Raw genomic sequence first — 141,883 nt, 5'->3', positions numbered from 1 at the left:
ACACCTGTGGGCCTGAACGAATCCGCATGAACCGCGTGACGCGCAGCAACCTGCGTGTCCGGCTCGGTGACGTCATCAGGTATAGATCTCACATCATGTGAGGTTTGACAATGTTATTTGAAATAACCAGGATGTTGATGTGTGTTTTATCACAGTATTCATGCCTGCCCTGACATCAAGTATGGGAAAAAGATCCATGTCCTCCCAATAGATGACACCATTGAAGGTCTGACGGGAAACCTCTTTGATGTTTTCCTCAAACCGTTTTTTCTGGAGGCTTACCGGCCCATACATAAAGGTATACTACTACCTGTGCCGCTGGTCTTGACACAGTAAAATAGCTCTGTTCATCAAATGATCCTGCGAAATCATCACTTCAACATCATCTAGAGCACATTAAGAGGCCCCTGTACTGTATGTGGTGACTTTTTTTTGTATCTGTGTTGCTAGATGACATCTTCTTGGTGAGGGGGAGCATGCGGGCGGTGGAGTTCAAGGTGGTGGAGACTGACCCCAACCCGCACTGCATTGTTGCCCCAGACACTGTCATCTACTGCGAGGGAGAGCCAATCAAAAGAGAGGTCTGTGACCAGCTCTCTACTATAATACTAAGTTCACAAAGTATACAATATGTACTTACCTAAATGCATTATTTTGTTAGTCAGTGGGCTGGTTGTACTAACAGGAAATGATCCAAGGTGTACACCGTCAGATGTCAGTCAGGCTGAAACTTTGGAACAAATCCACCAATTTCAAATTTGAAAAGTATTTATTAGTTAATTGTTTGTTTTCTAAACTGTTGTTAAATCCATTGCAAAATATATTTTGTCGCTTTTTCCGAGCTATACTTCACTCCTCTCTTAACATAATACATTGCATTGCAGAATAACTCCATGAACACCACACTCAAAAATGTGTGTGTTGGCCCTAATATTCTTAATTCATGTCATTTTTCTAGTGTAATAGATCTACATATTGAAAACTATTAGAACACTGTCTATAGCAGGGGTTCTCAAACTTTTTTGGGGCCAGGGAACCATTACATTACTTTTCTAAGGACCACCTCATAATCGTGTTAAGCACATTCTTACTACCATTTGTACTCTTAGATTTCATTGGAACTATCTGTATTGTAAAACCTTTCAACCTAAATACTTCAGACCTGTTTCATAGTGATAAACAGAAACACATTTCAATCTAATCATGTTAAGATAAAATTATTTACCTTTAAACAGAGGGTCAATTTTATTCAAATTGCATTTGGACTCAACTTCACAGCATTTGTAGCCCACATTTCAAGTAATAGATCTTAAAAGCTTTCATAAAATGAATAGTAGCAAGACTGGTAAAGTCCTAGTAAATCCAGATGTTTAATTTAAAACTGACTTTCAGTAAGTGCTTCAACTTTAAAATAACAAACTTATTGCTGTTTCTATTTTCTGTTGGCCCAAAGCTAACATGGGTGGGACTATGGTCCCCATCAAAAGATATGCACTTTTTAATGACACAGCACAATTTTATAATTTATAGCTAATTATTTCGTGGACCCCCTGACAGAGTGCCACGGACCTCCCAGGGTCCCCGGACCCCACTTTGATAGTCACTAGTCTATAGTAACTGTGATACAGGGTTGTCTACAGACTTGATGCCCTCATGCAATTGATGTTCATGCTGCAAACATGTCTGGTTCAACTCATCCCATTGAGATGGACTTCAGTTGGGTTGAGATAGGAACTATGCAGACCAATGAAGTAAACTAACGCCTCTGTGAGATGATGAAATAACTTCTGGAGGTGTCCATTTCACTCCTGGACAGCAATAAGGTTTAGCTACAGAGTAGTGTCCAAATGATAATAATTATGTTTTAATGGGCCTATTAATGGTACAAGGACAACATTACATGCACCTCAGGTCTGTGCTGTTAAAGCCACGCAGGATGGGGAGCTGCTGAAGCTCACCTGGTAGAGTCCTTACCGCAGCGGCCAAGGATTCGAATCCGACCTGTTGCCCTTTGCTGCATGTCATCCCCTCTCTCTCTCTCTCTCCCCTTTCAGTACTGTCTCTGTCGCTATCAATAAAAGGCATAAAAACAAAAAAAAATAATCTTAAAAAAACAACCAAAAAACAGGCATGAATGGATCCATGGATTCTTGCTGTTTATACGTAACAATGCTGCGACAAAAACTTCATCTAAGTCAGCAAAGTTATCCAGTTTGGGTGATTTCATGTGACCTTATATGGCATCAGGAACCGAGACGAAGAATAAACTCAACCAAGTCTGAATCTTGCATATCGCCCTGTGACAGGACGAGGAGGAGACCCTTAATGACATCGGCTACGACGACATCGGAGGCTGTCGGAAGCAGCTGGCCCAGATCAAAGAGATGGTGGAGCTTCCGCTCAGACACCCCGGCCTTTTCAAGGCTATAGGAGTTAAGGTGTCGTATACACACAGAAACCCTGATCCCATCCACTCTTATCCCTGCTTCCTTTGATTCTAACATCAGGTAATTCTCTTTTAATGACTCTTCTTCCCTCCTCTCTCTCTCAGCCCCCCAGAGGCATCCTGCTGTACGGCCCTGCAGGCACAGGGAAGACCCTGGTGGCCCGGGCTGTAGCCAACGAAACCGGTGCCTTCTTCTTCCTCATCAATGGTAAGGCTTTGTTTTCACACAATGAGAGCATTTGTACAGAGGAAGACATTAGCTGATCATGCTCTCGCAAAGTGAGAAACTTCTCATTGGTGATCTTATTTAGAGATCCGTGTAGGAGAAAATGTGTTTCACATGCAGTGCATTATTCTGTGACAAGGTCCTGAGATCATGAGTAAGCTGGCGGGAGAGTCAGAGAGCAACCTAAGAAAGGCGTTTGAGGAGGCGGAGAAAAACGCTCCGGCCATCATTTTTATTGATGAGCTGGACGCCATCGCTCCCAAGAGAGAGAAGGTAAACAATGGAGAACAAGCACAAAATGCCTGTGTCTGCTCTATATGGTCAGTGTACAGCTCTGTATGTGCAGAAACTGTCTGTAACATCTGTACAATCAAGTGTGTGTTTCTTTTGTCTGAATGCAAATACAGATAAAAAGAGAAACAATTGCCTGTAACTTTGTGTGTGTGTGTGTGTGTGTGTGTGTGTGTGTGCGTGTGTCTGTGTGTGTGTGTGTGTAGACCCATGGCGAAGTGGAGAGGCGTATAGTCTCCCAGCTCCTGACCCTGATGGATGGCCTGAAGCAAAGAGCTCATGTGGTTGTCATGGCAGCCACAAACCGACCAAACAGCATTGACTCTGCTCTGAGACGCTTTGGTCAGGACAGCCACACACACACACACACGCGCACACGCACGCACGCACGCACACACACACACACACACACACACACACACACACACATTTACAAATGGTGATGTCTCTCTCCAGGCAGGTTTGACCGGGAGATTGACATTGGAATCCCAGATTCGACTGGCAGACTGGAGATTCTGCAGATTCACACCAAAAACATTAAACTGGCTGACGACATCGACCTGGAGAAGGTGAGAAAGTGTAGCAGCCTAGGCCAAAAGAAACATAAAAACTTTTTTTTTTTAATTCTCTAATAATGACAGCTAAAACAATTAGTTAATCTGCTGCAACTATTTTGATAATCAGGTGATTTTGCAAGCAAAAGCACCAAACATTACGTAGTTCCAGCTTTATAATTCTGAATTTGCTGCTTTTCTTTGTCGTGCAGTGTGTGATTTTTATGCACCAAACTATTAATTGAGAACGTAATTTGCAAATTAATCAATAATGAAAATAATCGTTACTTGCACCTCCAATGGAAATTGTTTAATGAGGTGTTCTGAAATATCCTCATGTTACAGGATTACCTTTTGGCCACAGTCATACCTGATGAGGATATTATTATTGTAATATATTTTAATATATTCCCCATGAAAATAAATTGGATGATTTTTAAATGTATAAGAATAACTGTCTAACTATCTTTGCTGAGATAAAAGAGATAAGAGTGAATTTAAAATTGAATTTAAAATTGGGGTAATTGGGGTATTTTTTTATTTAATTAAATACAAATTATTTATTTTGGAGAGCATTACATTTACATGAAATCCACTGTATTTCTGTAACTTTTTACATTATATAATTAGACAGTAAACAGTATCATCTTAATGATAAGAGAGAGAGAGAGAGAGAGAGAGAGAGAGAGAGAGAGAGAGAGAGAGAGAGAATAATACTATTCAGAGAAAAGGGAAGATGGGAATTTATTCTTAGTATAAATGTGATGATCTGATCAACAAATATTCACTTTTAAGTGCTAACCTTCTGGCAATAACCGATTCAATTGAGTTCAATTGAATTCATTTGCATGCAGGTGGAGTTTCTGCTGCTGTAACAGCACAGTTCCAGCAACATCACTGCCATCAGCTTTTGTCTGTCTAACTTCAGTGTTGAAAAAAGGAGCTGTAAACAAAAATGTTACCCTCAGCAAACACACCGCCTCCTGATGGCCTGATTGTCCCATTCTTGATATGAATGTGTGCAGTTTAACAAATTCATATTAATGTCCCTGAGCTATTTAACATATCTCAGATCGCCAAAGAGACCCACGGTCATGTAGGCGCCGACATGGCTGCTCTGTGCTCAGAAGCTGCTCTACAAGCCATCCGCAAGAAGCTGATCCTCATAGACCTGGAGGACGAATCCATCGATGCTGACCTGCTCAACTCACTGGCTGTCACCATGGATGACTTCCAGGTACACACAAGTGCAGACTTTTACTCCTCCAGACCGTTTGTGGGTGTATTAATCCCTTTAAAGAGCACAACTGTGCATCTCATTGTTTGTAACCACACGATAAAAGCTAGACGTGAATATTTCTTAATGAAAGAATAAATGAAGAGAGATGCATCTCCATTCCCTCACACTCATCATTTCCTCTGTCAGTGGGCTCTGAGTCAGAGCAACCCATCAGCTCTGAGAGAGACCGTTGCAGAGGTGCCTCAGGTGAACTGGGAGGACGTCGGAGGACTGAACGAGGTCAAGAGAGAGCTACAAGAGCTCGTTCAGGTGGAAGAAACACTCACACACCACCAGACTCTGCACATACCTACAAACACAAGCTCCATCAACAATCCCATCTATCTTCATCTCACCCCCCCCAGTACCCTGTCGAGTATCCGGACAAGTTCCTGAAGTTTGGTATGACTCCGTCTCGTGGAGTATTGTTCTACGGCCCTCCGGGCTGTGGGAAAACCCTGCTGGCTAAGGCTATCGCCAACGAGTGCCAAGCAAACTTTGTCTCCATCAAAGGACCCGAGATGCTCACCATGTGGTTTGGAGAATCGGAGGCTAATGTCAGAGACGTGTTTGATAAGGTGAGAGCAGAGACATAGAGATAGAGATAAAAATGAATAATCGTGGGTGGACAGACATTTGTTTCACACTGTGACCTTGCTGACCTTCTCTGCCTACAGGCCAGACAGGCAGCCCCCTGCATCTTGTTTTTCGACGAGTTAGACTCCATTGCCAAATCCAGAGGAGGCGGAGCCGGGGATGGAAGTGGTGCAGCCGACAGAGTCATCAACCAGATACTCACAGAGATGGACGGCATGTCGGACAAAAAGAATGTTTTCATTATTGGTGCAACGAACAGGTGGACATGTGGGAATTTGTGTTTAATGATGGTTTGAGAGGTGTGTACACTGGAAGTCATGATTCTCATCTGGCTTCCTTTACCCCTCTCGTCACACCAGACCAGACATCATAGACTCCGCTATCCTGCGGCCGGGCCGTTTAGACCAGCTCATCTACATCCCGCTCCCAGACAAACCATCTCGCACAGCGATCCTAAACGCCAACCTCCGCAAGTCCCCTATTGCACGAGTTAGTGATACTCACACACACATATGGAGATCTGTACAGCATCTTCCTCATGTACACAAGAGAGAGAACAGAAAATGATACATTGGTCTGTCCCTGTATACTGTAAATGACAGTGGTAAAATATATTTAAGTATCACAAGTACTCATTGTGAGGTTCCTAGTCTGCCTGTTTCCCTTTCCCTTTTGCTCCTCCTTTCTCCGCTTCCTATAGGATGTGAACCTGGACTACCTGTCCGGCATCACAGAGGGTTTCTCCGGAGCTGACCTGACAGAGATCTGCCAGCGGGCCTGTAAGCTGGCCATCCGTGAGGCCATCGAGGCCGAGATCAAGGCTGAGCGCCAGAGGCAGAACAGACCAGGCATCCCCATGGTCAGACTGCCAGGCTGCTACTGCTGCTGCGTTGCATATTTGCTTAATTACACCATATTATGTAAGGGATAATGTACAGCGAGCAGGTCATTGTTGTGAAATAAACCCAGACAATGCAATGGTCTTGCATCGTCCTGAAGGGGTTTATTTCACAACAATGACCGGCTAGCTGTACATTATCCCGCTTATTACACGGCCACTTACTTAAGAAATCAATAATTTGACAAAAAAATGGTCCGCCAGAGTCCGACATCATAACTGTTGCCATAGCAACGGTCTGCTATAAAGAAATAACAGACCAGACCACGAACACCCTGATTTACCAATCAGAATTGAGTATTCAACAAAGCCGTGTAATAAAAAGTATTAAACAGGAGGTTGATAATTAGGTCTCTCTGTCTTTTTCTCACACACACACACACACACACACACACACATGTACCACTCCTCAAAGCAGTACCAGGCTGTGTGTGTGCTCGGTACAGAAAGAGACTGTGGAAGATAAAAAAAGTTCCCTAAAGGGCGGCTGTGGTTTTTGTATCTTTCAGCCTTTGGACTGGGAACACACACACACACACACACACATACAGTGTATTGTTTCCACATGAAGTCCTCATAATGTTTTTCTCTGCCTGCAGGAAGAGGACTTTGATCCAGTCCCAGAGATCAGGAAGGACCACTTTGAAGAGGCGATGCGATTTGCTCGTCGCTCCGTCAGCGACAATGACATCCGCAAATACGAAATGTTTGCTCAAACTCTGCAGCAGAGCCGAGGTTTTGGAAACTTCAGGTACACATATGAAAGTGCAGCACGTGTCACTACAGAAAATGTAGTCTTGATTTCTTCAGGACACATTCAAGGCTCATTCCTCTTTTTTTTCCCCCACCTAGGTTCCCCTCTACTACTGGTACGCAGTCTGGAGGTCAGGGGTCAGGCTCTGGGTCAGAGAGGCCAGGCCTGTTCAGAGAGGAAGGCAATGATGATCTCTATCAGTGACAAAAACTCATCATATAGTTGAACAGCTGCAAAATGTTTTCCTCTTCCACTGCTGTGCTCGGCTTCCTCGGAGGAATGGAATAATGGGAGTGGAAATAGCAAGACGCAAAGGGAAACATGGGGATATAATAGTTATAATAATCATAAAGAACTTTTTTTAAAAGCCTTTTAAAAACATGAAACAAACAAGAAATCAGATGAAAAATGTCTAGAAATTAAGCTATCATATTCAATGCAAAAACCAAAACACAATGATAAAATAATGGATGTGTGAACCATAATAACATCAAAGCTCTGGGTTTTCACGCTATAATCTGTTTGCACTTTGAATGTAATGTAAGTTGTGTGTGTGTGTGAGTATAAAATGTGATAAATAAATGTATTCGTATGCCTCTATGATCACTCTAAGGTTTATCTTGGGATACTGAATGCAGTATTTTTGTACTGGTACTGTGCATGCTGGCTCACTGTCGCACTGTTATGGCTTACAGGGACACTTGAATGTAATGTAACCATTGTTAATGTTATTAGTAACACATGTGCTTTTCCTACTAAGTCAAAATATCTGCTGTGAAAGAGCCTGTTTGATTGAACACATATGAACGTGCATCATGTAGACACAATAAGAGAGTAATTAAGGTGTCAAGACTAGATGACACAGGCTCCTCTTTAAGAGTCAGATTGATCCAAATGAAAGAGTCAGTTCACACAAATCACACAAAGACATATTTTCCCAGATACACCTACATTGTCTCAGTTTGATCTCAGTTTTCGAGGTACCAATACACCCCATTACAATGAAGGGTCTCAAATCATCAAAAAAGATTATTCTTTTTGTTATCTAACTGTGGACAATTTTCACTATTTTTCAACCTTTTATATCACAAAAACAATTTGACACACAGTGAATCTGATGCCTTCATGGCCCCTGAGGGTCTTGGGCCCTAGAGCAGTTGCCCACTTGACTTGGTGGTCAAGCTTTGCTTGAAAATATTGAATATTGAGCTTAAAGCAGCAGTAGGCAGAATATTTTTGGCATCATTGGGCAAAATGTCCATAATAACCTTTCAGCATATTGTAATTCAAGTGTTCTGAGAGAAAACTAGACCTCTGCACCTCCTCATGGGGTGTTTCATGGCTTTAAAAAATCTAGCGCGTAACGGGAGACTTTGGCCAATCACAGGTCATTTCAGAGAGAAGGCGTTCCTATTGGTTGGTCACTCAACGGAGGCAGCTGTCAATCACTCGTGAACTCTGATTAAATGGTCAAACTAAGCAGCGTTGGTCAAATATGAATCAATATTCTGTTACTGTAATGTCTATTTCTTGCCTCAAATGTTTCAGAAACATCTTGTAGTGCACTGTTTACCTGTAAGATCAGAGAGTTTGCTCTGGCTGGTGGGCGATGCTTGGTATTTCCTCAACTTGATCTCCGGTCTGTGAAATCTTGCAGATGCCGTTAGGAGCACCGGAGGACACAGAGGCACATGATTTTTTTCCAGATTACCTGTCTCATGCACTACTGTCAGGATATAATGAATGTTTTATAAAAAAACTTTTTTTTAAAATCATATTTGCTCCAATTCTACCCTCTGCAGCTTTAACTGTAATGTTTGTATGGTTCACATCATTAAATAGGCAAGGCAAGGCAGCTTTATTTGTATAGCACATTTCAGCAACAGGGCAATTTAAAGTGCTTTACATAAACATTTAAGAACATTGCGACAAAGTGCAAAAGAACATTAGGACATAATTAAAACAGTTATAAAAACATAAAAACATTAAAGATTAGAATATAAAAACAAGCTAAAAATAAAAGCTAGGATAGAAGCTAAAATAGAATATCACACACGAGAGTAAAAGCTCTAGTGCAGTATATGATCATTATCTGGTTTAATAAAAGGCAGCAGCAAACAGGAAAGTGTTAAGCTTTGATTTAAAAGAACTCAGTTGGAGCTGGTCCTGCAGTTTTCTGGGAGCTTAATAAAATAATAAAATAACAATACATTTAAAACTGAACAAGTAGTTCTACCAGTATTAATTAGTAAACAACACAAGTTATTTGCCACCCAACCTGCCAGCGGAACCTTTGTTACTTGTCTAGAGGGGAGGTGTTTCTCTGCAGCACCGCTCTGCTGTTTATTTCCGGTGCGAGGCGGAAGTGGCAACAAGGGGCTTGTGGAGGTGACCGAATGGCAGACAGCTGAATCTCTTAATGAAACATTACATTAACAACGCGCCAGCAGCAGACTAAACACATATTACCTTTCTCTAACAGAGTGTGAAGATGGGAGCTCACCTGGTCAGACGGTACGTCACCGAGACGGACACCGAGCCGGACCCGAAGAGGAAGTATGAGAACGACCCTCAGCTGGGCTTCACGGAGAGGAAGGAGAGAGGTTAGTCTGCACAGAGACACTACAACTATAACAGCATCCTACAAGGTGTTCATCATCATCTGGAGGGAAACAGACCTCCTTATCAGCCATGATAGCTGTGAGCTGACATCACTGAGCTGAGCTGAGCTGGTGTTTTATAGGAGTTCAGTGTCAGGTGAGCAAACCATCAGATAATGTGTTTATACTAGACTGCAAACAGTCTTTAAAGTACAGATTTCTTTTTTTTTTATATATATATACTTTATTTTGTCTCTTTTTTCAAGGTTGTTTTCATATATGCAATCCACTGTTCCTAATTACAACAGTCTATAAACCAACTTTTAAGTAGATGAGCTTACAGACAAACCCATCAAGTACACTAGAGAAAACAATATCAACATTCAAAACAGAAACATAACCAAGAAAAGAAATAACAATAATAATAATGACAAAAAGAAAGAATAGAGTTAAAAAAACAAACAAAAAAAACACACATAACAAAATAACAAAAAAAAACAATAGTAATACAAAAATACGAGAGTAATAATAAATGAAATCAACAAATAAGTTAATAGAAAATAAAAAGGGGGGAGCGCAAATATATAGTATCATTTACATGGGCACACACATGCATCCTCCTTAATGTCAGGTCACTTCCAAGCATATGTATATGTGCATTAAAATACAGATTTCCTTTTTTTTTTATATATATACTTTATTTTGTCCCTTTTTTCAAGGCTGTTTTCATATATGCAATCCACTGTTCCTAATTACAACAGTCTATAAACCAACTTTTAAGTAGATGAGCTTACAGACAAACCCATCAAGTACACTAGAGAAAACAATATCAACGTTCAAAACAGAAACATAACCAAGAAAAGAAATAACAATAATAATAATGACAAAAAGAAAGAATAGAGTTAAAAAAACAAACAAAAAAAAACAATAGTAATACAAAAATACGAGAGTAACAATAAATGAAATCAACAAATAAGTTAATAGAAAATAAAAAGGGGGGAGCGCAAATATATAGTATCATTTACATGGGCACACACATGCATCCTCCTTAATGTCAGGTCACCTCCAAGCATATGTATATGTGCATTAAAATACAGATTTCCTTTTTTTTTAATATATATACTTTATTTTGTCCCTTTTTTCAAGGCTGTTTTCATATATGCAATCCACTGTTCCTAATTACAACAGTCTATAAACCAACTTTTAAGTAGATGAGCTTACAGACAAACCCATCAAGAACACTAGAGAAAACAATATCAACGTTCAAAACAGAAACATAACCAAGAAAAGAAATAACAATAATAATAATGACAAAAAGAAAGAATAGAGTTAAAAAAACAAACAAAAAAAACACACATAACAAAATAACAAAAAAAACAATAGTAATACAAAAATACAAGAGTAATAATAAATGAAATCAACAAATAAGTTAATAGAAAATAAAAAGGGGGGAGCGCAAATATATAGTATCATTTACATGGGCACACACATGCATCCTCCTTAACGTCAGGTCACTTCCAAGCATATGTATATGTGCATTAAAATACAGATTTCCTTTTTTTTTATATATATACTTTATTTTGTCCCTTTTTTCAAGGCTGTTTTCATATATGCAATCCACTGTTCCTAATTACAACAGTCTATAAACCAACTTTTAAGTAGATGAGCTTACAGACAAACCCATCAAGTACACTAGAGAAAACAATATCAACGTTCAAAACAGAAACATAACCAAGAAAAGAAATAACAATAATAATAATGACAAAAAGAAAGAATAGAGTTAAAAAAACAAACAAAAAAAACACACATAACAAAATAACAAAAAAAAACAATAATACAAAAATACGAGAGTAATAATAAATTAAATCAACAAATAAGTTAATAGAAAATAAAAAGGGGGGAGCGCAAATATATAGTATCATTTACATGGGCACACACATGCATCCTCCTTAACGTCAGGTCACTTCCAAGCATATGTATATGTGCATTAAAGTACAGATTTCTTAAGGCACTTTGTATGAGACACGAAGGAGGCAGAGCTCTTACACCTCATAACAACAATTATATTGTACATAAATTAAGGAAATAAAGGTAATAAACATAATACACATTATAAAACATGTACAACTAACATTCAGAAATGTGCCACAACGTTTTATGTAATTATCCATGAAAATCCAAAATATTAACAAATAAATCAAACTAAACCTGCTTTATGTTGCACAATAAAAATATAATAAATAATCTGTGCAAGGTTGAAAGGGGTCAATCTCATTTACAACACAAGTACGAGTGTTGTGTCATCTGCAAGAAGCAATAAACACTGTGTAGATGTAACGTTACTACTCAGATCTACCAAATGTGCCTGGTTGTTTCAAAAGACAGAACATCATATTGAACTGTAAGGTGTATTTCTGCACTATATTAATGCTTTATGCAGACACATTTAAAGGTGAAAGGTGAAATCTATCTTAAAACTACAATTCACATACAGTCAGGGTCTGAAAATAACTTTTTTCACTTCCTGCCACTGTGGCAGACAAGTATTGTTTTTGTCTGCCACTTAGAAATTTTATCTGCCACTTTTGAAATCTCTGTGCTAAATGAAGGAATAACATTTTAGATCTGATGTCATTCAATGTTCGATATATTTTACACAAAAAACATTATATACATGTTAAATTACAGTGTTCAAATTACACTGTGGAGGGAGGGTAGTGTACACAGTACTGTACTGTACTTTGTTATTGTCATCTATAGTGGTTATTTGCATAAAAACACAATTCAAATGATTATAATTATTTAAATATTTGCTTTGATTAAAAAAAATCTTGTAAAGTTGTTATGAAGTTAAACAGGTTATAATTCCCTCTCTAATATCTATTTTATATTGATGTGAAAATATCTCCTTCAAACAACTGGATTCATTCAAGTTTCTCTCCAAAAACTATGTTTTACGAGATTACATTTGAACACGTCATGATAACGTTGTAATTTACCTTCACCCAATAGTCCTTTTTCCTGAGCAGACTTTGAATGTCTCATAATAATATCTTAATGGCACCTCCGTTAACGTTAGTAGCTCCGTTATTTAACCAAGCAGGACTGTGCTGCCCACCGGCTGCTCACAGCTAACGTTACTAACTCTCCTCTTGCTGATTACAACACAGGTTTGTTGTTCACAGTGTGACATTATCAGGTATAGAGAGGGTGAGTCCCCTCAGGTTTAGTGGTAGTAGCGCCATGCTGTTGAGCGCTTTTTTTTTTTTTTTTAACCGAATCATGACACAGCGTGCGTATGCGTCATTGTGCAGCGTAACTGCCGGAAAGCATCAATAAGAGGAATCGATAGACACGGAGGCATGATATGCCAAGAAAGCAGACAACTACGGTTTTCTATTCCCATCACTAGAGTTTTCGCTGCCTGCCAAAGTGGCAGATGTCCTGATGATTTCACTCGTCACTACCAACAATTTACCCGCATTTGGCGGGTGGCGGGTGCTAATTTAACGCCCTGCATACAGTACATCTCTGCTGGAGAGCAAATTTTCATTTGGCAAATTTATTAAAGTTTAAAGTCTGAACAGTAAAGAGAAATCATATATAACAAATGATGTAAAAAAATCAATAGAGATACTTACAGAACCTGTGGTGATTTACATGGGATTAGCACATGTTCTGTTTCATAACTGTAAGGCCTGAAATAAAACTGATTTGGAAGTCATATTTCAAGCAAAAAAAATACCTCAGGACGTCAGTGTCAGTGTGGACCTCACTTAAAAAATGTCACATTTCCATTTTCAATCTAGCTTGAGTGGTGCATGCATGGAAAGGCTTTGACTCAGTTAGTAAAACCAATTCAAATGGGACTGTGCCATTAAAACCAGTCATTGTCTAATATGTGTATAGAATAGTATTATGATCAATATACAGAGCCTCTACCCTGGACAGTACTTGTATTTATTCACTCCTTAAGACTCCCTCAGCCAACCATATAGTTACATCAGATCCTTGTTCATTGAAAGATGACCATGAAAATTTGTGTCCGTTCGTCAGAGATGGTAGCGAGCCAGGAGCAGATGAACTTGGCCCAGCTGCCGTTGGAGCAGAGGGACTACTGTGCCCAGCACCTCCTGAAACTCATGAAGTGCAAGAGGGACAACTGGCCCAACTTTCTGGCCTGCAAGCATGAGAGACACGACTGGGACTACTGTGAACATCAGGAGTAAGTATTTACAGTAGAGTAAAAGTTAAGACATTTGAAAGGTTGGGTTAAGTCGGTCTTTTGTAGGGTGGACTCTCCTAGACCAGCTATTCTCACTGTAGCCCACTGGTGGGCCACACAGTGCCATCTAGTGGGCCGCTGAGGTATTGCCAAATGGTTAGATTAATTACATTTTTTTGTGGGGTAATTTACAAAGCTACTTTTATTTCTAAATGTGTTCAAGAATTCACGTGAATAAAAAACGTCAAATTAAAATGCATATTTAACATGACCATTTACATTTGAATATCACCACCATCATCAACTGTAAGCTTCCTACAGTCAGCAGTTGCTAATTCATGAACTTTAATCTTTAATCTTGTGATTATACACATCCACCTTGTCATTAACTATGAACCCTGTGTTGTTCTGCCTCCAGCTATGTGATGCGTATGAAGGAGTATGAGAGAGAGAGGAGGCTCCAGCTGAGGAAAAAGAGAATTGAGGCTCAGGCTGAAGCTGCATGATCAGTGCGTCCTCTGATGCTTCTTCTTCTCTGTATATATGTGCTGTTGTTAACAATAAACAATATTGTTTAAGCTCTACAAAACCCTCCGTCTTATTAATGTCAAAACATACAGTAATCCTCTAGCTGACATCACCAAAAACATTAGTGTGATCTTCATCCACCATTTGGAATGCTTGTCCGAAGATTGTTCCCTTACTCCTGCTACAAAATTTGTCAATCATTATTAATTTTAATTGGTTTCCAAATTCTTGCAGGTATGACCTTTTTGACAAACTGCCCTATATTTTGAACATGTGCAGTTGGAACCAAATGTAGGTGACACATGCAAATTTCAACCCCAATTGAAACAATGCCATTCAGTGCTTTATGAGCTCCAATGCGCATAAGTCAATTAACCAATCAGAATGGACTTGTGGGCAATAAAAAACATTTGCACTCAATATTATAGATATCGCAGACAGGAACAGAAATTAAATTTGGTTGAAGATGGGAGAAAGAGATAGGGTTAGGTTCTTTCAGTCAAGTTCCAGTGTAGATTTTGGACGGTGGAAAATGGGAGAGCTAGGGGTGGGGGTGTATTTGACTCCTACAAGCAGGCAGAGCTGAATGGGCAAGGGAGCGGTCAAGTAGTCGTCTACAGGATGAAGGGCAGGATGGGTGAGTGGAGAAGAGGGTAGTCGCGGAACTCCTTCAGGTAGCTGCGGTGCTTCCCCTTGGCCCACACAGTCATCTGGATGAAACCCACCAAGGTGAAGAAGGCCACCGGCAGGCACTGGGTCATCACTGTGAAGCCAAACCAGGAGCCCAGCTGTAAGAGGAAGAGGAGGGATTGTTACACACAGACTCATATCACAAGAGGGCAGCAGCTGCAAGTTTAACAAAACATTCTGTGTTTTTTGAGGGAGAAAAAAAAGGTACAAAAGTACAGTGATGCAATACAAAAAGCTCAACATGGGACAATGTAATCAGGAGGACTAATTTGACAAAGATAAAAAACATCCAGCTGTGCAATAAATGTTATGTTCATGCACAGAAAACTCTTATCAGCTGTCACTTGATGAACTAGATTTACCGCCTTGCGGTTGTATGCCATCTGCCGACCAGTCAAGTTGCAGTTTACATCCATGTCTGTCCAAAATCTTATGACTTCATCATTTTATCCTGTTAGACATTTTTATGAAATTGTCATAATTAGCATATGAATTCTTTTATGGCCAAAAACATTTTTTGTGAGGTCATAGTAACCTTGACCTTTTAAAACCAAAATCGAATCCGTTCATCCTTGAAACCAAGTGGACGTTTGTGCCAAATTTGAAGAAATTCCCTCAAGGCAATTCTGAAAAAAGTCATAGTTTTGCATGTAAAAAAAAATCATATTATAGTATGTCGAAAAAAGTAATTAAAAAGTCATATAGTATGTAGATTAAAGCCATAAAAATACATAGTATAGTATGTAAAAAAAAAACTCTATAGTATGTAGAAAAAAATCATGAAAAAGTCATAATTTAGGATGTCGAAAAAAGTAATAAAAAAGTCATAGTATAGTGTGTCGAAAAAAGGCAAAGTATAGAATGTCAAAAAAAATTATAGAAAAGTCATATTATAGTATGTCGAAAAAAGTAATAAAGTCATGTCGAAAAAAGTCATAAAAAAGTCTTAATATAGTATGTCAAAAGAAAGTCATAAAAAAAGTCATAGCATAGAATATCGGAAAAAAAGTCATGAAATACTCATAATATAGTATTTTAAAAAAATTCATGAATAAGTCATAGTATAGTATGTTGAAAAAAGTCATAGTTTTGCATGTAAAAAAAAAGTCATATTATAGTATGTTGAAAAAAGTAATTAAAAAGTAATAGTATGTAGATAAGTCATACAAAGACAGTATAGTATGTAAAAAAAAAACTATAGTATGGCGAAAAAAGTCATAAAAAAGTCATATAGTATGCACATAAAGGTCCTAAAAAAGACAGTATAGCATGTAAAAAAAAACTCATAGTATAGCATATCAAAGAAAGTCATAAAAAAGTCATAGTATAGTTTGTCAAAAAAAGTCTTACTATAGTATGTCGAAAAAAGTAATTAAAAAGTCATTTTATAGTATGTTGAAAAAAGGTCATAGTATAGTGTTTCAAAAAAATGAAAAAGTGAAAATCACAAAATGAAAAATAAAATGAAAGACATAATGCAGTATGTAAAAATAAATCATAAAAAAATCATAGTATAGTCATTTGAAAAAAGTCATGAAAAAGTCATAGTAAAGCACGTCAAAAAAACTCATAGTATAGCATGTTATAATACTAAAGTAATACTATAGTACGTCGATAAAGTAATAGAAAAGTAATACTATAGTGTGTCGATAAGTCATAGTATAGTATGTCAAAAAAAGTTTAAAAAAAAGTCATAGTATGTCAAAAAAAGTCGTAGTATAGTATGTCGAAAAGGGTCAAAGTATCGTTTTTCGAAAAAAAAAATATATATAGTTTATATGTTAAAAAAGTAATCTATAGTATGTCGAAAAAGGTCATAAAATGTCATAGTATATGTCAAAGAAATCATTGTATAGTATGTTGACATAAGTCATAAAAAAATCATAGTATAGTCTGTCAAAAAAAGTCAGTATTATTTCTTAAAAAAGTCATACTAAAAAGTTGTACAACAGTACATGCACACAGAGACTTACAGAACCTATGGTGATTTAGATGGGATTTGCACGTTCTGATTCATAACTGTAAGGCCTGAAATAAAACTGTTTTGGATGTCATATCTTAAGCAAAAATACCCGTGAAAGTCGGAGTCAGTGGACCCCACTTCAAAAAAGACATCTTTTCAAATCAAAGAATGGACCATTTACAATGAAGCTTGAGTAAGCCAATTCAAATGGGACTGTTTCATTAAAAACATGTATTGTCTAATATTTGTATCGAAGAATGAGAACTTCTTATTTGCATTAGATTAGTATGTATTATGATCAATATGCAGAGCCTCTACCCTGGACAGAACTTGTATTTGTCCACTCCTTAAGACTCCCTCAGCCAACCATATAATAACATCAGGTCCTTGTTTATTGAAAGATAAAGACCATAAACTCATGTTTTCAATGTTTACTGAGGTAATAAATCAAGTGAGAAGTAGGCTCATCTTCTCATAGACTTCTATACAATCAGACTTCTTTTTGCAACCAGAGGAGTCGCCCCCTGCTGGCTATTAGGAAGAATGCAAGTTTAAGGCACTTCAGCATTGGCTTCACTTTACAGACCCCGGAGTTGTTCATTGGTTCAAATTTCTATTTTTGTGAGCATCTTGAGGACTTCTCATCCATGTTGGTTTAAATAAGATTTCCAAGATTGTGTAAACTAAGTAGCTAGTTTTCCTTTTTGAAAGATTTTGTCCATTGTTTTGCCTATTGGTGACACCTTAAACTCTGCACAATACATCCTTTTACAAAGTTCCAATATTCCTGGGCTAGAGTGGTGGTGGCACTGTCTTTGACACATATACACGGAGGTGACACCCGTAATACATAACAGAGCAAGGCAACAACATTTGGTTTAACTTTTTTTAATAAATTACTTCAGACACCAACAAAATGACATGCTGTCATGATTTCAAATTTAGATGAATGGATATAAAAATTAAACCGGTGAAATTTTACTGAATCTCACCAGATGCAGATTCAGCCTAAAAACAACAGTATTCGATGACACAGTGGTTGGATATCTAAAAGGACCAATATGTAATATATTTACTGTAATAAAATCAAAAAATGACCATTACATGTCATCAGGGATTAAGGAAACATTCTAAATTGAAATACTGGCTTCTCCGACAACAATGCTGCAGCCAGTTTGTTCTCCTTTGACATTTCCAATCGGGTCCGGAACGTCTGTTTTTGTTTTGGCCGTTGTGATCCCGTCCACTGCCCATTTCAACATCCTGTTGCCAAATATGAAAAAAATTGGCACGCAAACACAGCCTTCTGGCGCCATGGAAGCAAACAAACGAACTGGATCAACAGAGATAACGTTAACTTGTGTTGAACAATGTGTTGAATTTGGACAACTGTTACCCATTTTAAACATTAGCTGTCAGTCCTACATATTGTTCCTTTAACATATTTATGTAGAGTATGTCATTCAGTGTACACTGGGTAGTTTGAAGGTGAATAACTGCTCTGGGAACCCAAACACACATCAGTCAATTAACCAATCAGAATGGGCTTGTGGGCAATACAAAAAAAATAGAGCAAGTGTAGTGCTTTACATTTGCACTCAATATTACAGGGATTGCAGACAGGAAACAAATTAAATTTGGTAGAAGAGGGAAAAGGGGGTTAGGTTCTTTCAGTCAGTCAGTCAACTAAGTTCCAGTGTAGATTTTGGAGGGTAAGGGGAGAGCACCCTCTCAGTTATGGGTGGGGGTGTATTTGACTCTTACAAGCAGGCAGAGCTGAATGGGCAAGGGAGCGGTCAAGTAGTCCTCTACAGGATGAAGGGCAGGATGGGTGAGCGGAGAGGAGGGTAGTCGCGGAACTCCTTCAGGTAGCTGCGGTGCTTCCCCTTGGCCCACACAGTCATCTGGATGAAACCCACCAAGGTGAAGAAGGCCACCGGCAGGCACTGGGTCATCACTGTGAAGCCAAACCAGGAGCCCAGCTGTAAGAGGAAGAGGAGGGATGTTACACACAGACTCATATCACAAAAGTACAGTGATGCAATACAAAAAGCTCGACATGGGACAATGTAATCAGGAGGACTAATTTGACAAAGATAAAAAACATCCAGCTGTGCAATAAATGTTATGTTCATGCACAGAAAACTCTTATCAGCTGTCACTTGATGAACTAGATTTACCGCCTCGCGTAGCATTTTTATGAAATTTACTCATCACTCATCTTCAACCACTTATCTGGGGTCGTGTCGCGGGGGCAACAGCTCCAGCAGACATTTTTATGAAATTTATTGTTTAAATAATATTATTATATTATATTATAATAGAATATTATTGTCATAATTAGCATATGAGTTCTTGAGTTATGGCCAAAAAGGTGTTTTGTGAGGTCACAGTGACCTTTGACCACCAAAATCTAATTAGTTGATCCTTGAGTCTATGTGGACATTTGTGCCAAATATGAAGAAATTCCCTCCAGGCGTTCCTGAGATGGACGGACACCCCGAAAACATAATGCCTCCCGCCACGACTGTCGCCGGCGGGGAGGAGGCATAATAAAGCATGTTACCTCATAGGTGTAGTTGGGGCAGGAGACCAGCAGGAAGATCCAGGTGAAGGGGTTCTTGGTTGGATACGGAATCTTCCTGGTCTTCGAGCCTGGATGAAGGTAGCGAAAGAAAGGGGATGTCAAAGAAAATTTGTTTTTTAAAATCCATCTACTCGTTCCATTGTTTACATTTTGGCCTGATATCAAAAGTAAACATACTGACAAATTATATTGTCTTACTTTTTTTTTTTTATTATCTTCTTACTATGGGGTCCTATATGAACACACTATTTTCTGTCAAAGTATGAACAGTTTTGGTTATTTCACATGAGAGATTTCGTTGAGAGTTCTGTCTGTGCTCTTCTCACTGGTTTGAGGTGGGGGAGGTACGTGATGTCACATACTTCTGTGCACCAATCAGGATTTAACAATACTTCTATCAGGATCTTTTCTTGAAACAATTTGATTGTTGCTTGTTTAATCTTGAATATATAATGTTATAGGGAAATACTTAAGATGTGAAATAATGTTTTCTTTAATTGAAAAGCGCTCAATTATATTTTAATACAAACTGATTTGAATTGAGTTTTTCTTCATGGTTCAACATACAGATATACACAGAGCAACACATACAGATCTGTGATACTTTTTGTGAGTGTGAGAGTTACAATTTCACATGGTTGCATTCATGCGAGTGCATGAGACAGAGACATCAGTCATTGTCTATTCCATCCCCGACTCCAAAGTCTAAAAAGTAAAAAAAAAAAACATTCTGCATACTGCAGGTTTAAGTAAAAGTATGCAAGTATACGTATAATCAAGAAAATGTACTCTTCAGTTGTTATATATGTATATGTTATAATGTAAGATTATTATCGATGCAATAACATGCGAGATGCATTTTAATGTTGTAACTGGCTGCAACAGAGCTATTAGCTATAGAGATATTTTATATATGTTTACTAGATTTATACTGTTGGGTGGTTTAATTTACTGTATAACAATGCACTTGTCTTTCACATACTCATTATAAATAAATGTATTGAAGTAAAAAGGTACAATATTTCCCTCTGAAATGCAGTGGAGTATAAGTAGAAAGTAGCATCAAAATTGTACTTAGGTACAGTACTTGAGTAAATATACTTAGTTACTTTCCACCACTGATTAATACCATGCTGTATCAAAAAAAGGGTGCGACCAAGTCATGTGCTGGTGCGACCAACTGAGAAAGTTGGTAGCATGAAAAGTTAGTCTGGAGCCCTGGACAGTCAGATGTACAGGTGTTACAGGTGTGTGTACCTGGTGGACGGAGGTTCCGAAGAGCAATGTGGATGGAAAAGTTGCCGATCTGACAGAACTAAGGAAGAAAACAGTCACACAAGTGATTTAATGGAGAGTGTGTAGAGCAAAAGAGAATGAATATTTTAAACCAGGGTCTGTTGCTCAAAAAAAATCTTATTCTACACTTCTGAGGATGACCAAGAGATTAAAACTAATGGACAAAATACAAATTAAATTATGTAAATTACATGTTTTTTATTCTATTTATTAGTCAAATCAAATAATGCATCATAAATAACACAAAGTGTCGAGGATAGAAATATTCTTACCAAGAATATGATGAGGGCCAGTCTGATTTGTTGCTCCCCGTAGACTGCAACAAAACACAATTAAAAAGAGTAAATATGAAGAAGAGTTATAATGACACATTGGCATATGAGTGTTGAATGTATGGTGCATGCATTCTCACTGGGTGGTGTGTACAGCGGGTGGTTGATGTAATAGGCCATCCATGCTGCAAAGCCCCAGTAGTAGGTACAATTCTGAAACGGGGAATGAGACAGTAACATTGTCACTTTGAGACTTGTGGTGGTAGAGATACACTTTTCAATCACATAGTGAACTAGTTAATTATTCAGCTTCTACTCCATGAAAAACCTACATGACACCTTTGCATATATTAATGTAGGCGGAGCTTGAGTGGTAGAATGCATCTCACCTTGAAGATGTTGCGTAACGGCATTGTTCCATGAGAGAAGCGATGGACAAACAGCGTCTCCAGCAGCCTCTTACAGAAGTGGAACGAGTGACACATACAGGCGAGACTGGAAAAGGCAAAAACGCTTGTGTTAGCTCTGCTATGGGATGCAAGTACATCCTCCCAATGAGAACAAAGCACTGACAGTTTTATCATCTCGTCTAAAAGCTCTGTCCAGATGGAAGGGCCATTTCCTCATTGATATGGGAGAGCATGACATAAAGGAATAATTAGGGTTAGGGAAAAATGCTAATTTGCTTTCTTTCTGAGAGTTAGATAAGTAGCCCGATATCACTCTTGTGTCTGTACGGTAAACATGAAGCTATAGCCAGCAGCCGATTAGCTTAGCTTAGCTTAAAGGTGTAATATAGAGCCTATGTCACGCTCTTTCCGGTGAACCGCATGGGACCTTTTTTTGGAAAAAATATGAACGGTAGTCAACGGAGAGGAGACAATTATTTTTTTGATCCCGTTTCAATTGTGCCATGAATCACACATATGATGTTTGTCAATTTAAAACATAGTTTTGCAGGTCGAGAAAGTCGCAGTTTGCTGTAAAACTGTTGAAGTATAAGACTGTGGAAATTCATAATTAGAAAGACTACACACCCAAAAGCAGGACACAATGATCATAGCTGCACTCACAGCACAGAGAGGAGCAGGGGGATCACTGGAACACATGCACATAACACAACACGTTCTCATCCGTCAAATACGGCCGCTTTGAATCGAACAGCGCTAAAGGGGGACTAATGAGTCGGTATCAGAAGCCGAGGGGCGTGACACAGCGGCGGCATTTCACCACTTAAACGGGCTGCACACCCTGCGTGCTGTTAATGGATTGAGGTTACACCCCTTCGTGGGGCCTAAAGGCTGTTTGCAGACGCACAGAAGCGTCCCGAGTAAAGCAAAAGAAAAGAAAAGAGAAAATACAGGCAGAGGGCTGCAGGTCTCTGCAGAAGCAGACACCGCCACACACTTGTAGTGGAGCATAAGTGATGATAGAGAGGGGTTGTGTTTGTATCAGTCTATACATTGTTTTTTTAATTAATTCTTGCATATTATACCTTTAAGACTGGGAACTGGAAATGTCTGGCTCCCATTGTATGCTACTTCATACTTCTACCCCACTACATATATTTGGCAGCTATAGTTACTAGTTTGCAGATTAAGATTTTTCTCAAAAAAACTCATGTACAAAATCTAGTTCTTATCAATTCATTTTAGTCTGTAGTCCATAAAGTCTTATTTTTATAAAAAAAAAATTCTAATGCAGCAACTTGCCTCCCCCTTCCTTGTTTCAAGATAAAGACACACCTTGCCTTGTCCCCCTTGTGTAAGGCGACACTGTAATTATGGACCATTAGAGGTGATGGTGGCCATAGGTGACATGTATCGTGCTTTTACCCATTAAATATATGACTTTGTATCCAAGTTTCTGAAGTGCCGTGAATAGGAATCCCACAAGTTAACCCTACCAAATGCTTTTTCCACAGTGTCTAATTTTATATTGGTTGACAGCTGCATTAAGTTAAATTAGTTTGCATGTGTTGATGAACGAATGCCTTCCTTTAATAAAACCGGTCTGGTCTGGATGTATGATAGCTAGAGCCTTGCTAATTTCTGTTGGTTAGTGAGTTTTAACAAACGAGTTTGGAGATGAGAATGAATTTGGCTTTCATTCTATTGAACAGCAGGAATATGATCGACTCATCAGGGAAGAGACATCCAGTCCAGGAGCCTTGTTGTTTGCCATGTGGCTGGCAGAAGCTTCATATTCTACCTACACACATAAGAGTGGTATCGATCTTCTCATCTCTCTCTCTCTCTCGGCAAGAAAGCAAATGAGCGCATTGCACTAAATGTGACACCATTCCTTGAAGTTGAGACATGTTCAACCAAAAGAGGACATGCTTGCCCTCTGGGAGACGAGAAGGCTCTACATAACTATATAAAGTTTGTGAAGGCGTGTTGGAGACACTCACTGTACGACCCAGTGTTTACTGGTGGTGAGGTCATATTTGGGTGCGTAGATGAAGGGAACTCTGAAGTAGAACATCAGATAGATGACCAGAGGGCCGGTATACTCGGTCAGAAAGACCTGGAAAAAAAAGAAAGTGGGATAAGTCCGAAACTCAGTTAAACTGTAGCCATATTGATGTATTGGTTTGTTGCTGTGTTAGAAAGATAAATATAACATCTTCCCTCTACTTGTCCTGTCTCTCCCATACCTGCCTCTCCCGGCAGAACCATTACCCCCCCCAACCTCCACCCTCCTCCACACGCACACCCCCTTTTTATACCCAGCGGGAAATCTCAATATAGCTCTACTTGATCCCACTTGTATGTCTGGTGTATGTGGGCTTGTCAGGACCGTTAGACTGTGACCGCACAACATGTTCCCGTCTTTGGACGCCGCCGTGTTGTACTCACCGTGACCCAGCTGATCTGGGCTCCCAGGTCTCTGAAGTAGAAGGTTGCCGTGGTTCCCACAGGAAGATACTGCAGAACATCCTCATCCTTCAAAGACTTCCCCTCTGAAACACACACACACACACACACACATGCTTACTTCATGAGATGTACAGTGAATTATGAGTTGCTTGTAGGGAGAAGTAGTTCAAGTATACTGATAAGACAATCACACTTCGGCTGACTTACTGGGGTCGAGGCGAATGGACTGTCTGGCTGGGTACCACTGAGGATCTGAAATGATAAATACGTCACGGACATCTTTAGACTGGGCATGAAGTGAGTATTTCTATGTGGAGCTTGAAGATTTGCTTGATGTTGAATCAGATTTATGAGGCTTTAGTCGCCTGTAGAGAGATGGCACTCACGGCTCTTGTGGAACATAGACTTGATCTCTCCGATGGTGGCATTTGGCTCGACCTACAAATAACACCACAATAAATACACACGCACATACACATACACATACACACAAAGGAACAGATAATAACCCTGTTTTCCATTCATGATGATTAGTGTTAAATTTAGCTCACATACCCCATGGTTTATTTAACAGCTGGTATTAGGGTTTTAAAGAGCCTAGACACACACACATACACACACACATAGATAACCACAGCCAAAGTACACGACCTTGTGCCAGGCTGCCAGCAATGGCCTGACTACCCCAAACACAATGTCAACAAAACAGAAACATGGAGAGCACACAAAGGCAAATCTGAACACACACAGTTGTTACAGGTGGGACGATAGAGCAGTGAAACCCGCTGGTCTGAGGCGGAGTCAGGTAACTTAAAGCCATCACCGCACTCCCAATATCTGATCAAATGGCTTTATCTGTATGAGCTGTGGCAGCTTAGACACTACATACCTCCGTCAGAACCTCTCTTATGAACTGTTGAATGTAAATCTGAACCCTGACATCTGGCCTGAATACTCAGAGCGGCGAGCCCCGTCAGTCTACAGGTAGCAATATGTTCTTAGCTCTGCATGTTTACGGCAGCCATTTATGTTGATTGTGACATGATTTATGTGGAATACTATCTGACCATTTCAATACGTTTCCATAAAATAATCACAACTAGGTTATAAATGAATCTGTTCTGTGTTTTTCCAAAAGGCTGCAACAAATCCCACTGTGAGATGAAATGGCTTTTGGTTTACGTCTTTGAGGATTTAGCTCAAGGTCTAAGGATGCGTGTGTGAGGGTACTGACCTTATCAAACGCATCATGTGTGTCATCACACTGTTAAAATCATTCAGTCACTGAAGGCCACAGGCTCAGTTTTAAGACTAAGTTACTCTTACATAAAAAAAAGATATTCCAATGAGCTCCATGCAGTGAGCTATAGATAGATTGTTTTTTTAACAAACAGTGGTATTGGATCAGTACTCTATCGGCACATACCCTGAGTTGAGATATTGGAACTGGTACTCGGTCCAGTTACTGTGTTTTGACCTGAGTTATCAAAACTATGCTTCATTCATCATGACCTTATCAATATAAAGAAGAAGTTACTGCTAGCAGTGCCTGTCTCCGTGCTTTCACTGTTTAAAATCTATTTTTAGTATTGTGCTGTTTCACTTACAGCATTTACTTTAAAGCATGTTGGACTTCCCTAACCCGCATGAAATGTGCTCCATAAATAAAGATTGACTCATAGACCAGTTTCTAAAGCACTGATGTTTAGATTTTTGTAAATGCCAATTTTTAATGCAATCACTGGTATCCCTTAATTTCACAAATTTAGAAACTGCTTGAGAGGTGAATATCATCCCTTCCTTCATTTTGTAAGTGACAAATGATCTGTCCTGTACACATTTCAAATCACTGCTAGTCATTGAACTGAAATTAATAGAAACCAAAAATTAAGACAACTACTGGTAATTAGTGTATAACTCTATATATATATATATATGTCTAACAAACTCTGCAATACTATCTGCACATAACATCGTTATAACATCTCAAGCATCCGCATCCAATTTCTCTCAGGCCTCTGACATTTACGACGCTGGTGACAGGTTTCTCAAAACATTTTAGCAGTAAGCCTATATTTCCCTGTTGGCCTGGACTAGGGGAGCTGAGATGCTTTTGTGAAATGTATACAATCACACTGTCAAAGCAAAGGTGTGACAAACAGTAGGAAGAGACGAACGCAATAAATTATGAAAGCTACAAGCGTGTTGCTCTGTGGCTAAGCTCCTTATAGATGAGCTCATCAGCCTACATGTAGCTGTGTGAAAGCCCAGATAGCTCTGAACTAAATAATATAGTGTGTAAATGTTCAGTAAGTTCGTGTCTCAAACATGCAATTGCAAATTACTATCAAGCCATTAAGCCGTTGAATGGAAACCTGAGCCACAAGGACTAGGGGGTGTAAGAAAATATCGAGTATAGCGATATTATGTTTTGTGATACTGTATCAATTCTCAAAAGCAAATAGTTTACATGCAAAGGTTGCATTAAAAAAGTCAACTTTTTTTACTCAGATTTTAGGCGGTGTGTTTTTTTTACAATATGACAGTTTTCCTAAAATTAGATTTTTTTAAAATTGCAATATTTCGCCTTGCTTACAGTATTGCAACGTATCCCAGTATATTGAATCGTGACCCCTGTATCATGACACGTATCTTATTGCCAGATTCCTGCCAATACACAGCCCTAACAAGGACACAGTCCAAGTACATTTTCAGGTTTCATGTTTGTTAGAGAGCATTGAGTTTGTCTGTAACAACCCAAGGCCAAGACATATAATGAATCACCCAGGCCGGCACTGCTCAGTAAACAGTGTGGTACTGCTAGACTATCTCCGCACTTGTGTTCAGATGAAAATGCCGAAAACTGTTACCTTTTCATGGCATTGGAAGCCTGGAACTCAAAGATTAGACCAGTATTTCCTGTGAGGAAAAGTTTCTCAAAGATTGTGTGACCCCTTCTAAAGTAGTCTGAAGAAGTCTGCTGCTGTAATAGACTTGGCTCTTGTTCACGACGTCCAGAGGACCACAGGCCATTTTCGGCAGGATGACATCACTGAGAAACCACCTCTCTTTGACCCCTACTGCCCCCCCCCCCTCTCGTTCTACAGGCTTCATTCAGTATTGACATCACAGAGTCCGTCCTATAAATCCTGACCCACACATGATACAGGACTTGAGTTTTATTTCTAACTCAGTCAGTAAGTTTTGCTGTCAGCTTACTTTAGGAAACCAGTCCCCCAAAGGGCCCTCTGTCCAGACCCAGATCTATATCTGTCAAACTTCCTCTCCAAAGGTGTTAAGATTCTGCGTGCCATCACCATGGAAACCCTGCTAAGCCGACAACAGGGTATAATCCAAGACGGATCGCACTTTATACTTGGTGGTCTTGAGGAGCAGCCTTTGATAAGCTGAGTCTGGGCCGGCTGACAGACTAACACCACTGTAAACGTGGCTAATGCACAAACCAACAAGACACTAAACCCTCCTAATGCAACAGCACTGACTTACAGGCCTGTCAGTAACAAATGAAAGCCATCTAACATAACAATAACAAAGTACAAATTACTGTAAATATACCTGATAAAACAATGAGCTTAAAAGTCCTATCAAAATAAAGGTGGCTAATACAACAGTTATACTTAAATCCCAACTGTGAGCACAACTTAAGTCCATCAGTCAGTATCACACTGGCCTTCTCTGACTGTACTGCAAAACTTACATCTGTAAAAAAACAAATGACATTTATACTTAACATTACAAGAACGTGAATGAGAGTACTTCTAGTGACGTTAAATATACCGGAAACATTCAAGGAAAAGCGATAACTGCCATGTCCCATTTTTACTACTTTCTATTTCCAAAACGGAGAATTAAATATTAGTTACATAAAGAACTAATTCTCTCATAAAATACCATGGCCTGTCATGAGCTGTTGCTTAATTCATACAGGCAATGTATAAATGTAAAAAATGTAAATGCACTGGAAGTAATATCTGAATGGTTTGCTGGACAAAGACCTTGCTGGTCAAAACGTTGCCAGATGAAAACTTTTGGGAGTTGACAACATATTGTGTGCAAATTACCTTTCTTTTTCCTATGTGTGGGTTTGATTCTTTACTACAAATAGATAATGTGTTTCCTTTTTCATACAAATGTACTCTTCTTTTTATGTGCACCTTAACATGTTAACACTTTTATCTGTTTTCCAGTTGCTGCTGGCTTCTGGCTAACGATGTAGGGACGGAGATACTCTGGGACTCATAACTATTCTGCTAGTTCAACCATCTGAAACAGAGCCGCTAGCACGACTAGAGTCAACCAACTTCTGAAGGCCATAATGAAAAAACAGGCACCACAATGAGATAATATAGAGTGATGTACAAACAACATTTTATCATTTCACATAGAGAGAGGATGTTTCTTGGTATATTTCCTGAAGTCTCCAAAGTGCAATATATGTTTGACTTTAAACTGTATACAATATTTCCTGCATTGTCTGAAAATAATATAATATCATGAACATTATGTAGGACTGTTTCTCTTCAGCAGGCATATTCAGGGTGTAGACACTGCTCAAACACACCTGCATTTTTGAGGCCAGGTTGTGATGGAGTTATAATGCCTTATGTATTACGTATTCATGTCTGCCTATACAATGACCACGGAGTTCAATCAGCAGCTCAGTCACAACAAAAAAAATCATCTTTGTAAAGTTCACAAAGGTTGGATTTGTTGCAGGGCTGTTGTACTGGTTTGCACAGCTGTACAGTTGTTTATATGTATTTTGACTATCTCCTCTGTGTGTGTGTGTGCGTTCTAAAAACCCCTTCATTACCGAGATAACAGAACACTGTTGTGTTGTGTCGCTTGCATGAAAGGGGCTCCAGTGTTTGTCTCATTTACACACTCACTGACTGACAGCTAGGACTGAAGCAGCTCGACAATGTTCTAGAAAACACCCGACAGACACACACACACACACAGAAGTTTTTTACTGTAATATAGGACCAGACCTACTGCACCTGTTGCATTTAGTAAACATACAGGCACACAACAACGGCACAAGATGAAAACTGTTACAAATACATGAAGAAAAGAAATACGTTCTCACCTTGTCCAGGAAGCAGAGCTTGTCCTTGGTCTTGGCATCCAGTATCTCCACCTCAAAGAAAACAACAGCTTTTTTAGCTTTTTTAGCAGGTTTACGTTTAGCCGGGGCTTGAGCCGGCACCGTGGGAGCTGCCGCTACCGCCGCCGCCGCCCCGTTGGCCGGCTTTTTAGTGCTGGCGGCCTCTAGTGCTAAGGCATCCATGTCCACAGTCCTCCTCCTGCACTCTGTTTATTCCCTTCTTCCCCTCAACTCTTCCTCTTGGCTCTCTTGTCACTCTTCACCTCTCAACGGTCTATCCGAGATCCACGCCAAACCATAGAGGAGAGGGGCAGCACTCAGCTGTGGAAATAAATCTTTCTCTCCCCTGCTCCTCTACCGCCCCCCTCCTCTTCCTCTGTCATTCTCTCGCTCTCCCTCCCTCTTTGCCGCTCTCCTCATTCCTTCACTCCTGGTGCGTTGCTTTATTTAACTGCCGGCCGACCCCCGGAGCGTGGACATATACCGCATGTGTGTGCACAGTTGCATACACAGGAATGCCCAGTATCCCCCTGGCAAACTGTCTGCAGTAGATCATCTGTGTATATCTCATGAAGGAAACTTCTAGAGCAGGGAGCAGTTGCTATGTTTCCATGCTGCAGTGACTTGGTTTTGAAACATAACTCCTCCCAAAAAAAGGACACCTTAAGACCCCTGACACCTCTCAACCCCTAGCTAAGTGGGAAGATGGAGGACTTAAGGAGAGGTATTGTGACAAACGGCAGCACCCCTTTCCTAGTTTGTCCCCCTCTCTTCCTCTCCCCAGCTAAATATAAACGTCTACTGCTAACTCTGCATGATCCAACCCTCTCCCTACAGATCCTCACCCATCTACGCCTATGTGGTGATGTCATTGTTTAAGACACTTTGCAGTACTGTCCATCTTCAGCCCTGATATACATCACCAACTTTTGATCATACACCTGAAGGAACCAGTTTAGGGGTCTCACAAACCACATGACTTTTACAGCGTGCTGCACCTTGAAACCAAACTGAGCAGCCAGATCTCTCAGTCACTCACATTGGGAGTCTCCTTTTCCTGACACCAAGGGATGATAATACTCCAGACTTTGAGGGCTTAGTGGGGGCATTCCCCTTGGCGAAGCCCACCCCCATCCTTCCACACTCTAATGACGAACACTCGGGATGCAGTTTCCATGATGAATGGAAGACATATAGTCACAAGTTGCAACATGGAAGTTTAGACCGGATATATGAAACATTTTCTGTTATGTAAAAGGTCACCCTCGCCTCCATCAACTTCGCTCATACATCAAATTTAGACAGGGACCTGCACCATGTGTACCGGAAGTACCTGCCACAAATTTTGGAAGTTTTTTTAGACACAACTTGTGCTGCTCACAAATTATTATCGAAGACTAAAAGTAAAACAGGGCTCTCTGGTGATTTGGTTTTGTGGCCTGAAATGCTCGCAAATGTATGTTTCTTTATTATGTTTGTTTAAGATAGCATGTTTACAATTATTTTGATCTCAATTGCACGAGGCAACTTTAAAACTTTAATCGGTGCTTTTTAAATGAATTAATTGAGCAGCGTTATTACTGTACAAATGAAATATTCACATATGCTTAAATCAAGCAGGACACATGACACTACAGTTGAGACTTAAGGGAAATAACCCCATCTCAGTCTTTGCCAGGCAGGCATACCCACTGCCACTGTACCTCCCCCATCTCATCTATATAAAGCTTCTGTCTGGCAGTGACTGTCTGTCCTGGTAATGCACTCTTGGGTGAGGGTGAAGCAGGGAGAAATAGGCTTGAATTGCGACAGTGGACTTTTGCTGTTCTTTGCTGGTTTTGCCTGTACCTCCTATTCCAAGGTAAGAGACCATTTTTTAAATCTGGAAAGATTACCCGTTTAGACAGATTAACAGACAATCTGGAAATGTTTCTTTGCTCCATGCATGTTTTTGTGCACACTTCCAGAAACTGATGGGCAGTCGACCAAGACAAATCACTGTGAAAGTGATGCAGCTCTCTGGTGCTATCTGGTGACTAATGACTATCTAGCTAATGACACAATTCAGTATTTTGAGCTTTAGTTTAGCTTTAGATTGATATAATGTGCCATGTAAAGCAAGCAAAAAGTAAACAATGAAAAACATGATTAATCCATAAACTTGCTCTTAAAATTTAACTTAATTTAGTATAAATGTTAAGAAATACATAGAAAATAAGTCAATGAGCACCTGTCTGCACTGCTGTGAGAATTTATTTTTAACATTTGCACTGGTTATGGTGTCAGTCATAGTCCACACCCAGCAATGGCCACATATTTGTGACTTCAGTTAGCATACCTGTTGAGCAGTAGATAATGCTGTAACAATGCCTGACTACTTACTGGCATTCAGTTTCATTGGCCACTTACACAAAAACCATTGAACCCACATGGATGCATACTGGTTTAACACCATATTTTGTGACCTCTTTGATTCTCTGATCTGAGTACCTTAGGTGTATTGCAACTGCAAACTTTGTAACATGGTCATATGCCATATTTTGTAGTTCAGAAGGTGATAACTGAAGATACCTGTTGTAGCTAATGTTGCAACCATACTGGCTTATCATTCCATTTCAATGGCCATGGCCATGAAAAGGTGAGTCAAGCAGATCGATTAGGGGTCGCAGGAGTGGCCCATTACTGACACATAGGCCAGTGCAAATAAATGCTGACACCTGTGCAACCGCTGAATGATAAATGGCACCCATAGTTGTCATGAAAAAAAAACTTTCGTGATTTAAAGCAGTAGTGGGTAGAAATGGAGCAAATATGATTACAAAAAGTTATTTTTATAAAACGGTCACTATATCTTGACAGTAGTGCATAACACAGGTAATCTGAAAAAAAAAAAATCATGTGCCTCTGGTGTCCTCCGGTGCTCCTAATGGCATCTGCAAGATTTCACAGACCGGAGGAAAACAACCAATCAGAGCCGAGCTGGAGCCTTGCCGTCTCTGAGCAGCTGTCAATCACTCGCGAACTCCGACCAAACAGTCAAACTAGGCAGCGCTGATCAGATATGAATCAATATTCTGTTACTGTAATGCCTATTTCCCGCCTCAAATGTTTTCAGAAACATTTTGTAGTGTACTATTTAGCTGTAAAATGGGAAAGTTTGTGACCATGTTGAGATCAGTTGAGGAAATACCAAGCACCACCCACAAGCTGGAGCAAAGCCAATAGGAACGCTCTCTCTCTCTGAAATGACCTGTGATTGGCCAAAGTCTCCCGTCACAGGCTAGATTTTTTAAAGCCTGAAAACAGAGCCATGAGGAGGTGCAGAAGTCTAGTTTTCTCTCAGAACACTTGAATTACAATATGCTGAAAGGTTATTATGGATTTTATGCCTAATGATGCCAAAAACATTCTGCCTAATGCAGGTTTTTTTCCCCCCTCAGGTTGCAACAGCCACCTATGTCATTAACAGAAAGAAGGGGAACCGGAGCAGCCACTGGTTGGGTCAGTTTCTCTCAAGACTACTTCAAATCCTGTCTGATGGGTTTTGATGCTCATGAAACTCTTTTTGTTAACATTTACAGAAGCTTTTCCGTGATTGCAGGAGCGCAGTGGTTAAGTGGCATAGGAAACCTTTCACATTAATGATAATAACAGAGTGAACCAGGCCTGTATGAAGAGTCTGGATGTTTTAGCCAATACATAGGGTCTTTTGTTAAACAACACATCACACCCAGCAGGCCATGAGGGTTAATGTAACATGGATTCTTGACTGTTCACCTGCATTACTGGGAAACAACCAGATAAGAGGTGTCATACCTCAGTCCAGCCAGAGAGGGCGATGAAGCCGAGCATTGTGCTCCAGAGAGGGCTCTGTGTGTAGCTAACAGAGACGTTCAGCGTCACGTTATAATGAAAACATAACAAATAAACAACAAGCAAGTATACATTTGTGTTAACTGTGGGCGCAGCTTGACTTTCAGGTAAGATATTAGCCGGTACAACCTTTAATTTCCGTGCAGGAGAGGCCACAAATCCCCGGCCATGTCAACCAGCCTCATGACAGCCAGGCGATCCTCTCTGATAACCTTTAAAAGCTCTACATTTAACTGCTCTGGTGGTGTTTACACTTACAGAAATCACTAGAAAAAATCTGTATTTATCTGATTAAATCAATTCTGGCCCCATTAAGCGCCCCATTGACTGTTTTATAGTTTAATATAGACACAACTTACCTCGTAGTGCTTCATCTCTGCAGTGTGCACCCTCCTTCCTTAATATCCAAGATGAGTGACAGCTCCTCGTCCAATCAGAGGACTGCTGAGCCATCTGTGGGCGGGCCGGACGCCGTGCCGCAGCCAATCAGAACCGGCGACACTCACGCAATCACGTCCACGCTATCAGCGACGTAGCCAATGAGATTAGAGCAAACGGAGGGGCCATAATTGGATTTATCCATAAAGAGTTAGTGGACGACAGACTGTGTACCACTTCTCTTAAGCTGTGTAGAAAATAGTTTCTCTATCTGGTACCTTTTCCAATTTCTTTTTTTGCAGTCTCTTTTTCAATGTTTATGCTATTATATTATTTATTTGTCCCCACCATTGCACATTATGTAATCTCTTTATTTGTTGTATCTTGTTTGAATGCATTTCTGTGTACATTGTGTTTTCCTTAGTCTATAAATTGTCCTACATAAATAAAGATTTCCATTTTTTGTTTGTTGTCACTTTATAATCTCTGACCAAAGGCAACACTTATTCTAAGGGAAAACTGTCAGGCTATGAATTGCTTGTATTTGTCAGGCACAGTAAGATAAGATAATATAAGATACGATTAGATAAAATAAGGTAAGATAAGATATTCTTTTATTAGTCCGGCAGTGGGGACATTTGCAGTGTACAGCAGCAAAGGGGATAGTGCAAAAAACAAGATGCATCAGCTAACACAGTAAAAAAAGAGCTAAACAAAGTGTAACAAAATATGAACCATTTACATAAAAGAAAGTATAAAAATAGGAGCAGTATATACAGCATTGACAATAAACAAACTATAACAAAATTGCACAAGTGGAAAATGATATTGCACAGAGAAAATTAAATGAAATTCTACCTGAAAATATCAGGTTATTGTCAGTTTTTGGTGTGAATAAGCCAACATCATTTTCTTGCACAGTAGCAAAACAACACAGTGAGGTCAAAATGAGGACACATCAATGAGAAATCACATTTAAAGGGATAATTTTGGCACATCCCAAACATAAAATGATCTACTCCCATACAGGTTCTATAGAAACGCCTGGCCTGCAGGTCTTATATACTCCAAAGGCACCATAATTGTCTCAACTCTTGTTGTCCAATACACTTACATACAAGGCTACATGTGTACATGAATACTTTGATTTGATGCCCTAAAATATACAAAAGCAAGGGGCATGGCATTTCTAGAAGAATATTGTTCTGAGCTTTAAAAAAAAAAAAAACTACTTTAGTTTGGGTGGGTCTGTGGAACTGTTAACAACTGCAGAGATGTTTTAAATTTCAATTGGCACACCAACGCCTCATCCCTGAAGACAGGTTTTGCTTTGAAGCAAAACCTGTTTTTCACTTGACAGAGACAGTTGCGTAGTCACCATTTTAATAGCTACCTTCAACTTTATACTGCAATTTACTGATTAACTTTAAAACACCATAAAACACCAGAATTGTTGTAAAATGAAACGTAGGACGACTGAAGAAAGCCTACTGGGGTTATTATGTTACATTCGAATGCTTGTTTAATTTATTTCCCCTGAATATATTTTCTGATTGCATGCCATTACAAAGGGTGTACAAACAAAGTTGTGTGATTGATTCAGTATTGGATTTGCTCTCAGTAACTTAATGTGTACTATTTTCAATGTGAACACTGATACTGACACTGATCTGCCCCAACAAATCTTAGATAGAAATGTGTGTGTACGAGCTGAAGCACGTATGTGTGTTCTCTCAAAATGCTGCCTTCAGGTGCTACTCGTACACTTGCCTGCTCCTGTTTTTGTACGTCATGCAAAGCAGTGTTACAGAACATGAGTCAAACAAAATGGGAAAATTGTCCAATCTAAAATTATTCAACATATTTTGGACATACCGCCGATCCTGAGCTGTGGAATAGTCATGTCCTGAGTCTTAATTTGGTGATATTATGTCTAACTAGTTGCATAAATTAGATCAGCTCATGCAATAGGCCTACTATGGGCAAACTACTGCACAGTACTGCATGCACAAAGCTGTTCTACAAATACACAAACACAGGCTTCAAGACTGTATGCATATACAGCATAGTATATAGTGTTGGACTTAGCTCACTCTATTGAAGTTCAAAGGCTGTTTCTAATTCCATCATAGATATCTATTGCTTGGATGTCTTCTTCCAACTTGTATACAGCGCTTTAAGCCACCTTGCATGACAGATACACTTGACAATTATACTTCATTAAATGTATTTAGGTTTTACTCAAGTAACATGTCTAAGAAAGGTGATCAAAAGACCAAAAGGATATATTTATTTTGGAGGACCCCCCCTTCGAAAATAAAGTGCCACAATGTTATACCCTACATGTCCCTGTTGTGCATTGCACTCCTAGCCAGTATGCACTGGAGCTGGGCCACACCCAAGCAAAACAAAAGTTCCTGCCAATCTATCCACCATGTCAGTAATACATGGGGGCGGTAGTAGCTCAGCCCATAGGGACTTGGCTCGGGAGTGTGAACTGGTAACTGGAGAGATGCCAGTGTGCCTCTTGGGCACTGCCGAGGTGCCCTAGAGCAAGGCACCAAACCCCCAACTGCTCGGGGCGCCTGTCAGGGGCAGCCCCCTCGCTCTGGCATCTTTCCATTAATGCATGTATATAGGTCCTGTTTGTGCATGTGTGTATTTCGGGCCTGTGTGTATGTTCTATGTAAAATAACAGAGTGTAAAAATGTAATTTCCCCTCGGGATTAATAAAGTGCCTTTCTTCTTCTTCTTCTTCTCAAATGTAGGCATATTATAATTTACTTGATTATTTCCATTTAAGGCTTTTAAAATTATTTTTACTTACTGCTTTAATAGCTACATTTGGCTGATAATACCTCTGTACTTTTATTTAGGATTTTGAATGAAGGATTTTTACTTGTAATGGGGTGTTTTGTTTTCATACTGCAGCATTGGTAAGCTACTTTTACGTAAATAAAGGACCTGAAAACTTCTTCTACCTATGTTCCATATCATAGGCTACATACCGAGTTTTGGGAGACTGATAAGGCATGGTGTGTTACTGTGTAGGATTAGAAAGAAACACCATCCTCACCCAGAGATATATACTGAGAGCTATCCACAACCCTGCCATGACACAGTTACTCCATGAAGGACAATGGGCCACCAGAACACCCCTCTCCATAATACTCCAAAACAAACCACCATAACCATCAAATCCCCCCCTCCCCCCAACCACCACCACCAATATTAACCCATGATTACATTTAACTCCAGTTACAGTCCACACACCACATACAACCACATCATCCTTTTTTATCCATCATTCTCTTTTAAAACATCATCTTTTTATCCATGGCCCTATTAAACACCATCCTTTTATCCATCATTCTTTTACTTCTATCTATCTACCTATTATTTATTTCCTGTTTGCTGCTGCTGCCTTTTATTAAACCAGATAATTATCTTATACTGCACTAGAGCTTTTATTCTTGTGTGTTATACTCTATTTTAGCTTCTATCCTAGCTTTTATTTTTAGCTTGTTTTTATTTTCTAATCTTTAATGTTTTTATGTTTTTATAACTGTTTTAATTATGTCTTAATGTTTTTTGCACTTTGTCGCAATGTTCTTGAATGTTTATGTAAAGCACTTTGAATTGCCCTGTTGCTGAAATGTGCTATACAAATAAAGCTGCCTTGCCTTGCCTTATATTTATTTTACTTTATTCAATCTTATTCTTTTGAATATTGCCTCAATTTGATTTGCACCCTGACTGACAGCCAGCAAACCCCCACCCCTCTCAAGCACTGTACACAGTCACATGATATTGATCTTGCCCAGTTATGTTGGCTTTTTTAAAGTTTTCTTTATTTCTTTCTTTTTTAATTTATTTTTCTCTCCATTTTGTTTTATCCATATTTCATTTTATTTTATTTTGTTATGAGGAAAATAAATAACAAAAATATATATATATATATACAAATAATAAAGAAAAAACGAATACAAAATAAAAACTCCTCAACCCATTTTGTTTTATCCATATTTCATTTTATTTTATTTTGTTATGAGGAAAATAAATAACAAAAATATATATATATATATACAAATAATAAAGAAAAAACGAATACAAAATAAAAACTCCTCAACCCATTTTGTTTTATCCATATTTCATTTTATTTTATGTTGTTATGAGGAAAAGAAAGAAAGAAAAAAAAAAAAAACCTTAACTGGCCGGGCATGGGCCATGCTGCCTCAACACCAACTGAGCTCCTCCTCCATCTCCTCTCTCCTCCCTCCAATGATTGCCTTTAGATAGAAAAGGTCAAAAGCCCTGAGCTATCAGTATCAAACCAGGCTCACGAGTTTACTATACGATGCGTGCAAGGATTATTTCCGACAGCCCGTGAAGGCAGCACACCGTGACGTCGCGGCTCGGTGGGCGTGTCTTGGCTGAACTGTCACAGCTGAGCTTGTTCGGGCTGTTTATGGAAAACTCTGGAAGTTTCCACCACGTGGTTTATAAAGAAAATACTGTGGAGGCGTAGCAGGCTGAGGAGAGAGACAGAGGACGCACCGAGGACCTCACAGACAGCTGTAACATTCACTAAACCAGGCTACTGTGGTGGGTCAACATGGGTAAAGACTACTATGACATTTTGGGTATCCAGAAAGGAGCGTCTGAGGAGGACATAAAGAAAGCTTATCGTAAACAGGCTCTGCGCTTTCATCCTGACAAAAACAAGTCCCCGGGAGCAGAGGACAAGTTCAAAGAGATCGCAGAAGCTTACGACGTGTTGAGCGACCCGAAGAAGAAGGACATTTATGATCGTTATGGTGAAGAAGGTAAGGTTGTTTACTTTATGCATCATAATGAGACAGTGGTGTTAATCCTGAGGATGAAGCTAGACGTGTTGCGACTGGATGACAACATGATGCATGCAGAAAATGTTAGGAAAAGCATGTTTCTTTTATTGAACAAATTCAAATTTACAAACAACATGGCTCATAGATTATTGCATAATTATACATGAAAATAATAATAAATTAAATGAAGGGCTATAAGGGCTGTACCTGTAATTCATATTCTTCTATTATACTAAGAAGTTTCAATGCATTTTTGTTTAATATAAATACAATTAAAAAATTAAACAAACAAACAAACAAACAAACACAAAATAATCAAACATGTTTCCTGGCTTCTTCCTTTTTTTTTATTGAACAAATTCAAATTTACAAACAACATGGCTCATAGATCATTGCATTAGAGTAAAAGGACAAGGTGCATACAGAACAAGAACATATAAAATATGTAAAATTATACATGAAAATAATAATAAATTAAATTAAGGGCTATACCTGTAATTCATATTCTTCTATTATACTAAGAAGTTTCAATGCATTTTTGTTTTTCATGACTTTAAGGGCTTTAATGTAAGAAAGAAACTCAGAATGAAACACATTAAACCTATAGGTTCACTTTCATATACTTGGATTTGTGCAAATAAAGTTTTCCAAGAATGAGAATGTTATTCACCAGAAAGGCATCTAGGAGTCAGAGATCTACTGTTATAGATGTTATCCTGAGAGTGTAATGGCTCCCAGCTCCACTCTGCTCTGTCATTCACTCTGGTTTCTGAGCCAGGAATTAAAGGCGAGGCTCTGCACACACAGGAAATCCCACATTATACATGTTTCCACAAGAACTCCATCACAAAGTCTAACAGTAAATATGTGAACCTGAGATAAGCTGGAGGGTTTGTCTGTGACGTCAGAAGGGGGCGGTGATGAGCGTGCACATTGTGTTGAGATGTTTGCATGGTGAAGTCAGTGATGGTTTCTGGTGCATGGAAACCTGAGGCTGAGAGGTGGGGGCAGCATTACAGAGATGCACTGAAATACTTTTATCTTTATTGTTATTACCTGTTCAGTAACTATGGTAACTTTTTTGGAAGGACACAGACTTGTAGATGAATGTATTAAATATTATTTTTTAAAAGTCGTGCATCCAGGGAATGAAATTAGCATTAAAATTTCAGGTCACCTGCCACTATGGCAGAGAGGTTTTCCTTATATTAAGAAATATTATTTTTACAAAGCAATTCTAAAGCCTGAATTAAATATATGGTAACACTTCATTTTACAGGTCAAGTCAAGGTTAATTAGGTGATAATTAGCAGGTAACCTATTTGAAATTTCTTTGGAATTACTGCCAAATTACACAAATATTTACCTATAAATTTATTGAAAATTACTTTACTATAAACATCATTTAGCTAAGCTAATTTCTTAGCTAAGGACATTTCAAAATAAAGAGGCTGACAAGTAATACTTTTGCAGACAAACAGCTTAACAACTGCCACAACAGTTGCCGGCCGCCGTAGAACTTTGTAGGTTTGTGCCACATTTTGTATGGTGGTGTCTGTACACAGGGAGGTTGAAGGATTCAGGGCTTGTTTATCAGACTTTTAGAAGGGTTTTGCTGCTGTTCATTTTGTACTTTCAACTGATTTTAAATCTAGCCGAGACAGATGAAGAGCAAATATCAAGTCTCAATTCAGTTCTGTTAGAACGGACTAATATTCTGCTGTGTCTTTTGTTTTGTTGTGGATTTTCATATCAGTAATAGCACATGCATTAGTATGCATGCAGACACACAAATAACTGCAAATATCCAGTTTTTGTCTGGCATGATAAGTGGTTGACTCCCAGGCTAATAGGGATTAGATCTATTTGGTGTGTGTTTAGTATGTATGTATGTAGATATTACAGAGCACCTCACAGTAAACTCTGCTGTCTGTGTTGTCAATTGTAACATGAAAAATGTTTTGCTGTCACCCTTTACTTTGTGGCCCGTTTGCATCAGAACTTATAAAGAAACCAGACCATAATAGCAAATTTTGGGGAAAAAATTATTTCTTGTGACCTAATTTTTTCAGTGAGATGCTATAACGTTCAACATGAAAAATGCCATAATAAGTGTTGCATTACTTTGGTTATAACAGCATTTAAGTGCAGTCTGTCTTTTTTAGTGATAAATATATTTTAATTGATTGTTTCTCTCACTCAGGTCTGAAAGGCGGAGGCGCCCCAGGTGGTGGTGGTGGTGGTTGTGGTGGTCCTGGCACCTTCAGCTACAGCTTCCAGGGCGACCCTCATGTCATTTTTTCAGAGTTCTTCGGTGGACGTAACCCCTTCGAACAGTTCTTTGGTGGCCGCAATGGAGGCATGGATGAGGACATGGACACTGATGACCCTTTTACCCACTTTGGGATGGGGAGCGGCGGAATGGGCAGCGGTGGAATGGGGGGCGGCGGAATGGGCGGGTTCCCTCACTCCTTCAGCTCTAGTATGGGAGGAATGGGCCCTCACAGTAGCATTGTGAAGAAGCATCAGGACCCCCCCGTGGTTCACGATCTCCGGGTGACTTTGGAGGAAATTCTGTCGGGTTGCACAAAGAAAATGAAAATATCTCGTAAAAGGCTGAACCCCGACGGGCGAACGCTTAGGACTGAGGATAAAATCCTGGAGGTGCAGATAAAGAAGGGGTGGAAAGAGGGCACGAAAATCACGTTTCCCAAAGAGGGAGACCAGACTCCCAGAAACATTCCAGCTGACGTGGTCTTTGTGTTGAAGGACAAAACACATCCGGTGTTCAAACGGGACGGCTCGGACATCGTTTACACAGCAACGATTTCACTCAGAGATGTAAGTTAAGATTACATATAAGTTTTAGTCCCTGTGTTCTTCAAACACCTTGTAAAAGTGCTTGAAGACAAATCAGAGAATTGTTATCAGCTGAAAACCATCAGTAGAATGAAGTTTCATGATCTTAATTCATGTTTTTTTTTTCCCTTTTATTTTCCCATCAGGCCTTGTGTGGCTGCACAGTCAACGCTCCCACACTGGACGGCAGAACGGTGACCGTGTCATCAACAGATATCGTGCAGCCGGGGATGAAGCGACGCGTGAGCGGCGAGGGGCTGCCTTATCCCAAACGCCCCGATCGTCGAGGTGACCTGTTAGTGGAGTATGAGGTCAAGTTCCCAGAAAGGCTCAGCCAGAGCGCCCGGGACACCATCGCTCAGGTCCTCCCGCGATCTTAAACAAGACCAACGGACATCCGGGACTTTCGAACTATCACACTAAGCTGCCAACTATTTTGTTTGTCAGTCACCGCCTGGACTTTCATGTGGCGTTATAAATCACATCAGACAATAAAGGACAGATGTGTGTAAACTGTCAACCCTAATGTAAAAACCACCTTGGGAAAATGCTTCTCATGGATGACTGCAGCATTTCACAGGGTCGAATGTAAATATGACCAATATTGTTTGGTGTTTGGTTTACTGAATAAGATTATATTTTGATGAAAATAAGTATATTATATTATATAGAATATATATGCACTATTCTGCAGGCACTGTTTTGTTGGTATTAAAGGTTCTTCCTGAGAAAAATGTTTTATGAAATTGCAACATTAAGACTAAATTGTTTACAAAGTTAAGATGGAACGCTTATAAAGTGTATACTGATGGAGAAACAGATTTATGGACTGAGAAACTTCAAGGAAATATTTGTGTTTATTTGATTTCTGTTTGTTTGAATGACCAGCATTGCAACTCATGCAGTGAAGAATGACGAATACATTCAAATAAAAAGTTGTTGGGTGACTGATGTCAAAACAAAGGGCAGAAGTTATTGTTGGACTGAATATTCGAGAACAAAGAAATAAAAACTGGTGCTGTAAACATTAACCATTTTAACACAATAACTTGTTGTGATGTCTCCAAATCATGCTCCTAAGTACACGTCTTAAAGGAATAGTTTGACATTTTTGGAAATACACTTATTCCCTTTGTTGCCAAGAGTGCAATGAGAAGATAAATACCTCTCTCATATCTGTCTTAAAGAAACAAGATCTAGCGTGTTAATCAGCTTTAAAGATACTCGCAGGCAGATTTTGTTTAACCTTTGGACAGAGCCAGGCTAGCTGTTCCCTCTGCTTTCAGTCTTTATGCTAAGCTAAACTAACCGGCTGCTAGCTCCAGCTTCGTATTGAAGGGACAGATATGAGAGTGGTGGAAACTGGGGATGACTACCCAATTAGAATATTAAAGATATTAAAGATAGCTCGTAAACAACAAAAATTGGATTTCGAAATTAAGTTCACAGGGAAGCGGAGGGACCTAGTAGAACAAGTAAAAGAAATGGAGAAACTGACAAAATCATGGGAAAAGGGGCATTAGTCAGAAAATGGTGATCAAATTAGAAACTCCAGACTACTAGCGTGACAGATAATTAATGATTATTGGATCAACAGTCTGAAGAGGGAGCACAACGTGGTTGTTGTTTCTGTCTCCTTTCTTTCCTGTCTAATTATTCTTAATAATTTTCATTAATTTATGTCCTTCTTTATTATTATTTGTATTATTATTATTATTATCATTATTTATTATTTATTTATTCTATAATCCCTCTCCAAGACTTCTCTACTTGGAATTTACTGCATTTATTTATTTATTTATTGAATGAGTGTGTACTAGGGGGGTATGAACAGTGGGTGGGGTTCAATGTCGGGTCGTGGAGGTGGAGGCAGAAAGGGGGAGAGAGAAGATGGATGAATGAATATATGAAATTATGAGAGAGAGAAGCGTGAATGAGAACATAAGAACATAAGAGGAGCGGACCTGATGAAATGAGGGCAAATGGATTTAAGTTATTGTACATTTATGATTTAACTGTGTATCACTGTGGTGCCTCATTGAGAAATAAACAAAAACTAACCACAAAAAAAAAAAATTCGCAGATGTTGCCCTCAGGCTCTGATACCCGTGACACAGTCAACAGACATGTGCTTGCTGAGCCTGATGCCCTCCAGCTTCATGTGCTGTAGATGCACTGAGGCACACAGAGCCAACTGCAAGAGCCTGAACAATAAACGGAAATACTGAAGAGTTCATAATGTCATGAACTGGTTCTTTAGAGAGAAGGAGGCTGTGCTGTATATTCTCTGTTTTGACACATATAACTAAAGAGGCAAAAACACAGCTGCCCAATCACAGCTTTAGCTTTTCCGGATGTTTATGGCACTGAATCAGATGACTAATTTGAAGCAGGCCACTGCATTTTTTCCGACACTGCTGGACTGAATTTTTCATTTACTTGGGTTTTTAACCTGGATGAAGATGAGGATTCTTCTTGTTGTCATGTTTTGCTGCCTCTCCGGTGAGTTTTCATGTATTTTTAGATTAAAATTCACATTAATATGTTTTATTTGTAAAAGTTACATTCTGAATATATTATTAACTTCAACCTTCAATCTTCAACCTTACAATGGTTGATGAGTTAATGCTAAATAACTTTGTAAAAGCGTAAATTTATTGATGAGCTGCACTGATAATATTCAGTATGGTGTTTTCTTAGGTGAAAATTGGTCTTACTAATCCATTACAGTAACTTTTAAGTTGTTGTGGTTGTGACCAACAATTCCCCAAACATCTAAAATAGTTTATTCTTTGTCTCTTTTCAATATGTGGTTAATGATTTGCTATTTTTATGACAAAAAGGGAAGTCTACTGTATTAAACAAGTGAGGTATTGTTTAAATCAACAAAGTGAATACTGTGCACATGAGATTTGTAGGATTTGGAGATTGACTTGGAAGCACTGTAATACTGTAGTATTCATTTCATTTACTGTAGTGTTCATTTTAGGGCTGTCAGTCGATTAAAATATTTAATCCTGATTAATCGCAAATTAATTACACATTTTTTTATCTGTTCAAAATGTACCTTAAAGGGAGATTTGTCAAGTATTTAATACTCTTATCAACATGGGAGTGGGCAAATATGCTTGCTTTATGCAAATATATGTATATACTGTATTTATTAGTTGAAATCAATTACAAAACAATGACAGATATTGTCCAGAAACCCTCACAGGCATTTAGCATAAAAAATATGCTCCGATCATAACATGGCAAACTGCAGCCCAACAGGCAACAACAGCTGTCAGTGTGTCAGTGAGCTGACTTGACTATGACTTGCCCCAAACTGCATGTGATTATCATAAAGTGGGCATGTCTGTAAAGGGGAGACTCGTGGGTACCCATAGAACCCATTTACATTCACATATCTGGAGGTCAGAGGTCAAGGGACCCCTTTGAAAATGGCCATGACAGTTTTTCCTCACCAAAATTTAGCGTAAATTCAGAGTGCTATTTAGCTTCCTTCGCGACGAGCTAGTATGACCTGGTTGGTACCAATGGATTCCTTAGGTTTTCTAGTTTCACATGATAGCCTACCAGTGTCATCACTCTAGCCTTAAAACTGAGAGGTTGGCCGTCACGCGTCGAAGGAGATACGTCAACGGAGGAGGTGGAGCCTTCAACGTGACCATAAAGAGGCCGAGGAGGGCAGTCACAAGGAGATATCACTGTGGAGTGGAGGGAATTTATAATGTGTTGCACTAGGAGGTCAATCTCATAGTCGTAGATGGTAAGTTTATGGCTGCATAAAAGTTCCTGCAGGTAATGGGATGTTTTGGGATAACAATGAACACAATCTTCTATTCAGGATTGGTAATTTTAATCTCAAAGTGTTCACTGTAGGTTACTCTAAGATTATTGGGTCGAACCTCGTTTTACAAATACTACTGATTCTTCTATCTTATGTAACTGACAGCCTTGTCTTGCTCTGCGTGGGAATGTCTAAAATGTCCTATATATCTTGTGATGCAACAATGTCACGAGCACACAATATTCCTCACCAGTCATTTTCCGTCCTGTTATTCCAAAGTTTCCACTTTTCCCCTCGGATCTCCTCCCTCCACCACCACCCTGCAGACTGAAGCAGAGACTCTGCTCCAAGGCAGCTTTGCATCCAGCACTGAACCGTCACCAGCGGCATCAACCCTGCCCGCCACAGAGGACAAGACAAACCAGCCAACAGCATACAAACTCAAAGGTAATTTACAGTCACTTTCTCCTACAGCAAGCTTCAAAACAGCAAAAGAGTTTTACATGTTGTAACTAATAAGAAAAAAAGAAAGAAAGAAAGTGTATATATGCTTTTTTATTTTTTATTTTTAACTAGTTAAAGCTGCAGTAGGCAGTATATTTTTGGATCATTGGGCAAAAATTCCATAATAAGCTTATTGTATTAGCATATTGTAATTCAAGTGTTCTGAGAGAAAACTAGATTTCTGCTCCTCCTCATGGCTCTGTTTTCAGGCTTTAAAAAATCTAGCCTGTGACGGGAAACTTTGGCCAATCACAGGTCATTTCAGAGAGAGAGCGTTCCTATTGGCTGTGCTCCGGTCATGTGACCGGAACTTGGCGTTCCTTCAACAGATTTTTGCAATGCGCGTCACAAACTTTCTCATTTTACAGCTAAACCGTGCACTACAAGATGATTCTGAAAACATTTGAGGCGAGAAATAAACATTAATGTAACATAATATTGATTAATATTTGATCAGCGCTGCCTAGTTTGACCGTTTGGTTGGAGTTCGCGAGTGTTGACAGCCGGCTCTCATAGACAGCAGCTTGACAGCAGACCTCAGATCAGCTCTTACTGCTTGTTTTCCTACGGTCTGTGAAATCTTGTAGAGGCCGTTAGGAGCACCGGAGGACACAGAGGCACATGTTTTTTTTTCAGATTACCTGTTTCATGTCCTACTGTCACGATATAGCGACCGTTTTATGAAAATAACTTTTTTCAATCATATTTGCTCCAATCTCACCTAATTCAGCTTTAATTGAACTTTTTTAAATGAAAAAATCGTATCAGACAAAATCAACACAAAATGAAAGTTCCTCATAGCAGCCTTAAATGTATTAGAATGGATTAAAAATACCTTCACTATTGTAACGGGCTGCTACCAAAAGTGAAGTCGTGAAAATATACAAAACATTATTTGAATTTGTAAATGTTGTAATGTAATGTCATTAAAATATGCATTGTTTCCACTTGTAGAAGAGCCAGAGTTTCCACAGAGTGCAATTTCAGTCAAAAGTGACTAGGCAATGTTTTGTTCTGAGTAAGGGGCAAAACAGTTTTTTTTTCCACGACTGGAAAAAATGTGTTGCTGTCTTGCTCTTACCCTAACCCGAATGAAGTAGAATTTGTATTTTTATGCAGGAAATCAACTGAAATTGAGTCAAAACTGTTATGAATATCAAGGACTATTTTGTCATTCTGTACGGATGACCCGTTGTTGTAAATTAAGCTGTACAAACATATGTCTGCCTCTGTTGTTTGCAGACACCACAGTGGTCATCATTGTTTCGGTGAGCCTGGCTATTCTGGTTTGTGCCATTATACCACTTATATTCTACGGACACTGCTCGAGTAATGCGGGTGAGGTGACACATGCACACAAACATACTGTACATGCACACACACGCTGCGGATCTGAAACCAAAACAGTGTTCACGTGTGTTTTAATGAATCTTGTTTGTTTGTTTCAGGAGGTCGGAACAAGGGTGAGGTGAGATTTAGTCATTTACCAGTTTTAATTTTGAATAAAATGTCATCTCTAATGACTGTTTTAAGCATTAAAGTGTATTGCTCGGATAAAAGAAATTCTTAATGATGATTCTTATTTATTTACAGTCTGATTACTGTGAGGTAAATGCAGATGTTGCCTCTACTCCAGCTGCAGTGAGGCTGCAGTCTTTAGAACCAGATGCTGATCCAGAGTCCAGCGTTCATGATGCCACACAGTATGCTGCCGTCTACCAGGCACTCGATCCTAAACCTCTGGAGTGAGCAGGGTTTATTCTGTCACTGAGCTGACAGCGAACCTCACCCTCTCCTCTGTATTTTGAATCAAATAAAGGACATATGTTTGAATATATATTTCTGTACGTATTCTTCCTTTGGATGTCTTATTTTGTAAATTTGTAAGTTCATTCTCTGTTTCTTACAATGATTATAATCAGTGACGTCCTTGCTGTCCATTTTAGTGCAGATCAGTAGAGGGTAGCTTAAAGGTGCAAAGGAGCATTTTCTTTTGGAAAATGCAATGTTTGCCTTGTTTTCCTGTCATTATGCAGGCTGTTCTCATACACCGTTCGTAGCTACACCTACCAAAAGTAATGCACTGTAATTCCTATATATCCCACAAAATCAATTTGTGTGTAATCCACATAATCGTAAACCAGCAAGTATAAAAAGCGACAGACGGGTGGGACGGTTGGTTCCAAAAACACCAGACATTTGCCCAGGAGACTGGTGTTCGTACCCTGTGTGAAACCAGAAGTCAGCGTTGATTTATTTGTCACGTAACTTCGGTACTTAAGTTACGAAACTTCTGGAGTTATTTTAACTGACCACAATCTTTTCCTTTAACCTAACCAAGCAGTTTTGTTGCCTAAACCTAACCAAGTTATTTCCTGTGAAGATGGAATAAAAAAAAAAAAAAGAAGACTGTGCATGTAATGAGCGGAAATTGACACGTGTGTCATATGTTGCTGGACATTCGTAGGAAAACGCACAACCAATGAGGAATAACTTTTCTCAAGATATCATACAAACCGTTGTATGAGGATATGATGCATTATGACATAGTAAATATATACACAGAAAGGAAATACATATAACAATGTCTATTGTGAATAAGATAAGAACAGAAATATAACAAAATAATGCACACTGCATGGAAAGCACTACTGGACTTGCTACATCCTCATCAGAGAGCACATTTCTCCTGTTGGCAGAGTTTGGGATGCTGAGCTTCATAAAAATTCAAAGTAGTGTTGCAGTAAGATCTGCAGAGGGTGCTACACACATGTGATGTGATTCAACATATCAAGCGTGATTAAGATGATTTAATACACTTCCTCATTTTGGAATTGCATCCATTACGAGGCAGTTAAAAAGCAACCATGAAAATAGAATTAACTGGTGATGAAAATATCTTGCTTTCATCAGATCCACCAGAGTTTCTGTTTATAAAAAGATCTATTTTCATGTGTAAATGAAAAGTTTAATATACTGAGTGACCACATTACTAATCCCACCTCTATTTTCATGCACATGCACAAGTCTGCTGAATTGTGTTGATTGCTTTGTATCACTCTGAGTCACTAACTTTCCACGGAGGTTGTGAGGAGGTTAAAGAGAAGTAAGAGAAATACGCAGTCATTCTGTCGTCACATTTACAACCTATAGCTTTAACACCTCCACCCACCAGTGGACAGACATTTACACCCAATTCTTATAACTGCAAACTTTGTGAAAGTCTCCACATCTGCCACAGAGTCATTTTCTGCCTTCCACACTTACATGTAGTGCAACTAAAAGCCCACTCAGTGAGTGTTTTGTCCACATAAATTACAGACACCATCAAAAAACATTGATGACTCACTTTTAGATGTCCTCTGATGTTAGCACTAAAATAAAACATTGCAATGTTGCGTTATCCTTTTGTTTGTGGAGCAACAGCTAACCATCTCTGTCCAAAGGTAACCAAATCCACCTATAAGCCCCTCTAAAGTTCACTAATACATTATATCTTCTTTGTTTAATCCGTACCAAACTAAAGTATAAAAACGTAAATTCCCAGTTACTTTCAGACAGAGCCTCTCCCCCATGTTTACAGTCTTTATGCTAAGCTAAACTAACAAGCTGCTGTCTGTATAGCTTCATATTTAACCGACAGACCATCTTGTCCAACTATTTCTACAAGCAAAGTGGAATGTATAAAATCTCGCCAAATAATGTGACATTTCTGTAATAAAACTTATACTGCATAATACAGTATGTCTGTCACCAATTTGATATACGCTTAAATCTGCAATAACTGATTTTTTTTTTGGGCCACTTGGCAGCGGAAACAAGTTGTGAAGACAACACTGACATATCGTTTTAGCAAACAGTTGCTTATTTACACTTCCAGTTGTTATAGAGCAACATTATTGTTTATATTGAGTTGTGTTTCTGTCCACATGATGAATGTAAGTCCAATATTGGAATATACACTGGTCAGAACACACGGTGCATCGCAGTTTGTTGCGTATGGGGCTGCTTAGCCGCAGACCGGTCAGGGTGCCCCGTGCTGACCCGTGTCCAGTGCCATAAAGCGCCTACAATGGGCACGTGAGCATCAGAACTGGACCACTGAGCAATGGAAGAAGGTGGCCTGGTCTGATGAATCACGTTTTCTTTTACATCATGTGGATGGCAACGAGTTTGAGGTGTTGACTCGGCCTTCAAATTCTCCAGATCTCAATCCAATCGAGCATCTGTGGGATGTGCTGGACAAAAAAGTCCGATCCACGGAGGCCCCACCTCGCAACTTACAGGACTTAAAGGACCTGACGGCTTGGTGCCAGATACCACAGCACGCCTTCAGAGGACTAGTGGAGTCCATGCCTCAACGGATCAAGGCTGTTTTGGCGGCAAAAGGGGGACCTACTCAATATTAGGCAGGTGGTCATAATGTTATGGCTGATCGATGTATCTGTCTGCTGTTTGGTGCTGAGTAGGTAGTGAACAATTGTTTTTTAGAGCTTTTTCACTGAAAATAGCTGCCTGTTCAGGCTGAAAGCGACGCAATGAAAGCTGTGAGAGTGAACCTGAACAGTTACGGGCTGGACAGCTGAACAATGAGCTGAAACTTCTTCATCATGAGTGACTACTTTCACATCGTCATTCGATACAGGAAAAGCAGTAGAGTGTAATTTGCTTCTTTGTTTTTAACTCTTTGCTTTATATTCACCTGTATTGCAAAATGTGCATAATAATTAATACAGAAATTGATAGAACTGAAACTAAGAGTGGGAATGCATCGGAGACACAGGTCCTCTCACTTCACATTTGCCCACGCATGTTTCTCTTCTCTCAGGTTAATGTCTGTCTACAAACCTCCTCATCCGTTCACACACAGTCAAAACCACAGGAAGAAGGTTGAATTGAGAGCTCACCAAGATGTTATTTCATTTGCACAAAGTTGTGCAGTGGTAGAGCATGACACAACTTCTAACCACTGTTTAGGTTTTTAAATAGAGATATTTTAAATCAATGTACAGAGCCTGGAGGGAATAATACCCAGAACAAGAAAAAACTACAGAGAGAGCTGTCACGATAACAATCAGAATGAAGACCATTTCTTTCTTCTACTGTCTTCTATATGGTACGTATATTAATTAAAACCATCCATTTATCTATATAAACAACTCAAAGATGCTTTAACTCTTTAAACTCTTCATAACTTCATTTTGGCAGCTGCTGGGATCGCAGGAGCAGACATCTATGTAGAGGGATTCGAGGGGGGAGAAGTCTCGTTCCAGTGTTCACACAAACTTGCGTGGAAAAACAATAAATACCTCTGCAAGGATCCATGTAGAGACATTGAGGATACACTGGTTACTGTGCAATCTGGCAGTAGAGCGGCGTCAGGGAGGATAACTCTGGTGGATTCGGGGGACGGAGTCTTCACTGTGACCTTCAGTCAACTCCAGCTGTCAGACTTGGGGAGATACTGGTGTGCAGTGAACAGGATTGGTTTTGACACATTCACTGCAGTACATGTTACTGTCAAGGAAGGTACGTGCATGATCGCACACTGATTACTTTTATTTTTGTGTCTGCATTCATGAATACACATTTCCCCATCACTGGTGGAATGTACATCTACTTAAGTGTTGTGCTTCAGTACAATTTTGAGGTTACCTGTACTTTACTTAAGTATGCTACTTTATACATCTACTCCCCTACATGAGAGAGGGAAATATTATACTTTTACTTTGTCATTTATCATGACAGCTGCTACTTAACATAATAGTGTTTTGCATGCAAAATATTGGCAACATTTTTTAAATACAATATATATTTGCATAGTAATTCAGTGGTTCCCAATGTTTTTGGCTTGTTGTGACACCTGTTTGGTTGGGGCCCTTTGTCACGTGTTTCACAAATCCATGAGTTCCACCAAAGAGTGATTTCCCCTTTAAACTTCTCTGATGATTTTACTGAAATAACTGTTAGAGGCTCAAAGATGTGAAACAAAGATTAGATAAAAGTCCAAAAATGAATACAAATTCGTGTAATAAATTTGTGAGCCCTAGGTTGGGATCCACAGGACTAAACTAACTCACTGTATATAACCTCACTGGGGCTGTCAAAGTTAACGCGATAATAACGCCTTTAACGTAAATTCATTTTAACGCCACTAATTTCTTTAACGCATTTATGCAACTTGTGATTTTAACTTTGTAGCGGGTTCAGTTTTAAAGCGAGAGTGATACTGCTATCTTATGGAACTACAAAACCTAAGGAATCCATTGGTACCAACCATGTCATACTAGCTTGTCGTGAAGGAGGCTAAATAACGCTGCAAACTTGTGCTGAATTTTAGCAAGGAAAAACTGGCATGGGTCCCCTGACCTCTGACCTCAAGATATGTGAATGAAAATGGGTTCTGTGGGTACCCACGAGTCTCGCCTTTACAGACATGCCCACTTTATGATAACCACATGCAGTTTTGAGCAAGTCATAGTCAAGTCAGCACACTGACACACTGACAGCTGTTGTTGCCTGTTGGGCTGCAGTTTGCTATGTTATGATTTGAGCATATGTTTTATGTTAAATGCAGTACCTGTGAGGGTTTCTGGACAATATTTTTTCATTGTTTTGTGTTGTTAACTGATTTCCAATAATACATATATACATACATTTGCATAAAGCAGCATATTTGTCCACTCCCATGTTGATAAGAGTGTTAAATACTTGACAAATCTCCCTTTAAGGTACATTTTGAACAGTAAAAAATGCATGATTCATTTGCGATTAATCATGATTAAATACTTTAATCAATTGACAGCCCTAAACCTCACTGTATATAAAGTAATTAAAACTAGCTCCACATCGACCTGCTACAACAGTAAAATGCTGTTCACACACTGATGCATCAATATTAACAACCTAATATTGTCATATATAATATTATAGCACTCACAAGGGACATTTTTACTGCAGAACAAATACTGTACTTTTGATACATTAAGTACATTTAGCTGATAATACTTCTGTTGTTTTGCTTAAGTAGGAATTTGAATCAAGAAATTTGACTTGTAAAGGAGTATTTTTACATTGTTGTAATGTCACTTTTACTAAGTAAAGGATCTGAATACTTCTTCCACTACTGTTCCCCATACAGCTGTTACAACTGTCATGCCTGAACTTTCTCCCACATGGACATATCACAATATTTCTACCTCAACACAATTGACATCTGGAATGGACACCAGTAGGCCTGCAAACCTCTCAACAGGTAGGAGGAAAATATCCTCAAATTTGAATCCTTACAAATATAAATCATAGATAGAAAAATGTACAGAAAGTAATATTCCTTCCAACCTTACAGCCTCAAACAGCACTAAAGGAGAAGAACAGAACAGCAGCACAGGTGAGTTTGTATTTGGTGTGTGCAGTCGGTGCATGAATATCAGCTGGCGACTGACGCTTGTGGAAATGTAAAACTGTTGAGCCATCTCTCTTGTTTTTGGTCAGGCACCGTGTTGTACGCTACAGTCGGGGCTGTTGCCATGATGATCACATTCTTGATGCTGGCAATGATCGGCATGAAACGCCTAGCAAACTCAAAACCTCAACCACAAGTTTGCTTCAACAGCACCGCCCTTGTCAGTGCAGATGAAAGAGAGGTACGAGACACAAACAGGAGCTCAACAAGTCAGGATGTCTCTTCACAACACTTCACAACTGTCTTCCTAGAGAAACGTGACGATTGTCTTCAGAGAGAATTAAATGAAGCAGACGACAATCAGGTTTCCTTTCCTGGTTTCAGAGGTCAATGTGTGAAGAGGGGTTTTCCAAAAGTCCATCAGTCCCAGTTCTCTTTATGAATCTGTGGAGTTTTTGCATGAGGATGCTTTAAAACCTACAACTAATCAGTACTGTCAGCGATACAGGAGTGTTGCATTGAAGGTATTTTAGGAAATACGCTTATTTGCATTCTTGCTGAGAGACGAGAAGATAGAGTCTCATGTCTTTCTGTAACATTTTGGTGAGCTTTAGTGTTGCTAGTGGGTGGATCCACGTTAGCTGTTTCCCCCTGCTCTCAGTCTTTGTGCTAAGCTATAAGCTATACGTCTCTTGGATGTAACTTCATATTTACTCTTCAGACATGAGAGCGGTATCTATCTTCTCTAATCAAAAAAGCTAAAAAAACTATTTCACAAAACATCAAACTATTCCTTTCATTGATGTAAAATGGTGGCAGATGGTGTACAGTATGTGTGGGTGTACAACGGTCCTCTATAAGAAAAAGTCTTTATAAACTGTCACCATCTGTACCATCTACAATAACATCTGCCGTTAGTGCATTATGGCTGTGAGTCTGTGAGTAGAAGGAGTTTACAAAGAGGCATTTTTAACATCAGACATTTTGACTTGTCATAGTAGGAATAGCGCAGGTGGTGTTACAAATAACATTAACTATGACTGTTCTATTCAGGCGTCCCTGTGAAACAACGTATATTGATAAAAAGTGAAAGCCAATTGTTCGTTCCATTGCATCATCAGCGCCAGAATGGAAGTCCAATACAGACCATGGCTGTAGAAGAGGTTGTGTCCTGTGCTTTTGCCCTGCGTGTTAGTAAATAGCCTACAACTACATTAAATTCTGTTTATGTCATGCTACTACTACTAGCTACTGGCTGATAGCCGGTTGTTTGGGAACAGAGACGTTAATACATCCCCCACGGAACAGTCAGGGAGCCGTCCCCCTTGGAGCCGGGCACATGAAAAAGTGTGAGAAAGAGAGTTACAGGGGTGAAAGTGTATTTCTTTCTTTCTTTATTTATTTGTTCAGTTGTTACCTCAATGCAAAAATTGAGGAAGGGTGCCCACCGAAATTTATTATTATTATCTTTTTTAGAGAGCGACCAGTGCCAGCGCCCCCCAGAAGGTGGCGCCCTAGGAGATCGCCTATATGGCCTATGCCTTAAGCCAGCCCTGGGTACGGGCTTACAGCATACAGCCCATTGGTGTATTATAAGATAATAAAAGTGATGAATTGCAGCCAATATATCCATTATTACTGCCGCATACAGCTAGCAGGAAGCAGGCAGAATGGGATATGTCATATAATCATGCAGGGCGGTGCAGTCCTGTGGATTTGATGTGCGTTCATTATGCCGAAGAAACTCTGGATTCAGCTATTAGTGAATTTTCCAACTTTTAGGACCTAATGATTTAAATGAGGGCTATTTAAGTTTTCGTACTGGGAAGTTGATTTACCTAAAAAATAAAAATATCCTCTGATTTACAGACATCTCTTTATACATCCATGGCCACAAATTCTGAAATTGCGGCAGCGCTACCGCAGCACCATGCGGGAGCTGTTGTCAAAAAAACTCCAGAGATTTGTCTCTTTGCTTCTATACTCTTTACATGTAAGACATGACAGTGTGACAGTGAGCCAGTATGTACAATAAGAGGACCCTGAACTGAAGCAGCTAAATGGAATTCAGCCATCATTCATTTTATTACTTAAATGTGCTTTTTCTACTGTGGCCTGTCAAAATGTCTTCTGTGGAAATTACCTATTGAGAGAAAATTTGTCAAAGTTCTGCCTGTTCACTTAGCTGTCATGGGTATGTGGTATGAACATGGAGAAAATTGGACTGTAATTATTGCTTTGTCACGAACAAACAAAACAAAGAAACAAACACAGCTGTGGTCGGTACAGGTTTTTGTTTTTTAACAATTCCGGAAGCTTCCTGAAAGAACAATATAATTTGATACTAACACTAAGTGTTTCAACAATGAATAATGAATGGGTATTTCCGGGGGTTTGAATAGAGAAATTCAAAATGATCCTATATTTGGTACCACATTGCATAGTTCTTCCCAGAAAAAAATCTTTTTTCATCATTATTGTCATAATGTTTTTAGATATTTGAGTCTATATCTATTTTTATTGAGATGTAAAACATACTAGAACTAATATATGCTGGCTGTTTTTCCATTGCCACTTTTCAACAGGCCGAATGTGAGTACGATGACATTGGCGAGGAGGTGCAGCCGATAAAAACAATATCTGAGAGGTTCTCTTGTACCCACCACCCAAAGCAGGATCCACCAACAGCTGCGTCCACAGCAGCTGAAAGCAGCGAACACCTTCATATCTATGAAAACATCTGCTGCTCCAAAGGCACTGCACATTCAAGATACCCCGCTGCAAACGTCCGAGACGAGCATGACAACAGCTCTGGGATCTACATCAAACCTTTGCCATCTGTCAGCGCTGGCAAAGGCTGTCTTAGAAAACACACAAATAAACCTACAGCAACAACAAATGCGACAAGCAAACCTACAGAGAGCTGTGCAAGCAATAATGCATCCGCCTGTCACCCCCGATCTTGCATTGATTCCACAGAAGTGAGGCCCAGATCACTTTGGTTTGGTTTGGATTTATCAGGGACGGTGTGAGTTACTCTCAAAAGGTAGATTGGTAGGATTTTTATGAACATTGATGGACAACTGACCTGTACCTCCTACTCTGCTTCTCCAGTTACAACCAACATTTATCTTTGAATTTATCAAAATGTTGTATCCTTTTCAAAGATATGCTGAGGGGTGTAGACGAGTCCTGTCTTTGCATTGATTTAGAGTCATTATGTATGTGTGCTACAGACTAGCAATATTACTTATAACTGTAAAAAGGAAACAAGGGAATATGTTTTCAAAGCTTCACTGAGTTACTTTACGTATTTTTAAATATTTATTTTGCTTTACTTGATGCACGATAGAGTAAAGTGAAAAAGGAAGGATGGATGAAGGTGTTGACAGTCAATTCTCAGATAGATTAATATAATGCAATATGATACTGCAGTCATTAGAATGTATACAATTTTTAAAATGTAATTTTTTGCTGAAACTGCTATTGTTGAGAGAGTCTTTTAAGATTTTAACTGTTACATCAAAGTGTTTTTGCATTGCCTTTTGTCTACCTGTATGCACGACACAGTGTCAACTATAAATTATCATTACAAGCTTCAAATGGATGGTACTTGTTGCACTGTTATTACACATTTCACTGCCTTACAGAGAGTAATCATTACAGACACTGTGATGTTGAGAAAAAAAGTGGTTTGAAGGCTCTTAGCCAAACTGTCTAACATATATAAATTGTAAAACCTTAACTTTATGCATTTTTAGGCTGATTATTAATCACAGACTTAAGATAAAAAAGAAATTCAGATACTGAACAATCTAAAGGGTGCAAGGAATTGCAGTATCGACAAACAAAAAATATCCTTGTTTCTTCAGCTTTCTTGTCCATTTGAGCTAACAAGCTATTATAATAATAATACATATGCATAATAGAACTATATATATAATAAAGTACATAAATGTGATTTTCAGGTTTATCATGTGACGAGTCAGAGGCTTCAGAGGAGGCAGTTACAGCTACTCTGGTAAGCTACTAGTAACCTTTTAGCTGGACAAGTTTATCTTTTTCTTCCAATTAGATTTGACTATACTGCCTTATTTATGAAGTATCACAAACTCAATTACTAAGATGTTGGAGCATTGAACTGTTTTTCAATTAAAGGGAACTGGGTAAATTAGCTTTAGCTAAGGCTATCTCACCAGCAAGCCTTAAAGGTGCAGTGTGTAACATCTGGTGTGGAATCTCCTCCCGTGTGCCAAACGTGTAGGAGAACTACGGTAGCCGACACAAAAACGTGAACACGTAAATGGCCCTATCTAAAGCCAGTGGTTGGTTTGTCCGTTCTGGGCTACGGTAGAAACATGGCAGCCAGCTTCGTGAAGAGGATGTAGATATAAATATGTAGATATAAACAGCTCATTCTAAGGTAACAACATTTTGTATTTTCAACACTAAAGAAAACATACTTATTAATATTATATTCCATTTCTGCCAATATATCCCCTTAAATGTTACACTCTGTTCCTTTAATTAGCCAGAGTGTGGCCACTGCAGTTTGATTTTTACCTCTGTTTTCTATTTCTTATAAGTATTAAAGAGTAATAAAGTGTATTTTTGATGATGAAACAAATGTTAAGAATCTGATTCTGGTCTCATTTATTTTTGACACAATGCATATGGCATACATTTTGATTTTTTAGGGCATTTTTTATGCTGCTTTTGAATTTTTTTCTCACTGATAGCCAACCTTCATTAACCATTCATTAACCGTTAACCGATAAGATTAGTGCCTTGCATGCAGGGGTTGAAGTGCCTAAAAGTCATACAGTTGCAACAATAACCGGTTGTAAAAACAAGTTGAATCCATAATTTACCGCCAGCTGCAGGGTATGTGCACTGTCATGGACATGCAGCCACTTTCCCAGTAAGTCTCCTAGTTTAGCTATGGGGTTGTCAGCTGTGTGTCTGCTTGGCAGTGTATTGCAAACCCGGCGTCGTGTGTGATGGTGAGAAGGGAGTTAGCAGTAACGTTCTCCTAACTGAGGACAAAAAGCTGGTCCCCACAATGTCAACCAAGTGTGAACCAGGAACCTAACCCTAACACTATTTTGGTTAAGGTTAGCTAAGCGTTGAGGTAAGGTTACGTCTGGGGTTAGAGTATGTCTCCAGTGGAGCGAGTCAATGTAGTGTCCTCCAGTGACAAAAACATATGTGACTATTTGTGGCTGATTATGTGAGGATGCAAATACATATTTGACTGTGAGTTTGCAGTTAGTGAGAACGTGTGATGGAGAGGGAGCTTTAACCTTTAATAAGTCAGCAGCAGTAATAAGATTTGTCTTTACCCTAAAATACATATCTGCACTTCTGGGCTGATGCCTCTATATGTAGTATGTTAAAGGTTCTGACTTTTGGCGACTCTTTGTGGTCATTTTAATAAAGACACTGTGGCAGACCGGCACTGAACATTGATCCACCCACCAAATTATAATTTCCAGCACATTACTGTAAAACTGTATAACATATCATCATGTGTTTACTATGGGGCAACATCAAGTGGATGAATAATTCAGAAGTGGAAATAAAGGATGTTTCAGGCTTACTTGCTTGGATAATTTAACAAAAGACAGACTTGCTTATTGAATTTTCTGATAGAAAAGTAGGGAGAAAGTGGGACATTTGAGAATGGATTCATACATTATATGTTTTCAGCCTTGAACATACTTTTACGTTTCATTCTTAGACATGTTCTAATTAAAGCTAGGGTCGGTAATCTTGAGAAACTAGCAAGCAGGGGTGTCGCAATATACCGGTATTGGTGAAAACAATGATTTTGATTCTGCTTAGATAGAGCCAACTTTTATTATATCTGTTGTCTGTTACATCAACCCTGTATTATTCAACACAGGGGACAACATTTGCATTTTGGAACATAAAAACAGCAAACCTAACAAACTACTCAGTCCGGCACTAGGCAGGCATGATGGGAAATGTGGGCCACCGCTATCCTTCTTAGCTAAAGAAAAAACTGTGAAGCGACATGAAGGTCACTTTTTGAGTCATCCCAGCAGCCATCATTTCACTTTCATAGGTGGAAGGTTATGTGTGGACTGGTTTGTTCATGAAAGAGGAAGAGGTTTAAACACATGGACATGAAAGCACTACATTGAGCACACGGACACCGTCTTTAGTCCAGGTTGCTGCCTCATTGTGCAACTGCCGAAGAATCTGAGTGTGTGGAGTGAAGGTAAACTGGGAGTGATGGGAGCGACCTGGATTTCATGGAGAACAACTACTACTGCCATCATTACCATACTACAAATCCAAGGTGGGCTGAATGCTATGCATTAAAGCTGATGTTATAGACTTCACTTGAGTTAAACTGTTAAAACAAATGATTACATGATCACGCAAATAACGCAATTTTTTTCTGACTGACAGCTTTGCTCTGTGTACAAAGCCCAGCTGTTATTACCGGTGTGGAAGGCCAGACATTTGACTTCAGATGTAAATATGAAAATGGCCTGCAGAGTAATGCTAAGTACTTCTGCTATGACAAAGATGACAATATGTCCTTCAGCCCCCTGATACGGACAGAAAAACACGACCAGTGGGAGAGAAATGGACGTTTCTCTCTGTACGACAACACCACCGGAGCCTTCTTCATCGTCAGCGTGGACAAACTCACCTCCGAGGACAGCGGGACGTACCGGTGTGGGGTGGACATTACCTTGCGCCCTGATCATAACAGTTTCATACGACTGAATGTTTCCCGAGGTACAGTAGCCTATGTCATGTCACAGCACAGGATCACTATGTTGACTGGGCTTATATATTATATATTTCATCCATGCATATAATAACATCTGGTTTCTTGATAGTGCCTTACAGCTACTGTATAGCTAGTATAAGACAAATGTGCTATAGTTTTTTTTCACCTGGAGATTTCAATCTAAAAATAGCAGGTCGCTCATACTATAAAAGAGAACTAAGTAGTGTTACCTTTCCCATACATGTTCCTCTTTTCTGAACTTTCTCTTTGTATGAAAATGCTAGTTATTAGGGCTGTCAATCGCTTAAAATATCTAATACTCGCGATTAAACAAAAATAATCACACATTTTTTTATCTGTTCAAAATGTACCTTAAAGGGAGATTTGTCAAGTATTTAATACTCTTATCAACATGGGAGTGGGGAAATATGCTGCTTTATGCAAATGTATGTATTTATTTATTATTGGAAATCAATTAACAACACAAAACAATGACATATATTGTCCAGAGACCAGAACAGAACAGGCAACAACAGCTGTCAGTGTGTCAGTGTGCTGACTTGACTATGACTTGCCCCAAACTGCATGTGATTATCATAAAGTGGGCATGTCTGTAAAGGGGAGACTCGTGGGTACCCAGAGAACCTATTTTCATTCACATATCTTGAGGTCAGAGGTCAAGGGACCCCTTTGAAAAAGACAGCTTTTCCTCGCCAAAATTTAGCGTAAGTTTGGAGCGTTATTTAACCTCCTTCACAACAAACTAGTATGACATGGTTGGTACTATTGGATTCCTTAGGTTTTTCTAGTTTCATATGGTGCCAGTATCTTCGCAAAATTCGCTAAAATTGCAAGTTGCATTAATGTGTTAAAGTAATTAGTGGCGTTAAAATTTAATGTTAACTTTGACAGCCCTAATATACAGTATATGTATTTGTAAACTAATTATTTCCTTTTCTGCCCTTCAACAAAAGCAAGCCCGCCAGAAAATCTCTCACATCACAGTAAGTAAGATCTGTGTAACTACACAATACATCAGGCAGCTCTGTGTCTTTGTATATAAATACTTTGTGCTTTTATGTTCTTGTGCTTTCCAGTAACTGAATCACCCAACGTTACGAAGGACCTCTCATTGAACAGTAAGTGTGTGTGTGTCCGTCTGTTTTCATAGTATTCATAACTTTATGTGAGTGTGTGTGTGTGTGTGTGTGTGTGTGTGTGAATCCTCTGCCAGGTAACTTCAGTTGTTGTTTTCTCTCCTGCAGAGATCCACCTGTCGCTGTTCGTGACTGCAGCGATGTGTATGGCAGCAATACTCTTTATATGTCTATTTACACTTTGTCTTCTGCTGGCTGTTAAACGCCGAAGACCCGGCCCACACCAGAATAGAGAGGTTTGTACAAACTTTTAGTCACACTAGCAGCAGCATGGCTATAGGGATGGTAATGTCGGTCGGTCCACCACTGTAGGACTGAAATATCTCAGCAACTAGTGGATGGATTGGCGTGCATTTTGGTACAGACGTTCATGTTCCCATCAGGATGAATTGTAATAAGTGTGGTGATCCTCTGACTTTTCAGCTAGCGCCATCATCAGGTCAAAATGCCTACCTGCAACACTAAAGACATTCCCATCAGACTCAGATGTACATTATACTTGCTGAACATCAGCATATTGGCATTGTCATTGTGAGCATGTTAGCGTGCTAATATTAGCATTTAGCTCAAAGCAACAATGTGCCCAAGTACAGCCTCACAGAGTTGCTAGCATGGCTGTAGACTTGTCTTGTTTGCCGACTAAAATTGCCACATTGTCCAGTAAATACTAACAAATTAGCATTTAGAGAATAATGTGATGTCTCTCTGCGAGAAGCAGTTCACTGTCAGCAGGTTTCTGTTCATCCCACAGACATCGTCTGACTACGAGACAATGATGCCTGGTGTAAGAACTGAACCTGAACTCCGCCGCAGCTTTTCGGCTCCAGACTGCACTGATCTTTCAGCTTTACCACCGCCACCACCTGACCTCTGCTTCCACTACACATCAAAGCATCGGGAGTCCACTGTGACTCTCGACCTCAATGAATATGTTGATGTGGATGTACCGAAGCACAACTGCCAGTACCAACATCTGGATCTCAGTTGCTTAGAGGAGCACGTCTATCACAGCCTGCATGGAAACAGCGTGGACATCTGGCAGTCAAAGAGCAGATTAACTGTTGATAGTATTGAAGGATAATTCCAGGTTAATTAGCAACCGATGGAAAGTCCTTAACTTCATTGTTAACCTTTGTTTTCTTGCCATGTTCCCTGAGCTCACCAACTATTTTGGTGAGAAATGTGTTATTATTATTGATATGAATGATGGCCGAAACAGCAACAGTAACAGGTTGTAATAAACCAAAATGATTCTTTAATGTGTACGGATGGAAGGAAGAGTTGAAGGGATGTTGGCCAATTCAACAGCGATGATCTTTAGTAAGTCAAGTAGTTACAGTGTTAATTATTGCTAATTTTTGTTGTTTCTAGAGGAAATTGTTTTGCACGGTACAAACAAAAGAAAAGAATGAAAAGAGATACCACAATCCACAAAGAAAACCAGACTGAATGCTTCACTCTGTTATATTTCACCAAAATAAACCAAGTGGTAATATCTGAAGGTGTCCTTGTGTTAATTCCGTACTTGCCTAATTGATCTTAAACATTCACTATGAGACAAGCAAGAAATGGGAGGGATGTTTTGGTGCTTCTCACATGGTTTAAGAGGTTCGGTAGGGAGATTCAGACAGAGGAAGCTGGCTAAACATAGGAAGTGCAACAACAAAGAGGAACCTACGACAAATGCACAGTTGTCATTCACTTGGAGAAAATTATGAAGACGTGACATCTGGGTGAGATAAGAGAAGGCAACGGAAAGGGACAAAGACGTACGAATCGTATGAGCAGCGTGAAGATGATTTTCTTCATTTTGGTGTTTCTTCTGGGAGGCAAGTTTACAGAGGTTAAATCTTTTGTCTCTCTTCCTCTTCCTCTATCTGAATGTTTAGTGTCTTTGTGGTTATGAGCTTTCTCAGGTGGATATTTTTGTTTTGTTTTTAATTCGACTTCCTGATTTTGTTGGAGGGCCCAGCAGCTCCCAGTAATTCCTTGCTGTTGTTTTTGAGCCTATACCAGCGTAAACTTTGTTGAAACACTTTGAGTCAGCTGGGAGGACTTTTTTGAGATTAAGGTGCACATTTTGAGCCTTTTCTAAACCCCAAGGGGCTTGTGAAATTAAAAGGGTTACAAAAATATGTAAACTGTACTACACAAAATGAAGACTAGTCTAATATCTGCTTTTTTCCTTGTGTTTTACCTCTTCATGCCTCTAAAAAATATTCAAATGAAACAAACAAAACAGAATAAACTGCCTGCAACTAATTGACCAACCAAGTCACACACCAGTTCGTCAAATAGTTACAAAATTTAATGTATTGATTCGTGTGCATAGACACAAAAATGTTTTCGTGATGGTCAGCACGAAATCAATATGTATGTAATCTGTGTAATTGTGAACCAGGAAGTATGAAGAGCGGCGAATGCTGTGGGGGAGGTTTGGGTGGATGGATGGGTCAAAAAACACCAGACTTTCGCCCAGGAGACGGGTGTTCACGTCCTGCGTGAAACCAGAAGTCAAAATTGATTTGTATGTTACGTAACTTCTTACGTCACTTCTGGAGTTATTTTTTTTTTTTCCTAAACCTAACTAATCCGTTTTTGTCACGTAACTTCCGTACTTAAGTTATGGCAAAGATACGGCACTTCCGGAGTTATTTTAACCCAAACTGTGATCCTATCCTAAAGCTATGTAAGTAGTTTTTGTCACGTAACTTCCATACTTAAGTTACAGCACTTCCGGTTTTATTTAAACCCAAAACGCAATCTTTTACGAAACCTAACTAAGTATTTTTGTTGTCTAAGCCTAACCAAGTCAATCTATTCTTAAACCTAACTAAGTAGTTTTATTTTGAAAAGACTGGAGCTGAAATTGACAGGTGTGTCGGGTGTTGCTGGACATTTGTATGAAAAAGCACAAAAAATACGTTGTAATCACAAAAAATACATTGTGTAAAGTTGTGCTGAGTATTACAAAAAAAGGGACATTCGTGTCTATATACACAAATCTAATTGATTACATTTTGTGACTATTTCACAAACTGCCGTGAGACTGTGTTGTTTTGACATAAGCAACCTGTGTCAGAGGCAAGAAAGCAAAAGGGTCAGAAGCCGTAAAAGTTTGGGAACCACTGCTTTGGGTCTATCTAGTTGGTAATATACAGTGTAACTAGTGAGGTCAACAGCTAGTTGCAAACCAAATGAAGATCTGACCTTTGTTGCTGTCTGTGTGTGTTTTGTGCAGGTTTATGGGAGACCGAAGCTGTATCAGTAACAGGAGAGTTGGGAAAGAAGGTCACAATAGAATGCTCTCACGTCAACGCATTTTCCAACGTGAAATATTTCTGCAAGGGAGCGTGTGCATATGAAGACGTCCTAATAAGCAGCAAAACAAATGGGAAAGATTCAAATTTGAAGTACAGTATTAAAGATGGAGGAAACACATTCAGCGTGACCATCTCTAGTCTGACAGAGGATGACTCAGGAACTTACTGGTGTGGAGTAGAGAGAATTGGTGTGGACACATACAATAAAGTAGTCATCACAGTCATACAGGGTGAGTTGATTCAGCACTGTATATGAATAGCATTTATGGCATTGTTATTCATCACTTGCTCCTTTTCACTAGAATATTTCCAATATTTCGCAACAGTCTGTTTAAAACTGATCTTCTCTTTTTTCGCCACAGACAGAAAGAAATGAGACACCAGATAAAATGTGACTGAGAGACAAGGAACTAAATTAACATAGTTCTTTCTCATGTATTTCAGGAAACACAAAGGACTCCCTACAATCAAATTCAAAGGCTTCATTCTCTAGTAAGCAACCGTCTGGTTAGGCGTATAAGTATGTGTGTGAGCGACAAAGTCCTGAGTGATACATCATCACTGAGACGTGATATTGTCTCTTTTTCAGAGAAGCTGGTGTACATTGGAGCGGGTCTCGGGGTGGTTCTGCTGGCTCTGGCGATTGTCCTTCTAATATTCTTCAGACATCGAAACAGAGACATCCACGCAGCTTCTGGTATAAAACTAACAGACTCATATCAAAATATTTTCAGAATGTGATGGCAGTGTGAAACAACCACGGTAGAAAATAGATTCAGCTGAACAACCATCTCAAACAACAATGAGCAACACCCAGGTCTGAGCACTATAACATGCACTTAGCAACAGAGGAAAACAGAGAAGAAGAAATATTATGGACTGTTTTCTTTTCTTCAGTGCACCAGTTCTGTTTCCTGTGCTGCGCGCGCCATGTCATGATTACACAATGAGCACAGTCAGGAGGACTTGGAGGAACTTACTTACTTAAGTTAAAGTTAACAATGACAACAACAAGGCTTGGGAGAAAGAAACGTGACGTGGAGATATTTTGGCCAGACTGATTGACTGAAATGTTCAATATAATCTGATGAAAAAAAAGAAGATTAAAACAAAAGTTTTCATTGACTAAAACTATACTACAATAGTTATGTGGTCTTTGACTAAGATCAGACTAAAAAGCCCAGGCTTCTAGTCAACTAAAAGTTGAATTAAATTTGCTTTAATTTCTCAGGGATCTAAAACTTTGTCAATGTATTATCACTCTCCATACAGGAAAGGACCATGACACGGTCTATGCAACACATTCCTGTCAGAAACAAGATGGACACCACATCACTACCTCCCCTTCAACAGCCAATGAGGATCAAGAAACAGACAGCATCTCTAGCTCACCGACCGTTCAGCACCGAGACACCAGCGGAGATCACACAGAGAACATTTACTCCAATGTCACCGTTTCATCAGAGTCTCAGACCCAACCAGACGACCTCTTCTACTCCACTGTTAACTTCAACACGCACACAGACGGCAGCACTGTCACACCTCACACCGCAGCTCTTACATACTCCTCTATTAAACACGGAGCAACAGATGAATCAGCCGCCTATTACAAGGTCTGAACTGATCATCCTCACTGTTAAGTGCAGTATCTTTCTCTGCTGTAAGAGTTTGTATGATGCTAAACAGCAAACACATTTCTGTACAACTAAATCCACAGGTTGTTGTGAATTCATTATTTTAATAATTCTGAATTCATTTATTTCTTAACATTCCTGCAGGACAGATAATATAATACAAAATATGTAGATAATTCCTATAAAAATAATGTATGAAAATGATCCAACATGTTCAGTAGATTTTAGATTTTAACCTCATAAAAATAACATCATATAAAATCTATACATAGATTTTCTTCTCTGTGTATTTTCTGTGAATGTTGTTGACAAGAGTTAGTGAAGAAGTGAAACATGTTCACACACACACACACACACACACATGCACGCGCACGCGCACACACGCACACGCACGCACACGCACGCACACACACACACACACGCACACACACACACACACACACACACACGCACGCACACACACACACACACACACACACACACACACACACACACACTCACACTCACACTGAGACGTGACATGACACAATGAGATAGAAACTGAGAAAGTGATGTGAGCAAAGGAAGAGGTTTTAGAGGACAAGCGTCACACCTACAGCTCTAACTGTTATGATTAACCTCAAGATTTCCTGTGTTTCTCGAAAAGGATGAAAGCATTAGACTGAATTTAGACTCAGTGACGTGGCCTGGGAGTCGCTGAAAGGTAAAGAAACCAGTAGACTTTAAGGAAAATAAAAGGTGAGAGAGAATTTAAGAAAGATCACAATGAGGAAAATGCTCCTTCTCGGTATCTGGCTGTTCTCTGGTGAGTACTTAAACCAACACATTCTCCTTACAGTGTTGATGTCCTTTATTATATGGCTGGGAATCATGGCTTTTTTCCCATTTTAGATATAAGAAATGGTTGAAGACTGAAAAATGTCCTAAATATTTCTCTATAAGGGCGATTATGGTAAAAGGATGATTCTTATTAAAACCACTGATTAAATGTGCAAAGAGAGGATGCAGAGAGGGAAATATTATCTCTGTGATGATACCAAGGAAAATATCCTGCATGTGACCATCCATAGACTGACTCTGAATGATGCCGGGACATATTGGTGAGAAATAGATACATGCTTGAACAGAAATTAAGCTCAAAGTCTACAAAGCTATGTCAAAGTTAACTATTTATTTTTTGATCTTTAGCTGTTCTTCTTACTTATTACTGCACTTATTGTGTTCATTACTCCTCCGTGAACATCTATTGTCTTTCTTTAACAGCTCCTGCACCTCTCAAACCTCCGCTGGTCAAATCAAATCCTCCTATGTCAACCACAGTTCAAGCCAACAGCAGGAACCAGCAACAATCAGAAAGAACTACAGGTTATTTAAACCGTGTGTAATATATTGTGATTAGGAATGTCCGTCTTTTTGAGAATAATTTAAATACATCTTCTCATAAGCTATTGATGTAAACAAATAACACCCTTTTATTCAGTGACAGGGAGTGACAGTAGTACAACACTGTGGTTCACACATATATAAGTGGACGTAGTCATCCATTGGTTTGTGGACTGCCGCTTTAAAGCCTCGAGTTCGGCCTTCAGTCCGTCGCCATCTTGTTTTTTTTGCAACCAGAATAGACACGAGAGGGTGGAGCCGAACTGCAACCGAACGCTGAATAAGACATATTCAGTAGACAGAAAAGGTTAGAATTAACTTTCATGAACTGAAAACACACTGTGAAAGGCTTAAAGATGAAATCCCAGACCGGACAACGCCGTGGTAGCGACCTGTCAATCACAAGGTAGCCACGCCCTAAAGCATCCGCTGCTTTATGGTCCATTTGACTCTAAATGGGACCATAATTTGCTAAATGAACATCATGCTGTATTGAAGAAGACTTGAAACTAGCGATTGAGACCATAAACTCATGTTTACAATGTTTACTGAGGTAATAAATCAAGTGAGAAGTAGGCTCATTTTCTCATAGACTTCTATACAATCAGACTTCTTTTTGCAACCAGAGGAGTCGCCCCCTGCTGGCTGTTAGAAAGAATGCAAGGTTAAGAAAGGCTTCACTTCTCAGACTCGGAGGAAGCCCACTGATTTCACACTACCTGCAGATGTGCATACAGGTAACACATCACATACAACAATTTATTCAAGAATAATCTGAGGTGCATGGTAGTTAAAAATGCCAAAGAATGTGTTGTCTTTGTTGGGGATTATCCGAGTCTTAGCCAACTTTAGAAAGGACAAAAAAATCCAAGGCAATTTTATCTATTCTATCTAATTAAAAAGTCCTTGTAACGATGCCATCTGTTTTTTTTGTACATCACATTATAAACACAAGCAATTAAAGAGCTTCACATAAGTTTTATCATAGTTTTATAAAAGGTTTTAATCAAATTTGCATCATCAGGAAGGTGGTTCCATCTGTGTGCAGCATAGTGGCTAAACACAGTAGGCCACATGCTGTAATGTCACCTGTTTCCTTTTCAGGGGTTTGTAGGTTTAAAAAAAGGGAAAGTATATGCTAGTTTGTTTTTCAAATACTATAATATAATAAATGTATTTTACAAGTTTATATTTGTACTGAATTGAAGTGAGAATTAGCTGTCATGATAGATTAAATAGTGCTTTGGGTTTTTTTTGTCCTTAAAATAAACATTTCTGTCAAGCTAAATGGATAAGAGATAACTTTAGGCTTCACACTTTATTTATTTATTATCTTTTTACAGTATTTATTTTGAGCATGTGATGTGTTTAATGTGGTATTCTCCTTCGCTCTAGTGTTACCACTACCAGTGGCTGCTGCTGCTGCACTGCTGCCGAGTCTGTTGGTATTTTTTGTAGTTTAAACTGAGGAAACACAGACATGATGTCAGTGATGTAATGTAACTAAGTACATTTACTCAAGTACTGTACTGTTCTTTACTTGAGTATTTCCATTTTCTGCTACTTTATACTTCTACTCCACTACATCTCAGAGGGAAATATTGTACTTTTAACTGCCCTACATTTATCTGACAGCTTTAGTTACTTTATAGATTTATATTTTGTATTAATAACCACAATCAACTAATAAATTAAGATATATTATTGTTGATTAAGCTGCCCAGCAGTTGAGTATTTAAAATTTGCCACACTATAACAAGCTGCATTATAATTTACCGAGGCTGGAGACCAACACATCAGCGAGGACCTCCATCTGCTCTACCCCTCAGGAGCTGCTCAGCCCAGCAGACAGATCAGATCAGCTGCTGGATCCTCTGAGGTGTACGCAAACCATCAAGAAACCCAAAAACATAGTTCCTGCTTGTGTTACTGTTGTTTTATATCCTCATTTGTTTGTGTTTATAAGCTCGTAAATCATTCATCCATGCAGTTTGATGGTGGGTTTGATAAATATGGTCACAATGTGTTATTCTGTTCATTCATTGTATTATTTTATGACTTAAAATTAACTAAAAAAGCTTGTAGCATTTTAATTAATGCCACCCTCTTTCTCCAATACATCCAATAACCTTAAAGGGACTGTTTGTAACTTCTTACACGTATAAATCAATCCGGGTCGGTGTCCCATGCGCGCTTGCCTGTGGCTACGCTGTTCACACTCAGACTCCAACACAAACTACACGGAAGCACCAAAACTGCAAAGTTATATCTAGTGAAGCCCGTCTTGCAAAACAGTGTTGGCCGCGGTCGGAGGACGCGGGGGAGACCGTAGCATTGGTCTCCAGGGCCGGAGTCTCACACACACCGCGCTCGTTCTCGCTCAGCTCCCTCCACCTCTACACGTGCATGCGCGCACACTACACACTGCAGAAGAGTTAGTTTAGCTCCTGCGGTCGTGAGGCTGAGGCAGGAAAAGCCAACACTAGGATCAGCAGTGATTCATGGAGAGACCTTCGTCTGGTCAGCTAACATTACTGCCAAGCAGGTGAAATATAGAGTGATATTATGGTTTTAGCTGACGTGTGTCGCCTCACTGTTTTGAGCGATGTTGGTTCATGTCTATTTAGAGAGCGCAAGTGCGAGCCCGACGCTGACTTTCGTTGATTTAACGGCCACAGGTGTCGCTGTTAACAAGCATTTCTGATTCTTACAAACAGTCCCTTTAACCAAGCTTTACGCCCTGTTTAAAAAGTCATATAACAGGACTAATTCATCCTCTAGCTTCACTCATACTAAAAAAGAATACATTTGTTTTCATACCCCCTCTGATGAGATATGAGGCAAATCTATTTTTGGTAATGCTTCATTTTACAGGTCTGCAAATGTTATGGTAATTAGGTGATAATAAGCAAGTTACCTATTTGAAATTTCTTTGGAATTACTGCCAAATTACCCAAATATTTACCTCCAAATTTATCGAAAATTACTTTATTATAAACATTTATTAAATAAACATTTTTATTGAATAATTATATGCTAAAATAGCATATAATGGTTAAAATAGGGCCCTTAGGCTTGAGAAGCGGCTGTGCGCTGCTCTTCATCGGAGATGGAAAACCAAAACTAATAGAAAACACTTTTGATCAGGCACAAATCTCACCATGGTGTGACTTATTGTCTACACAAATGTAACCTGGTAGCTAATGTAATGATTCAGGAAGTTTTTAAAGAATTATTATCTATTTATCAGCAGACATGTAAATAAAGCATATCAATTAACTTTGTATTCTTTTCCTGGAAATGTATTAAATAAATTACCAGCTATTGGGAAATAGTATATAATATAATAATATAATTATTAAATAATGATTATAATAAAGTAATTTTCAATCAATTTGAGGTAAATATTGGGGTGATCTGGCAGTAATTCCAAAGAAATTTCAAATTCTAATTTTCACCTAATTACCATGAAATTTGCGGACCTTTAAAATTAGGTGTTACCATAGTTTTTTATGATGGATTTTTCGACTGAAAAGTGTAAAAAAGGACGATGTAGCTTCTGCTGAACAATGGCAACAACTGTTGCTACAAGAGACATTTACAGGATAATGGTAAATGATAAAACTCAGTAGCACAAGTAGTGAAGAGTCAAAGTCCACAAAGTGATTCAGTAATATCAATCAATCATCTGAAGTTTGCTAATATTAGCCACCAAAAGCTAATAGTCATACCAGACAAAGTGAAGCTGTAACAGCAGAACCCTTGAGTGTATTAAACTGAGCAAAGGTATGTTTTATTGCTTATTTCACTTTCCATTTGTATGAGGAAGAATGTGTTGCATTTGCTTTCAAAATTCAGTCTGGCTTTAAACTTCAGAATGGGTTTTCCCATTGATGGTTGTTTTAACCATCTCAGTAAGGTAGGTAGGTAACAAACTCACAATGCAAATATGTTTGCCATGCAAGTCAAACAACTCAGTTGACACATGACATCATGATAATCATGACGGATTTCATCTGGAGGCCTCCCCAGGGGAGAGCTATGAGACAAAGATAGGCCTACTGTGAGGTGACATGACATCAGTTGTGTCATATCTGAACACACACATATTTTACAGACATTTTGATTAAGTGTGTCATATGATGAAATCTGCTTAGAAATCACAGAAAAAAAGACGCTCCTTATTAGTCCAGAACTTTCTGCACATTTTTAAGTTTTCTTCAGTATCAAAGTAATCCAGTGTTATTTGTCTGTGTATCCATGGATACATTGCAAACAGGAACTGCTAATAGATAATTCGACATAAATCTATATTATCTAAATTAATCGTGGCACTTTGCAAAAATGTAAACAATTATAGGCTAAAAAAAAAAGGGCTCCAGTGGTTTTAATTTATATGGAGCTTATATGTCAACTTGATATCATCTAATATTACTATTATTTTAAAAACGTAACACATTGTGATTTTATTGACTTCACTAAAGTTATAAACCTTCAGATTAATGACCATCAGGCACCTTTTTATGTCACTCTATTATTGATTTCCATGGTGGTGGACAAACATCTTGTTATACACAATGAAGAAACCTGTAAAAATGAACTTTTAATATCACGAGCGTAGTTAGTATACGACGATGTTGTATCATCTTCGAGAAAGTGAGGTCTGCATATTAATTCATATTTAAAAAGTGAACGATTTTCTTACTTCACTTCCTGTTTTATCGGTCTGTCTTGCTGTTTGTTTTGTCATGTCTCACTCTGTCACCTGGCAACTGTTATGTCATAACTTGATATGTATATTAGTTTGAGTCTACTTAGTTAGGACAGAGTCAACATTTTAAACACAGTGCATATTAATTGGCTAAGACTCATAAGTATGTGCCTGCGTCTGAATTGGTTGAATCACTTCCATGAGTTTTTACAATAATCAAAATCATTTGTTTTACTGGAAATGAAGATAAAAGCATATGCATAAAGATGGGAGGCTCACTTTAAAAGAACTTTTCGGAAATAGGATTATTTCAAGATATATCAATGTAAGTTTTGCTCTGATTCTTCCAGGTACACAATACGAGGATCATATGTTCTTACAGGTTTTTATTTGTACCTGAAAGCAAGTTTTGAATATTCCATTGTGCTGTTATCCCTTCCTTCTGGAAATAATACATTAGTATCTCATCATCACCTAATAGGTAGGCCACTAGAACACCTGCAGTCTGGATATAAATAGCTGGTATTATAATTATATTTGATCCAAAGACAAGAGGGACATTGTGGACAGTGTTCTGTGAAGTATACCACCATATTTGGTTTTACATCTAATCAAATGAAGAGATCATGACATGCAGCAGGTGAAGAATTACTCTGAATATTAGTCAGCACTCTCACGCTCAATCTCTCTCTCTCTCTCTCTGTTTCACTCTCTGTATAAAAAAGTACAACCTAATTTTAAAATGCAAATGTTATATGCTAGAAAGGAGAAGCAGATTTTGTGCAGAGAGAGAGAAGGTGTGACAGTTGTCCTGACAGTAGTACAATGACAAAGGACAGTAGAGAAGTTTAGCTTAATATTTGATAAAGTGGGATTTACGATACGATAACGATAATACTTTATTGTCAGACAGGTCTGAAATTTGTTTTGCATCACAGCAGACTATAGTCAGCTGGAAAAAGCTAGACTGAGACAATGAGGATATCACTGAAAGTCATCATTTACTTGATGACAGGTAATTATGCTCTCCAGTTTGTTTTATTAGTGTGTAACATATTTTTGGCAAAAACCTGTTGACTATGTTATGATGTAATCGTTTTTTTTCTTGCCATTTTTATAACAGCTAGTGTGAGGCTACTGTCTGTGACGGGACAAACAGGCGGTAAGTACAATGAAGATGTAAAGCATCATGCAAAATACTTTTGTAGAGACGTGCAAGCTTGTTGGATGTCAAAATAAAATGACGAATGAGAAAAAACTCATCTAGCAGCTCATAGACCAGTCAGGGAAAGTACATTGAGGTATTTTTATTTTCTGCTATTTTATACTATAACGTTGACAGGGGCCATTCTGCTTCACAGTAACTAAGTACTTTTACTTTTGATAATTTTAGTAAATTTTGCTTCCAATACTTTGAATGGGTTTGAATGCAGGACTTCATCCACCACTAACTATTTATGAATGAACATAATGAGTACTATAATGACAGTGATGGAGTACAGAACCTGGACCGGGAACAAAGAGAAGGTGAAAACAGAGATGGGAGATGGATTGATGAATAGCTTCCTGCATTAAAAACTATGTGTGTGTGTGTGTGTGTGTGTGTGTGTGTGTGTGTGTGTGTGCGTGCGTGCGTGTGCGTGTGCGTGTGCGTGTGTGTGTGTGTGTGTGTGTGTGTGAGTGTGTGTGCGTCTTATGCCAGGGGCTCTCAACCTTTCGTATCTTAAGGCCCACTTTGCATTGATAAAAAAATTCAGAGGTCCACCTTCCCAAATAAATGTCAAACTGGGCTATAAATGTGTGTTATGCCACTGTCAGATGTAATAACCCACATAAATATTCTGCTTATCCTCCCCCATCACTGCCTGCCACTTTTCACTTTTTCGTTTAAAAAAATGCTCCATATTGTGTCACTGCATCCGAGACATATATGTCTGTAAAGGGGAGACTCGTGGGTAAAACCCATTTTCACTCAGGTTGCTTAAAGTCAGAAGTCAAGGGATCCCTTTGAAAATGGCCATGCCAGTTTTTCCTCGCCAAACTGTTGCTTATATTTGGAGCGTTGTTTCGCCTCTTTCCCGATGAGCTAGCATGACGTTAGTTCTGAAATGGATTCTTTAGGTTTTCGTAGTTTCATATGATACCAGTATCTTCACTCTAGCTTTAAAACTGAGCCCGCTACAACCTCTGAAAGACAGAATAGTGGCCGTCGGATTTTGAGGAGGTTAATATAACCATTTGGCAGTACCTCTGTGCGGCCTACTAGGTGGCGTTCTGAGGCCCACCATATGCCTTTTGTCACTAACGTCTGGGTCAGGAGACATCTAAATCAATGAATCAGACCTTCCAACTCTGCCGAAAACACCAACACCAACAGTGGAGACAGGTAAAGTGGATGGGATGCTGGTGCTCCAGATCACTTCTGTCTTGGTGGTTTGACAGTCAGCCCCATCCTGCTGTACGCTTTAGAGGGACAACCGAAGAAGAAGAAGAAGAAGAAGAAGAAGAAGAAGAAGAAGAAGAAGTGTGTCTTATTCCTTTTGTCACATCTCTAACCTTCTGGCTTTTTACCCTCGCACAGCTAAAGAAAACATCAAATCAGACCTTCCAACTCTGCAGAAAACAACAACACCAATAGTGAAGTCAGGTAAAATGTATGGGATGCTGGTACTCCAGATCACTTCTGTCTTGGTGGTTTGACAGTCAGCCCCATCCTGCTGTACGCTTTAGATGGACAACAGCTGCTGTTCATACCGCCCTAAATATGCATTACACTGCATTCTTCTTTAATAGCTTCAACTGTTGTCTCTTGGTTGCAGGTGTAATTGCTGCTGCGGTAGTGTGTCCGGCACTGTTACTGACACTTGTGCTCGTGCTCATACTGTGCAGACACAAACTCCCCAGGACACAAGGTGAGGGATGAAAACATGCCAAACCCCATACACGCACACATATTTTTTATATGTATTTGTAGTTTTATAAACATTCTTCTTGTCTTGAATTCTCCTTTCATTGGCAAAATGATTGTTGGTAGTTTACCAAAGTCACGTTAATATATTTCCTTACAAAACAGATCATGTGATGTTATTGCTGAATGAACATGAATGAAAAGCTTAACTTACACATGATTTTGACAGTGATGAGTAACTTTGAATGCCGAAAGATAAAAATATCTTTTTGTTTACATCTATTCTTTTTCTCAGTATGTTGTGCTGCAGGGGGATCATCAGAGCAGAGGACAAATGCTGAACATAACACAGAGGTGTGTGTGTGTGTGTGTTTATGAGTTTGCATATGCGTACAACAGCTGCATGTATCACACTGCTCCCTTTCTTCCTCTGCAGGGAAATCAAGGAGATCACCACTATGAGGAGATACAGATGCGGAACCAGCAGGCAAGCTCAGGAGACGCATTGCCGTCCGTTGATGCAACCGTCAACCTTCCCGTAGACGAGCTCCACTATGCCGGCATCAAGTTCCAGGAGAAGTCTTTCATTGTCTCGACAGATGGGAATGCACTCCCTGAGGCAAATAAAAACGTCTCCTCGGCCTGTGTCAACTCCTCTATCAGTAGCTCTCAGGGTGATACCCATCCTCCAGCAGCACAGCAGACTCTCTATTCTACAGTCACAATCGCAAAGCCTGGGAAAGCATGAGATAGACAGTTTTTCACCTGTTCATGTCAGATTTGCATTTAGAGGCAAACCTGCTGTGAGGGATTTGCATTTGTCCTATGTAGGCCTACGTACACCCAGAATATAGAAAAGTAATTTTGGCAACATTTTTGAGTGATGGACCCTATACCTTGGCACAATGTAGAGTTTACCACTTTGCTAATCAGCATCTATCATGGCCGTGTAGCTAATAATGTGACATATAAATGTGAATATTAATGTAAATGTGCTCTGAATGTGATGATTTAAATTAGTTTGAGAATGCTGCTGTCTCTGGATTGGGTCAGTCATTCTCAGTGAATTGTACATTTCACACAAACATTTTTCTTTTTAAATTAAATTCTATTATTTTAAAACCAATTTCTGTGTTTCCTGTACTGTTTTCTATTTTCCTGTGAACAAACATAATTGAGTGTCCTTATCTTATAATGACAGAAATATTCAGTTTCACTCATTTCACCACTTTCAGTTAGTCATTGATACAGGAGGATATTTGTATTAAATACAGTACATATAGCATATGAGAAAACATGCCATCTTTACCTTGTTTTGCTTTGCAGCACCCTCTTCTGGTTGAGCAGGTGATCAGCCGGTGATTGGTGTGACGACTCTCCACCAACAGCTCTCACAAATACGTTGAACATTCACTATATCCTCCACCTGATACAGAATAACAGTGTTCATCTCTTTATACTCCCACCTCATTGTTTTTTTATGGTGTCAAAGCAGTCTCATAAGTATTCACAAACAAATGTCAAGTTATCTAACTCAAAAAACACGATGCACAAAAAATGCAGAGTGATTTGTATTTGTAAATCTATATCTGTATCTGTACCTCTAATTTACAACTCTTATATCAACAGTTGTACAAATACTTTGTCATATTTTTACTAAAGCATCACCATCCTTTTCAATTAAAAACCCACAAACATCACAGGCAAACAACTGGTTTAAATGTGGGTGGGGCTTTGGGAGTCATCCCCCAAGAAAATGTTAAGGTTTTTACCTAAAACTATGCAATTTTATTTAATTTTGGACCATTATTATTACTATAGATAACGCCCAAAAAGCTTAAAACAAAACTTGCTATAATAATCATTTAATTATTTACACATATCACAGCCTTCGTCTGAACATTTAATTTTTCTGGAAATGTTTGCCATGTAAAATTTCAATTTTAAATAATGTTTCTTGAGGCTGTAGGGTCGTGCAATATGTGTCATGGTGTTGTTATTCTTATTTTAATCTCTTATTTATGCTGTTTTATATAGATCTTGTGCAATATGTGTAATGTGCAATATGTGTTGTTTGTGGTTTACATTGTTATGTGTTTCTCTGTTTACATGTGGATTGTTGCTTGTTTTTAATGTTTTTAATGTCTCTATTTATTGATGCTGCTGTGGAGGCAGCTGATGGTGTGGAGCACTGAGTCCAAGACAAATTTCCCCAAGGGACAATAAAGTGTATCGCATCGTATCGTATTGTATCGTATTGTATCGTATCGTATCGTATCGTATCGTATCGTATCGTATCGTAAAATCGTATCGTATCGTAAAATCGTATCCTGTAAATCAATAGAGCAGATTCAGAAAACTTTTAAATAATGTGTCATTAATTATATTTATTCTAGCGTATAGCCTAGACCCTGGGTTCCCAGCTCCAGACCCCCTACCTGCCCATTTTTAGCTCTCTCTGCTCTAACCCGCCTGAATCAGCTGATCCTCAGGCCTGATCCAACAGTAAGGGCTGCTGAGTTGCATCAGGCGCATCACCTGTGTTCAAAACATAACGTGATGAGTAGGCCTATTTGTGCCTTCAAATGGGATTGTGTTTACCGTGTTTAAGAGAACAGTCCATATGAACGCCCCTTCTTATGGTATTCACAACCTCGTAAGTGGCAAATTTGTGAAAGCTCCGAGTTAATGAGTTGTGATGTGTTTGATGACGTTTTCAGAGATGGCGGATATCGTTTTTCTTCGTAATTTTATAATGTGTCTGAGGAAAATGTTGATATTCCCAATGGCCTCGTCTTTTTCCTCTGTCAGTATGCCTTTGCATTTTCTGCATTATGTTACCCGCTTGCTAAATTGCTAAATTGTTAGCCGCTGTGGCTTCTAGACGCCAACAGTAACATTAATATTACCGTTGCTAAGCAGCGGTGTTCTCATGACTTTACCACTTGAACACCGCGCATATGTGTACACGACTGCCCATTTTGTAAACACGAGCTTACGAGTTTCATTTGAATGCACACTAAATTACTAGCTACTAGCTACCAATAAACTGATGACGATGACAGCGGTGCGTATAGAGTAGATGGGCTACCGTGAAAACACTTGCATGTTATGGATTCACAGTGTATAGAAAATTCACATTCATAACACAGGTAGCGACAGTCTTCTGGTACTTATTCGCTAACTATCTAACATTTATTTGGCACTACAGTTAGTGTGATGAACATTGTTTTATCAGTGCTGCATCATCGCGCATTAATAAACAACCAGGTCCGTCCCGGCATTCTAACAGAACGACTGCTAGATGATTTTCGGCTCATCCAGCCACATTTTTTTTAAGATTGTGTCTCATGAGGCCCCCCGGTGCTCGGGCTTACCGGGGCTTCATCCCCGGTAAGCCTGTGCTTTAAAGCGCCATTGTTCACAACCCTTATATTAATTTGCAAATTGTCAATTTAGCAGAGGGGTATTCAGTTGGTTGGAATCTACAACCTGACCACTAGATACCACTATCCTACACACTGCCTCTTTAAACTGGTATGCCTTTCTTTTAGGAGGCCAAAATAGGTTTTGCTGCCGGCCCCGTACACAACTATACATTGCTTTGCTCCCGTGCTGGTAGCCTACTCCTGCCTGCCTCTCCAAATTGAGGAGGTACTGTACTATAGGTAATACACTGACTATGGATAAGTTCTTCATACAGACCTACAACTATCTGATACATATCTGAAAATGTATGGGTGCTTATAACTATAATTATACAGTGCTATAAGCAGATTATAATGCATTTTAAGTATGTTTATAATGCATTAGACATGGGTGTCATGACATCTTTTAAAGGCCAGTATGAACAGAACAAATTATTACAGCCATGCAAAACCTGCTTCAATGTTCATATGGGTTCATATGTTTTAATTTTTGATGAAGCAAACTGAAATGAAAATTATTCAGTTGATTTTTTCAGATTACCTGTCTCATGCACTACTGTAAGGGTATAATGACCATTTTATAAAAATAATCAATAATAATATGGTCACAATGTGTTATTCTGTTCATTCATTGTATTATTTTATGACTTAAAATTAACTATAAGAGCTTGTAGCATTTCAATTAATGCCACCCTCTTTCTCCAATACACCCAGTAACCTTAAAGGGACTGTTTGTAACTTCTTACGAGTATAAATCAATCCAGGTCGGTGTCCCATGCGCGCTCGCATATGTGCGCTCGCCTGTGGCTACGCTGTTCAGACTCAGACTCCAACACAAACTACACGGAAGCACCAAAACCCCAAAGTTATATCTAGTGAAGCCCGTCTTGCAAAACAGTGTTGGCCGCGGTCGGAGGACGCGGGGGAGACCGTAGCTTTGGTCTCCAGGGCCGGAGTCTCTGCTGTACTCTGCTCCTCTGCCTGCCTGCTTGCCTTCACTAACACACCGCGCTCGTTCTCGCTCAGCTCCCTCCACCTCTACACGTGCATGCGCGCACACTACACACTGCAGAAGAGTTAGTTTAGCTCCCGCGGTCGGGAGGCTGAGGCAGGAAAAGCCAACACTAGGCTCAGCAGTGATTCATGGAGAGACCTCCGTCTGGTCAGCTAACATTACTGCCAAGCAGGTGAAATATAGAGTGAAATTATGGTTTTAGCTGACGTGTGTCGCCTCACTGTTTTGAGCGATGCTCGTTCATGTCTATGTAGAGCGAGCCCGACGCTGACTTTCATTGATTTAACAGTCACAGGTGTCGCTGTTAACAAGCATTTCTGATTCTTACAAACAGTCCCTTCAACCAAGCCTTACGCCCTGTTAAAAAAAGTCATATAACAGGACTAATTCATCCTCTAGCTTCACTCATACTAAAAAAGAATACATTTGTTTTCATACCCCCTCTGATGAGATATGAGGCAAATCTATTTTTGGTAATGCTTCATTTTACAGGTCTGCAAATGTTATGGTAATTAGGTGTTAATAAGCAAGTTACCTATTTGAAATTTCTTTGGAATTACCGCCAAATTACCCAAATATTTACCTCCAAATTTATCGAAAATTACTTTATTATAAACATTTATTTAATAAACATTTTTATTGAATAATTATATGCTAAAATAGCATATAATGGTTAAAATAGGGCCCTTAGGCTTGAGAAGCGGCTGTGCACTGCTCTTCATCGGAGATGGAAAACCAAAACTAATAGAAAACACTTTTGATCAGGCACAAATATCACCATGGTGTGACTTATTGTCTACACAAATGTAACCTGGTAGCTAATGTCATGATTCAGGAAGTTTTTAAAGAATTATTATCTATTTATCAGCAGACATGTAAATAAAGCATATCAATTAACTTTGTATTCTTTTCCTGGAAATGTATTAAATAAATTACCAGCTATTGGGAAATAGCGGAATATAATTTTAAATAATGATTATAATAAAGTAATTTTCAATCAATTTGAGGTAAATATTGGGGTGATCTGGCAGTAATTCCAAAGAAATTTCAAATTCTAATTTTCACCTAATTACCATGAAATTTGCGGACCTTTAAAATTAGGTGTTACCATAGTTTTTTATGATGGATTTTTCGACTGAAAAGTGTAAAACAGGACGATGTAGCTTCTGCTGAACAATGGCAACAACTGTTGCTACAAGAGACATTTACAGGATCATGGGTACCTTGATGGCTAGGACTACTGTATGTCCTAGATCACCACACCACACATAAAGATGGGAGGCTCACTTTAAAAGAACTTTTCGGAAATAGGATTATTTCAAGATATATCAATGTAAGTTTTGCTCTGATTCTTTCAGGTACACAATACGAGGATCATACAGGTTTTTATTTGTACCTGAAAGCAAGTTTTGAATATTCCATTGTGCTGTTATCCCTTCCTTCTGGAAATAATACATTAGTATCTCATCATCACCTAATAGGTAGGCCACTAGAACACCTGCAGTCTGGATATAAATAGCTGGTATTATAATTATATTTGATCCAAAGACAAGAGGGACATTGTGGACAGTGTTCTGTGAAGTATACCACCATATTTGGTTTTACGTCTAATCAAATGAAGAGATCATGACATGCAGCAGGTGAAGAATTACTCTGAATATTAGTCAGCACTCTCACGCTCAATCTCTCTCTCTCTCTCTCTGTTTCACTCTCTGTATAAAAAAGTACAACCTAATTTTAAAATGCAAATGTTATATGCTAGAAAGGAGAAGCAGATTTTGTGCAGAGAGAGAGAAGGTGTGACAGTTGTCCTGACAGTAGTACAATGACAAAGGACAGTAGAGAAGTTTAGCTTAATATTTGATAAAGTGGGATTTACGATACGATAACGATAATACTTTATTGTCAGACAGGTCTGAAATTTGTTTTGCATCACAGCAGACTATAGTCAGCTGGAAAAAGCTAGACTGAGACAATGAGGATATCACTGAAAGTCATCATTTACTTGATGACAGGTAATTATGCTCTCCAGTTTGTTTTATTAGTGTGCAACATATTTTTGGCAAAAACCTGTTGACTATGTTATGATGTAATCGTTTTTTTTAATGTAATTTTTATAACAGCTAGTGTGAGGCTACTGTCTGTGACGGGACAAACAGGCGGTAAGTACAATGAAGATGTAAAGCATCATGCAAAATACTTTTGTAGAGACGTGCAAGCTTGTTGGATGTCAAAATAAAATGACGGCTAGAAAAAACTCATCTAGCAGCTCATAGACCAGTCAGGGAAAGTACATTGAGGTATTTTTATTTTCTGCTACTTTATACTTCTTCTAGACTAAAATGCAGAGGAAAATGCAACTTTTATTCCACAACATTTATCTGACAGCTATATATATTAGTTACTTTGCAGTTAATTAATGTACATAAAAAACACATGATCAGCTTATAAAATATGTTGCATAGTTAAATATTGAACTATCCAGCTGTATGGTTAGTTAGCTTTATCATAATGAATTATAAAAAGTTAATAATGTATTATTTCTTAGTTATTATTTAATGATCTTTTTCTCAATCGGCGTCTTGAGTGACGGGGTGATATACTGTATATACACACTATTTTCTTCAAAATTTACAACAGTTTTGTTTATTTCACGTAAGAGATTTCTGTGTTTGTGGTTAGAAAAATAATCCAATAATTGAACATATTAATCATTTACGTTTTCAGACGGGGACAATACAATAGTGGAAAAAAAGTGTAACTCTCCAGCGATCATTGACAGCAATGAGTGCAATGGGAACGATCTTTTCAGTTGTGTCATGCTGATACAAGAAAAAGACAAGGGGGCACATGTGATTGAATGCAAGTTTTATATAAGCGATGAGTACATCAATAATTTGGACCCAGACGACTCTGGCTGCTCTTGCGAGTCAGCGCAACCCGGAACCCACCACTCTGTAGGTGAGTACATTGAGCACTTTTGTCTTATACTTTAACACAAGTATAACTTATACACTCTGTACCTATGAACCAAATGCAGTACAATTATTCTATCAGAACAAGTTTGTGCTGCTGTTGATGAATATATGTAGAGCAACTCATCAGGTTATTAATATTCACTTAGTAAAATGGTCTGTAAACAACATCCTCAATATCATCATCCTCAATATCATCATCCTCAATATCATCATCCTCAATATCATCGCCGTCAACATCATCAATAGCATCAATGTCATTAGGTGCAGAGGTGTTCATGAATGAGCTGGGTCTTTAGCTTTTTTTTTTTAAAGGTGGCTAAAGACCCAGCTCTTTCAAGAACACCTCTGCAAAACTTTAAAACATGTTAATACATCAGTAATACAACTAAAATAATGTCATTTAGTTATATAACGTTGACAGGGGCCATTCTGCTTCACAGTAACTAAGTACTTTTACTTAGTTTTAGTTTTAATTTTAGTAAATATTGCTTCCAATACTTTGAATGGGTTTGAATGCAGGACTTCATCCACCACTAACTATTTATGAATGAACATAATGAGTACTATAATGACATCCGAGACATATATGTCTGTAAAGGGGAGACTCGTGGGTAGAGCCCATTTTCATTCATGTAGCTTAAAGTCAGAAGTCAAGGGATCCCTTTGAAAATGGCCATGCCAGTTTTTCCTCGCCAAAATATTGCGTATATTTGGAGCGTTGTTTCGCCTCTTTCCCGATGAGCTAGCATGACTTTAGTTCTGAAATGGATTCTTTAGGTTTTTTTAGTTTCATATGATACCAGTATCTTCACTCTAGCTTTAAAACTGAGCCTGCTACAACCTCTGAAAGACAGAATAGTGGCCGTTGGATTTTGAGGAGGTTAATATAACCATTTGGCAGTACCTCTGCGGCCTACTAGGTGGCATTCTGAGGCCCACCATATGCCTTTTGTCACTAACGTCTGGGTCAGGAGACATCTAAATAAATGAATCAGACCTTCAAACTCTGCCAAAAACACCAACACCAAACAGTGAAGACAGGTAAAGTGGATGGGATGCTGGTGCTCCAGATCACTTCTGTCTTGGTGGTTTTGACAGTCAGCCCCATCCTGCTGTACGCTTTAGATGGACAACCGAAGAAGAAGTCCAAAAACTGATGATGTTTTCGATCAATTTGAGGTAAATATTGGGGTGATTTGGCAGTAATTCCAAAGATATTTCAAATAGGTTATTTGCTTATTATCACCTAATTACCATGAAATTTGCGGACCTGTAAAATGAAGTGTGGGCGCTACCCACATAATAAGCTGTGCTGCTCATCCCACAAATGAATGATCTTACAAGTTGGACATCATTGTGAAGGTAAATGAACAGGCTTTCTAACGATGTAAAATACAATGCCAATTAGCATTGTAACAACAGAGAATTAATCGACCAAACACAAGTTTCCGAACTTTTTTTCCCAGTTTATTAGCCACCAAAAGCTAATAGTCATACCAGACAAAGTGAAGCTGTAACAGCAGAACCCTTGAGTGTATTAAACTGAGCAAAGGTATGTTTTATTGCTTATTTCACTTTCCATTTGTATGAGGAAGAATGTGTTGCATTGCTTTCAAAATTCACAGTCTCGCTTTAAACTTCAGAATGTGTTTTCCCATTGATGGTTGTTTTAACCATCTAAGTAAGGTAGGTAGGTAACAAACTCACAATGCAAATATATTGGCCATGCAAGTCAAACAACTCAGTTGACACATGACATCATGATAATCATGACGGACTTCATCTGGAGGCCTCCCCAGGGGAGAGCTGTGAGACAAAGATAGGCCTTCTCTGTGAGGTGACATGACATCAGTCGTGTCCTATCTGAACACATATGTTACAGACATTTTCAGATTAAGTGTGACATATGAGGAAATCTGCTTAGAAATCACAGAAAAAAAACCGCTCCTTATTAGTCCAGAACTTTCCTGAGAATCTGCACATTTTTAAGTTTTCTTCAGTATCAAAGTAATCCAGTGTTATTTGTCTGTATTTTTAGCAAAAACCTGTTGACTATGTTATGATGAAATCGTTTTTTTCTTTCAATTTTTATAACAGCTAGTGTGAGGCTACTGTCTGGAGGAGAAATTGTCAACATATACTGTAAGTACAATGAAGATGTAAAGCATCCTGCAAAATACTTTTGTAGAGACGTGCGAGCTTGTTGTTTTCAAAAGAAAATGACTGCTAGAAAAAACTCATCTAGCAGCTCATAGACCAGTCAGGGAAAGTACATTGTGGTATTTTTATTTTCTGCTACTTTATACTTCTTCTAGACTAAAATGCAGAGGAAAATGCACCTTTTATTCCACAACATTTATCTGACAGCTATATATATTAATTACTTAGCAGTTAATTAATGTACATAAAAAACATATTCAAGATTCAAGATTCAAGATTCAAGAGTTTTATTTGCCATTTGCACCTATAAGTACATTTGAATTCTGAGCAGTCTACACCGAGGAGTCAGCTTTAAGAAAAGAAAAAAGGTAGAAAAGGCACAAGGTAATTACAGAACAAAATGAGTAGCACATTCAACTCAACACAATAAATAAATTATTAAAATATAAAACTCCCTCAGTGTAGTCAATAAATAAACTAAACTACCCTATGCATAGGAACGATACCCCCACAATACAAATATACAGTATATGCTTCATGTCCATGTTAAAAGAACTTGTAGCTCTCAAAAATATTTAAAAAAATAAATAATTAATATATTTCAGACAATTACACAGTGGAAGGCAGCATGTTGCACAGCATTACAGTCCATTCAGTTCAGGTGTACTCTGTGTCAATAATGGTATGGAGGTGAGGCGAGGTGTGGGGTATTTGTGTCCCTCTTTAACGTCCTTTGCCACCAGTCTTATTGTAGCTGGGAAGAAACTGTTGTGAAAGCGTGCTCTGAGAGTGGAGATGCTCTCTGGCCTGTGGTGCCTCAGGTTGTGTCCTGATTCCCTCCACCTGAACAGAGAGTGAGCTGGGTGGTGTCTGTTCCTCAGGATGCTCTGTGCCCTCCTCCTGCAGCGCTGGGTGTATATCGTGTCCATGGAGGGGAGGTTAGAGCACATGATTCCTTCTCCAGTTTTTATGACTCGCTGCAGCGATTTCCTCTCAGCCTGGGTAGCATTCCCAAACCACACCGTGATGCCGCTGGTGAGGATGCTTTTCACCAGTCCTCGGTAGGCCAGGGTGAGGGGCTGACGTCTGAGTCCAGCCTTCTTCAGCAGCCTGATGAAGTGCAGCCGCCGCAGAGCTTTCTTCACTGTTTCAGTAGTGTTTTTGGCCCAGCTCAGGTTGTCAGTCAGGTGAAGGCCGAGGAACTTCAAACTGTCAGCCCGCTCCACCTCTGAGTCCTGGATGATGAGAGGCTGCAGATGGGGGGCTCTCCTCCTGAAGTCCACGATGAGTTCTTTTGTTTTTTCTATGTTGAGAACAAGGTTGTTTTCCTCTCCATAGCTGATGATTTTTTTGACCTGTTCCATGTATGCAGACTCGTCCCCACCTTGGATGAGGCCGAGGATGGTTGTGTCATCTGCATACTTAATAATGATGTTGTTCTTCTCAGTAGAAACATTGTCATGGATGACTGTGAGCTCAGCAGAGATCTTATCTCCCATCCTCACCACCTGTGGTCTGTCAATCAGAAAGTCCAAAATCCAGTTGCAGGTGGCTGTTGGGACCCCGAGGTTAGCTAACTTCACAGTCAGCTTCATTGGCCGGATTGTATTAAAGGTGGAGCTGTAATCCAAAAAAAGTATGCGTGCATATGTCCTGTTACTGTCCAAGTGTTGGAGTGTGGAGTGAAGTGCCAGTGCCACTGCGTCATCCACTGACCTGTTTGAGCGGTAAGCAAACTGTAGGGGGTCCAGTGAGTCAGGAATCACTATGTTAATTGATTGAAGAACCAGGTTCTCCAGGCACTTCATGGCCACTGAGGTGAGTGCCACTGGCCTGAAGTCGTTCAGTGTATGTGTATCTGCTTTCTTCGGGACCGGTATGTTGACAGATGACTTGAAACACCTAGGAACTGTTTCCTGTGTGAGAGAGGTGTTGAAGATGTCTGTGTACACCCCTGACAACTGTTCAGCACAGGCCCTCAAGACTCTCGGTGACACTCCATCAGGTTCAGCTGCCTTGCGTGGATTCACCTGCTTCAGATCCCTCAGAACCTGTGTGTGTGTCACCTGTAATGCAGTCTCATCAGGGTTATGGGGGCTTTTGGGGGGGTGTCTCCATTCAGTCTGTCAAATCTAGCGTAGAAGCTGTTGAGGTTGCCTGGAAGGGCGGTGTCCCGAGCTTCTGTCCTCGTCGTGCTTCTCCTGTAGTTAGTGACGGATTGGATTCCCTGCCACATACTATGTGTGTTGTTATCCAGGTAACAGCTCTCAAGTTTCTGGGAGTACGCCCTCTTTGCAGCTTTTATGGACTTTTGTAGCTCATATCGGGCAATTTTATACTCCACAGTGTCCCCTGACTTAAAAGCTGCACACCGTTTCCTGATCTTCAGAGGAACATCTGCATTAACCCAGGGCTTTTGATTGGGAAAGACACGAATAGTCAGGGAGGGAACACACATGGAAGTGCACCACTCAACATAGCTGCTAACAGTCTCTGTGTACTCATGGATGTTGTCTGTCGCCTCTTTAAAGATGTTCATGTCTGTGGCCTCCAAGCAGCCCTGTAGCTCTGCCAGCGCACTGTCACTCCACCTTCTGACAGTCCTCACTGTGACAGGGTTAGCTCTTAGCTTTGTGATGTAAATGGGTTGTAGCAGGATAGCCAGGTGGTCAGATTTACCAAAATGAGGCTTGGGGACAGCAATGTAGGCCTTCTTTATGTTGCTGTAGAAACGGTCCAGTGTTTTGTCACCTCTGGTGGAGAAGTTCACAAACTGATGGAGTTTGGGCAGAGTTTTCTTCAGTTCACAGTGATTGAGATCCCCAACAAGAACAAGAGCAGCATTTGGATATGTATTCTCATGTCCACTAATCATGTCATGGAGCTCCCTGAGTGCATTGCTCTCGTTGGCTGAGGGGTGATATACTGTATATACACACTATTTTCTTCAAAATTTACAACAGTTTTGGTTATTTTACGTAAGAGATTTCTGTGTTTGTGGTTAGAAAAATAATCCAATAATTTAACATATTAATCATTTACGTTTTCAGACGGGGACAATACACCAGTGAAAATAAATCGCCATATTGGAGAAACTGTCCAAATGAGGTTTAACTATCAAGACAGCCATGAGAGCAATGAGAAATTCCTGTGCTGGAAGAAGCGTTTCAGCTGTGGCAAGCCGAAACATGAGAGTGAAGACTTTTGTATAAAGGATGACAGAATAGAGAAGTACGTCGATATGTACATCAAAAATCTGGTCAAAGATGACTCTGGATCCTACTGGTGTGGCTTTAACAAGTTGGGGTATGTATACCCCAAAATCCTCCTCTCTGTAGGTGAGTACATTGAGCACTTTTGTCTTATACTTTAACACAAGTATAACTTATACACTCTGTACCTATGAACCAAATGCAGTACAATTATTCTATCAGAACAAGTTTGTGCTGCTGTTGATGAATATATGTAGAGCAACTCATCAGGTTATTAATATTCACTTAGTAAAAAGGTCTGTAAACAACATCCTCAATATCATCATCCTCAATATCATCATCCTCAATATCATCGCCGTCAACATCATCAATAGCATCAATGTCATTAGGTGCAGAGGTGTTCATGAATGAGCTGGGTCTTTAGCTTTTTTTTTTTAAAGGTGGCTAAAGACCCAGCTCTTTCAAGAACACCTCTGCAAAACTTTAAAACATGTTAATACATCAGTAATACAACTAAAATAATGTCATTTAGTTATATAACGTTGGCAGGGGCCATTCTGCTTCACAGTAACTAAGTACTTTTACTTTTGATCATTTTAGTAAATTTTGCTTCCAATACTTTGAATGGGTTTGAATGCAGGACTTCATCCACCACTAACTATTTATGAATGAACATAATGAGTACTATAATGACAGTGATGGAGTACAGAACCTGGACCGGGAACAAAGAGAAGGTGAAAACAGAGATGGGAGATGGATTGATGACAAGCTTCCTGCATTAAAAACTATGTGTGTGTGTATGTGTGTGTGTGTGTGTGCGTCTTATGCCAGGGGCTCTCAACCTTTCGTATCTTAAGGCCAACTTTCCATTGATAAAAAAATTCAGAGGTCCACCTTCCCAAATAAATGTCAAACTGGGCTATAAATGTGTGTTATGCCACTGTCAGATGTAATAACCCACATAAATATTCTGCTTATCCTCCCCCATCACTGCCTGCCACTTTTCACTTTTTCGTTTAAAAAACTGCTCCATATTGTGTCACTGCATCCGAGACATATATGTCTGTAAAGAAGAAGAAGAAGAAGAAGAAGAAGAAGTGTGTGTGTCTTATGTCTTTTGTCACATCTCTAACCCTTCTGGCTTTTTACCCTCGCACAGCTGAAGAAAACATCAAATCAGACCTTCCAACTCTGCAGAAAACAACAACACCAATAGTGAAGTCAGGTAAAATGTATGGGATGCTGGTGCTCCAGATCACTTCTGTCTTGGTGGTTTTGACAGTCAGCCCCATCCTGTTGTACGCTTTAGATGGACAACCGAAGAAGAAGAAGAAGAAGTGTGTGTGTGTCTTATGCCTTTTGTCACATCTCTAACCTTCTGGCTTTTTACCCTCGCACAGCTGAAAAACTCACCAAAACCACCGAAACAAACCCTACACGTCAGCAGAACACAGCATCATCTGCAACCTCTAAAAAACGTTCTGGTGACCCCATGAAGCCAGGTGACCACTTGCTACTGATAAACAAACAGCTGCTGTTCATACCGCCCTAAATATGCATAACACTGCATTCTTCTTTAATAGCTTCAACTGTTGTCTCTTGGTTGCAGGTGAAATTGCTGCTGCGGTAGTGTGTCCGGCATTGTTACTGACACTTGTGCTCGTGCTCATACTGTGCAGACACAAACTCCCCAGGACACAAGGTGAGGGATGAAAACATGCCAAACCCCATACACGCACACATACTTTTTATATGTATTTGTAGTTTTATAAACATTCTTCTTGTCTTGAATTCTCCTTTCATTGGCAAAATGATTGTTGGTAGTTTACCAAAGTCACGTTAATATATTTCCTTACAAAACAGATCATGTGATGTTATTGCTGAATGAACATGAATGAAAAGCTTAACTTACACATGATTTTGACAGTGATGAGTAACTTTGAATGCCGAAAGATAAAAATATCTTGTTGTTTACATCTATTCTTTTTCTCAGTATGTTGTGCTGCAGGGGGATCATCAGAGCAGAGGACAAATGCTGAACATAACACAGAGGTGTGTGTGTGTGTTTATGAGTTTGCATATGCGTACAACAGCTGCATGTATCACACTGCTCCCTTTCTTCCTCTGCAGGGAAATCAAGGAGATCACCACTATGAGGAGATACAGATGCAGAACCAGCAGGCAAGCTCAGGAGACGCATTGCCGTCCGTTTATGCAACCGTCAACCTTCCCGTAGACCAGCTCCAATATGCCGGCATCAAGTTCCAGGAGAAGTCTTTCATTGTCTCGACAGATGGGAATGCACTCCCTGAGGCAAATAAAAACGTCTCCTCGGCCTGTGTCAACTCCTCTATCAGTAGCTCTCAGGGTGATACCCATCCTCCAGCAGCACAGCAGACTCTCTATTCTACAGTCACAATCGCAAAGCCTGGGAAAGCATGAGATAGACAGTTTTTCACCTGTTCATGTCAGATTTGCATTTAGAGGCAAACCTGCTGTGAGGGATTTGCATTTGTCCTATGTAGGCCTACGTACACCCAGAATATAGAAAAGTAATTTTGGCAACATTTTTGAGTGATGGACCCTATACCTTGGCACAATGTAGAGTTGACTACTTTGCTAATCAGCATCTATCATGGCTGTGTAGCTAATAATGTGACATATAAATGTGAATATTAATGTAAATGTGCTCTGAATGTGATGATTTAAATTAGTTTGAGAATGCTGCTGTCTCTGGATTGGGTCAGTCATTCTCAGTGAATTGTATATTTCACACAAACATTTTTCTTTTTAAATTAAATTCTATTATTTTAAAACCAATTTCTGTTTCCTGTACTGTTTTCTATTTTCCTGTGAACAAACATAATTGAGTGTCCTTATCTTATAATGACAGAAATATTAATTTTCACTCATTTCACCACTTTCAGTTAGTCATTGATACAGGAGGATATTTGTATTAAATACAGTACATATAGTATATGAGAAAACATGCCATCTTTACCTTGTTTTGCTTTGCAGCACCCTCTTCTGGTTGAGCAGGTGATCAGCCGGTGATTGGTGTGACGACTCTCCACCAACAGCTCTCACAAATACGTTGAACATTCACTATATCCTCCACCTGATACAAAATAACAGTGTTCATCTCTTTATACTCCCACCTCATTGTTTTTTTATGGTGTCAAAACAGTCTCATAAGTATTCAAACAAATGTCAAGTTATCTAACTCAAAAAACACGATGCACAAAAAATGCAGAGTGATTTGTATTTGTAAATCTATATCTGTATCTGTACCTCTAATTTGTACAAATACTTTGTCATATTTTTACTAAAGCATCACCATTCTTTTCAATTAAAAACCCACAAACATCACAGGCAAACAACTGGTTTAAATGTGGGTGGGGCTTTGGGAGTCGTCCCCCAAGAAAATGTTAAGGTTTTTACCTAAAACTATGCAATTTTACTTCATTTTGGACCATTATTATTACTATAGATAACGCCCAAAAAGCTTAAAACAAAACTTGCTATAATAATCATTTAATTATTTACACATATAACAGCCTTCGTCTGAACATTTAATTCTTCTGGAAATGTTTGCCATGTAAAATTTTTAATTTTAAATAATGTTTCTTGAGGCTGTAGGGTCGTGCAATATGTGTCATGGTGTTGTTATTCTTATTTTAATCACTTATTTATGCTGTTTTATATAGCTCTTGTGCAATATGGGTAATGTGCAATATGTGTTGTTTGTGGTTTACATTGTTATGTGTTTCTCTGTTTACATGTGGATTGTTGCTTGTTTTTAATGTTTTTAATGTTTTTAATGTCTCTATTTATTGATGCTGCTGTGGAGGCAGCTGATGGTGTGGAGCACTGAGTCCAAGACAAATTTCCCCAAGGGACAATAAAGTGTACTGTATCGTATCGTATTGTATCGTATCGTATCGTATCGTATCGTATCATACCGTATCGTATCGTATCGTATCGTATCGTATCGTAAAATCGTATCCTGTAAATCAATAGAGCAGATTCAGAAAACTTTTAAATAATGTGTCATTAATTATATTTATTCTAGCGTATAGCCTAGACCCTGGGTTCCCAGCTCCAGACCCCCTACCTGCCCATTTTTAGCTCTCTCTGCTCTAACCCGCCTGAATCAGCTGATCCTCAGGCCTGATCCAACAGTAAGGGCTGCTGAGTTGCATCAGGCGCATCACCTGTGTTCAAAACATAACGTGATGAGTAGGCCTATTTGTGCCTTCAAATGGGATTGTGTTTACTGTGTTTAAGAGAACAGTCCATATGAACGCTCCGAGTTAATGAGTTGTGACGTGTTTGTTGACATTGTCAGAAATGGCGGATATCGTTTTTCTTCATGATTTTATAATATGTCTGAGGAAAATGTTGATATTCCCAACGGCCTCATCTTTTGCCTCTGTCAGTATGGCTTTGCATTTTCTGCATTATGTTACCCGCTTGCTAAATTGTTAGCCTCTGTGGCTTCCAGAGGCCGACAGCAACGTTAATATTAGCGTTGCATAGCAGCGCTGTTCTCACGACTTACCCACTTGAACACCACGCATATGTGTACACAACTTCCCGTGTTGTAAACACAAGCTCACAAGTTTCATTTGAAGGCACCATAAGTTACTAGCTACTAGCTACCAATAAACTGATGACGATGACAGCGGTGCGTATAGAGTAGATGGGCTACCGTGAAAACACTTGCATGTTATGGATTCACAGTGTATAGAAAATTCACATTCATAACACAGGTAGCGACAGTCTTCTGGTACTTATTCGCTAACTACCTAACGTTTATTTTGCACTACAGTTAGTGTGATGAACATTGTTTTATCAGTGCTGCATCATCGCGCATTAATAAACAACCAGGTCCGTCCCGGCATTCTAACAGAACGACTGCTAGATGATTTTCGGCTCATCCAGCCACATTTTTTGTGCGCTTTAAAGCGCCATTGTTCACAACCCTTATATTCATTTGCAAATCGTCAATTTAGCAGAGGGGTATTCAGTTGGTTGCAATCTACAACCTGACCACTAGATACCACTATCCTACACACTGCCTCTTTAAACTGGTATGCGTTTCTTTTAGGAGGCCAAAATAGGTTTTGCTGCCGGCCCCGTACACAACAGTACATTGCTTTGCTCCCGCGCTGGTAGCCTACTCCTGCCTGCCTCTCCAAATTGAGGAGGTACTGTACTATAGGTAATACACTGATTATGGATAAGTTCTTCATACAGACCTACAACTATCTGATACATATCTGAAAATGTATGGGTGCTTATAAATATAATTATACAGTGCTATAAGCAGATTATAATGCATTTTAAGTATGTTTATAATGCATTAAACATGGATGACATGACATCTTTTAAAGGCCAGTATGAACAGAACAAATTATTACAGCCATGCAAAACCTGCTTCAATGTTCATATGGGTTCATATGTTTTAATTTTTGATGAAGCAAACTGAAATGAAAATTATTCAGTTGATTTTTTCAGATTACCTGTCTCATGCACTACTGTAAGGGTATAATGACCGTTTTATAAAAATAACTTTTTAAAATCTTATTTGTTCCAATTCTACCCACTGCAGCTTTAAAAAAAAAAAGACATTGGATTATTCAACGTCAGTTTGATTGACGTTTTCTTGTGTGCACAATCATTTTTTTTTGCAAATGAACCCTTCAAGTGTTTTGTAATTGTATGAGTTTTGAGTATTGTTACTATTATTATCATTATCATTGTTATTATTACAATTTGTATTATCATTCTTATTATTACCATTCTTATTATTCCCATTCTTATTTTTATTATCATTATTATTTTTGTAATTATCATTATTATTATTGTTATTATTATCATTATTATCTTTATTTTATTATTATTATTATTATTATTATTCCCTTTAATATTATCATTCATATTATTCTTATTGTTATTCTTATTCTTATTGTAATTATCATTGTTATTATTACAATTATTATTATTATTGTTATTATTGTCATTATTATCATTATCATTTTTTTATTATTCTCATTATTACTATTATTATTATTACCATTATTATTATCATTCTTATTATTATTATCGTTATTATTATTATTGTAATTATCATTATTATTATTGTTATTATTCTCATTATTCTCATTCTCATTGTTATTATTAAAATTATTATTATCATTACCATTATTATTATCATTTTTATTATTCTTATTATCGTTATTCTTATTATTGTAATTATCTTTGTTATTATTACAATTATTATTATTATTGGTATTATTGTCATTATTATATTATCGTTTTTATTATTATTACTATTATTATTATTACCATTATTATTATTATCGTTATTATTATTATTATTATTGTAATTATCATTATTATTATTGTTATTATTCTCATTATTATCATTATCATTGTTATTATTACAATTATTATTATCATTACCATTATTATTATCATTCTTATTATTATTATTGTAATTATCATTGTTATTATTACAATTATTATTATAGGTATTATTGTCATTATTATCATTATCGTTGTTGTTATTATTATTATTATTGTTATTATTATTATTATTATTATCATTCTTATTATTATTATCATCATTCTTATTATTATCGTTATTATTATTATCGTAATCATCATTATAATTATTGTTATTATTGTCATTATTATCATTATCGTTATTATTATCATTATTATTATTATTACTATTATTTCTATAAACAGATTTTTCCATTCCTCCTATTTCAAAGTACAAGTCCAAAAATCTGATGACGTATGTTGACAGACGTCCCAGCTGACCAATGAGAGAGGGGAAAGTGACGCTGGAGGCGGAGCCACGATCTCCGGCGGAGGCTGGGTGTCGCCTGACCGGATGATGACAGAAGTTTTTCGGGTTTAATGTGGCTACTTTTATCATGCAAACACCCAGCCAGTGACCTCGCCAGTGCGGTCTGGACTCCTGACTCTTAGACTGCCGTGTGTTTTAATGAAATAAACTCACAGAGAGCGTGGCATAACTGCGGCAGTGCCATCTGGGAACTTTCTGGTTTGCAGGAAGAGAGCGACCCTCTCTGGCTCTCATTTGACCGGAGGAGCAGAGCCGGATAAGAGCCCGCTGGGCTGACCGAGGTGCCGCTATGGGTAACCGGGGCATGGAAGACCTGATCCCGCTCATCAACAAGCTCCAGGACGCCTTCAGCTCCATCGGACAGACCTGCAACCTGGACCTGCCGCAGATAGCGGTGGTCGGCGGCCAGAGCGCAGGGAAGAGCTCCGTGTTGGAGAATTTCGTCGGGAGGTTTGTACTCATTTATATGTAGTTTTGGATTTAATCTGACATTGTTGAATGTGATTTTACTTTTATGACTGTAGTCTGTGAGTGTTGCTTGTTTTTAAGACAAACTACGCCGAGCTGTTGCGTAAAAGTCGCCAACTAAGCACCATGGTTACGCGCTCTGAGTCGGTGCCTCCCCGTTCCAAACGGTTTCTTTTTCTTTTTTTTCCAAACGGTTTCTTTCCATTCTGGAGCTATTCACGACCGTTAATCACGCATTTTACGCACGCACAAGAAAAAAACAAACAGCTGTTGATGTATGGAGGTTTGTATTGGACTTTATTAGTTGTAATCCACAGAAGACATTCCACAAATAACATGATCTGCAAATATTTCACCATCCACAAACATGTATTTTTGTATTTGTGTTGTGTAAAGTCACATCCACAAAAATACAGGGGTTTTTGCAAATACACATAACTTACTCTGTAAATAGGTATTTTAAGGTTTGCATGTGAAGTGATATCTGCACATTTGTGCATCTATTTCGCAAATGTCATGTGGCCCACAAATCCACAGGAAGCGATCTGCAAATGCGAAATAGATGCACAAATGTGTAGATATCACTTTACATGTAAACCTTAAAATATGTATTTGCAGAGTAAGTTATGCGTATTTTGCAAATCGCCCTGTATTTTTGTGGATGTGACTTTACACAACACAAATACAAAAATACACGTTTGTGGATAGTGAAATATTTGCAGTCTCAAGGGAAAAACAACCTTTGTAAATGTTTGACAGAATGGGCCTATAATATGAAGCAGCAGCTGCACAGATCAGTGCTAATATATAAAGACACAATTTATAGATTTGGGGATGTGGAGCTCTGGACTAAAATCACTTTTATACAGCTTTTAAAACAATTTCGTCCCTCAATCAATATGGACGTTTTTATTGGACTTTATTAGTTGTAACCCACAGAAGACATTCCACAAATTTGTACCATGATCTGCAAATATTTCAATATTAATACTGTTCTCATATTAGCACTGATCTGTGCAGCTGCTGCTTCATATTATAGGCCCATTCTGTCAAACATTTACAAAGGTTGTTTTTTCCTTGAGACTGCCTAGCCTTGGGTTGTAAATTCATCTTTATAGACCTCACATTACATAGGTCAGGTCAATGTTTTACTTTCAAGGGTGAGGTACAAAAAGACTGTTGGCAGGTTTGATGAGGTTATTGTGAGAGAGGTGAAGTATTGAAGGAGGCAGTACAAATACACTGACAAGTACAAATTAAAAATGCCCAGAGTCTGCGCTCCCAGCATGCCTGCACTGCTGAATTTCCTTGTGAGGTTGATGAATGAGTATAAAGGAATTTGAATGAGCAGTTGTGTGGACCCGCTTTGATGACAAATAGCAGCAAACCAACTGTTGCATTAATGCCATATGTTAGGATCACTCTGCTCAGTTTATGTAAAATAATCACTTAGCCAGTTTAACAAGCCTTGGGAGAAAATCTATTCATGAGGAAAAAGGGAAGAGGAAGAAGACATGGCTGCATTGCTGCCGTACAGGCCTGATCTACTGAAAATATCCGTAGTAGCTTTGCGTTTTTATCTCCAAGTGAAGGTGCCCAGAAAAGGGAACACTTGACTCTTCTATATGTCAGAATGATTTCACTTGTTGTCCAAGAGATAGGGAATGTGGATTAGCCAGCCACGTCTCCGTTTTTTCCTGTTGCCTTTTGTCTCTGAGTCCCAAGCAGTGGCTGGGGGAGACAGTAGGGGCATTGATGCGTTTGTGCTGGGGTCATCAGTGATGTCACCAGCTGCACTGTCATGTGTATATGACACACTGGGTACCAGATACCCACAGAAGGCGGCCACGCCGCTGTTTTCGTGTTTGTTAATCAGCCCTCGTGAGATAAGTTAATTTATTCAATTTTTAGTTAGCTGGAGTAGGTTTTAGTCAGTCGGTGCTGCAACTAAATCTATTTATTATTTTCTACTTGAATGTAGTGGTTCCCAACCTGGGGAAGGGGACCCCTCCAATGGGTCAAATGATTAATCTGAGGGGTCACAAGATGATGCATGAGATAGAAGATAAGAAAAAACATTTTTTTTTTTTATAAAAATCTATAATTATTTTGTTTTGTTTGTGAAATATTGGATGGTTTTACCTCTTCAAGCCTCTAACATTTATTCAAGCATAACAATCTGAGTGTTTTTGAGGGGAATAATCACTCTTTTGTGCTCATACAGTATGTAAGCTGTGAGAAGGGGTGGCAAGTAGTCACTGCTTCATTTCAAAGGGCCAAAAGTCAGAAAGGTTGGGGATAGAGTTGCAACTAATGACTATTTTAATTATTGATCTGTTGATTTTTTTTTTTTATTAATTCAAATGTGTTCACCTTCAAATGTCTTGTTTTGTCCAACCAATAGTCCAAAATGAAAAGATTTTCAATGTGCGATGGAAAATAAAAACAGGGAACAGCACCAAATTGTCACAGTCAAGAAACTGAAAACAGAAAATATTTAGCATTTTTGCTGGCTTTCAATGACTAAAACAATTAATCAATACTCCAAATATTTACAGATGAATTTCGATACTAATCGATTAGTTGGGGACCTTTGATTTAGACTATAAAGTGTGAAAAAATAACAAAAAGAGCCCAAATCCTCACATTTGAGGAGCTGTACCCAGCAAATGTTTGGTTGGGATGTTTACTGGATAAATGACACAATGATTTAATGGATTAACTGTCTTGTTGGTAATGGTGTTATTCATGTTGCGCTTTCATAAGTGACAGGAAGAGATGAGGAAAGAGGATGGGAATCACTGTTGTGTAACATCCGGACTGCTCTGTCAGCAGTGGACAACAGGCACAGGGTGTGAGTGTGTGTGTGGGTGTGTGTGTGTATGGCCTGCTTACCTTACGCTGAACGCTGAAACTCAGGCTTTGCTGCTGACCTGGCAAACACAGAGACAGAAGGACAGACAGACACAGACATATTACCATCATCGCCTGGAGAGACGTGTAGTCAGTGACCTGGAAATGATCACAATTCTATTGAACAGGGGTTTCCATTCTGATGAACGTGTATGTGATGAGAAGGGGAAACTGGGAGACGTGTTTTTTTTTCTCTTTGCACTATTTATAATGAATAGGGTTGTAAGTCAATCTCTGCCTTGCATCAATAATGCACACATGTACATGCTTAGACACTGGGGATCAATTTTAGAGCTTGTGCTCTTATTTTGGTAGAAGCCAACACATATTCACAGACTTTTTTCCCCAGATTGTATTCATTTACTGAGTAAAAGCATAATGTTGCTGAATACTTAATCAGGGAGTAATGTACTCGATTTCTCTTAATCCTATTTTAACTCGGGCTGCCAATCAATTAAAATATTCAATTGCGATTAATCTTGTGATTGTCCATGATTAATCGCAAATTAATCGCACATCTTTTATCTGTTCAAAATGTACCTTAAAGTGAGATTTGTCAAGTATTTAATAATCTCATCAACATTGGAGTAGACAAATATGCTGCTTTATGCAAATGTATGAATATATTTATTATTGGAAATCACTTAGCAACACAAAACAATGACAAATATTGTCCAGAAACCCTCAAAGGTACTGCATTTAGCATAAAACAAATATGCTCAAATCATAACATGGCAAACTCAAGCCTAACCTGCAACCTGTCAGTGTGCTGACTTGACTACAACCTCCGGTAGATCTATTGCATTAGTAGTAGTGTAGTGTTAAAACTAATTTTGCGTTATTATCGCGTTAACTTTGACAGCCTTAATTTTAACATTTGATTTAACATATTTTTGTGACGCGTCTGTCAACCAAACAGACATTTGCTTGTCAATATCCTTGTCCCTAAGTTGTCTGTGTGTATTTAACTTTCTGTCTCTCTCTCTCTCTCTCTCTCTCTCAGGGACTTCTTGCCCAGAGGAAATGGTATCGTCACCCGTCGTCCTCTCATTCTTCAGCTGGTTAACAATAAAGCAGGCAAGTCGTACACATGAGTCAAACAGTCGGGAAAGGGTTTGCGCTATTAAATCCAGGCTTTTCAGGACATAGAGGCTGATGTGTGTTGCCAAAATTAACAGTTCTGTTTAATTGAACATTGATAGAAACTCCCTCAAAGTTCTTGCACTACTTTCAGCAATCTCTGTCTTATCATATTTGTTTCTATTTTAAACCTCCCATCAGTCCATCGCCCTCTCTCCTGTCTAAATCTCTCATTGTCTCCATGCAGAGTATGCAGAGTTCCTGCATTGTAAGGGACGTAAATTTGTGGACTTTGACGAAGTCCGTCAGGAGATTGAAGCAGAGACTGACCGGATCACCGGATCCAACAAGGGCATCTCTTCCATCCCCATCAACCTCCGTGTCTACTCCCCTAATGGTAACACACACACATACAAACTCAGCCTTCTAGCTGCAAGCTTTCAACCTCTGATTGATTTATTTCCTGTCTACTGCCCCATCAACATCTCTCAGTGCTGAACCTGACCCTGATCGACCTGCCGGGGATGACCAAAGTGGCCGTGGGAGACCAGCCTCACGACATCGAGTTTCAGATCAGGGACATGCTGATGCAGTTCATCACCAAGGAGAGCTGTCTGATCCTGGCTGTCACCCCGGCCAACATGGACCTGGCTAACTCCGACGCCCTCAAGATTTCCAAGGAGGTGGACCCTCAGGGTAAGGGGACCTTGCGAGACCTCGAAGAAAGCATGTGTTTGTGTGTGTGGTCATGTTAATCTGTCTTTGGATACCTTTTCTCTGGATATTTTTCTTAATGTTACCTTTTTTGGGCTCTAATTTGGTACAGAGTTAATTACTTTTTTGCTGTAGCTTGCAGCCATTATCACTCTTCTTCTTTCGATTAATCTTTGCCTCAGTGCAGGAGCTGGCTCGTCAGAATAATTAACAGTTACATTATTAAAAGACTTCCTGGCAGCATAGATGTATTGAATAAGATTATTAGACATTTAATTAAATTGAATCATCCCCACCTTTGGCCTTCTTTCATTCAATCCAGAAGATGTTATTTAAAGTACAGGCTTGTAACTGTAGAATGGATATTAACTACAGTTTAGCATTTTTACACTTTCATGTAATGCCATCATCAGATAAAAAATAATACTTTGGTTTATGACCGAATAGCTGCAAACCCCATGGCTGTAGATGTCTTTTTTATATCTTTTAAGCAGTGTGTGTGCTGTATGTGCGTTTTTTAACAGACTGCAAAATACTGCTAAAACACTGTTCACTGTGGGTTATTAGAATTTAACTGCCTAAATTATCCGTGTTAATCCTAAAATCCCTGCTCCATGTGTGAATACTCGAACATCAGTATTATCAATAGTGCCTTTTTGTCTTTAGGTCTACGGACCATTGGTGTGATCACCAAGCTGGACCTGATGGACGAGGGGACGGACGCACGAGACATCCTGGAAAACAAACTACTGCCACTCCGCAGAGGTGAGGCAATAATATCACACGAAAATCCATCTCGTCAGGCTTCAAGTAATGCATTTGTGTCCGCCAAGCCAGAACACGGACCAATCAGCGTCCTGTGAGGAGCTACTGGCAGCTATGGGCGTGGTTTAGGAATGTGAGACAACATGGAGAGGAGACGGTTAATTTTAAATAACAACAATGGCGACTCCTGATAGAGGTTAGTGTAGCCAAAATAGCATCAGTTATATCAGAACTGGAGAGAAGGGCAAAGAACGGCACTGAAGGCTTTTCTCGATGGAAAAGATGTGTTCCCGACCGGCTTCGGCAAGAGTTTAATCAACAGATTGTTCATCCAATCACCTGCCGAGTACTTTTTGAAAGTGCCTGCCTTTTCCAAACAGTTTCCAATGACGACTTCTCAGATGGTAACGAACCATCTGGCGGGTCAGGTTACCAATCAAGACCCACTAACCAGCCTAACCCTGTGAACATGGCCAAGTCTGCCAAATATCACTATGTCTAACCCACAGTCATATCCCAGCACACTGATATTTGCAACCAGGGACTGGAACAATCAACAGTTTATCAGACACACATATACAGTACGGAGCAGTCAGTGACATATAACTTATTATGTTTGCTCTGTAATGCTACACATTAGTTTTGAAATGAAACAACAACAAATGATGTTAAAGGTCGGGTTGGTAATGCTGAGAAGAGTACGTATTAAATAAATTATCCAACCGAAAAACCGAGCCCAGTGTTGCCAACTCTTTTCCGATTAAAGTAGCTAGCAGCACTAGCTCCAAAAGTCGCTAAATCCAGCGAGAAGGTCGCCAAGCCGCCAACATTGATAGTCCGTCGCTTCAGGCCTCCCTCCAAAGCCACTCCTCCAAAAGTATCATAATCAACTTAAACAACAAACATGGCTATTGTTAGTACTCACATCTGTCAAGCTAGCAGCTTGTGGAAGACTCCGGTGACCCGCAATGAGTGCACGGGCAGAGTGCACGCAGGCAGGTAGACATATAGACCGGCCCGATTTCATTCGGGCCAAATTAAATGATTGGACGGGATTATTAAAGTTCTGCGACAGCCACAGATACCGGATTTTTTTACTTTTTTTTGTCAGAGCATTTGATTTATTGATTGCTTTCAGGATGTAATGAGAATTTCAACTAATATAACAAAAAGTGTATTTGAACAGTAATACCAACCCTTCCTTTAAATGAGGTTAAAAAAAAAACTACTTTGCCTTGTCTGGGCTTTTTCTTTTAGGTTATATCGGGGTGGTGAACCGCAGTCAAAAGGACATAGATGGAAAGAAAGACATCCGTGCTGCTTTGGCTGCTGAGAGGAAGTTCTTCCTGTCCCACCCCGGGTACAGACACATTGCAGAACGCATGGGTACACCACACCTGCAGAAGACCCTCAATCAGGTGAGACACACACCTGATCAAATATGAATCAATATTCTGTTACTGTAATGTCTATTTCTCGCCTCAGATGTTTTCAGAAACATATTTTAGTGAACTGTTTAGCTGTGTAATGAGAAAGGTTGTGACTCAGCAGCCATGTTCAAAACCAAAAGCCAAAATCAAGCACTGCCCATCAGCCAGAGCAAACTTTCTCATTTAACAGCTAAACAGAACACTACAAGATGTTTCTGAAAACATTTGAGGCGAGAAATAGGCATTACAGTAACAGGATATTGATTCATATTTGATCAGCGCTGCCTAGTTTGACCGTTTGATCGGAGTTCATGAGCTTATAATAAAAACAGGTATAGTGACTTCCACAAATTTTGGAAAAATCTATTATTTTTCTGTCTCTTCAGCAACTTACCAACCACATCCGTGACACGTTACCAGGGTTACGCAGTAAGCTGCAAAGCCAGCTGTTATCGCTGGAGAAAGAGGTGGAGGAGTACAAGAACTTCCGCCCTGACGACCCCACACGCAAGACCAAGGCCTTGCTCCAGTCAGTACATGCACATACCGACACACGCAGACACACTAATACATTATTGAAGAAGTTAAGACTTTTTCATGTGTACTATGTACAACCTGTAGGATGGTGCAGCAGTTTGGCGTGGACTTTGAAAAGTGCATCGAGGGATCTGGGGATCAGGTGGACACCTCCAACTTGTCAGGTGGAGCAAAGATCAACCGCATCTTCCATGAGCGCTTTCCCTTCGAGCTGGTGAAGGTGATCATTTTCATCATGAGTATTATTATTATGTTTTATAGATTAATAAGCTTATGCTTGCTTATAATTTTAGTCTATTATTGGTGTTTGCATGAATTTCAGCTGTTTTTTTCTTTAACTTAAGTTATAAGTCACATATAATTATGCCTCCACGCAGGCGACAGCTGTGGCCGGAGGCATTATGTGTATCGAGTTGTCCGTCCGTACCATTCTTTTGAACGCAATATCTCAGGAACGCCTTGAAGGAATTTCTTCGAATTTGGCATAAACATCCACTGGGACTCGAGGATGAACTGATTAGAATTTGGTTTTGGAATTCAATCAAGGTCACCATGACCTCACAAAACATGTTTTTGGCCATAACTCAAGAATTCATATGCTAATTATGACAATTTCACACAAATGTCTAACAGGATAAAATGATGAAGTGATATAAAATGTTGACAGACATGGATGTAAACTGAAACTTGACTGGTCGGAGGAGACATACAACCTCTTGTATGCCTGCTCTCTTATATTTGCTCTCTTTTATTTTCACGTTAACAGAAAAAACAACTGTGTCAAAGGATTGTTTGTTTCTGAGGGTAAACTCAAGCGGTCATGGTTAAGTTAACAATGTGTTCTGTGACTGTTTTGTATTTACACTACTGATGTAGCAATCTTTATAAATACTGTTGTCATACTGTAACTGTGTTGCCTAAGTTCAACACTAAGAAAGGGCACACCAACCCAAAGGCTATGTCAAGACTTGGCATAATCTTTTTTTGCACTGTATCTTAGATGGAGTTTGATGAGAAGGAGCTGAGGAGAGAGATCAGTTATGCCATCAAGAACATCCACGGAGTCAGGCAAGCCTGCAAACAGCACATCACACATCTGCCTTTGCTGTCTTCATATCTGCTCACCTGTCTGCCAGTTTTTTCCCTGTTTATTTGTTTCCTCTCAGCTTTATAAAGTCTTCTGTCTTCAAGTGTCAATGTCTGTCACATTTTTTCATGTCTCTATTAAGTGTGCTGTCTCATCTGTCTGTCTTTCTTTTCTTTTCTTTTATCTGTGAGCAGTTTTTATTTCGTCTCCCTGGCTGCTTGTTATGGCTGTCTTCCACTCCACTTGTTCCAGTTTTTCTTCCACTACTCCTCATTTGGTCCTCATTTGGTCCTCCTCAGTGTGTGTCTGTTCCTGTCTTCCTCCATCCGTGTGCCTGTCTGACGCTCTTCCTGTGTGTCCATCTACCCCCCCTCTCCTGCTCCACGTCTCCATGTCTGTCTTGTGTGTATGTCCTTCAGGACAGGCCTGTTCACCCCAGACCTGGCGTTTGAGGCCATAGTGAAAAAGCAGATCATTAAGCTGAAAGAGCCCTGTCTGAAATGCATCGACCTGGTCATCCAGGAGCTCATCAACACAGTCAGACAGTGCACTAATAAGGTATCACTGCATGGTCTCCTGCCTGGCTGCCACACCCGTACATACACTCCACAGAGACCAGCCAACTCTTTAGAGCTGCCAGGGGCCCTTTTGGTGCCAGTTTATGAAGCAGCCGTTTTAGTTTTTTAGCTATGTGGTTTTGGACATCATTTCTGCATCTTGGATTGAAAAATGAAGGATGAATTCAAAGGAACGGTTCAGTTTTTACAGCCCTGCTTTGAAGTTCACATGCATGAACATCAGTGGATATATTTGACTGTCCTGGCTGTAACGCAGTGCACTGGAGTGGTGTCTCTGAGAGGCTGTGTGGTTAGAAACAGACGGGCTGTTACATGTTCCTGTACACGTTCATTACAAAACAAGCTGCAGGCTTGGTTTTATGCTACAGCTAACACAAGACTTAAAAGACCAGTGTGTAACAATAAGGGGGAATCTATAGGCAGAAATGGAATATAATATTAATAAGAATGTTTTCTTTTAGTGTATAATCACCTGAAAATAAGAATTGTTGTGTTTTTGTTACCTTAGAATTAGCCGTTTATATCTACATAGGGAGCGGGCCCTCTTCACGGAGTCCGCCATGTTTCTACAGTAGCTCAGAACAGACAAACCAAACTCTGTTAAGTTTTCCTGCTTGAGTCGATAACGTTACTCGCTCCCGTTGCTGCCGCTCTCTCTCTCTCTTGCTTCACCACTCACTTTCCACGTACACACACACTCTAAGCACTCTACTCTTACAACAACTGGCTCTAGAGAGGGCCATTTACGTTTTCGTGTTGGCCACCGTAACAATCCTACACGCTTGGCACACAGGAAGAGTTGTAATCTGAAACCTCACCGCTAGATACCGCCAGATCCTACACACTGCTCCTTTAAAGCGCTACAGCCATGCTAGCGGCTCTGTGAAGCTGTACTTAGGCACAGTGGAGCTTTGAGCTAAAAGCTAAAACGCCAGCATGCTAACACGCAAATGCTTAGGTATAATGTTTACCATGTTCTCCATCTTAGTTTAGCGTGTTAGCATGCTAGCAGCAAAAGTATTAAAGTAAAGTAGCATTGGACAAGTTGAGATTTTCACCAGATGGTGGTGCTAGAGGAAATTTAAGGGATCACCTAAGTGATTAGGATTCATCATCTGTCATGTTATGGCAATCCATCCAATAGGTGTTGAGATATTTGGGTCTGGACCAAAGTGGTGGACCGACTGACATTGCCATCCATAGAGCCATGCTGCTAGCATGGCTAAAATTGCAATGAACACTATTGAGAACCTGCAGCTTGTTTCTGTTCTGTACATGAAGTAGAACTAACTAAATACCTGTTTTTTTTTTCTCATATTCTCATATTCTTTTCCTTTTTGAAACTCTTTTCCTTATTTCCCCAAACTATTCCATCCAACTCTCATTTTTCTGCCACCGTTCCTTTTATCCTCATCATGGCCCATGCTACACCGCCTCCTCCTTCACCTGACATTAAACCTCCAACTCCCATGATGCCTCACCACAGGACAGGCCTGTTCACCCCAGACCTGGCGTTTGAGGCCATAGTGAAAAAGCAGGTCATTAAGCTGAAAGACCCCTGTCTGAAATGTGTCGACCTCGTCGTCACCGAGCTTGTCACCCTGATCAGGAAGTGCACTGAAAAGGTAAACAGGAACAGCGGAGAGACAGATTTAAAAGTGATGAATGCAGAGAGAGAGAGAGAGAGTGAAGGGAAGAAACACATGTGAGCAAAGAGTGGCAGTCAAAGGAGGAAAAAGAGAGTCACAAAAAATGTAATCAACTAACTTGTCGTCGTCTGTTATTGTTGATCGTTCCCCCTCACCGCTGCTTTAAGGCTTCACTCAGCACACGTCCCACCCGCCTTACCCTGTGGTTCCCTCTTTAATGACGAACCTATAAGAGCCCTTTCCCATTCTGATCCTGGACACCCTACCAGCCCACTTACCCCATCAGCACTGTGATTGGTAATTTACGTAACAATCCCTCACCCTGCCTCACTTCATCAAATCAGATGCCCGCGCTCACACTAAGCAATATGCTTAGAAATGGCACAACTGTGGCTGATTTCCACCCTGTCTTGTCAATGGAGATTTTCATGTATTTCTCCCGAGATACACCCCTTTTCTGCAACACTGACTAGGGCTGCACGATTATGACCAAAATGATAACCACAATTATTTTGATCAATATTGAAACCACGATTATTTATCACAATTATTCATTGATTTTTAGGGTTATAGTTTAGTTTTTTTTTTTAAGGTTGTTCTTCCACGGCTTATTTTGGACTTGCAGTTGTGACAAATTGCAGCTTTATGTCTTCTGTGTGTGTGTGTGTGTGTGAGTGTGTGTGAGACGGTACTGACTGTGCCGCTGTGTGCCAACACAAAACCATCATGTGGCGGCTGCACGTGTGTGTGTGCGTGTGACCAGCAGAAGCGAGCTGCTGATTGACGGTGCATCTCTAGCTGTTAGTTTAGGAAGCACTTGATCTATGCGCGGAGCACGCATTATAAACGCCAATAACGCAATCGATCATGGTCATTTAATTGTGGGAAGTCAAAATCGTGATCGCGATTAATATTCGATTAATTGTGCAGCCCTACCACTGACACCCATAATGTAACCCCCCCCCCCAACACACACACACCAGACCCTACCCAGTCTTCATCTCTTTCTTGACTTTAACCTGATCTTTTTCCACACTTCCTCCCTGATTTGTTGAGACTCGCTATCAGCTTGAGATGATATCACTCTAATGCTCACTGTTTTCTTTCACTTGTAACAGCTTAATTGCCATCACAACATCCGTAGCTGACAAGAAATCTCAAGCTGATACGGAGCTCATTAGTGCATGCCTCCTCTTTATGTGTCAAATGTCCTGCCTCATATTGTGTGTTTATACTGTGTATTTACTGTCAGTGGTTGGGTGTAGATGCTCGTGAGGATACACAGTGTTCACAGGTGTGTGTCCTGTAATCACGGTGCCTGCAGCAGTGCGTGTGTTTTCTGTGTGTGTGCGTCTACAGCTGGGATCGTACCCTCGCCTGAGAGAAGAGACGGAGAGAATCGTCACCACCTACGTCAGAGAGAGAGACAGCAAGACCAAAGACCAGGTGTGTGTGTGTGTGTGTGTGTGTGTGTGTGTGTGTGTGATAGAGAGAAAGATGGACGCATCCCGCCTGTACATTTGTAAGGTTTCACTTCTTTGTGTACATAATGTGTGTAATGCTTTGCCTCTCAGGTGCTGCTGTTGATTGACATTGAGCTCTCCTACATCAACACTAATCACGAGGACTTCATTGGATTTGCCAAGTAAGATGCTTACTCAAGATATTATCAATGAGTTTCATTAGGATCAGAAAATCGTTTCACTGGGTGGAAATTTCGCCATTATTTTGTACATAAAGCAGAAAAGGGGTAACAACATCACGCACAGCACAGTGCAAGTTGCCTTCCAGCTGTGAAAATCTGTGTGAGTAGCATACTAACAAAATCGTTTTTTTCTCACATTTAAATGTGCATAACTTTAATTATGTTTGCAGCCAGAGACACAGGCGGACGCTGGGACGTAGTTTCACTTGTAGCGATTATATTCCTGTACTTAACAATACAAACCAGCATGTATTCCCACTCTAAAATGTGTCTACACATTTTTTTCTTGCTAAGGCAGGTAATAACAACAATAGAGGAAGAATACTTCTTCTCCTACAACTTCTACTTATCTTGCTACTCACTCACAGGCACTACCTGGTGGCAGAAATCGAGCAGTGCATTTCCAAACATACTGCTTAACACTGCAGCTTAAAAAATCTCTCTCTCTATACATATAGGCTATGTTTATATATATATATATATATATATATATATAGTACTTAAGTTTAAATAAAAGTCATCTTATTGATATTTCTTATCTCCTGTCTTTATTAGCATATTTGATAGTAAGGTAAATTAACGGAAAGTAATCAAGTTATGTAAATTTAATATTGTGATACTTGGATTAGGTTACTGACTACATTTTTTAAAAGGTAATTGTATCGGAATGCATTTTTAAAGTAACCATCCCACCCTGCTAGACCAATATTCATTACTAGGGGTGTGAAGATACATTGACATGGATGTATCGATTCAATCATCAACGATCCAATATCATTGATGCAAAGTGAAAACCTCGATATACTGTATATCGTCATCTTTAAGATGATATCTTTATTTTGAAATTCCCGTGGCACGTCTGTCACCATTTCCGTCCAAGTGCACCTCCTTTCTAAACATTCACAGCAGTGCTTAAACGTGAGAAATGTGGCACTTTACAGTGAACAACAAGATATTTTAATTGTAATTATTTTTATTAAAAAGAATACATTGTTTTTCATTTAAATGTCTGGAAGAGCCCAGTAGTAAATTTGTCAAATAATATTTTAGTTGTTTTTTTGTGAATTTATATAAATGTAACTGATTGTATCAAATGATATTGTCTCATATTGATCGCAGGCCTCTAAAGTGAATTGAATCAAAATCATATCGTGGCAGACTTTGTGATATCAGCAACTATCGTATCACTGTCCATATAATCAATATAATATTGTATCGTGATAAAAGAAATTGTGATTTACGCCCCTATTCATTACCTCAAATATATCTTTGGCAATTCTGTACTGCACTTTTTTCTTACTTATCTGTCAACATATACGTCAATAAGTATATATCTGCACCAAGCGAATTATGGCCAGTTGGGCTTTAACTATTACCACCAACATTTGTATTTCAAAACTGCAAAGTCAACATTACTGAGAAGCCAAGAAGTTGTAGAATCTGCACGGCTGCACTGCTAGTCCTTTACAGGGGTAGTTCTGCTGTTTTCTGACTTATGTTGTTGAACGCTGAGCTTTCCCACTCGCTTATGGGAGCAGCTCTTCTCAAACATAGGGACCCACACATGAAGCACCGATTGTTTAATAGTTTGTACTCATTAGCCTACAAGGAACTGTTTTTTTAAAGATATCCCCATCTCAACAATTAAAATATTTTTTTGTAAGTACGATTCTGCATCGATGCAACAATGACTCAATTAATCGTTTGGACGATGGACAGAATATGAATCGTCAACCATTATGAGAATAGATTAATCATTTAAGTCAACACTCCCTAGTTACATTCTCTCATTTGATTGGATTTGCTGCTTTTCTTCGTCATATGTGACAATACATTGAATGTCTTTGGGTTTTATACTGTTGATCGGACAAAACAAGTCAGTTGAAGACTTCATCTTGGGCTTTAAGAAATTAGTTGTGGCCTTGGGTAATAGTGATATCAGAAATATTTAAATAATATATATTTTTTTGGCTATCCCTTCATCCTTGGATATTACACCAGAGTTTATGTTATTGAATCTTCCTCCTGCAGTGCCCAGCAAAGGACTGCTGCTAACGTCACCAAGAAGAGAGTCATGCCCAATCAGGTAACTCGCCCGTTTAAACAGCTACCCTTTGCACCACATAAAGCCGTCACACTGTAGCATCATAGCAGCTGCTTTCTCCTGCTGTTCTTTCATTTCTTGTTCTCTCTGTCGTTGCCTCAGCCCGTCTCTCCTTTCACTGTTGTCCTTTGTTGCTTCACATTTACACACTCTTGTCTGTGCCCCTATTGTCTTTTCTCTCCATTTCCCTTTCCTCTTTCTCCTCTTCTGTTCCTGCTTTTTATGGCCCAGGGAGAGATTCTTGTAAGTATCGTACCCCCCTGCACCTCCACTTGTCACTTCCTCTTTGGGTGGGTGGGGCCATGTCGAGAAACAACGTGGTGGCTGCTCGGTGAAGAGGGGGGAAGTGAAAGAGTTCCACTCATGGATGTATCTTGAGAGCCACATACCATGTACCGAGATGGCGGCCCTTCTCCTTGGCGCCTAGCTCGTCTATGCCCAAACAACCTTGATTGTAATGGTGTTCAATGGAGAAAATGCTTTTGAAACAGCAGGGGAATTTTTTATTAAAACACCACAGCTTGCCACTGAGACAAATTGGTGAGCTCTCCAGCTCCATAATACATTTGTGGTTACACCACTCAGACCATATGTCCGCTTATTATCCCTGTGTGTCTGTTCCACTTTGTCTTTTTGTCCATCAGTCTGACAGAGAGTGGGACGGAGAGAAGGTGACTTTTCACTGGAGCCTGTCATCGTTTATTTTCAAACTCTACTAGGGCTGTCAATCGATTAAAATATATTTAACTGATTAATCGCATGATTGTCCATAGTTAATCATGAATTAATCACATATATTTTATCTGTTCAAAATGTACCTTAAAGGGAGATTGGTCAATTTAATACTCTTATCAACATGGGAGTGGTCAAATATGCTTGCTTTATGCAAATGTATGTATATATTTATTATTGGAAATCAATTAACAACAAAAAACAATGACAAATATTATCCAGAAACCCTCACAGGTACTGCATTTAGCATAGAAAATATGCTCAAATCTTAACTTGGCAAACTCAAGCCAAACAGGCAACAACAGCTGTCAGTGTGTCAGTGTGCTGACTTGACTATGACTTGCCCCAAACTGCATGTGATTATCATAAAGTGGGCATGTCTGTAAAGGGGAGACTCGTGGGTACCCATAGAACCCATTTTCATTCACATATCTTGAGGTCAAAGGTCAAGGTACTTGAAAATGGCCATGCCAGTTTTTCCTCGCCAAAATTTTGCGTAAGTTTGGAGCGTTATTTAACCTAGCCTAATACGTTAAAGAAATTAGTGGTGGACAAATTTGCGTTAACGCGTTTTCATCACGTTCATTTTGACAGCCCTAGTCTCTACGTTTGTGGTGTATTTTCAGTTCATACAGTATGGGTTGATCTGACTACACTTTGCTCTTTTTTTTATGAAGGATACTGTTGCACTTGCATGGCTGTTGTGCTGTATTTTGATGCCAATTCTCTGTGTGTTTGTCTGTCCTTTATTTTTAGTATTGTGTTGGCTCTCTGTAGATACATATTACCCCTTGTGTGGGGTGTGTAGTTTAGTCAACTGTTGGGCTCTCGTGTGCAGGTGATCCGCAGAGGCTGGCTCACTATCAACATCAGTATCATGAAGGGAGGATCCAAGGACTACTGGTTTGTCCTGACCGCCGAGTCTCTCTCCTGGTACAAAGATGAGGAGGTAAGGCTGCTTATGGGACAGTAAATGCACGAAGATGTAGAGTTTACTCGCCTTATTTCTATGGGATAGAGAGGAAGTGGGCTTGTTTTCAAAGACAAAAGTTACAGCATCTGGTAAAGCAAAGAGTGAATAGTATAAAGCTACATTTGCTCTAAGTTGATGGTTCATTTGTTATAGCTTGCCTTCTTTTATATTTGTCATTACAAGCCGTGTGTGTTTTATCAGGAGAAAGAGAAGAAGTACATGCTGCCTCTCGACAACCTGAAGCTGAGAGATGCGGAGAAGGGCTTCATGTCCAGCAAACACGTCTTTGCCATCTTCAATACTGAACAGAGGTGCGGATGCTATGATCCTATAAAACAGTCATGTTTATGGTGTTCCTCTGTTCTAATCTTTGGTTAATGTTTGAGCATGTGTCTTACAGGAATGTGTATAAAGACCTGCGTCAGATTGAGCTGGCATGTGACACTCAGGAGGATGTGGACAGCTGGAAGGCTTCGTTCCTCAGAGCTGGTGTTTACCCAGAGAAAGACCAGGTACACAGGAGTGTGTTCACATATTAAATAGAGCGGTTAACACGTTGTGTTTACAAAGTATTCCAGTGACAAATGTTTGCCAGAGAGTTTCGTCTGCAATTTTTCCTTTACTTTTTTCCTTCTTTAAATTGAAATGTTTCTGTTTTTAGCTATACCCTGTTCATCAACCGCATTGTGTGAAACTGCTCATTCAATTCACCCTCCTGCTGGTCCAGGAAGCACACTGGGGATCCAATATCCAGGCCAAAGCTATCCACTGTTTACCTTCCACACTAGTCTATTCAGGTCATTCACTAAAGAGAGTGAATCCAACAAGATCCCTGATTCATGATCAAAATTACTGATGTAGTGTGGATGGAAGGTGAAAACAAAACAAAAATAGATGTGCCTTAAACTGTATTTGCATTACTGTGGACAAGAACTTGGAGCTGTGCCCAAGACTACCGTTAGTTAAAAGCAGTGGTCGAAAGAGTACTAGAATATTGTACTCAAGTACTTAAAAGACATTTTACTCAAGTAAATGTAGGCTACTTCAGTAAAAGTAAAAAGTAGGTCAGTTAAAATGTACTCTTAGTAAACGTTACTGCATTACATTTAAAAAAAAGAAAAAAAAAGGGGTGGGGAATAAACAATACTATTGTTAAAGTCAAGAATAGACTACAAAATAGATTGCATTAAATGTCAACTTATACACAAGTGGAACAACATCAGCAACAAGATCCCCTTTGTCCAAACCAACAGACAGACACTGCAGTCTGTGCATACAACTGATTATCAATTATATAAATATACAACTGCCTTCCTCAGTGTAGCCTCACAAGAATTAAGGTCTACTTTCCACCCCCAAGTCCAACCTCCGCAGCTTTGGGGACAGAGCATTCTCCAGGGCAGCTCCCAAGCTTTGGAACTCCCTCCCACAACTCATTAAACAGTCTGATTCCCTCACCCTAATCCAGTCCCGCTTCAAGACCCATCTTTTCTCCTCTGCATATTCCTAGACTCCCCCTCCCCTTACCCATTTTTCTCCTTGTGTATGTATGAGAGTGCACCTGTGTGTGTTGTTTGTCTCCTGTTTGTCTCACACCGTCTTCCCTCCCGATAGTGTAAAGCGTCTTTGAGTTCTTTAAAAGCACTATATAAGTTGTATTTATTATTATTATTATTATTATTAAAACTCAGACAACTAAATAAAAAAATGATCGACAATAAATCAAATGAGCTATGAACACCATGGCGCCTGAAACTTCGTTTAGAAACAACAGTAGAAGAAGACATTACCAAAGCTGACCACGTGGACACATATAAATAAACCACAAACACATCACAGCAAAGGAGAGACTGCACCATTTTTTACACACCACATAGCACACACACGCAACTATGCAAGGAAGTGGTTGTTGATGTTTTCTCATCTGAGGAGTTCAGCAGTGTGTTGTTGTACTAACCTGTCTGAATGGTCCTCCACAATCTGCTCCAGGTTCAACTTCTCTACTCCTCTTCATTCTCAAAGCAGAATATAGCTTTACCAGTCCACTCGGCCTCATATTTGTGTACAATTTGAATTGAATAAATAGCTACATAACAAGTTTTTTTATTAACCAAAGACATGGACAAACTGTATAAATGTATGTTGTATGTAATGAAATGCATGCAAAAATACACTTGAAGTAGGATATATTACCAAGATGTGCATATATGTAAATATAAATATATCCAAGACGCACCGAAGACATTTATGGACAAACTATAGGAATGGAAGTTGTATGTAATGAAATGCATGCAAAAATACACTTGAAGTAGGATATATGACCAAGATATGCATATAAATATATCCAAGATGCGTGTGATGATCATGTCATGAAACTGCTGAATTAGGGTCCAATTCAGGCACTTACCTGTAGTGTAATTTGTTACTTCCACCCCTGGTTTAAAATGCAGTTGCAGTATTGCAAGTATTTCTCAAAAACAATAAATAGTCAGTCAATCCAAGAATCAAAGTTTTATAAAAGACATCTTTAGTTACAGTATTATTTATTTGATGTAATTTTAGAGTTTTACACACCCACAATGTGAGTATGCTTTGATCAGATTTAACTGACGGTGACCAAAGAGCCCACCAGCTGTCATCAGATTCTGATTCAAACATTGCCTCATTTTTCCACTTCAAACCAGTACAAAGTGCACAGACAAAAACACCAAAAATGCTCACGTGTAATAACCAAAATCATGGGCAGACAATAGTGTGTTCATGTAGGAACCCATCACTATCAAGTAGTGATAGCAATCTGAGGAAGACAATACATTTTCAGGATCACACTCACTCAAACAAAACATCTCTGCCTCTGCATCCCTCACATCTCCCTCTCTGTCTGTCTCCTCCAGCCTGAGAGCGAAGATGCGATGAGTTCTAGCGACACCGTGTCCATGGACCCGCAGCTGGAGCGACAGGTGGAGACCATCCGCAACCTCGTGGACTCGTATATCGGCATCGTCAACAAGTCCATCAGAGACCTCATGCCCAAGACCATCATGCACCTCATGATCAACAGTGTACGTGTTCCGCTTGATCTGTCTCAGTGACATACTGGAGGTCCGAACTCTCTCTTGTATAGTCTCGCTGTATCAACTTCCTTTTTCGTCTCCCATCTCCAGGCGAAGGACTTCATCCTGTCTGAGCTGCTCTCCTACCTGTACGTGGCCGGGGACCAGGGCAGTTTGATGGAGGAGTCACCAGAGCAGGCTCAGAGGAGAGACGAGATGCTGAGGATGTATCATGCTCTGAAAGAAGCACTAGTCCTCATAGGAGACATCAGCACCACCACTATTTCTACCCCAGTGCCTCCACCAGTAGACGACAACTGGATTGCCAAGGAGCCAAGGTAACGAACGTGAATAAACACAAATATATGGGCTGATATTAGCAAACTGCAGATATATGGGTATCTGTGTAAGTAATGTCAGATGTCAGTGCAGAGATGCCAAACTAGGTATTTAGGAACTGTGTCACCATTACATAGTTTGGCCACCAGAGGCCACTGACATGTTGATTTTTCTACTGTACAATGTCCTGCATGGTGTGTATCCTGGTCTACCAAAAGATCACGATTGCCGTTATGTGTTTATGTAAAAAAGAAAATAAAAAATCACCATAGAATCATTATTACACAGTCAACCGCTAGCAGCCTTCTATTGCTTAATCAGCATCCCGTTATTTCTCCACATACTGTATTTACTTATGCGCACCAAAATAATTTCAGGGTATTGGCACCTGACACTGGTGGAAGAAGTACTTAGATCTTTTACTTAAGTAAAAGTATAAATACTACATTCTAAAAATAATCTGTTACAAGTAAAATCCTACATTCAAGATGTTACTTAAGTAAAAGTATTTAAGTATAATCAGCAAAATGTACTTTAAGTATCAAAAGGAAAAGTACTCATTATGCTAAATGGCTCTTTTCACAGTGTTATATTATTATAGAATATTATGTTATTCTGTTTTTGTCACTAATGAATACAATTTAATGTTGTAGTTCATCAATGTGGAGCCATTTTTAGATACTTTGTATACTACTGTGTAGATTAGTAGTAAAGTACTGCATCATATATGCTTTTTTATGTAAAAAGTAACTATAAGTGAACAGTAACAGTACATTATTTGCCTCTGAGATGTAGTGGAGTAGAAGTATAAAGCAGCATAAAATGGAAATACTCAAGTAAAGTACAAATACCGTAATTAAGTGCAGTACTTGAGTAAATGTACTTAGTTACATTCCACCACTGCCACCTGATGCATATAAATGAAATACTATGTTCTCAAACTCCACTCAAATATGTACTTGTATTTATATAATCCTAATTTTAATAATCATTTTTGCATAATCCGCTATTCATGATGATTTTATCAGAACATATCTAATGTATGACATCAACATAGACTATAAGATGATATAGAGATATGCATAACTGGCTCTTACAATGTTCTTATTCATCTCATTTTGAAATGTAACTCTTCACTCAAAATCGTTCCGTCTCTCTGTGTCAGTCCTCCACCGGCGTCCCGCCCTGCCTCAGCAACAGCGCCCCCTCCCAGCCGCCCCCCAGCAGCGAGGGGGCCCACCCCGGGTCCTCCGCCACCTCTCAACCCCTCACCAGCATTCGGAGCACCGCCCGTCCCGTCTCGACCACCGGGCCAAACGGCCTACCCGGGAGATCCCAACTCTGGTGTCGTGCCTCTTGTCCCTTCCAGGCCGGCCCGCGTGCCTCCTGCGCTGCCGCCCGGGATTCCCAGGTAAAATCGTACACATACACAATCTGATGTCTTTTCGTGGCTTTGGTATTGGTGGAAGTTGCTTGGACGATTGAGACCGCTGGTGAAGGGTTGTACTGTATGTTCTGGCTTTGGTGTTTTGGGAATCTTTGGTGCATGACTATCTGATGATATTTTGCCTTGCATGTTTCTTCTCTCCCTCCCCCCGTCCCCTCCCAAAACCTCTCCTCCTCTCTCTTCCTGCAGCAGAAGACCCCCGGCTGCTCCCAACCGACCCACTGTCATACGTCCTTCAGAGCCCTCCCTGCTTGACTAGAAACACACACACATATGAAAACGCCTTTCTTTTTGTTTACACTTTTATATTCCTCTAGAGCAGAGAAAGTCATCTTTTTCATGTATATTCCTAAAACTACAAACCTTCCTGTCCTCCTGTAAGTGGTAATCTGATGCTGTTTCAGTCTGTGCATTTCAGAAACATTATGTATGTACTTTTGACTTAATGTGTAGGTAGATTTTTTTTAACAAAGAATATGATGAAATTTATGAGAAGGGATAAATTTGATGATTTTATTAACTTAAAGTTTATGAACCAGCAAGTCATCTGGAATTGTTTCATTTGAAATGAAATGTGTCTTTAAAAAATATTCGTAACTTTTCTATAATGGTAAGAAAAGTCTTTTAGAGGTAACGTTTTTGTGAGTTGTATACTTGCTAACGTTTTGTCAGTAATCTTACACACTAAGCACCTCATTAAGTAAGCAGCACTTTTCGATGAAGTCTTTTTTTCTCTCTTTATGTGTTGGTAAATTCTCAAAGCCTTCAAATGAGCTTATTAAAATCAGATTGACCAATGGAATTTGTATGCTTCAATATTTTTGGCTAATTACTTTATTACAAGATTTTTCAAGTGTAATATAGTTAAGTTTTGGTGTTTCTCTTTTGTCGACCAATTAAAAATGAGACAGTGACCGTCAGTTACCTCCCACCACTGCTCATTCTTGGTGAAATCTGTATCCAAGGGCCTAAAGCAAAAAATATTTTGTAATTACTCAATATCACCTTTAAAAAGCCATAATGAAAAAAAAGATCCTGCAAGAAAAAAGGCCTTTCTTTAAGAATAAATAAAAGTGATGGACTGAATAAAGGAATAGAAAAAGGAGGTGTGGTGGCTGGTGCTTGTTCTTCTTTGCTTAATTTTTTTTTTTTTTAATTATCACGCACCCCCAAGCCTTTGTTTTGTTGTCGTTTGATCTTCCGTTGTACATGCACATGGCAGTAAACATGTAGTACTTGTTGTCACTGTACGATGCCGTCAGCGCACAGCTCAGTGAGTTACACAACAGAGTCCAGGTCACGACCTATTGACTTGCATGATAGTCAAATGGAGACAGTCATGCAGAACATTTCACTTTTCTGTGCGCAGCCTTGCATGCCCTCGCTTCCTTCCTACCTTACTGTATGGTGGAGCCGTTTGTTACCATGGCAACCGTGGTTGCCAGTGGCAACACACATTTAAGACAGTGTTAGCTTTTGGGCTGTTCATAGAACCGGGCAGGAGTGAATGAAGGTATGCAGTCCTCCTGTTTTTCCTTCTCCGTTGTGTCCGTCAGCTGCTACTGATTCGCTTATGATCAGAAACTGATTGTAAAAAGTCTTTCCGTGGTCTTCTCACACAGGCGACCTCCACAAGTCCCCTCTCGTCCCAACCACTGGTGAAGGCAGATGTCGAGCACTCCCAACACGGACTCCCAGGGGGCTCAGTCAGCACAAGCTGGAGGAGTCTGGCTTTAGAAGTTCATGTGTACCAAAGGGTTTCTGTTGTCTAGAGCTGCTTTCCCTGTCCTAACTCTGAAACAGTTGATGCTTTTATGAGACATTTAAGGAAAAGAAAGAAGCAGAATTATGACAATGGTTTTGGCTCAATCATAGCTGACATCTTGTGTGTGTTGGGCTCGCCTCAGTTCACGGCGTAACTGAAAACCTCAGTAAATACAGGTATGTTATTACGCTCTCACTGTATTTCAGTCTTTAATATATACTGTAGATCGGCAATCATATTTTTTTCCATAATTCCTCCCTTGCCAAATCTGGGGGTGGATGAGTCAACTAGGAGACGGAAGAAAAATCTCTGTGCCAAATCAAAACGTCATGAAACTATCTTGACACAAAACTGGCAATTAGCCAGACTAATAATAAATTATTGTACACTCCTACATGTTTTCTTAGATTACTAGATACTGTACGTTCTGCTGGTGCATAATATGAACGATACATTTAACTCCTAAAGCTCCTCTCTGGCAGCCACATGTCACTGCACACTGCATGATAAAACAGAAATGCCTCATAGTAACTTGGCAATTTCAACAAATCAAACGTTTTTCCGATATTACTACTCACCGACAAGTGCAGTTAATTCATGCTGATTCTTTAAGTATCTCATTAAATATACCTGGTATTTAACCTTTACACCAACTTCATCTTAATGTCAGATAATGTCAACTTTGTTTTTGTAAAATGTTTTTTTAAGGTCAGACGTTAGGCGGAGCGACATCAGCAGAAATAAAGTGTGTCTGTACATGTTTGGTCTCAGACTCCTGATTGCTTCCTCCAAGTGGCTCTGGGGGAAATACTGCACACTGACAAGCAGGGTTAAGTAAAAACAATCTTGTATAAAAGATTAAAAAGAAAAGGACAAATAGATATGGTTTCTCGTGTGCCAAGTGGCAGCACTAAGGTTTCTCATATGCAAGTCATCACAGAACACATTTAAAAAGACTCCATGTTACCGTTTTCTTTTTAATTGTCAAAGACAACTCACGTCAAACCAAGTATTTCCTGTGTAAAAAATGCATTTATTAATATCAGTGACTCCTGTGTAAACCTGATTTTTACTTATTCTATTGAATATGTAATGAAAGCCTGTTCTTATTTAAAAAAAAACAAAAAAAACTCCCTATGGCTGTCTCAGCAGAATCAAAATGTCACACATCCTGTTGTCACAAACATGTTTAAAAAAAAAAAAAAAAAGACAAGTTTGATCATCTAGAGGACAAAACAGAAGCCAGAGACACACAAACACACATTTAACAATCAGTACGTTCACACTGATACACATCTGAACCGACATACACATATTTGTCTGAAGAGTGCTGACACTTTGTACATTATTGGCAATCACACTGCAAATCATCCCTCTTTCTTATTCTACATTCTTATGGGTCGACACTTCAGCATGGACTTGAACTGAAATCAGTAACATCTCAAAAGAACTAACCATCGACACGGCTGTAACCAAGGAAACGCCTGGTCAGATGGACACATCACTACTATGATGGAAAGATCTTAAACCGTCAGGAAGAACAAATACGCCAACAACACTATTGCACATTGTTATCCCTTGTAAACCGGCGGACCAGGAGCTTTTGAGTCGACCTTTAACCTTTAGTAAGGATCATTTCACCTTTAACGAAATATTCCAAAAACCTCTCACCGGTTCCGGAAACGTAGGACAGCAGTTATACTACAACATGTATTGTTCAGTCTACGTAGGCAGTGCCTTTCGAATAGTATTTCCTCATTGGTTTGTGGTAAGATTTGACATTAAAGGCACTAAATGAAATGAAATGACCAACTTCCCCATCTGGTTACCCTTCATGATCTAATAATTTTTAATTATTGCTCACAAGCTGATCTAAAACAAAATTTTCAAAGTAAAAAAAAAACAAAAACTAAAATCGATGTTGAATGCTGGTGTTCATGTAAATGAGAGATAATGGAGCACAGTCTGAATGGGTAACCAGCTGAACATCTTGGATTGGATTGTTCTCCTTCGTTGGCTGTCTTTTATCACTGCAAAATAATCCCTCTATGTGCAGACCCTCCGCTTATCGTCGAACAGTTTACGGACAGTGTAGACCTGGCAATGGAGAAATACACACACACACACACACACAGATAGCGTGATGTTGGGTGTACGATTAAAATAGAAGTGCTGTGCGGTGTGGTGTGGTGTGGTGTGGTGTGGTGTGGTGTGATGTGGTGTGATGTGATGCGTCAGTGCTCCATTTACCTGGGTGAGGGCGACACACAGCATCACCAGCACGCAGGCACAGGACCAGAATGAGACCCTCCACAGGTTGTCTTCCAGGAGGTTTCGGTCCCGGGCCTCAAACGCCCGCAACACCGTCTGCATCTGCCGGCTGCGCTCCAAGCGTCTGTGCAGAGAGTCCATGGACTCCTGAGGACATTGGGAGGACAGTTTTAGGGATTTAAAAAAAAAAAGTAGTGGCTGTAATGAGAGGGAAGTGGAAGTAACTGACGGAGAAGATGGATCTCAAAAGCATTGTCGACACATCCTCTGTTGAGGATAGTGACCTAACTTGAGGGCACGAATTAACAAAAAATGTTCTCCTCGGGGTCTAGGGGGGCTCCGTACTTTCCCAATGTAAGTCTACGGGAAAAAGTATTTTTGTGCCCAATGGCATCACATGATGGACACTGAAGTTGTAGTACCACCGTTTGGCCACTACAAAAATCTGCATCAAAGCCCGGCGCACTTCCTAAGTGCTTGGTCTCAACAAAATTTAGCAGACATGTTTATTTTCTGTGCTGGTATTGATTTTGTGTTAAATGTCAGCCTGTCAGCAGGCAAATCATAAAATTGGGTCATTCCATAGACCAGACCATCACTGTGGTTTGATCTAGCTTGTCTGACCCGCAGAGTAGCTAAAGTTTCCAGCTGGTGTTAGCCGTTAGGAGTCTTCAAGTAGACACATACTAGTTAATGGTTAAGGCTGACGTTATTCTATATTTTCCATATTGTCAGCACATCCCACGAAATGACCAAAACCACGACTGCATCTTTCAATACTTTCCCACTTCCCCAGCCTGTCTGTGGTGCTCAAGCTCAACTTATTCCTACTAAAGACAAAAGAAAATGGGTCAGAGATATATAGTGTCATAAAAGAGAAGAGGCTAAATTGTTTCATAAAACAGCTGGTCGCTGTGGTCTTTAGCAAACATTCCTGAAACAGGATTAAGAGAATCAAGTGATTCAAGATTAACTTTATTGTCACTCATACTATTCACAGGGCAAGTGCACAGCAGAACGAAACAGTGCATTTGTTGGGGACTATTTAAAGCCGTGGAGTCAGTCAGGGAGTATTTACGGTAACAGTATGGTGTGTGTAGGATTGACTCAAAATAGTACGTATGTTCATCATAATGTGGGAACATGTTACCCAGGGCAACAATGTGGCTCACTGATGTGCTTTTAATAGTTTTTTTGTACAACAATGGAGCTCTTTGGCACAGAGGAATCAGATTTATCAGGCCACACAGACAATACGTGTTAGTAGGATCAGGTGATTGTTGGTTCTGGTCTTTACATGGGATTTGCTGACAATAAGAAACATTAGCCTCATCCTCTGAACAGTCAAGCTATATTTAAAAGTGCTAAATACGAGATTGGGAGCATTTCTATTGCCTCTCAATGGCTCTCATCATAGCGACAGTGAGGCAGTGGCTCGTAGCGAACGGTGCGAACAGCGCTAACAACAGCCAAAGTGCTGACGGAGATAACAGTGTTTACCTGACGGGGAACCGGAGGGCGGGAGCTACGCTTCTGTGATGATGGCGTTATCGGCTGTAACTGCCGTATGAAAGCAGTGCAAAGTGGTAGCCGTTAGCAAGCCGGTGGGGCACGCTCACATGCACGAACATGCACTAAAAGCAGGCGTGACCGACCCGTCTATGTCAACAAAGCAAGGAGAAGCTCGGATTACAACACACACAGAGGAGAGAGTGACTTCATTCTTTGCTCAGGTAGACATTCCTCCTCCATATCTTTACATAGAAAATAGTTGTTTGCTGTTATATTAATGCACTGAATATGAAATGTAGCACCTTTAATAGTATTTGGTCCAGAGGCCAGTACTACAGGAGCAAGGGGACAGATCTAAACCTGAAAAAAAAAACTTGTCTTCACACTATTCAGGCTTAAGGGCCCTGACACATCAAGCCGACGGTCTGCCATCGGACAGTTTGGGGCCGTCTGTGAGCGTTTGTCGGCCTAGTTTCAGCATGTTGAATCTGCAGCAGTGCCCGTTGGTGAGAGAAATCACTCTGATTGGCTGTTCAGCTTAAGCGAATTAGTGCACGAGGAGAGAAACAGAAGTGAGGAAAGCAGGCCAACGAGTGAAGTCAAGAGGACAAACATAGAGGGCCCTTCTCATCTGATCATTCCAACAAAGATATTTTCACAACGACATGGCCATCTGGAATGAAGCTAAGTGGTGAGTGAGAGTGGTGTGAAAATGGTCGGCGATTTGTTTCATGTACGTATCATAACAACGGCTTGTATATCCGCCGTCCTCAGTCTTCTGGTTGCACTTTTTTGAATGACAAATACAGACTACCGCTACCTGCTGGTAGAGAGAGTTATTTCATTTCACGCAGGCGCAGAACGTACATGGTAGTTGACCGTTGGCTTTGTGGTGTTTTCGAGTGCAACTTTTTGGCCAAGACAAAGACGACGTGAGACGACTCAATGGTCAGCCTTCAGCCTTCGTCGCCGCTAGTTCTTTGATGTCGGGTTGGTGTGTCTGGGCCTTAAAGGTTCCCTTTACGATATCCAGAGCATTAATATAGCAGCATAAAACTATTTTCTATGTAAAGACATAGAGGAGTAATGTCTACCTGAGCAGAGAATGAAGTCACTCTCCCTCTGTATGTTGTAATCGGAGTTTCTCTGTGCTTTGTTGACATAGCCAAGCCGGATTAAAACATGATTGCAATATGACCTGGGTTGCACCTACACAACAAACGTGTTACAACTATTTCTCCTCTTATTCCCTGGACGTTGTGTAGACGTTGGTTGAGTATATATGCCAACATCAGGGGTTTTAGTAAGAGGTCAGCTGCATAGTGAACTACATTTCCTTTTGTGAATTCATTACTAAACCCCAAACAAACATCTCACCCGGATGTCGTCCAGCTTGTACTCCAGAAGGCTTCCATCGGGCTCCTCTAATCCCGGCCACTCTTCATCTCCACCCACATCTCCTCCTTGACCCTCGATGATGATCTCAAAGAACACCATCTTCTCTGAGAAGCGACTGAAGCTGTTGTCGAAGCAGATTTCATAGTCTCCCTCCACCGTAGGCTCCACCCTGGAATAACAGGAAATAAAGTCATAGATAAACGGACAGATCCAGCTGGCTCAGTAATATGAAATAAGACCAAGGACTCAGGTCAATGTGAGGTAACACTAACACGTGGACTCCGTCAGAGCGTCGAGTCTCCATGACGAGCTGGTTGCCTTCTGGAGAGATGATGGTGAAGTCTACATCCATACCAGCGCCCGCTATCACCTGGATGTGTACACACAAATACATACACACACTGAGCAACATGCTAATGATTAGAGATGTTCCGATACCATTTTTTCCTTCCCAATACCGATTCCGATATCTGAACTTGCGGTATCGGCCAACGCCGAGTACCGATCCAATACCAGCGTGATAAATATAATATCTTCGTTGCTTTTGGGCGATGTTTGTGGAATTGATCTCGTCGTTGGAATGTGGTTTCCAGCGTTTACTGCTACGATTCATCCTTTTTTTCCCGCTTTGCCTCGGTGAAGTCGTCGTGCTGTTTCGTGTGATGCATCTTCAAATGTTTTATAAGATTGCTGGTGTTGAAACTGGCAACATTGAGTGCCACCCCTCAAAACAGAAGCCTTATATACTGTACATATCGCCGTTTTACTTGATTTTCCACTGTGAAATATTACTAAATGGCTGACATTTTCCTCGCTCTGATTTCTGTTCCCGTATCGGCACAACTCTACTAATGATATTCTGAAGTCAACCATTTTCTTTCTTTTTTCCTGAAGATTGATTTGTTTGTCTTTATGAGATAGTGGCAGTAGAGAGATATGAAGAGAGACAGGGATACGACATGCCTCAAAGGTCCCCAGCCAGGATGGTACCAGACACGTTGCAGTTACGTGGTGGGCGTCTTCACCACTCGGCCACCAAACAGGACGCCGCAGGACAAACAAGAGAGATTATGACGAGTGCCTCTCAAGAGAGAGAGTATTGTCGTCTCTTAGACTCACCCGCTAAACAAATACACTGCTGGCCAACAGAACTTTACATTGTAAACGCTGTTGCACCGTTTGGACAGAAGAAGAGGTGAAACAGTTAGTCGATCAATTCAAAATGCCCAAAAATTCACTAGTTTCAACATCTCTTATGTGAATATTTGCGTATTTCCTTCAACCTATGTGATAGTAAATTGAATATATTTTGGGGTTTTTTTTGGGACAAGACAAGCAATCTGAAGACGTCGTCTTGGGCTCTGGGACACTGTGATGGACATTTTTCATTGTTTCTAACATTTTACACGATTAATGAAGAAAAATACTCTTCAAATTAATAGATAATGAAAATAACTGTTAGCTGCAGCAGTCGACCGGAGATGTCACTGTGTGCACATAGAGGTCCTGTTGCTCTGGGGCAGCTGCTCAAAACCACTAAATTAACTCTGATGAGTGGGCATCCTGTGACACTCATCACTCCTAAAAATTCCCACCTTGTCCTCTCGTATGCTCCAGTATTTAGACATATAAAATGCAGCCATGTCTACAGTATTCATGGTGTATTACTAGCAGGAGCAGAGAGACAATCAATAAGATCACACATTGCAGTGCTGACGCTGTGATTTGAGATGCCGTCCCTCTTTGGTGTAGAGGGTCAGTCTGATTGCAGCCGTCTCGCTGGTAGCCGCTGTAACCAATTTGTCATGTTTTAAGGGCACTTGGAACAACATTTCACAGAGAACATTAGTCATCAACTCCGTTCTGTCCCTTATGATCACCTAGTTCGACACTCATCTATTAATTATACAGCAACGCTGTGAACTGACTTTAAGATTATGCTGTTGACCTTTGAATAGCTGGTGCCTGATTAAATGTCAGACAACAGACATTTTTATGGGGTTTTGTCCTTTCCCTCAGTAAACACTTGTCTGTTAGCTGTCCCCCGGGACCAGGACCAGGACCAGGACTAGGACCAGGATCAGGACCAGGACCAGGACCAGGACCAGGACCAAGGACCTCCCTTCAGGAACAACCTGCTGGATGATGACCAGAGGCTAACCAGGATCTGATCATTTACATAGTGACTCATTCAAACCTTCCTATGAGCAATGTGTGTACTATCTCATATCCTGTACAGTATTTTTATTATCACTGATCTTTCTAAGTGAAACACATGTGGTCATCTCTTTCAGGGAAGTCCCTCTTTTATTACAATCTTGCAGAAAATGTTCTATAAATAAAGTTATGGATTGTTTTTCCAGCTTTTCTGGAAAATGTGAGCTAGGTTGTTGTTGTTTACTCCCACAACATTAAGTTAATGAAGGCATATGAGTTGCCATTAGCTTACAGGTGACTTGTAACAATAAATAGGCTATGCATAGCGAGTAGAGCATGCAGATAAACTTAAAGGTCCCATATTATGTTAATTTTCAGGTTCATACTTGTATTTGGTGTTTTTACTAGAACATGTTTACATGCTGTAATGTTAAAAAAAAAACTTTATTTTCCTCATACTGTCAGCCTGAATATGCCTGGATTTGCCCCTCTGTCTGAAACGCTCCGTTTTAGTGCATTTCAACGGAATTGCAACAGATTGCGTTGCTAGGTAACAGCTTGGGTCCATGTGTACTTGTCAGCTGATGACATTCACATACACTGCAACCAGGAATGAACTGGGACACATTTAGTTTACGTTAAAAATTGTGTCAAGGGTCTAAATATTGTATGTTTGTGACATCACGAATGGGCACAAATCCTGACAGCTTGTTTGAAATACAGAGTTTCTGAATACGGGCTGTGTGTATTTCCCTGTGCATTGAGTGTGTGGATACTTTCACAGTATTTACATAGGACTTAAGCCTGCTTTATAATAAAAAACATGAAAATCTCACTTTTTTATAATATGGGTCCTTTAAAGCATGCAGCTAACTAACAGAATAACATTAGTAGCTGTTAGCCATCAACATGGTCTTCCTGTTTCCACGTTAAGCCGTGCACAGATAACATCAGCATGTACATGTGAACACACAGAGTGATTGTGTGTGCTGGACACACACAGTTACCTGATACTCGACCTCCATAGTACCATTCTTCACTGCTGTCTGGAAGAAACACTCGGATCTTCCGGCTTGCAGCAGAAAGGTGAACTCGCTGTCTAGATTCTGTCCGAAACAGCTCACAGCTCCTAAACACCAGCCGAGCACTACTGCGAGGACCAGCAGCCGTCCTCCGCTCCTCTCTGTCCTCCGGAGAAGAAGGTCCATGGTGGAGATATACCCAAACACAGGAGGGCTATCTAAGTTCAGCCATCTCCTCTTCACATCTCCTCTTCCGCAGCACAACTTTGCGGTGCTGTGATTGGATGGAGAGCCCAGGACGAGGAGCATGCTGCGGACCAATCAGAGGACGAAGAGTAGCAGGCTCATCCAATCAGTGCAGGGCTGAGGTTTCATTCTGAACCACATCAACTGTGACAGCTACTGTATGACCCAGTCAGAGTCACCTGCTCCTCCTGATGTATGTCTCTCTGCAGTGACAGACATCCTGATATCCTTTTAGCCATCATCCTTTTACTTCTATATATCTACCTATTTATATTTATTTTACTTAATTTTTTATCTTATTCTTTTTAATCTTGCCTTAATTTTGCAATATCATTTTTCACTTGTGCAATTTTGTTAATAGTCTGTTTATTGTCAATACTGTATATACTGCTCCTATTTTTATACTTCCTTCTATTTAAATGGTTCACATTTTGTTACACTTTGTTTAGCTCTTTTTTTTTACTGTGTTAGCTGATGCATCTTGTTTTTTGCACTATTCCCTTTGTTGCTGTACACTGCAAATTACCCCACTGCGGGACTAATAAAGGAATATCTTATCTTATCTTAATTTGATTTGCACCCTGACTGACAGTCAGCCACCCCAACCCCTCTCAAGCGCACACACACAGACACATGATATTGATCTTGCACAGTTATGTTGGCTTTTTTTTAAGTTTTATTTTTTTATTTTTTTATTTTTTTATTTATTTTTCTCTCCATTTTGTTTTATCCATATTTCATTTTATTTTATTTTGTTATGATGAAGACATGGAAAAAATAATAAAAAAAAATAATAAAAAAAAAAAAATATATATATATATATATATATATATATATATATATATATATATAAAAAACAAGAAGAGAAAAAAAAAAAAAACTCCTCAACTGGCCGGGCATGGTCCATGCTGCCTCAACACCAACTGGGCTCCTCCTCCATCTCCTCTCTCCTCCCTCCAATGATTGCCTATGGATAGAAAAGGGCATAAACCCTGAGCTATCAAACCAGGCTCACGAATTTACGATTACGACATCATGGTACCACTTTATAAAGGATTTACTGGTTGTAACTAATGGCTTTATTTAAAAGATTAAGGTAGAATTGGAGTAAATCTGATTGAAAAATAGTTTTTTTTTTATAAAAGAGTATTAGGGCCACATTGAGGAAAAAAAAATCTGAGATTTCAAGAATAAAGTCATAATATTACGAGAATAAAGTAGGTTTACGAGACATTTATTTTTTAATATTATGAGAGTAAAGTCAGAGGTTTAAAGGGACTGTTTGTAACTTCTTACACGTATAAATCAATCCGGGTCGGTCTCTCATGCGCGCTCGCGTGTGGCTACGCTGTTCAGACAAGACTCCAACACAAACTACACAGAAGCACCAAAACCTCAAAGGTCTATCTAGTGAAGCCCATCTCGCAAAACAGTATTGGCCGCGGTCGGAGGACGCGGGGGAGACCGTAGCTTTGGTCTCCTGGACCGGAGTCTCTGCTGTACTCTGCTCCTCTGCTCCTCTGCCTGCTTGCCTTCACTCAAACACCGCGCTCGTTCTCGCTATTTCGCTCCACACATGCATGCCCGCACACTACACACTGCAGAAGAGTTAGTTTAGCTCTGAGAATATCTAGTGAATGTACAGTGGACGTTTGTGCAGAAATAACTGCTGCTGCTCCTCCAGACCAACAGAGGTTTTCCGTGTCTTGTGAAGTGACGGGCTCCGCAGAGAGAAACGTTATCGTCTCCGACTGGGTGCCGGTGTCTCACTCCGGCTGCGGTCGGGAGGCTGAGGCAGGAAAAGCCAACACTAGGATCAGCATTGATTCATGGAGAGACCTTCGTCTGGTCAGCTAACATTACTGCCAAGCAGCTGAAATATAGAGTGATATTGTGGTTTTAGCTGACGTGTGTCGCCTCACTGTTTTGAGCGATGCTTGTTCATGTAGAGCGAGCACAAGCGCGAGCCCGACGTTGACTTTCATTGACTTAACGGCCACAGGTATCGCTGTTAACAAGCATTTCTGATTCTTACAAACAGTCCCTTTAAGAGAAAAAAAGTCATAATATGAGAATGAAGTCATAAGTTTAGGAGAAAAAAGTCGTAGTATTATGAGAATAAAGTCATAATATTATAAAGCAGTCATTTTTATTTTAGAGGGGAAATAGAGGAGTGTGTCACCTGTGTGAAAATGAAGAACGTGGAGCATCTTGTGAAATTATACTTTAGTATAGGTTTCACAAATACTGAAATACTTAATCTTTTGGCACATCAGCACCACATTATCATAGGTATCAGGAATTTGAAAAGATTGAGCAAGAAACTTCCTTTACTCCGGAGAAAGAACCACGCGGACCTGATGGGGAAATTGCCTCTTATGTGGAGGAGGAAAATACTTTTTTTCTCGTAAAATTATGACTTCATTCTCATTAAATTGCAACTTTTTTCTCGTAATATTATGACTTTATTCTCAAAATCTCCAATTTTTTTTCCTCAATGTGGCCCTAATACTCCGTCCTAATATATACTGACAGTAGTGCATGAGATAGGTAATCTGAAAAAAATCATGTGCCTCTGTGTCCTCCGGTGCTCCTAATGGCATCTGCAAGGTTTCACAGACCGTAGGAGAGACAGCTGTCAATCACTCCCAAACTCTGATCAAACGGTCAAACTAGGCAGCGCTGATCAAATATGAATCAATATCCTGTTACTGTAATGTCTATTTCTCTCCTCAAATGTTTTCAGAAACATCTTGTAGTGTACTACTTAGTTGTAAAATGAGAAAGTTTGTGACCCGGCAGCCATGTTGAGATCAGTTGTGGAAATACCAAGCACCACCCACCAGCCAGAGCCAGATTTTTAATTTCCCTTAATTGCAAGACAAAAGATCATCAGGGAGCTCCAGAATAGGTCAGCAAGGTCAGGCCTATTGTTACCTTTTGTAACTAGTATGAACATCATCTCCGTATTCTACGGGTTCTCCAGCTTCCTCCCACAGTCCAAAGGCATGCAGGTTAGGTTAATTGTTGTCTCTAAATTGCTCGTAGGTGTGAATGTGAGTGTGAATGGTTGTCTCTATGTGTCAGCCCTGTGATAGTCTGGTGTCCAGAGTGTGCCCTGCCCCTGTGACCCTGAATAGGATAAGCGGTTACAGAAAATGGATGGATGGATGTTTACATCACGGCTTTCAACTCTGGGTATTTTTGACTCTAGCTGACGTGACATGATTGGCACTGAAATTTGTGTTTAACTATCTACTGAACTAGACAATGCATTGCCTTGATTTGTACTAAATATAGTGTGACAGTAACAATGCAGCTATGACAGCTACAGTATGTGTCAGTTGTGGTCAGTTGGGTTAACCTGCATGTATCATTGGCCCAAATGAGAACTCAAAGAGCTTCTCATATTATTCTGACTCCCTATTTGGGACCATTATTTTTTCCTAAACTGTGTCCGAAATCTCTCCCCAATTCACTCACTATTACCTACATAGTAGACACACAGCAGACATTCTGACTTCTAATTGTTGGAAAAGCACCAGTGTTACTGTTAACGATGGCAGTGAAGCTGCTAAATGGAATTCAGCCATGATTATTTTTATTATTTTTATGATTTTCCTACTGTGACGTGTCGAAAGGTCCTCAAAAGGCCTATAATTTACTCTATAATAAGCAGTAAAGTTAGATTTTGGACACTTATGAATCATCATGTCATCACTGGCAGGTGAAGTGTCACACGGTAATTTTGACATCTATTAAATGTGACGCGAGCACTTTTTGTGTCATTGTTGGAATTTTTGAGGGCCCTATTAAATGCTCAGTTAAAATGTTGGAAGGGAAACGTAGTGCACCATCAGGTTGCAAACAGAGTCTTTGCGGGTGCGGACACACCCGCTGTAAATTATAGAAATAGACTCCTGGACAATAGGTGTGACATCAGTAATAGTTTCATGTCATTTAGGTGCTCCAGTGCCAGCCAAGGCCATGGTATTGTGCCTGCTGGTTCACTTTAAAGGCTTACTGGTACACTTAAAGGTCTTATTGATAACATTTTTATGTAGACGAATATATTCTTTAAAATGTTGGCGGGTCCAAAATGAATGTTTTGTTTATCTCAGTGCAAGATATCTGACATTTGCTTCCCAAAAGGCCTTTTGAGCCAATAGTAAAACAACGTTGGTATCACCTGGTATCTCTGGGTCGTCAGTTAGTGTGGAAAAAACTGATAAATGGCTGAAATTGTGACTTGTCGTGAAGTAAATGCAATGGAATGGGGGGAGGGAGAAAGCGACATCTTGTGGCTGAATGTTATCAATGTTATCAATAGCACCTTTAAATGTAATTAATTTATCATGAATATTATTATACCCCCGCGACAACGTAGTCGAGGGTATATGGCGCTCCACTAGTCCGTCCTTCCGTCCGTCCGTCCGTTCGTGTGTCACACTTTCGTTTCCGGAGCAGAACTTAAAAACGATTTAACTTAGGAACTTCAAATTTGGTATTATGGTTGACAGTGTGGTCTAGTTGTGCCTTTTGGGGGTTAGAAGTCCAGGGTGCCCAACATTTTTGAAATTTTTCCGAAAGGGCAAAACCTTTGGCCCTTCTTTAGCAGGGGTCTAGTGGTGAGCGGGGGTATGTGAGCCATGCTCACTTTTGCCTTGTTAGTTACACCAGTCGCTGTTCCTGAGTTGCAAGTCCTCCTCCCCATGGTGCTCAAGCAGCCTCATTACTGCAGATTCAGACCAGGCAAAAGCAATAATAACCAAGAAATGTTATTGTTTCTGTGGGCCACTCACCTACTGAAAAACGTAGTTTGTGTCACACAGACTCTCTCCTTTCAGTTTCTCTAGTCTGTGTTCCTCCTGCACTAATGGAGACACCCACCGCCTGTGTGTAAAATGGGAATCATGAGCAATAGAGGAAACATTGTTTGGCAAAAATAGGAAAAAGATAATTATTTGAGTGAGGAGATGAAATAATAAAAAGAGCCAGTAAAAGTAATTAGAAGTTTGTTTTTTTTCATTTTCCATAAATGTCTATTTTATTTATTATTTAATGTATTATTAATGTAATCAGATACTTCTGGGATTCCCCACATGTTCAAGTCCATCTCTTTCTCTCTCAATGACTGCATTTACATAACGCGAAAAAACCACAGCGCCCCAACATGGTTGTAGACTTCCGTCTGTCCTCCCTGAGAGTCTTTATCTCCGCTGAACACAGTGTGCATGTGTGTGTGTGTGTGTGTGTGTGGGGCTGTGTGTGTGTGGCTGTGTGTGTGTGTGGTTGTGTGTGTGCGTGTGTTTGTGTGTGTGTGTGTGTGTGTGTGTGTGTGTGTGTGGGTGTGTGTGTGTGTGTGTGTGTGTGTGTGTGTGTGTGCGTGTGTGCGTGTGTGTGTGTGTGTGTGTGTGTGTTTGCGTGTGTGTGTGTGTGTGTGTGTGTGTGGCTGTGTGTGTGTGGTTGTGTGTGGGTAAGTCAAACGTGTAGTTTCAACATGTGGAGTCTCTCATGTCAAACTGTCCCCTCCCACAACAAAGAAAGAACAAAAAACAGATTGAGTTTCTCACTGAACAAAGTGTGAATCATCTCTTTTCATAATTCAGATACTTTATGGGATTTTCATCCCATTTAACAGCATTTAAACAGCAGAGAAACAGAAGAAAACAATATAAATATTCCCATACAGCACGTATGAAACAGGAATGAAAGTATTTATTAGAATACTTGGTTCAGAGGTATGTGAAGAAAAAGAATATGAGGAAGAATTAAAAAAAAACTATAACCAACACAGATTTCAACATTCTCTGCTCAGCTGTCCACATACATACGACAAGGTGGAATTACATTTTTGGGATGTTGCAAGCGTATAACAAAGCAGGCAGAAGCACATTGTAAACAGAAGTATTGATAAAAAAAAAGGAACAGAATAAAAAGTGAAGTAACTCTTGAACAAAACACTGACCGTAAACATGAAAAAGAAAGTGTTGCCACATGAAGCTTTGCACTTGAGCTGCAGTCTCTTCAATCCGCTGCAGCAGCGTTAGTCATCTTCAATCACTGCAGGTTGTTCAGCTGGAATGAGATAAACCCATGAGTCCCCCCCCCCAAATAAAAATACATGTCGCTTTAAAGCATCATCTGACACGTTTGTAAAGGCAAATATGTGAGAAAACAGTAGCCTGACATTCTGGGAAGGGGCTTTGTAAATGTCAGCTCAGGGTAGGGTGAGAGGAATCTGCATTAAAGTGCAGATGAATTAGACTGTATGGGTGACATAGTGCAAGTCTGTGGTAGCAGCAGTCGATTAGACTGTTGTCAGGCTATTAAATAGGCATTATCAGTTGCTATTAGCCCCATAGATGTGGGCCAATAGGGGCCTACTACACCCACTAGTAGGTTTTGTCATCTATTCACATGGTAGATCAAAAGAAAGAAGGTATAAAAGAACACGACAGCGACCTCTAGCGACCGTAGTAATTATAACAGGAGCAGAAGCGGAAGTCAGGCGATGTAGTATAGACACCGTGAAACTCCATAAGGGGGGAAGGGAAAACATGGGACTTTGTACTTACAGTATTTTAACCCAAAACACAATGTTTTTCCCTAAACTCAAACAAGTGTTTTTTTTGCCTAAACCTAAAGAAGTTGTAATTTTCTTACCTAAACCTAAGTGTTTTTTTTTTTTTTGCGTAATCATAAAGAAGTTTTGTTGCCTAAACCTAAAGAAGTTGTAGATTTATTACCTTAAGAACTAAAGAATTTGTAGTTTTGTTGTCTAAACCTAAAGAAGCCTTTTTGTTTGTGCTCAAAACATTACGTTTCATTCAGTTTTAAAACATGTTAGAACGTGTTACTTTTAAGTTTCACTTTTGCAACGTAGTGGGTGTAGTAGGCCCCTAATGACCCACATCCAAGTGATAATGTACAGTGAAAGAAACCCCAACAGGGCGATGCCGCACGCCCCCGCTCCACGTCGAGGTGCGACATCGCTCTGAAGGGGATTCTTTCACATCAATGACCCACTAGCTGTACATAGCAGAGAAATAGCAGAACGCAGAACGCTGTGATGGACCAATCAGAATCTAGTATTCAACACAGCCGTGTAATAAGGTGCTTAAAGCGACTGATAATGCCTATTTAACAGCCTGACAAAAGTCGAATCACCTACAAGTTGAACACCCTCAACTCAACACTACTGTGTGAAAGACTGTGTTTAACATCCAACTGCGTGGTTCAACAGGGTTTAAAATGCGTCAAATGCATGGCTCAGCAGGACGAAATGATTGTGCAAGTTTCTCAGAAACGGACAAAAAAACAGATGCACAGACAAACTGAGACAAACAAACCAAAAGTGTTTAACAGAACATGACACACACGAGGGGTGAGAAATTGAAGAGAGAGCGAAAAGGAAGTGTCAGCTGAGGGACGATAACTATATTCGTATAGGGAGTGTCCCACGCACTCACACACACACTGCTCACACTGCCTCTTGTTCTCTCTCTCTTCTCTGTGTCATCTTCATTTCCTCCTTACATAAGCTGGCTTGAAAAAGCAATATTAGTGATAGTTGACAGCTGGCAAGCAAACGCAAGAGGTGAGGGAACAGGGAGATCTGCGCTCGCGGTGCAGACTGAGCATTTTCTACTTCTCAGAAGGTGAGACATCTAGAGAGGTCATGATACACAGTGGTATATCAGAGATTGTTATTTCAATTTAACAGAACATTTTGGGCATTTAATATCCCCAAGGAGCTTCAGAGGAGTGTGTGAAAACCGCCCTGTGCTGCTGGATGGTTGACTGAGCTGTGGGGGAACATCTGGTGCACATTTAAATCCAAGGTAATCTCTTTCTGAACCACCTGGAACAAACAAAGTGTAAGATTTATTGGATTTTTTGGACGTGTTGAAGCTGTCTCGTCTCGTGTGTGCTTGCAGAGGGTATGTAGAAATTGTTTCCAAAGAGCTGGTTGCTGGTTGCATGAGGTCATATCTGTCTCTCAGTTTTCTTCTGTCTTTAATTTCTTTGTTTCTCTCTCGTCTCTCTGCCTCTCTGTTCCCAGTTCATTTGCTTTACCTAACCCTAACCCTGTCTCTTGCTTGCCACATCAGGCCCTTTGACCTTTAGCCCTAACGTCTCAGTTGGAGTGTGATCCGGTGGGATGGCAGAGGGCGGTGTGAGTACATGCCCCCAGGTGTTTGTGGTGGACAGCCAAGCTGGCTACGTCTCCGTGCCCGTGAGCAGGAGGAAACCAAGATGGGCGAGAGTTGGCCAAAAGTCTCTTCTCCTGCTGGTGGGACTCGCCCTGTTGGGACTTGTTGTCGAGGGATGTTTCATCTACAGTCTATACAAAAAAACGCAGGTTAGGCTGATGCTGGCATGTGATTGTGATTGTGTGTCTGAGTGAAGCAAGAAGCCTCAGTGCCGTGCTGGAACTCATGGAAATTCCTACTCTCAAGAATTTCCCTAATTTCCTCTACGTCATAAAACGGACAACTGAAAACTTTTGTACATGGGTCGTCATTTGCCCTTTAAGTTTCAGGTCCATGATGACAAATGTGTCAAATGGACTCTTTCTCTAGTCCTACTTCCCTTTCTTTTCTCTCTCATGTGCAAACCCACAATATAACTTCGCTTTTCTAGGACAGTTTCATAATCTTGTTTATTACACACCTGCCCCTATTATGTTGTACTCTCTGCATGGTATGTAATATGCACTACACGCTAAAATCTTAGAGACTGTACGATGTCCAAAAATGACTCTCATCCATCGCTTTACCAGCCATTGTATTTCTCAGTAGCTCACTTACAAAACAGAAAGTTGCCATGTAACATTTTGCCACATTATTTTGTTTTTATGTTTATATCACATGAAAACTGAGGCATTAAAATACATTTATTACAGCTTTATATGACCAAATTAAATAACACAAAAACAAAAAAATAATAATTTTAGAATTAAAAAAAAATATTTAAAATGTATTTTCTGTTTGTTTGTTTTGTTTTTTTAATTCAGGGCCTCAATGTTTTTTGTGTCAAATGACAGTAAGTCTTTCTTTGTGTGTACATTTCTATTGGTTTTAGGATACTTCCTGTTCTTACAGTACATTCTCTTGAACTTTTGACACCTTGCTTGTAAAAACACACAGATTTGTATTACTCACTCACACATGTGTTGTTCATTCTGTATTTCTCTCACCCTCTTTGTTCTTTCTCTCCCTGCAGGAATTTTCCCCCTGTAAGTCTCATCCTCTCTGCCAGGATCTGTCTGGCCGGCAGGTAAGTGTGGGTGTTCAGTACTTGTTGGTACGGCATTGCGTGTCACACTGTCACACTGCCAGATGTTTGTTGGAGTTTTCAGCTCAAATGCCTTTTTTTCTGTTTCAGGGTGACACGATGAGTCAAATGAGAACTAAAGGTATAGAATTACTCTCTGTATATAACTATGTTGAAGTATTTTGAGCTATGCGAGTTTTAGAGCTTGCACAGGCAAAACCTCATGCATGAATTGAGATGTGAGGTTTTAACACTGATTGATTGGTTGGTCTGATCCTGCTTTCTTGAACAGAGTCCAATGAGATTCCCACAGTGCGACCACATCTGGATCAGCTCCAACAGAGGCCCTTTGCTCAACTGATAGGTTAGTGGCCTTCTCAACACCCACACCAAAATACCGTACCTTAAAGATGCAGTAGGTAGAATTGAAGCAAATATGATTTTAAATATTATATCCTGACAGTAGTGCATGAGACAGGTAATCTGAAAAAAATCATGTGCCTCTGTGTCCTCCGGTGTCCTCCGGAGTCCTCCGTTGTCCTCCGGTGCTCCTAATGGTATATGAAGGATTTCACAGGCCGTAGGAAAACAACCAATCAGAGCTGAGCTGGAGCCTTGCCGTCTCTGAGCAGCTGTCAATCACTCGCGAACTCCGATCAAGCGGTCAAACTAGGAAGCGGTCAAACTAGGCAGTGCTGATCAAATCTGAATCAATATTCTGTTACTGTAATGCCGATTTCTCCCCTCAAATGTTTTCAGAAACATCTTGTAGTGTGCTGTTAAAATATAAAATGAGAAAGTTTGTGATCCGGCAGCCATGTTGAGATCAGTTGAAGAAATACCAAGCACCGCCCACCAGCTGGAGCAAACTTTCTAATTTTACAGCTAAACCGTACACTACAAGATGTTTCTGAAAACATTTGAGGTGAGAAATAGGCGTTACAGTAACAGAATAATGATTCATATTTGATCAGCGCTGCCTGGTTTGACCGTTTGATCGGAGTTTACGAGTGATTGACAGCTGAATGAGCAGCCAATAGGAACGCTCTCTCTCTGAAATGACCTGTGATTGGCCAAAGTCTCCCATCAGGAGCTAGATTTTTGAAGGCCTGAAAGCAGAGCCATGAGGAGGTGCAGAAGTCTAGTTTTCTCTCAGAACACTTAAATTACAATATGCTGAAAGGTTATTATGGAATGTTTGCCCAATGATGCCAAAAATATTCTGCCTACTGCAGGTTGAAAGTTTAATTTGAACTATTCTCCTTCATTTTCTTTGTTCACAATGACTCTTTTCTCTCCTCTCTCTCATCTTAATCCCAGGCTCCAACACTCCTAAAGGGGAGAACAATGTGGTGCTGTGGCTAAACACCGCTGGTGAAACCGTCACCAACAACATGGTCTACGAAAATGGCCGGTTGATAGTCGAGAAGGACGGTTACTACTACCTCTACTCTAAAGTGACATTGAACTCATCAGAGGAGTGTGTGCTTATCCAGCACAAGGTCATGAAAGGCACCAAGGCCTATGGAAACAAAATAGAACTTATGAAATCAAAAAGGTTAGTCAGTGTACCACTCCTTACTTCCTTACTTCGTTGCACACATGCTTACAAGGGTGCAACCAGTTTGTAGCTTAGTTTCTGTGTGTTTAAAAGCAAGCTGAAATCTTCATTATGTTGTTGTAAGTCCACTTACTGACGTCTCGGGCATGTTTCCTTTAGTATCCGCTGCGGGACCAGGACCACGAAATCTTCGAGTGCAAAGGCTTCAGATAGGGAGGATCGGTGGAACAGTTTTCTGGCTGGGATCTTCCATCTGCGGAGTGGAGATACAATTTTTGTAGAATTGGAGAATATAGACAAGATACACCCAGGAAATACTGAGAATCTCATGGGGGCCTTTATGATATTTCCAGGAGATATGCTGAAATAATACCTCTGTCCCACATTGTGATCAGATTCTATGTCTCTGTGTGTTAATTTACACCATTTGTTGTGGTAATCTAAATTATATCAATGAATGTATTTGAATCCCTTATGAAGAAGCAACAAAATGGTTGTGATATCATAAAAAAGTATCTGATATTCAGGGTATGTATTTGAAAATTTGTTACCTATTTTTTTGTGTGAATAAAATACTGTTTTTTATCAAACAACCATGGCATCATTTCGTGATACGGTACGGTCACATCTTGGACAGGCAACAAGATCAATGAGAAACATGTTTATTATAGATATTCTGCGTAAGAATAAGAACAGATTTATTTTCTTCTCACACAATGAACCGTGCAAACAAACACAAGACTGTTTTGAACCAGCTTGGATAGCTTACTGAGACAAACCACATAACAGAGTTGCAGATTTATAGATACGCAAAATACACCTACGCCTCTGTGTGTGTGAAGAGCGGATGTGGTTGAGTAAGGATGCACTGAGGAGAGGATGTAGGGGAAGAGTTACTGAGGTGCTGAGGTTAGTGTGACTGACTCAGCTCTTTTCACAGTACAGGGGAAAGTTTTGCAGACATTGCAGTATGGTGTCAAATGGAAAAAAAAAAAGACACATGGAGGTACGGAGAAGTCAAGTAAAGGAGAGTTTGGTGACCAAAGAGGGAATTCTGCTAGAAAATTAGGGTGGAAAAAGAAAAACGTTACAAATGCATCAGATTAGTATGAAGACACCGGAAACCATGTAGACAGGTAGAGAGACTGACAGGTAACCAGATGTATGTGAGAGGAAAGAGTGACCTCAGCTCCATTTCAGATATTTGGGTCATTTCCTGCTCTGAGGCACAGATAAACATCTGTGTATCTGCAACAAACACACAACAAGATAACACTCTTGCAGCCTGGGCATGAAAGGTTTGCACCTAACACCACCTCATCATGCTGCTGTTCATTCTTTGCAGTGTTGGAAGCTGTCAAGTGTATTTGCTCAAGTGCTGCACTTAAGGACAATTTCTGTTGTTGTGATTTACTTGATTGTTTTTGTCTTGTACCGTGTTATATCTACAGTATGCTCCACTACATTTCAGAGGCAAACGTACATTTTACTTCATTCCACTCATTGCAGCTATTCATTATTTTGAAGATTAAGATTTTGCAGCATTACGTATATTCGGTTTATAAAATATGATGCAGAGTTCAAGATTAAACTACTCAACAGTATAATTAATGGATAGTTTGTATGCTGTTGGTTGCATGTGCATCGAATGGTTTCACACTACACTGATCAACAGGTGGTGGTCACGTGGCACCAAGAAACTCAGCAATACGCCAACACAGACAGAGAACAAAAAGAAAGCCAGCACGTTAACATGGATGTAAATAATGCATGATTTAATATACTTTTAAAATCGCCTTTACAAATGTTTAATGCACCTTTACCTTCGTAAATGCACCTTTAAAGGTGCATTGTGGAGTTTTCTTGTAATCATACAAAAGTTATGTTTACATTCAGTGTTACTCACCAAAACACATTATGATGCCCTTGAGGTCAAACCACAGACTGTATGAAGTGAACGTAGTCACCGTGATGTCACCCATTGGTTTATGTACTGCTGTTTTGAAGCCTTGAGTTCTGCATTTTGGCCGTCGCTATCTTGTTTTTTTTGCAACCAGAAGTAACACAAGAGGTTGGAGCCAAGTACAACTGAATGCTGAATAAGACATTTTTTCACACTGTGAAAGGGTTAAAGTTGTATACAAAAACACAGACAACAACCAGACCGGACAACGCTGTGGTAGCGACCCGTCAATCACGAGGTAGCCACGCCCTAAAGCATACCCTGCTTTATGGTCTATTTGACTCTAAATGGTACCATAATTTACTAAATGAACATCATGCTGTGTTGAAGAAGACTTGAAACTAGAGATTGAGACCATAAACTCATGTTTACAATGGTTACTGAGGTAATAAATCAAGTGAGAAGTAGTATTTTCTCATAGACTTCTACACAATCAGACTTCTTTTTGTAACCAGAGGAGTCGCCCCCTGCTGGCTATTAGAAAGAATGCAAGTTTAAGGCACTTCAGCATTGGTTTCACTTTTCAGAACCAGAGGTTGCCGGCTGGCTCAAACACACATTTTGAATGCATTTGCTTCCTCCTAAATAATTTGCAATGCTGATTTTTACATTGTTTACATTCATGTTTACTAGCTTGTCATCTCTGGTGTGTTGCTGTATTTCTAAGTGCGTTACAACCTCCTGTAGATCGGTTGAATGATGAGAATCCATTGTTGAATGTGAATCGAGTCACCTGTATGTGTGTGTGTGTGTGTGTGTGTGTGTGTGTGTGTGTGTGTGTGAAACAAATAAAAGGTCAAAAACTCCACTTGGGACTTTTAAACCTGCAATAACTGTTTTTGGCCACTTGGGGGCAATGGAAACACGCTGTGAACACAACACTGACATATCATCACCTTTTTAGTTGGTATGGCGAACTTTTTAGCAAACAGTTGCTTATTTACACGTCCAGCAACTACAGAGAAAAATGATCATTTGAAGTTGTGAATGAATGATAATCCAATATCTACTCTCTTTTAGCTCTGTTTTTGGTCTCTACCACTTTGTGACAGAAATATTTCTCTCTTTAGCTGCTAAATGCTCTGCTATGTTCACCAACTAATCACTACTGTGTCTCTCTGCTGTTTGGTGCTGAGCAGGTAGTGCACAGTGGGTTTTTTAGAGCAAACAGCAGCCTGCTGTGGCTGAAAATGACGAAGCAGTGAGAGTGAAACAAAACAGTAAAGTTGCAGCTAAACAATGAGCAGAAACTCTCTATAAAGCTCCGTAGAGCCGATGAGGAGCTGCAGATTTAAGCGATAATTCTCTGGTTCATCACCGACCCCTTTCACATTGTTATTATAAAAATATTGATTAGAGCCGCTTTAAGTAAAGGATCGAAATACATCTTGAGCCGCTGATGTGTAGCTTTGAACATAAACAATGAATTGTACTTAGTTTTATGTGTTTCTCAGTTTGGGAATCAATATATTTAATGAGTCACCATAAAGAAAATAAATGGAAGAGAGAGAGCAGAAATGTTAAAAAGCACACAGTCACTGTTCATAAGTAATGATCTAATTAAACCAGCTATGTTTTTTTAAAAATCACATGCAGCATTTCCTCTTAGATATTTGCGTTCTGCTTCGTGTGTGCGCTGACAAAATGAAAGCCGTAACTCATATATCATAATAGCAGGTACCATTTATTTTCACGTGGGTTTAAATCACACAGGAGGTGTAATTGTGTTTGTTTGCTGGCCCACATAGAGGTTTGTTTTTCGAAACCACACTGTTTGGTAAATAAACAGGAAATGATGTACATCTAGTTCCCGGTATGAGCTGCGTAACAGCAGGGAACTTTCCCTTACCGATGAACTTTTCACATATTCCACTTGAGACTTTGTCACAATCGCTTTCACACTCGTCACTTTCTACTTTTCACACCAAAATGATCTCAGTTTGTTCACCATATCCATGTTTAATATGGATTACGATAAAAATACATTCAACAATGTGTAGTTTGTCCATAGGACTTACATATCTTTAAAAAACAAAACATTTTCTAAATTCACGAGTCCACATATTAAAGATATTTTAGATATTCTGGTCATGTTTTGATTACAGAAAGGTCATTTTTATGGGTTTTTGTAAAAGTTCATTTATAAGTGCAGAGTGTTAGTCATCACTGTTTTCATCATTTGCCAGAAGAGATTAAATGAGTCCACTTTAACTACACTAGATCGAAATGAGGTCCCTGAGGAGCTTGTTGGGGTTTTGGAGCAGAATTATAATCACATCAATAAGCCTCAACTTTATGCCCCCAGCCATTTATAAAATGAAAACAGAGCTATAAAGTCATATGGGCTGATTAAATATGCAGTGAATTGCACAAAAATGCAATCAATGTAGTGATATCTACATCAAAATAAATGTCTATAAAAACATAAATATAGGTACATAAATATATATTATCAAATAAATATATCATACACAGAGTAACGTATACAGAATGAGGTGAGTGTCTAGTCTTTTCCATTATGCTGTTTGCATCATCATGAATGCAACTTCTCTTCAGATTCCACCTGAAATTCCTGCTAAGCTTCATCTTCAAGAAATCTGGTCCTAGCTTTGAAAATGGCGCCGCCGCCTGTCCATTTTCACCTTCTTGGACTTTAAGAAAACACAAAACTGGTGTTGTTCTTTAGTAACGACCCAGAGGTC

General features: G+C 39.6%; 12 protein-coding genes and 1 long non-coding RNA gene across 25 annotated transcripts in view; 10 read left to right on the top strand and 3 right to left on the bottom strand.

The window, feature by feature from the left end:
* The window catches only part of zgc:136908, an 8,577-nt gene extending 929 nt beyond the window's left edge, over positions 1–7,648 (top strand). The window contains exons 3-18 of the mRNA XM_037761257.1: positions 1–79; positions 156–298; positions 451–581; positions 2,307–2,438; positions 2,552–2,654; positions 2,812–2,945; positions 3,170–3,305; positions 3,420–3,532; positions 4,590–4,754; positions 4,944–5,066; positions 5,162–5,374; positions 5,474–5,652; positions 5,753–5,882; positions 6,094–6,252; positions 6,891–7,042; positions 7,144–7,648. The exon at positions 1–79 is cut by the window's left edge and continues 94 nt beyond it. Coding sequence (XP_037617185.1) covers positions 1–79; positions 156–298; positions 451–581; positions 2,307–2,438; positions 2,552–2,654; positions 2,812–2,945; positions 3,170–3,305; positions 3,420–3,532; positions 4,590–4,754; positions 4,944–5,066; positions 5,162–5,374; positions 5,474–5,652; positions 5,753–5,882; positions 6,094–6,252; positions 6,891–7,042; positions 7,144–7,249 — 2,198 coding nt within the window. The 3' untranslated portion in view covers positions 7,250–7,648. The remainder of the gene's footprint in view (positions 80–155; positions 299–450; positions 582–2,306; positions 2,439–2,551; positions 2,655–2,811; positions 2,946–3,169; positions 3,306–3,419; positions 3,533–4,589; positions 4,755–4,943; positions 5,067–5,161; positions 5,375–5,473; positions 5,653–5,752; positions 5,883–6,093; positions 6,253–6,890; positions 7,043–7,143) is intronic.
* A 1,652-nt stretch (positions 7,649–9,300) lies between these two features.
* On the top strand, positions 9,301–14,459 carry ndufb7 (NADH:ubiquinone oxidoreductase subunit B7). Its single transcript, XM_037765695.1, has 4 exons — positions 9,301–9,433; positions 9,528–9,648; positions 13,702–13,870; positions 14,289–14,459. The coding sequence occupies exons 2-4, from the start codon at positions 9,537–9,539 to the stop codon at positions 14,374–14,376; spliced, it is 369 nt and encodes a 122-aa protein (XP_037621623.1). The 5' UTR covers positions 9,301–9,433; positions 9,528–9,536; the 3' UTR covers positions 14,377–14,459.
* A 3,464-nt stretch (positions 14,460–17,923) lies between these two features.
* Positions 17,924–33,549, bottom strand: tecrb (trans-2,3-enoyl-CoA reductase b). Of its 5 annotated transcripts, none has more exons than XM_037764878.1 (12): positions 33,449–33,549; positions 29,199–29,249; positions 24,475–24,526; positions 24,296–24,340; positions 24,068–24,171; positions 23,620–23,735; positions 21,596–21,701; positions 21,347–21,419; positions 21,207–21,253; positions 20,896–20,953; positions 19,618–19,706; positions 17,924–19,033 (listed from the first exon to the last, which is right to left on the bottom strand). In XM_037764878.1, exons 1-12 carry the CDS (start codon positions 33,461–33,463, stop codon positions 18,860–18,862), a joined length of 930 nt encoding a protein of 309 aa, XP_037620806.1. In that variant the 5' UTR covers positions 33,464–33,549; the 3' UTR covers positions 17,924–18,859. The 5 variants fall into 5 exon arrangements, with proteins under 5 accessions (XP_037620806.1, XP_037620807.1, XP_037620808.1 ...); XM_037764879.1 differs by having other exon boundaries at positions 21,207–21,250; positions 33,449–33,548; XM_037764880.1 differs by lacking the exon at positions 33,449–33,549 and adding an exon at positions 32,994–33,014.
* LOC119485345 lies at positions 30,973–33,930 on the top strand. Of its 2 annotated transcripts, XR_005206254.1 has the most exons (3): positions 30,973–31,077; positions 31,184–31,248; positions 32,657–33,930. It is a non-coding gene; the product is annotated as an uncharacterized LOC119485345 (long non-coding RNA). The 2 variants fall into 2 exon arrangements; XR_005206253.1 differs by having other exon boundaries at positions 30,973–31,248.
* A 4,035-nt stretch (positions 33,931–37,965) lies between these two features.
* dnajb1b (DnaJ heat shock protein family (Hsp40) member B1b) lies at positions 37,966–42,218 on the top strand. Its single transcript, XM_037765220.1, has 3 exons — positions 37,966–38,293; positions 40,518–41,155; positions 41,320–42,218. The coding sequence occupies exons 1-3, from the start codon at positions 38,083–38,085 to the stop codon at positions 41,551–41,553; spliced, it is 1,083 nt and encodes a 360-aa protein (XP_037621148.1). The 5' UTR covers positions 37,966–38,082; the 3' UTR covers positions 41,554–42,218.
* Positions 42,219–50,410: 8,192 nt separating this feature from the next.
* Positions 50,411–57,297, top strand: LOC119484527 (CMRF35-like molecule 3). The gene is made up of 6 exons (XM_037763386.1): positions 50,411–50,586; positions 50,679–50,999; positions 52,612–52,725; positions 52,819–52,860; positions 52,965–53,116; positions 55,461–57,297. The coding sequence occupies exons 1-6, from the start codon at positions 50,550–50,552 to the stop codon at positions 55,905–55,907; spliced, it is 1,113 nt and encodes a 370-aa protein (XP_037619314.1). The 5' UTR covers positions 50,411–50,549; the 3' UTR covers positions 55,908–57,297.
* A 1,691-nt stretch (positions 57,298–58,988) lies between these two features.
* Positions 58,989–62,298, top strand: LOC119484523 (CMRF35-like molecule 9). Its single transcript, XM_037763379.1, has 6 exons — positions 58,989–59,200; positions 59,314–59,649; positions 60,619–60,648; positions 60,742–60,783; positions 60,910–61,037; positions 61,553–62,298. Exons 1-6 carry the CDS (start codon positions 59,134–59,136, stop codon positions 61,880–61,882), a joined length of 933 nt encoding a protein of 310 aa, XP_037619307.1. The 5' UTR covers positions 58,989–59,133; the 3' UTR covers positions 61,883–62,298.
* A 268-nt stretch (positions 62,299–62,566) lies between these two features.
* LOC119484386 (CMRF35-like molecule 1) lies at positions 62,567–66,839 on the top strand. The gene is made up of 5 exons (XM_037763189.1): positions 62,567–62,630; positions 64,043–64,354; positions 64,569–64,616; positions 64,714–64,821; positions 65,397–66,839. The coding sequence occupies exons 1-5, from the start codon at positions 62,582–62,584 to the stop codon at positions 65,741–65,743; spliced, it is 864 nt and encodes a 287-aa protein (XP_037619117.1). The 5' UTR covers positions 62,567–62,581; the 3' UTR covers positions 65,744–66,839.
* A 14,162-nt stretch (positions 66,840–81,001) lies between these two features.
* LOC119484926 lies at positions 81,002–89,995 on the top strand. Its single transcript, XM_037764109.1, has 7 exons — positions 81,002–81,218; positions 81,327–82,164; positions 88,713–88,778; positions 88,954–89,055; positions 89,163–89,255; positions 89,547–89,605; positions 89,684–89,995. Exons 2-7 carry the CDS (start codon positions 82,023–82,025, stop codon positions 89,993–89,995), a joined length of 774 nt encoding a protein of 257 aa, XP_037620037.1. The 5' UTR covers positions 81,002–81,218; positions 81,327–82,022.
* Positions 89,996–94,421: 4,426 nt separating this feature from the next.
* Positions 94,422–117,112, top strand: LOC119484664 (dynamin-2-like). 4 transcript variants are annotated; one of them, XM_037763641.1, is made up of 20 exons: positions 94,422–94,883; positions 98,818–98,891; positions 99,142–99,291; positions 99,387–99,590; positions 100,275–100,373; positions 101,631–101,791; positions 102,190–102,332; positions 102,425–102,560; positions 103,341–103,408; positions 105,492–105,630; positions 107,014–107,100; positions 107,229–107,299; positions 109,391–109,445; positions 111,034–111,144; positions 111,370–111,479; positions 111,569–111,680; positions 114,063–114,230; positions 114,333–114,559; positions 115,726–115,971; positions 116,200–117,112. In XM_037763641.1, exons 1-20 carry the CDS (start codon positions 94,723–94,725, stop codon positions 116,264–116,266), a joined length of 2,589 nt encoding a protein of 862 aa, XP_037619569.1. In that variant the 5' UTR covers positions 94,422–94,722; the 3' UTR covers positions 116,267–117,112. The 4 variants fall into 4 exon arrangements, with proteins under 4 accessions (XP_037619569.1, XP_037619568.1, XP_037619570.1 ...); XM_037763640.1 differs by having other exon boundaries at positions 116,197–117,112; XM_037763642.1 differs by lacking the exon at positions 105,492–105,630 and adding an exon at positions 103,847–103,985 and having other exon boundaries at positions 94,423–94,883.
* Positions 117,113–118,723: 1,611 nt separating this feature from the next.
* tmed1b (transmembrane p24 trafficking protein 1b) lies at positions 118,724–126,456 on the bottom strand. The gene is made up of 5 exons (XM_037763643.1): positions 126,118–126,456; positions 123,226–123,323; positions 122,933–123,122; positions 120,023–120,190; positions 118,724–119,869 (listed from the first exon to the last, which is right to left on the bottom strand). The coding sequence occupies exons 1-5, from the start codon at positions 126,439–126,441 to the stop codon at positions 119,819–119,821; spliced, it is 831 nt and encodes a 276-aa protein (XP_037619571.1). The 5' UTR covers positions 126,442–126,456; the 3' UTR covers positions 118,724–119,818.
* A 7,395-nt stretch (positions 126,457–133,851) lies between these two features.
* On the top strand, positions 133,852–137,808 carry LOC119483678 (tumor necrosis factor ligand superfamily member 14-like). Of its 5 annotated transcripts, XM_037762076.1 has the most exons (8): positions 133,854–134,039; positions 134,133–134,222; positions 134,493–134,743; positions 135,607–135,660; positions 135,769–135,799; positions 135,950–136,021; positions 136,978–137,215; positions 137,378–137,808. In XM_037762076.1, exons 3-8 carry the CDS (start codon positions 134,543–134,545, stop codon positions 137,586–137,588), a joined length of 807 nt encoding a protein of 268 aa, XP_037618004.1. In that variant the 5' UTR covers positions 133,854–134,039; positions 134,133–134,222; positions 134,493–134,542; the 3' UTR covers positions 137,589–137,808. The 5 variants fall into 5 exon arrangements, with proteins under 5 accessions (XP_037617974.1, XP_037617998.1, XP_037617983.1 ...); XM_037762046.1 differs by having other exon boundaries at positions 133,852–134,039; positions 135,607–135,799; XM_037762070.1 differs by having other exon boundaries at positions 133,852–134,039; positions 134,444–134,743; positions 135,607–135,799.
* A 2,810-nt stretch (positions 137,809–140,618) lies between these two features.
* The window catches only part of LOC119482945, a 2,838-nt gene continuing 1,573 nt past the window's right edge, over positions 140,619–141,883 (bottom strand). The window contains exon 4 of the mRNA XM_037760857.1: positions 140,619–141,883. This exon is cut by the window's right edge and continues 437 nt beyond it. The gene's annotated coding sequence lies outside the window, so the exon portion shown is untranslated.

The sequence above is a fragment of the Sebastes umbrosus genome, chromosome 3 (genome assembly GCF_015220745.1).
Source record: "Sebastes umbrosus isolate fSebUmb1 chromosome 3, fSebUmb1.pri, whole genome shotgun sequence".
Taxonomy (NCBI): domain Eukaryota; kingdom Metazoa; phylum Chordata; class Actinopteri; order Perciformes; family Sebastidae; genus Sebastes; species Sebastes umbrosus.
The sequence above is the reverse complement of the archived record's forward strand: the minus strand, read 5'-3'. Positions and strand labels throughout refer to the sequence as shown.

Excerpts from the sequence above, each read along its gene's own strand:
- ndufb7 (XM_037765695.1), top strand. The coding sequence starts at position 9,537 with ATGGGAGCTCACCTGGTCAGACGGTACGTCACCGAGACGGACACCGAG. Across the intron at positions 9,649-13,701 it reads CACGGAGAGGAAGGAGAGAG|AGATGGTAGCGAGCCAGGAG; the intron begins GTTAGTCTGCAC and ends TCCGTTCGTCAG. Across the intron at positions 13,871-14,288 it reads GACTACTGTGAACATCAGGA|CTATGTGATGCGTATGAAGG; the intron begins GTAAGTATTTAC and ends TTCTGCCTCCAG.
- tecrb (XM_037764876.1), bottom strand. The coding sequence starts at position 29,399 with ATGGATGCCTTAGCACTAGAGGCCGCCAGCACTAAAAAGCCGGCCAAC. Across the intron at positions 24,527-29,198 it reads AGCTCTGCTTCCTGGACAAG|GTCGAGCCAAATGCCACCAT; the intron begins GTGAGAACGTAT and ends TGTTATTTGTAG. Across the intron at positions 23,736-24,067 it reads CCCAGATCAGCTGGGTCACG|GTCTTTCTGACCGAGTATAC; the intron begins GTGAGTACAACA and ends TTTTTTTTCCAG.
- dnajb1b (XM_037765220.1), top strand. The coding sequence starts at position 38,083 with ATGGGTAAAGACTACTATGACATTTTGGGTATCCAGAAAGGAGCGTCT. Across the intron at positions 38,294-40,517 it reads TGATCGTTATGGTGAAGAAG|GTCTGAAAGGCGGAGGCGCC; the intron begins GTAAGGTTGTTT and ends TCTCTCACTCAG. Across the intron at positions 41,156-41,319 it reads CAACGATTTCACTCAGAGAT|GCCTTGTGTGGCTGCACAGT; the intron begins GTAAGTTAAGAT and ends TTTTCCCATCAG.
- LOC119484527 (XM_037763386.1), top strand. The coding sequence starts at position 50,550 with ATGAAGACCATTTCTTTCTTCTACTGTCTTCTATATG. Across the intron at positions 52,861-52,964 it reads AGAACAGAACAGCAGCACAG|GCACCGTGTTGTACGCTACA; the intron begins GTGAGTTTGTAT and ends GTTTTTGGTCAG. Across the intron at positions 53,117-55,460 it reads TCAGTGCAGATGAAAGAGAG|GCCGAATGTGAGTACGATGA; the intron begins GTACGAGACACA and ends ACTTTTCAACAG.
- LOC119484523 (XM_037763379.1), top strand. The coding sequence starts at position 59,134 with ATGGGAGCGACCTGGATTTCATGGAGAACAACTACTACTGCCATCATT. Across the intron at positions 59,650-60,618 it reads ACGACTGAATGTTTCCCGAG|CAAGCCCGCCAGAAAATCTC; the intron begins GTACAGTAGCCT and ends CTTCAACAAAAG. Across the intron at positions 61,038-61,552 it reads GCCCACACCAGAATAGAGAG|ACATCGTCTGACTACGAGAC; the intron begins GTTTGTACAAAC and ends TTCATCCCACAG.
- LOC119484386 (XM_037763189.1), top strand. The coding sequence starts at position 62,582 with ATGAGCAGCGTGAAGATGATTTTCTTCATTTTGGTGTTTCTTCTGGGA. Across the intron at positions 62,631-64,042 it reads TTTGGTGTTTCTTCTGGGAG|GTTTATGGGAGACCGAAGCT; the intron begins GCAAGTTTACAG and ends TGTTTTGTGCAG. Across the intron at positions 64,822-65,396 it reads AGACATCCACGCAGCTTCTG|GAAAGGACCATGACACGGTC; the intron begins GTATAAAACTAA and ends CTCTCCATACAG.
- LOC119484926 (XM_037764109.1), top strand. The coding sequence starts at position 82,023 with ATGCTGATACAAGAAAAAGACAAGGGGGCACATGTGATTGAATGCAAG. Across the intron at positions 88,779-88,953 it reads AACACCAATAGTGAAGTCAG|CTGAAAAACTCACCAAAACC; the intron begins GTAAAATGTATG and ends ACCCTCGCACAG. Across the intron at positions 89,256-89,546 it reads CAAACTCCCCAGGACACAAG|TATGTTGTGCTGCAGGGGGA; the intron begins GTGAGGGATGAA and ends TCTTTTTCTCAG.
- LOC119484664 (XM_037763640.1), top strand. The coding sequence starts at position 94,723 with ATGGGTAACCGGGGCATGGAAGACCTGATCCCGCTCATCAACAAGCTC. Across the intron at positions 103,409-105,491 it reads AAGAACATCCACGGAGTCAG|GACAGGCCTGTTCACCCCAG; the intron begins GCAAGCCTGCAA and ends GCCTCACCACAG. Across the intron at positions 109,446-111,033 it reads AGAGAGTCATGCCCAATCAG|GTGATCCGCAGAGGCTGGCT; the intron begins GTAACTCGCCCG and ends TCTCGTGTGCAG.
- tmed1b (XM_037763643.1), bottom strand. The coding sequence starts at position 126,441 with ATGCTCCTCGTCCTGGGCTCTCCATCCAATCACAGCACCGCAAAGTTG. Across the intron at positions 123,324-126,117 it reads CTATGGAGGTCGAGTATCAG|GTGATAGCGGGCGCTGGTAT; the intron begins GTAACTGTGTGT and ends GTACACATCCAG. Across the intron at positions 120,191-122,932 it reads ACAAGCTGGACGACATCCGG|GAGTCCATGGACTCTCTGCA; the intron begins GTGAGATGTTTG and ends CAATGTCCTCAG.
- LOC119483678 (XM_037762046.1), top strand. The coding sequence starts at position 134,543 with ATGGCAGAGGGCGGTGTGAGTACATGCCCCCAGGTGTTTGTGGTGGAC. Across the intron at positions 134,744-135,606 it reads GTCTATACAAAAAAACGCAG|GAATTTTCCCCCTGTAAGTC; the intron begins GTTAGGCTGATG and ends CTCTCCCTGCAG. Across the intron at positions 137,216-137,377 it reads GAACTTATGAAATCAAAAAG|TATCCGCTGCGGGACCAGGA; the intron begins GTTAGTCAGTGT and ends TGTTTCCTTTAG.